At 39.5% G+C, this 144,179-nt stretch overlaps 8 protein-coding genes across 11 annotated transcripts in view; 3 read left to right on the top strand and 5 right to left on the bottom strand.

Annotated features, from left to right (window-relative positions):
* The window catches only part of LOC135473160 (ankyrin repeat domain-containing protein 46-like), a 2,470-nt gene extending 1,609 nt beyond the window's left edge, over positions 1-861 (bottom strand). The window contains exons 1-2 of the mRNA XM_064753000.1: positions 465-861; positions 1-122 (exon numbers count right to left, since the gene is read on the bottom strand). The exon at positions 1-122 is cut by the window's left edge and continues 1,609 nt beyond it. Of these exons, the coding sequence (XP_064609070.1) occupies positions 1-122; positions 465-787 (445 nt within the window). The 5' untranslated portion in view covers positions 788-861. The remainder of the gene's footprint in view (positions 123-464) is intronic.
* Positions 862-1,308: 447 nt separating this feature from the next.
* On the top strand, positions 1,309-15,110 carry LOC135472621 (transmembrane protein 185B-like). Its single transcript, XM_064752218.1, has 7 exons — positions 1,309-1,386; positions 2,361-2,537; positions 3,907-4,114; positions 5,533-5,616; positions 9,740-9,916; positions 10,297-10,420; positions 11,697-15,110. Exons 1-7 carry the CDS (start codon positions 1,349-1,351, stop codon positions 11,918-11,920), a joined length of 1,032 nt encoding a protein of 343 aa, XP_064608288.1. The 5' UTR covers positions 1,309-1,348; the 3' UTR covers positions 11,921-15,110.
* A 673-nt stretch (positions 15,111-15,783) lies between these two features.
* On the top strand, positions 15,784-17,734 carry LOC135473117 (ADP-ribosylhydrolase ARH3-like). Its single transcript, XM_064752947.1, has one exon. It carries the CDS (start codon positions 15,799-15,801, stop codon positions 16,870-16,872), a length of 1,074 nt encoding a protein of 357 aa, XP_064609017.1. The 5' UTR covers positions 15,784-15,798; the 3' UTR covers positions 16,873-17,734.
* Positions 17,735-21,887: 4,153 nt separating this feature from the next.
* On the bottom strand, positions 21,888-41,292 carry LOC135473406 (telomerase protein component 1-like). Its single transcript, XM_064753256.1, has 21 exons — positions 40,444-41,292; positions 38,971-39,039; positions 38,081-38,187; positions 37,352-37,485; positions 36,603-36,736; positions 35,787-35,882; positions 34,901-35,050; positions 34,083-34,219; positions 32,647-32,866; positions 31,718-31,897; positions 30,578-30,765; positions 29,846-30,015; positions 28,790-28,964; positions 27,677-27,797; positions 26,939-27,067; positions 26,433-26,554; positions 25,884-26,016; positions 25,367-25,483; positions 23,558-23,701; positions 22,816-22,896; positions 21,888-22,306 (listed from the first exon to the last, which is right to left on the bottom strand). Exons 1-21 carry the CDS (start codon positions 40,891-40,893, stop codon positions 22,022-22,024), a joined length of 3,342 nt encoding a protein of 1,113 aa, XP_064609326.1. The 5' UTR covers positions 40,894-41,292; the 3' UTR covers positions 21,888-22,021.
* Positions 41,293-45,070: 3,778 nt separating this feature from the next.
* Positions 45,071-57,132, bottom strand: LOC135473783 (U3 small nucleolar RNA-associated protein 18 homolog). The gene is made up of 13 exons (XM_064753675.1): positions 56,854-57,132; positions 54,932-55,029; positions 54,434-54,529; positions 54,051-54,115; positions 52,859-52,983; positions 52,087-52,170; positions 51,250-51,421; positions 50,207-50,307; positions 49,699-49,789; positions 48,719-48,842; positions 47,362-47,536; positions 46,189-46,331; positions 45,071-45,248 (listed from the first exon to the last, which is right to left on the bottom strand). Exons 1-13 carry the CDS (start codon positions 57,058-57,060, stop codon positions 45,224-45,226), a joined length of 1,506 nt encoding a protein of 501 aa, XP_064609745.1. The 5' UTR covers positions 57,061-57,132; the 3' UTR covers positions 45,071-45,223.
* Positions 57,133-58,967: 1,835 nt separating this feature from the next.
* On the bottom strand, positions 58,968-70,055 carry LOC135472763 (ELMO domain-containing protein 2-like). 2 transcript variants are annotated; one of them, XM_064752430.1, is made up of 9 exons: positions 69,947-70,030; positions 68,007-68,078; positions 65,783-65,959; positions 64,964-65,090; positions 64,461-64,590; positions 63,432-63,565; positions 62,352-62,420; positions 61,573-61,715; positions 58,968-60,716 (listed from the first exon to the last, which is right to left on the bottom strand). In XM_064752430.1, exons 3-9 carry the CDS (start codon positions 65,937-65,939, stop codon positions 60,565-60,567), a joined length of 912 nt encoding a protein of 303 aa, XP_064608500.1. In that variant the 5' UTR covers positions 65,940-65,959; positions 68,007-68,078; positions 69,947-70,030; the 3' UTR covers positions 58,968-60,564. The 2 variants fall into 2 exon arrangements, with proteins under 2 accessions (XP_064608500.1, XP_064608499.1); XM_064752429.1 differs by lacking the exon at positions 68,007-68,078 and having other exon boundaries at positions 69,947-70,055.
* A 512-nt stretch (positions 70,056-70,567) lies between these two features.
* LOC135474108 (transmembrane protein 131-like) lies at positions 70,568-123,702 on the top strand. Of its 3 annotated transcripts, none has more exons than XM_064754119.1 (38): positions 70,568-70,723; positions 72,863-72,927; positions 78,329-78,360; positions 83,379-83,447; positions 86,620-86,743; positions 88,954-89,067; positions 89,480-89,602; positions 89,950-90,030; positions 91,645-91,795; positions 92,168-92,286; positions 93,000-93,108; positions 93,707-93,812; positions 94,391-94,541; positions 95,312-95,482; positions 96,015-96,125; positions 96,676-96,798; positions 97,054-97,158; positions 97,505-97,591; positions 97,930-98,082; positions 98,603-98,678; positions 99,976-100,090; positions 101,332-101,467; positions 101,918-102,027; positions 102,821-102,899; positions 103,496-103,668; positions 104,948-105,087; positions 108,242-108,440; positions 108,791-109,809; positions 110,098-110,237; positions 110,886-111,106; positions 111,437-111,561; positions 113,202-113,306; positions 115,532-115,892; positions 116,538-116,647; positions 117,431-117,544; positions 118,245-118,357; positions 118,841-119,053; positions 119,662-123,702. In XM_064754119.1, the coding sequence occupies exons 1-38, from the start codon at positions 70,600-70,602 to the stop codon at positions 119,779-119,781; spliced, it is 5,787 nt and encodes a 1,928-aa protein (XP_064610189.1). In that variant the 5' UTR covers positions 70,568-70,599; the 3' UTR covers positions 119,782-123,702. The 3 variants fall into 3 exon arrangements, with proteins under 3 accessions (XP_064610189.1, XP_064610188.1, XP_064610190.1); XM_064754118.1 differs by having other exon boundaries at positions 99,973-100,090; XM_064754120.1 differs by lacking the exon at positions 113,202-113,306 and having other exon boundaries at positions 99,973-100,090.
* A 452-nt stretch (positions 123,703-124,154) lies between these two features.
* Positions 124,155-129,207, bottom strand: LOC135473863 (large ribosomal subunit protein uL30m-like). Its single transcript, XM_064753784.1, has 3 exons — positions 129,185-129,207; positions 126,931-127,194; positions 124,155-124,651 (listed from the first exon to the last, which is right to left on the bottom strand). Exons 1-3 carry the CDS (start codon positions 129,203-129,205, stop codon positions 124,250-124,252), a joined length of 687 nt encoding a protein of 228 aa, XP_064609854.1. The 5' UTR covers positions 129,206-129,207; the 3' UTR covers positions 124,155-124,249.
* Positions 129,208-144,179: the final 14,972 nt, after the last annotated feature.

Here is a 144,179-nt window from a genome sequence, read left to right as displayed (position 1 = left end):
CTGCTGTAACTGACTCTGTTTCTGAGCTTAATTCTACCTCATGCTGTTCAAATGTGTTAATCACATCTTCTGACACACCTCGTCTCACTGCCATAATTCTTGGAGTCGCTCCCATTTTATTCCTAAATGAAATAAAAACAAAACACAATGTATGAATAAAGTCCATAACAGCAGTAAAATCTTTCCACTCAGGGCCAAAAGATTCAAAATATAAACCCACTTAAAGTTGTACTTTTTTCACCAATGTTTACTATCAGTAAATCATGACTTGCTTCAGAGTGAAGAAGATCTAGTACCTTAATGTTCCTTGCACACTCTTTTGTCCGCCTATGCTTATGAGACAAATAAAGTCGGACCGACAAATCTGCTATACCCAACCTCAACTTTCACAGCTAACAAATCTGACATTTTTGATAACATTAACAATTTCTGTAAAGAGAAAAATACAATCTTGATGTGCACACCTAGCAAAAACGTTGGATCCATTCTCAATCAGAACATCAACTGTTTCCAGATGACCACACCAGTGCAAAGGTGTATTTCCGAATATATCAGTAACGTTAGGATCCGCTCCATTTTCTAGCAACAGTCTAACAGCATCGGTCATTCCACGACAAGACGCAAAATGCAAACATGTTCGGCCCTTCTTGTCGGTTCGAAAGATGTCCGGATGGCCCACATACAACAGTCTCTTCAGGGCTCCCATATCTCCCTCGCTCAGAGCTGTGTGAATGTCGTGACCCATCTCCATCATGTCAAATTGAAGATCAAAGTCTGTATCATTCATTACACCTTATTTCACGGAGAGCAGACAATAATTCTTCGGTCGACATCTATTTGATGGTTTCTTTTTTTTTCTATTTTTTTTTTGCCCCTTACAACATTTTGACAGTTGAGAAGAATGCTACAAATTCAACCGACATTCATCATGTTCATCTTAATCAAACTCAAAAGTGATCCATAGATTTTCTGTAAAACAGTCGTTAGCATTTTAGGCTAAATCTAACGAATTGTTGAATGTTTGAGCGTTTATTTTTACACAGTGATGTATGGGGCCGTTCTGAACAAGGCTGTTTTAAAAACCAAATGATAACTAAACCGAAAATATTTAGAACTTAGTTTCACTTTCGTTATGTTTTTCTGCAATATTTTTGAGTAAAACTCATTACTGCTATTGATGTGTGTATTCATAAATTTTCATGAGAGGGGAATTATGGTTAGAAATATCCGTTGTTTGGTGGAAGTTTAGAAACTTAATTTCCGCAGCTATGAAAGATCCGATATTTTAAGGTTGTGTTGGTTTTAGTGGTGTGAATTTGTAAATAATGGAAACGATGAAAAAGAAGAAATGAATCTGAAGAATTTGTTTCAGGACTTCAACCCTAGGTAAATTCTTTGTGTCTTCATCATTATATCGAATCTTAATTTACTTTCCTTAGAATATACATCTTTAAACAGTGTTTACGTGTCACTGTACGCCACCAAACTTGGTTAGTGACTGGCAGTGAATGGGCCACTCTTGGAGTTGATGTCTATTGTAGACTACCGTTGAATTCGGTTCTGTATGTCATTACTGTCATCAAATATCGTCACGTATGTATTTTTACATGTTCCAGTGTAGAAATACAAAATGTTACAATAGGCAATAAAACGACATTTCGATGTCAGAATGTCAACCACAGAAAAGAACCTTTACTTTATAATAATGATCTCGAAAGTTCAGTAAAATTTTTTCTGTTGAAAAGGGGGGAAAAAAAGAAAAGAGGAAAGCATGGACGTATACTGTTTATATCTGAGATCTCCATTATTGATTGCAACATTTCACCACTGGCACATTCTTTTGTGAGATTATCATATTACGTTAACAGGATAGACTATTTTAACAAATATGTCACAGACAACTTACTGAATTACCTCCCTTTTAAAACTACACGAATACATCAGCATTTTGAACAATCACCTGTTTGCCTTGAAGGTAGGCCGCCTGTTTGTAGTCTCCCGGGCATGCTTTTTGAACTTCAAACTTTTGAAACTTGTCACTCGCCACCTAACCCTTTGGTCCCACTTAACCCTGCATACTTCAAAATACTATTTATGTTGGATTGTCGCATCAAAGGAGTTGATTGTGTGGAGCTCTGTTATCAGTTTAGACATTGCTTTAATGTTTTTTTTTATTTATTCATTTTTTGTTTTACAATCTGGTAAAAATTATGTACATTATAAAGAGTTTGTCTTTTATTTTAAGTCATTATAGACCAGAGTAAAATAACTGATGTATCTTTGGCTACTTACAATGGCAAGTTGTTATGCATTTTCATGTGACATAAACTTTACAGTGATATTATAATTTTTCATTTCAGCAAATTTCTGGTATTTCTGTGTTTACTTTTCTTCTCGCTATTCTACGCTTTGAGGCTTGATGAAACGATACAGTGGAGCTACTGGTTGGTGTTTCTACCTATCTGGATTTGGAAACTGGTGGTGCTGTCAGGGGCTGCTGTAGGCAGCTATGTTTGGTGGAAAAATCCACAGTACAGGTAATCATTCTGGCCACCATTTAACTCATTCATTCCGACGCGTGGCTCAGGCCGCATGCAGAGTGCTCTGTCTCAACCCAAAGTGCGATTATATCCGCGCGGCCAATAGGACCTCATTTCCCGAGGAGCGGCTAAACCCACATATGACACCACTTCTCACTGGGTGCATATTTTGCTTTCAAATGTTTTGTTCAAGTATAAATCACTCAAAACACACCTGTGTTGATGTCTTAGGCTTGTATTTACTTGTATTTTGGCGGTTTTTATTGGCTTGAATGCCTAATCATAACAAAATTAGAACCTATTTTTTGAGTCGCACACAATTGTGTGTCAACAGGTCTTCGTTGGCCAAGTCCAACAACCAAAAGTATTGTTTAGCCTTCACAACCAATGACAGACCGTCTGCTGACAGGGAATGTGAAACTGAGTCAGATATTAGTATATCAGAATGTGAATCTGCTGACGATAACATTGTGTTGTTTTGTGTTTATCATTTATTCTGAAAGGAGTGTGTAGATCTGAAAGGAATATCACTGAACAATGATTCTGTCCCCCTGTGTCATGTGATAAAATCTAGGGCAACTACTGACCAATGAACGATGAATGCCTTCGGCGACAAAATATTTTGGTATTTTTGCACAGCTAAAGTGAGAAAACGACTGACTATAGTACGGCTCTATTCAACACTTCAAAAACCCGCGATAAATAACTGGTTTCTCCGTATTTCCTCAAAGTTTGATGACTTAGAAACACATACTTTTATTCAGAAAAGCGGGCGTTATGTACAGGAATTCGCGTATTATCAGCTCCAAAGTTATGGTACTTTTCGCTGGTGTGGCATTTTCTGTGAATGTTCAGTTTGATAATCCCATTTTATAGATGTCTTTATGAATGTACGTCCAAAACTACACTAATATTTTGCAAAATTATGTAGAATAAACATAAATGACAAAATCCAACCAGCTTTGGAATGCTGAAATAGAAATATGCTCTGCGTCACTCGCCGTTACAGTATAAGCTCACACAGAGGCGAGTACGGCCATTGAGACTGATCGCTGACGCCTGCTTGGGCGGAAGGCAGGCGCGGCTACAGCCCGCTGCTGTACTGGCGTCTGCAGCGGGTTGTCGGAGTCAATGAGTTAAAGTTTTTTTGTTAAAGGTTACATGTACCGGACCGACCCTCCAAACAAAAATAAGACATCGGTGCTAAAGTTTTAATTGGGATTTTGATAGAATTTTTTTTTTTTTTTACAAATTATTTTCTCAAAGTTAGTATGTAGTGTAATCTTAACTCGGTGTTTGCGGTTTTACCTATCTTTTGACGATCAGCAGCTGGAATAAAATGAACTGATCAAATCGTTTCTCACAGAGTGGATGGTGATGGATACATACAGTACAAGGCCATGGTGATAAGCAGCAGTGTGCATCTACTACTTCTCATGTTTGAGCTCCTGGCCTGTGATAAGCTGGAATCAGGACGCCATAAGTGGACACTAGTCTTCATCCCCCTCATGTTCATGTCTGTTGCTTCTATAGGCATCTGCGTGTGGGCTGTTAAACATGAACGATCATTTGAGGTAAGCCTGGTTATTTCAGATAGGAACGTGTGATTCTTCAGCATAAAATGTGGTGATATCAAAGGGGGGGGGGGCGGGGGCTCCGTGGCGCAGTTGGTTAGCGCGCTAGTACAGCGTAATGACCCCGGAGTCTCTCACCAATGCGGTCGCTGTGAGTTCAAGTCCAGCTCATGCTGGCTTCCTCTCCGGCCGTAAGTGGGAAGGTCTGTCAGCAACCTGCGGATGGTAGTGGGGTTCCCCCAGGCTCTGCCCGGTTTCCACCCACCATATTGCTGGCCGCCGTCGTATAAGTGAAAATATTCTTGAGTACGGTGTAAAACACCAATCAAATAAATAAATAAATGTCAAAGGCAGACGTCTAATTCCCATCATACCTTACCCCGTTCCAACCACGGCTTACCTGGTTCCCATCTTACCCTACCATGTGCTCATCTCACTCTTCCTGGTTCCTATCTCACTCTTCCTGGTTTCCATCTCGCCCTTCCTGGTTTCCATCTCGCCCTTCCTGGCTCCCAAATTACCCTGCCAGATTCCCACCTTACCTTGCCTGATTTCTGCCACACCCTGTGACTGTCTGGTTTCCATCAGACCCTGCCTTGTTCCCATCAGACCCTGCCTGTTCCATCACACCTTCTTGGTCCCCATCTCACTCTTCCTGGTTAACACCACACCCTTCCTGGTTCCCATCTTACTGTCCTGGTTCCATTCACATCCTAACTGGTTTCCACTACATCCTGCCATGTTTCTGCATTACCTTACATAAGCCAACAAGCTGAATATGTGAAGATTACTGATATTGTATTATCAGTGTGTTTTATGTAATAGTAATCCTGCAAATTGAGTGACTGTGAAGGACAGAATAGAAAATGCTAGGTATTAAACATATACGTTAAGTATATTGTTGTCAGTTGAGCGCTGAAGACTTGTTTTTCTGCCTGGAAAAAGACTGTGATGATATTCTGTATTGAACCTAAAAACTTGTTTATCACTGTACTTTTTCTGATTCTGATAGGTCTTTCCTTAAGGTAGGATGATATCCTAGGAAAATGTACATGTAAATTTCAGCGCCAAAAGTAAAATGACTTTCATTTGCCTCTATAAATACTCCAAATAACCTCAAATTTTGCCCACAAAAATGCATTTTAGAGGCAAGTTAATGTCACAAAATAGTTTTGGTGGTGAAAATTACAATTTTTCGGTAGAATATCATCCCATGTTCCAAGCAAATCTCAAAAGACCTTTCTAAAATCAGTAGAACTTTCAGAATCAGGAAGATCGGGCAAGTTAGTCATGGATGAAATTTATGGTCATTTAGTAGAATTTTCTGGACAAATTGTTTATAGTCAAAACTACAAATGTTCCTCATTATGATGTTTAACACCAATAATTCAATCAACATTGTTCTATTCTTCTTCCAGCTGGAACTGTTCAGTGCTGTAAATATTCTCCAGTTTATCTTCCTCGCTCTCAAGTTTGATAACATTGTGCAATGGAGCTTTGTGGTAAGAATCTTGTATTTGTCGTATGAAATTCTTACATTTTAGTGATAATTAATAATTTTGTCAGAAAATAGAATCATTTTTTTCTTATCCGCAATGAATGAAGGAATACCCCAAGTCTTCAACCCTTTCAACCATCTCTGCAACCAGTATTTTGAAACATTCTGAGAGAACTATGGGGTGCAGAGAAACAATTTGCAATGTTTCTATGAACTTGCATCTTAAATAACATGATCAAATCATTTTGAGTGTCACTTTCATAATAATTGTTTGTATAAATTGGTTGAAAAGGTTGATTTACAGTAAGTACTTTATTACTGCTGCTTGAAATGACATCTTTAGATTATGGAAAGTATTATCATTATGTTAATCATGCTTGGCCACCTACAGGTACACTCTCCAAAAGTGTACTATACTGTGTTTAATAGCGCTGATTTGTATTATCAACCAGTCTCACATACTTCATACTTCTAAGTTGAAAAGATGCCAGCAATCACGATCTTGTATGGCTGTTTTCGGTGTGTTTTATTTACTGCATATCATTACTATGCCTACCATACAGTCTTCATCCTCATATTATGGATTATAATGTAAATCAGTGTGTTATATATCATTGTTGCCCCCTGATTGTCTTCATCCCTGTGTGGATTGTAATGTAAATGGCCCCCATCAGTGTGTTATATATCATTGTTCCCCCAGATTGTCTTCATCCTTGTGTGGATTGTAATGTAAATGGCCCTCATCATTGTGTTATATATCATTGTTCCCCCCAGATTGTCTTCATCCCTGTGTGGATTGTAATGTAAATGGCCCTCATCATTGTGTTATATATCATTGTTCCCCCCAGATTGTCTTCATCCCTGTGTGGATTGTAATGTAAATGGCCCTCATCAGTGTGTTATATATCATTGTTCCCCCAGATTGTCTTCATCCCTGTGTGGATTGTAATGTAAATGGCCCCCCATCAGTGTGTTATATATCATTGTTCCCCCCAGATTGTCTTCATCCCTGTGTAGATTGTAATGTAAATGGCCCTCATCAGTGTCTTATATATCATTGTTGCCCCAGATTGTCTTCATCCCTGTGTGGATTGTAATGTAAATGGCCCTCATCAGTGTGTTATATATCATTGTTGCCCCAGATTGTCTTCATCCCTGTGTGGATTGTAATGTAAATGGCCCTCATCAGTGTGTTATATATCATTGTTGCCCCAGATTGTCTTCATCCCTGTGTGGATTGTAATGTAAATGGCCCTCATCAGTGTGATATATATCATTGTTGCCCCAGATTGTCTTCATCCCTGTGTGGATTGTAATGTAAATGGCCCTCATCAGTGTGTTATATATCATTGTTGCCCCAGATTGTCTTCATCCCTGTGTGGATTGTAATGTAAATGGCCCTCATCAGTGTGATATATATCATTGTTGCCCCAGATTGTCTTCATCCCTGTGTGGATTGTAATGTAAATGGCCCTCATCAGTGTGTTATATATCATTGTTGCCCCAGATTGTCTTCATCCCTGTGTGGATTGTAATGTAAATGGCCCTCATCAGTGTGATATATATCATTGTTGCCCCAGATTGTCTTCATCCCTGTGTGGATTGTAATGTAAATGGCCCTCATCAGTGTGATATATATCATTGTTCCCCCCAGATTGTCTTCATCCCTGTGTGGATTGTAATGTAAATGGCCCTCATCAGTGTGTTATATATCATTGTTCCCCCCCAGATTGTCTTCATCCCTGTGTGGATTGTAATGTAAATGGCCCTCATCAGTGTGTTATATATCATTGTTGCCCCAGATTGTCTTCATCCCTGTGTGGATTGTAATGTAAATGGCCCTCATCAGTGTGTTATATATCATTGTTCCCCCCAGATTGTCTTCATCCCTGTGTGGATTGTAATGTAAATGGCCCTCATCAGTGTGTTATATATCATTGTTCCCCCAGATTGTCTTCATCCCTGTGTGGATTGTAATGTAAATGGCCCTCATCAGTGTGTTATATATCATTGTTGCCCCAGATTGTCTTCATCCCTGTGTGGATTGTAATGTAAATGGCCCTCATCAGTGTGATATATATCATTGTTCCCCCCAGATTGTCTTCATCCCTGTGTGGATTGTAATGTAAATGGCCCTCATCAGTGTGTTATATATCATTGTTCCCCCAGATTGTCTTCATCCCTGTGTGGATTGTAATGTAAATGGCCCTCATCAGTGTGTTATATATCATTGTTCCCCCCCAGATTGTCTTCATCCCTGTGTGGATTGTAATGTAAATGGCCCTCATCAGTGTGTTATATATCATTGTTGCCCCAGATTGTCTTCATCCCTGTGTGGATTGTAATGTAAATGGCCCTCATCAGTGTGATATATATCATTGTTGCCCCAGATTGTCTTCATCCCTGTGTGGATTGTAATGTAAATGGCCCTCATCAGTGTGTTATATATCATTGTTGCCCCAGATTGTCTTCATCCCTGTGTGGATTGTAATGTAAATGGCCCTCATCAGTGTGTTATATATCATTGTTGCCCCAGATTGTCTTCATCCCTGTGTGGATTGTAATGTAAATGGCCCTCATCAGTGTGTTATATATCATTGTTGCCCCAGATTGTCTTCATCCCTGTGTGGATTGTAATGTAAATGGCCCTCATCAGTGTGTTATATATCATTGTTGCCCCAGATTGTCTTCATCCCTGTGTGGATTGTAATGTAAATGGCCCTCATCAGTGTGTTATATATCATTGTTGCCCCAGATTGTCTTCATCCCTGTGTGGATTGTAATGTAAATGGCCCTCATCAGTGTGTTATATATCATTGTTGCCCCAGATTGTCTTCATCCCTGTGTGGATTGTAATGTAAATGGCCCTCATCAGTGTGTTATATATCATTGTTCCCCCCAGATTGTCTTCATCCCTGTGTGGATTGTAATGTAAATGGCCCCCATCAGTGTGTTATATATCATTGTTCCCCCAGATTGTCTTCATCCCTGTGTGGATTGTAATGTAAATGGCCCTCATCATTGTGTTATATATCATTGTTCCCCCAGATTGTCTTCATCCCCATATGGATTGTGATGTGTGTGGCTCTCATCATTGTGTTATATATCATTGTTGCCCCAGATTGTCTTCATCCCTGTGTGGATTGTAATGTAAATGGCCCTCATCAGTGTGATATATATCATTGTTCCCCCCAGATTGTCTTCATCCCCATATTATGGATTATAATGTAAATCAGTGTGTTATATATCATTGTTCCCCCCAGATTGTCTTCATCCCTGTGTGGATTGTAATGTAAATGGCCCTCATCAGTGTGTTATATATCATTGTTGCCCCAGATTGTCTTCATCCCTGTGTGGATTGTAATGTAAATGGCCCTCATCAGTGTGTTATATATCATTGTTCCCCCAGATTGTCTTCATCCCTGTGTGGATTGTAATGTAAATGGCCCTCATCAGTGTGATATATATCATTGTTCCCCCCAGATTGTCTTCATCCTCATATTATGGATTATAATGTAAATCAGTGTGTTATATATCATTGTTCCCCCCAGATTGTCTTCATCCCTGTGTGGATTGTAATGTAAATGGCCCTCATCATTGTGTTATATATCATTGTTGCCCCAGATTGTCTTCATCCCTGTGTGGATTGTAATGTAAATGGCCCTCATCAGTGTGTTATATATCATTGTTCCCCCCAGATTGTCTTCATCCCCATATTATGGATTATAATGTAAATCAGTGTGTTATATATCATTGTTCCCCCCAGATTGTCTTCTTCCCTGTGTGGATTGTAATGTAAATGGCCCTCATCAGTGTGATATATATCATTGTTCCCCCCAGATTGTCTTCATCCTCATATTATGGATTATAATGTAAATCAGTGTGTTATATATCATTGTTCCCCCCAGATTGTCTTCATCCCTGTGTGGATTGTAATGTAAATGGCCCTCATCAGTGTGTTATATATCATTGTTCCCCCAGATTGTCTTCATCCCTGTGTGGATTGTAATGTAAATGGCCCTCATCAGTGTGTTATATATCATTGTTGCCCCAGATTGTCTTCATCCCTGTGTGGATTGTAATGTAAATGGCTCTTATCATTGTGTTATATATCATTGTTCCCCCAGATTGTCTTCATCCCCATATGGATTGTGATGTGTGTGGCTCTCATCGGCGTGCTCTATGCCATCATCCTTGCCATTATCCTCATGAAATCCCCAGACATCGTCCCTGAGCAGAGAAGAGGGAATCTCTCCACAGCTGTGGGCTACACATTCCTCGTTCTACCACTTCTCGTTTTTGAGGTGAGTGTCACTGTGTGACATACATGTACTCCTGGCAATCAGTAAAGTTAGAACTAGTTTTGTGACGAAAACTTAAGTTTTTTTTTCAACATAACACCTGCTTCAGTTCAGACCTCTAATCGATGACCATTGATTTGATGTGCTTGATACCACTATCTATGGTGTGAACTCACATCACCAGTTAAGTAAATAAATAATATCTTGTACAGAAAATTTTTCATTTTGAGGCCTTCATGTGCCTCTGAAAGTGCAATTTTACATACCGCACTTTTGATGAATTATTTAATTGTAAAGATTTTATGTGTTCAAGATTTTGTCAGGATACCATATCATTAAATATGACATCTACGAGTTGTGTTATTTTCTGATTTTTCACACAGATTCTTTTATCCAATCGTCTTGATGGAGACCAACAATTTTCATTCATTGCCATCACTGTACCGCTTTTCATTTCCCTTATCACTCTCATCTGTATGGCATTTACATCAAAGGGAGGCAACCACTGTAAGTGTCACAGAAAATTACACTTATAATATTTAGATCATTAGTCCAATTACCAATAAGAAAGTAAATATAAATGTTTATATCAGGTGGTTTGTTTTGAGGTTGAAAGCAGTTCCTGTTTAAAACCATTGTATGCTTTTTAAGTAGCACATGTATTTCTCAGACACCAGTTGCATTTATTCTTCTAAGAAGCCAGTGGTCCTGGTATGGTAAGGCAGAGAATTGGGCCCTGAGAGGTACGACAAGAAAGTGTAAGTTTCAAATTCCCAGCACAGTTCTGTAAATTTTCGAATCAGAAATACGAAACTTGGTTGAATCACCTATCAAAGTTAGATGGCTTTAAAAAAGATGGTTGTTCAGTAATAACCCACCAAAAATGCACTCTCAATCAAAAATGCCAACTTTGCATTCAGACGAGGCACTGTGTCTTTAATTTACAGTATAAAGATCAACATTTACCCGAAGGAATATTTTTACTGAAACTTTCATGCGTGTATTTCTGTGTGCTTTCGTTCCGGTTGATGTTGGTCTTCATATGTGAAAAAAAAGAAGAGTAAAACACAAATGGAAAAGAAGTAGCCTTACGAGTGTGTCAACAGCTGTCACTCACAGATATAGTCAGTTTCGCTGCTTGAGGTGCACAGTTTCTTGCACCAGGGCCCGTTCCCCACCTTACCATACCAGGTCCTTTAGAGGTGGAGAAAATATAAAAATGATGTAAAACATCCAAATGAAATTGTGTGAAAATTGTAGACCCACATGATTTTCATGAATTTTGTTATTCCTTCTTAGGGAGAAAAAAACATATGAAAATAATTTTATGAAGGGATTTGGGATCGCCTCTTGGTATATATCGTCTTTGCATAATAATGTTCTAAATGAAGTTGTGGTGGATGCCTGATAAATTCATATGGGCTTGAATTTGATGTTTTCTTCAGACAAAATTGTTAAAATAGAATTTTAATCATATTTGTGATTTTAATATATTAATAGATATAATCATTATACAGATTCAACATATGTGTTTGGGTATAAATAATAAACTTACGTTCAAATAATTTATTAAACATGCATCACACCACCATTTAGAAAGTTATTATCTAAAGTTGATGTATGCTAAGAAAAATACCCAAAAAAATATTGAAGACCATATTTACAAATAAATGTTCACACGTTTTCAGCTGAAGTTGACATCAGTTATGTGTTTTCTTCTCCTGTACGAGAGATATTAACCATCTTGTACATAAAAATGTGACACGCCTCTTTTTGTCTTCAGGGTGGTTTGGAATACGCAAAGATTTTTGTCAGTTTCTTCTAAATGCCTGCCCGCTTTTACAAGAATACGGTAACATCGCATACTCCATCCACAACAACAGTGACCTGGAGTCTCGAGCTCAGCGGGAAGTGAGCAAGTCCGAGAGTGGCCACTCCAGAAAAGAACTCATCGAAGAGCAGCCTAAAATGGTCGTCCCAGTCATATCAATAGAGACCCCTGACTGAGGGGAGGTGGTGTGGTGGTGTGGTGGGATCACTTTTACCTCACATTCCCAAGGCAGGTGTGTCAGGCCTGTCAGTGGTATCTTGGACTCTAAAACTTACCTAAAGTACCTGTCTGTCACCTCATCAACAGGTGATTGTTAGATTGCAGGGGTTACATGCGAGTAACTTCCATGGAAGCCATTGCTGTAGATATAACGTCCCAGTGGTAATTTCGTGCATGTAGCGCTCCGTGCGCTTATGGCAATGGAGCCCATATGTTTTACCTGACTGTTATAGGAGTTGGTAATAGGTACAGGTCTCTTTGTCGCAGCATTTCATGAATCTGTTCAACTCACAATATAAACATGTTCTGGGTAAAGCAGGTGTAGTGTTTTTTTTAATGAGATACTTGAATATCATATACTGCTGTACATTTGTAGTTGTAAGATGGTTCCCTTAATTATAATGAAAGAAGTCAAGACAACACGTAAATGTAAAGGGTTTCACAAACTTTCCACCGTGTTCCCAACAAGAGGCTTGAATGTTTGTGAAACATTTTACATTTATGTGGTGATGCCTGGATTTCTTCTTTATTGCTTGTATATTTTTTGTGATATCAGATGTTTTGACAGATCCTGCAAATTTTGAGCAGATTCAAAACCCCAGCAATTCCTAATAAGTCCTAGAAGCAGGATTATTTTGTGTTCACAGTTTTAAGCTACTAGCTACCATAAAGGCCGACTTTTGCAAAAGTTTCTAAATCAGATTTCTTCAGGTTTGTGTCCTTAGTGCAGGTTAGATCTCAACAACGCAATATGAGTTATGAGGGAAGTTATGAAAAACTGAGGTACAAAGTTTTGTGAATATATGCTCCAGGTCTACAAATCTTTTAAGGTTGTTTCATGATTAGTATAACCTGTATTATCTGTTATACATGCTTAGGATTGGTAAGTCGCTCTACCACAATGGAGCTTTAAGACAGACACTTAAGCTTATATTGTACCATTCCGTGGTGAATATTACATGTGAGCAAAAGGTTTTTTATAAACAAATTTTAATCAGTTTTTCAGAGAACTAAAATACCAGAAACCGTTCTTCTGAATATTTATTAGTTTTAGAATATTCAGATTTTAAACTTGTTAATTTTCATATTTTGATTCTTTGAAGTGTAATGATCTTCCACTATTTATTTGCTTTACAATATTAAATACCTTTTGTTGTTGTGCTTTTCTCTCCCTTTATTTTTTTTTTAATGTGGATTGATGAGAAAAAATAGGGTATGTACGTCTAATATTTACTGAGTATGTCTATCTGTCACAAATATAGGGTACCTGGTCACAAAGCTGATGTGTAGATGTACAGTGTTTGTCCTTATGTCATACCAGATTGTTTAAATCGTGGCAACCTGCCATGTTGAAGGTCATTATGGTTCATAAAGTGTGCGGAAATACATCTCAGTACAAATTATTTTCTGTAATGTGTGGAAGGCGAAGAATGGACGGGCAGTCAACATCTTATAAATACATGTATTTATTACAGTTCTCCTTTTTTCATGTACATACAGTGCAATTAAGTCAGCCATTTTACTTTTGGCAGAGTGTCTCATTGTGCGTCTTTGTGGGAAGTGTGTGGTAATATACCATTGGTATGTTAGACTTGACAACCCTGTGTGGTTTTGAACCAACAACCTCTGGCCCCGTAGCATGAGCTTGGCATCCTCACACACAAGCATGACAAAAGGGGAATTTATATTGGTCCAATTCACTTGATCCTGATTACGCTGGTATAAATGACATCAGTCAGCATAAATGTACACATTTAAAAAAAGGAGACCACTGCTTGGGCCTACATGTACTTATTCATGTTTACTTGTGTGTGTAAATATAATGGATAAGAGACGTTCAAACCATATTAGGTAATTATGAAGTACAGGCCTGATATATTGGCTCGATCTCAGTAATGATATGAGTGAACATAGGCCTGTCCTCTATCACATTGTGTGAACAATTGCATGCATTCCTTAGAATATAGTCAGCAGCAATTATACTTGTATAAAGAATGCAAACTGTTTCTGTAAATAAGAGATTTAACTGAAAGATTTGATTATTATCACTGTTTTGGATGGATCTAAATGGACAGCTGTCTCAAATTACATTTGACTGTTAGAAAAGTTGTTTAGTACTGTGGTGTGCAGTTATCCAGTACTGCGGTGTGCAGGTATCCAGTACTGTGGTGTGCTAGTCTCCAATACTGCGGCGTGCAAGTTATCCAGTAATGTGGCGTGCAGGTTATCCAATACTGTGGCGTGCAAGTTATCCAGCACTGTGGTGTTCAGTTATCCAATACTGTGCTGTGCAGTTATCTAGTACTGTGGCTTGCAAGATCCAGTAATGTGGCGTGAAAGTTATCCATTACTGTGGGATGCAAGTTATCCAGTACTCTTGTGTGCAGTTATCCAGTATTGTGGTGTGCAGTTCAAGTTGTGCAGTACTGTGGTGTGCAGTTATTCAGTACTGGTTCAATTTTTTAGTACCAGTGTTGTTAATATTGAAGCCTGGACTCAAGTACTGTTATGAATCTTTGAAGATTGTATCAGAAATTCCTTAAGTACGAACTGCTAAGATTTCGAACTCCCAGGTTGTCTTACTGAGCTGACGAGCCAGTGTTTTGTCCAGTATGACCATTAGAATGAGGAAAATTCTCTTTAATAGCCAGGCCCATATGTAAAATGTCAGAAGATAAATGATTCCTATCCCACATGGGTAACTCCTTCACATGGTTATTGGTTTTTATTTGTTTTTCCTTTAACATTTTTTGCATAAATTTGCACTTTGTCAGAATTTCCAAGATGAGTGTTACATTGCTTTACTGGAGAAATCAGTTAACCATTGTAACCAGAAATAACTTTTTCTAAGGATAAGGAATATGAACACATTAAAGTCATAGTAAAATTACATCTTAGTTCACCTTTACATGGAGTATTGGACAGCAAAAAACAGTAGGTATTTGAACTGTATTACAGATGTGTGTTTAATTGTAGGCTTATATCAGATCAGAAATTCTGTGAATCTAGATACATTGCCAATTGCAATTTTCTTTTTTGTTTTTATAGACTGTAAAGGATTGTCATCTTCTCATCTCTGGAGAGAATCAAACTATGTGTTTTAGATATGACCCCTGTTTGTAATAAAATATCTTTGTTGAATTTGAATCATCGTGAGCTTAGCCTTTGTGTCTGTATGAACAGAACTGCGTTCTCACTGTGATGATTTGGCACACTGACTCACAGAATTCAAAAGGACTGAAACGTGTAAACTAAACTGATTTGGGATGAAATTATTTTCTGAAATGACTCTTTGTTATACATGCTGTTTGCGGTAAAGGCAAGTCCAGTGAGAATTTTAAAAAAATCATCATGTATACTTGGATGTTAGGCTCTATAATCTTCAATTTTTTTCAGTACCAGTGATGAACCTGTTTGTAAACATCACCCAATGTTAGTCTGTTTAGAGCCACTCTTTTGCAAATTCCAAAAAGGGAAGTTTACGTTGACCCAGTTTTCTTGATGCTGATTACGCTGGTATAAATGACCTGTCATTCAGCCTAAAAAGTAGACAGACACATAAAGGCCTATCTATTTTATGTTTTATTTATACTTGTGTGTGTAAATGTAATGCATAGGATACATTCAAACCTTGTAAATTTACATTTAACAGCTAATCAACAACGCTCTCACCCAGTATTTCTGCACATTTGGGTTTTATGTAGATTGCTATTGCTGTAGTTTTCCTGTTGCTCTATGGCTGGCTATACATCCAGCTTTTCTGTCCGCCTCGGTTTTTGATCGGGTACTACTTTTGTATAAACCTGTGTTTGTTGTGGCGGCACACAGTGGAAAAATGGCTGACTCGGCGACAATGCTTTCACGATTCCGAGCAACTTTAGTTGGAGCCGTTGTAGGAGATTGCATCGGAGCAAATTTTGAAGATCGATGGCTTCCATTTGTGCCGTGGAATGACATTAAAAAAGTGTTACAGCACATGGAATCTCTTTCTCCTGGTGACGACGAGCTTCCGTTTACCGACGACACGGCCATGACAAGGTCGGTGGCATCGTCTCTGACTGAACATGGCGCATTTCACTCACGGGACATGGCAGAAAGATTTACTTCTGAGTATTTTCGTGAACCAGGCAGAGGGTATGGGAGAGCCGTGACTGTGGTCTTCAAAAAACTTAAAGAAAGTAATTTTTCAGATGTATACAAGCCAGCCTCTGAGCAGTTTAATGGATCAGGTTCGTACGGTAATGGTGGTGCTATGCGCATCTCCCCAGTCGCCCTGTTTGCTAAGAAATACAACAGTTTCGAGGTGCTAAAAGATGTCTGCGAAAAAACCACCAAACTGACGCATTCCAATAAGAATGGTATTTTAGGCGCAGTTTTGCAAGCTTCTGCTGTTGACCTGGCTTTAAGCAACCAGGGTCCACCAGCTGATTTAAATGTTGACCATTTCGTTGACAAATTGATCGCACGGATTCAGCCTCTTGAAAATGAGGCAACAGAGAAGTCTGAAACAATGCAGCCCTACACTGATAAACTGTTAAAAATGAAAGAGTTTCTGAAGACTGGAAAGTCCAACTCAGAACAGATTGCGGAAGATCTAGGTAATGATGTCTCAGCTTTGGATTCTGTTCCCACGGCAATTTACAGCTTCTTGCGGGCACAAGAGAGTATAGAGGGTTTACCGGTAAAAGTTCCATTTGAAAGGGCTGTGTTGTATGCTATTACCATGGGTGGAGATACAGACACTATTGCGAGTATGACAGGAGCTATCGCTGGGGCATTGTACGGTTTAGAGAACATTCCAACCACGTGGCAAATTTTCTGTGAAGGCGTCCCTGATGCAATCAAACAAGCCGATGAACTGTTTAAATTGTACAAGAAGGCTGAAGGCCAAAGTGGAAGCACTGCTTGAGAACAGGTGTGACATCAGATTCATGTACAGCCAACAGAGAATTATAAATGAATTGCAATTTTATCTAACTGTAGACTTTAAATTTATGCAAGTCATACAAATGACTCAGTTATGGTGAATGTCTATGTTGGCCTGCATACTGTGATAACACACTGATACATGAAACTCAATTGTAATGATAATGGTAAATATAAAACTTCATGGTTTACATGCATAGATCATGTACAAGTGGACTAGAATTTCTAACTATTCAGAAAAGAATCTCCATAACAAATTTACATTACTTTACCCCTGCTAGAGGTATATGTTGGTATGCTTTGGTGTATATGTCATACTTTACAGTATTTCAGTCATATGACAAGGAATCATCAAGTGTGTGTACATATACTGTATCTTCTTGTCCATGACTCTAAAATGATGCCGCCACAGAAACATTATGCTGAAGACACCAGGCATGACACCCACCCTGTCACATCATACTGACACCGGACCAACCAGTGCTGTTTCCTTGATCTAACCTGCTGAGCGTCAAGCAAGGCGGTAAAAAGTACTATTTTCATAGTGTTTGCTATGACGCATGTTTGATCCCAGGTGAACACTCTAACCATTAGGTCACCAAAGAGATTCAAGTGTTAGATGTATTTGCTGAGATCATGACCCAAGGCAGTGCATGGTCGATTGTTGAAAAATTGCTTATAGTTGAGTACGTGCTGTTAAATGATGATGCCACAACTTTTTAACAGGCACAGCCTTTGAAATGCTGGGTTTTATGCACATAACCTACTTTCCTCAGTGGTTGTTCCTTAGCCATGGAATAAATACTATTTGTAGAGACATGCCATATAGACTAGGTTTCAAATAGGAAGTACACCCAGGGCAATGTGCTATAGAATACAGTATAGAGGAGTCAGGAGCTTTCATGTTATGTACATTGATCACCACTGAATAAATACATGCACGATAAATGTATGTCCTTCTTCATATGTCTGCTAGATATGCAAAATTATTTGCAAAACTAGTATATTTGACCCAAAATTTAACCCAAAATTTTACCCATGATTAAGTTATTCATTTAACCTGATTCTGAGGGTTCACTTTATTTCAGTTTTTTCATGTTTTGGGAAACTGGAATGATTCAGTATGAAAAGTAATATTTTATGACCTGTATTTTCCTCTGAAATGTGTGTTTTTGAGACAGACTTTTAGGGCAAGTACAATGTTATTGGACATTTTTGTCGTTCTAGTCTTGTCACTTGTACACCATCGTCATTGACAGTTCATGTTGTATTTACATGTTTTACCATAATAAAGAAAATTTTTATATTTTAAATTTGGTCAAAGTTGTTGAGTCCTCGAACTCAAAACTCTGTTTTGAGTTGTCTCATGACTAATCATTTTGGTATCTAACTAAATGAATATGGCCAAGGGGGTTAGCACGCCAGCATTCCGCATTGACCCAAGAGCCTCCAAAAAGTGAAGCTGATGTGAGTTGAAGTCCAGCTCATGCTGGCTCCCTCTCTGGCCATACGCGAGACGGCCTGTCAACAACCTGTGGATGGTTGTGAGTTTCCGCCCACTTTAATGCTGACCGCCGTCGTATTCTTCGGCGAATATTCTTCAAATAAATAAATGAATAAAATATTACATGTTCAGCTATTGTTACCTTTTACTACATGTATAAAAGTGATAAATAAAAGCTTTTGTGCTTGTATGCAGTGAAAACTTGTGCTGGGTTAGTTTTGCTGTAGTTTAAAATCAATGCTCTTTTGATAGCAAAAATACATGGAGAACAAATGTTTGAAAACCATGGAAATATTCCTCTTGCATATATGCATGTAAATGGACAAACTGCTGATCAAAGGTTGTATTTCCCAGTGGTTGAATATGTAACCATGCATGTGATGGTGTATTTGAATCGGTTCAAGTCAAGATGCAAGCGTGACTTTGATAGCTAGACACACAAGTGTACCAAACTGTGGTATTGTGTATAACTGTGTACTGCACCTATAGCTTGTTGGTACATGCAGACAGACACAGATAAATACATACTTGTGGTGACCGCAATATACTAAATTTATTTATTGTCATCGCAAATATCACATACTGGTAGTTATACAGTACTTATTACTTTGGTTCAGTTTTGTCTGATTTATGGGTCACTTTGATAAATACTGCACTGACTTACTAGATGAAGCTCATGCACTCCTTACCTTCTACAAAATGATTTAAAGATGTATATGTATGTCAAAAACCACAATTTACATGAACAAATCCAAGTATACTGCCACAATGCTCACTGATTCATTTAGTGTTGGACTGATCAGTACTTGGCTTGCATGTTGAATGCCCACTGAGGCTGTACAAAGAATTCAAATTTTTATTAACTGATATGAGCAGACTTCGGGATAGAGCTCAGGTGGGCAAATGATTTCTCTAGTTACCAGCCTTAAGATCCCATTTTCCATGAAGTCTTCCCACGAAGACAAACCCTTGTTAACATTTAAACACAATTTAGTTATTTATTTATTTATCCATTCATTTGATTGATTCATTTTGAAACCGGGCTGGGAAACATATGACCACTGACAGGTTGCTGACAGACCTTTCCACCTGCGGCATGAGCTCATTAAACAGGAGATGCATGTTGAATATATGTCAGATAATGTTTAGGAACACTTATCCTACATCGGTAAACCTACATTGCTGATGGGAGGGGGAATGGAAATTGAAAACCTTTGGAACTGTGGCAGAAAAACTTCAGACAATGAATATATTCTTTACTTTACTTTCAGGGTGAAACAAATACATGGATGTAGGCCATTGGTATATACTGGTAATTGTTACTGGTGACACAGTGGTAATGTATGTAAAATAGTCAGTCCAATAAATTTCTTGTGAAATTTCAGGTGAAGAATTTAATATCAGAGTAACAAATATCTGCATTCACTGAGTTAGTAAACAAACAGAATAATGCGAGTATTGATTTTGGTGAATGAAAAACATCTCATTACCATTTAACAGAAATCTACCCATATCTTTCTTACTACTATGGAAATACTGGGCTGTAGGTGGTTCGTGCTTAATGTACATGTATATAGGCATATCACAGTTCTATCACAAGTACGAATGTCAAAAAATACTGTTAAAGTACCCTTTTCGTCAAGCCTGTCAATGAAAATAAATACGTACAAACTATATACATATATACTCAAGATGTACTCAAGATTAAGATGTTGAATAAAGAAAAATCATGTCAAACATACTCTTCAAAATTCAGATCAAATGAAAATATTTCAAGAAATTTAAAAAATAACAATTTAAAAAAATAACTGGTAACAGTATTACAAAATCTTGAGCAGAAGTCTTTGTTAGAGAGGTAATAAAACACCAACCAGTAATAGACGTTGCTGGATTTAAGAACAAAATTTGTAATCTACAAAGCATTTTGTTAAATGAGGTAGAAAGACCAAGTTAGTGGGCATGTATACCGGTAATTTAAATAAAAGTTTTATAATACATGTATATATATACCTTTAACTTACCTTATAAATCAATATCATAATGTATCAACCATTTGGTCTTCTAAAACTTACACGTACATATAAAGAATATATCAATTTCAATTTTATTGACTTTGTAAAAAGAGTAAAAGTTAAAACTTAAGAACGAGAGTAATTGCGCATATATGGATGGACAGACAGACCAAATCACAATTTACACAAAGGTATTCCATACATACAGGTACACACAGACATACTGTAATTCTTCAATCTTTGTGCATCTTTGTAAGGTGTTTATATAAGCTTATTCTGAGAGCATTATTCTGTAAAGATTGACAAAATTATACTTTTTGTAAATCCCTGAAATTGGCTAACCCAACCAATATATTTTTGTTGCTCCTTCAAAAGCGGAAAGGTTGAGAAATTAGGATATATAATATTGCATATAAAAGTCACGCTCATCACGTCCTTGCAACGGCACAAGCTGATCAGGATGGCATATGACTTCTTTTAAATTACTCATCACATTCCTACTTAAGTGCTGCTAACTCAAACCAATATAACATGACTTTATCAGGAGAATGAAACCACATCACCAAAACAGCCATTAAGTCTTATTTGACATCTTGTCTTTAGTCAATACTGTTTGGACAAGAGTTGAACTAAGGGGAGTAATCCAAGTGTGCGAAGCAGCATAATACCTGCCTGAATAAATGGTTCTTTAAATGTCACAACATTTATATTGAACAGCAGCAAGTACACCTTTCCTTTAATCAATACTTTTAAAAAAAAATGTTTGCACAAAAGTTGAACAAAGGGGAGTAATCAATGTGTGCTAAGCAGCATACATACACATACATATGCCTGTGTGAATAGATGGTTATTTACACGTTACAACACATCAAAATATTTTTTGGTTACCCATGCAATTAAGTAATGTGCACAACAACTCATGCAAGCCTGACTTTGTGGAGCCATACAATGTATAATCCACTATACTGATACATTTAAACAGTCGGCTGAGTGAAATAGAGATTATGGCAGTTGTCTTGATAACATTATTTCAGCACTTAAACTAATGGACGGAATATTATTACTTTCATGTTCTGTGAATGTGTCATAATGTCCTACAACAATGCAAGCATGGCTGTTCTCAAGCACATACCCTTTGTTGTTCCCAATCAGGAGAATCTAAGTGATTTCATCCAGTCACACCTGGTGTTCTTTACACTGTAATCCCTCACTGAAGTGTGCAGTGATATTCTTTAGAATCAAGGTGGTCTCTGTAGGTCTGGATGTTCTTAGCTACATGCAGGTGGGCCTGGGTGTTCTGAGCTAAGTGGGCCTAGGTGTTCTCAGCTATGTGGGCCTGGGTGTTCTTAGCTAGGTGGGCCCAGGTGTTCTCAGTTAGTTGGGCCTGGGTGTACTCAGCTTAGGGGGCCTGGGTGTTCTCAGCTAGGTGGGCCCGGGTGTTCTCAGTTAGTTGGGCCTTGGTGTTCTCAGCTAGGTGGGCCGGGTGTTCTCCCTCACACGACTACATCATTTCAAGAATTGTTTACGGAATAAATTGAATGAAATGGTAGCCTGTATGCTAAACTAAAGGTCTTTTGAGTGAGAAACTTGACATGGATATTCATCACAATGATGATTTAGGTGACCACCTCATTCTCAGGCTCCGGGAGAGTGTCACCTCTTTCCCGTGATATCCTCAAGTACATGGGTTCCTTGAGGATCTTCCTCGCCCGCTGAGCCTTGACATGTTCAGCTCCAAACACCTGCAGGTGCACGCGGTAATTGTTACGAAAATAGTCGTAAGCCTTGTTGTAGTTGCCGATGTCCTCATAGTAGATGCCAGTGTTAATGTAAATCCTGCCGGCCAGGACTGAGTAATCACCGTACACCTGCTGACACAGATCCATTGCCTCCTCATAAAGCTGAAAAATCAAAGACCAACATAAATCCATTGAGGAAAGCAATGGTTTGATTTATTAAATGGTATTTAATAAATGGTATTTAATAAATTAATTTAAATGGTATTTAATAAATGATTGATGTGTAATGCCTTAAAGAGACTGATACATAACTTTTTTGTGTGAATGTGTGTATGCATATGGGACTTAAGGCAGACTGATTTTGGAACTAACTGATCTCCCTTGGAAAATAAAGTTTTATAGGTATTATATAATTACTGTTCTTATTATTTCAATCGTATTGTTGTGAAATTAGTGTTTAACAAGAATATTTCATTTTACAGTCAGTGGCATGGGTGCAGGACACTGGAGCACTTCCTGTTTCCTTGCTCTAACCTCAATGCTAAATGCCAGGTGAGCTGACCCAGATGGCCACCAAAGCAGTCTCTGGTGATTGAAAACAACGATGTTGTAAACATATGTGAGAAGGAAGAAACACATATCTGTATATAATCTGATTTCCATTGATGTACCTTCAGTTGTTCTGTACTCCCTGTCCTGGACAGAACAGCTAGTGTCATCTTAGCCTCTGCAATGTTCCCTAGGTCCTTCATCTACAACATGATCAGCATTGGACACTATTACACATACTTCATATAATACATAAGCAGTGGGACTCGTTGAAGACTTTCTGGTGTTTCGGTATTTCAACATTTCACTGTGTACTCTTCAGGACACATAGTAAATTATCCATAATTTTAAGCAATTTGCATTACCTAAATGCCTTGCTGTATAGAAATACAGAAGTTTGATTAGTTCTTGAAAAATCCTGTAAAGTTATTTGCGACTTAATTTTGATGTGGCTTTCACCAACTTAGTTCAGCAAAATTATTGGTCAGTTATACAGTACAAATCAAGTGTTTTGCTTCTGGGATACAGTTGTCCCACAATAAGATGTTTGACAACTGATTGGAATGATACTTTTAGTGTTACTATCAGATTTTAGATCACAGTGTTGCCTCCTGTAACAGACTGGGTCAAAAGGAAACCAGAGTTCCCAGAATACATCATAGATCTTTGGTTAGTTACTGATTACTGACGAACTGTCTCAGATATGCCCACCACCGTGGAAGACAAGTGGTCTCAGTAAACGTTAGACGGTGCCAATGGACACAGGAGCGACGTTGCATGAGCACTTACTGTCACCGAGGCCCTGCGAAATGTGACTGCAGGGTGAACACAGTTGTCAAAGTAAGACCCTAATGTACTGCTCACCTCCTCATAGATAGCTATGGCTGCTGTCACTTGCTGTTTGCCCTCCTGTAAGGCTGCTTCTGTTGTCATCTCCTCATTTCCACCAATCAGAGCCCAGCTGGATAGGTTAAATCCCAGTTGTACCATCATCTTTGCCAGTTTAAACTGCAATGTGAAATTTACAACCCTATTGGCAGTCAGTAACATACCCCAGCCAAAAGCAAGAGAAAGGATGAGTGGATTTCAAAAATGGTCAATGAAAAAAAAAAAAAATAAATAAAAAAATAGAAGACCATAAAAAAATATTATCATTGGGAAAGCTTGACCAACTCCCCTAAAAGGACTTCTTTCAATGGCATTTAGAAGCTGAGCTGGATAACAACACAAATAAATGGATCACAGCTTATTCAGTGAGCAACGTTTCAGTGTAGGTATGAATACCATTATGAAGGATAAAGCTAAAAGCGCCATACTCGAAAAGAATTTTTTTTTATTTCACTCTGAATTATTTCTTTCAATTCCTTAATTTCTTTAAAATTCCTATTTGATTCATTAACTACAATAAAAAAAAGAAAAAACCATTCCCTAATGATCTTTTTGGATATTTGCAGGTCATGCCCAACAAAGAATTTTATGACCTGCTACAAAATTTGTGGTCCTAGGAGTAATGCAAGAACGAAAATTTAACCCGAAAAGTTTGCTACCATCATCCAACAAAGACAACTACCTAAAAAAACTTTTCTGAAGAAATGGAGGGATATTCATTTATTCATAGATTTACTTATTTTTTAAATATATTTTGTATTCTCTTATATAACAGTAGTCAGGTTTATTGGTAGAGAAAACTGAAATGTGTAAACCACTGCAAACCCAGCCAGGACAAAAATCAATGTGCCTCTTGCACCAGATACCTCTATAATACATCTCTTGAATACAGTTGCTTATTGATGCTATGCAATTTCTTGCAATTTTTAGCATGTTTTCTATAAATAATTGCCAGATAGGCCATTTATTAAGCTGTTTCTTAGTTAGTATTAAAATTGGTTTACATGGAATATTTTTTTTCACAATTGCAGTAATTTTTTCACACAACAAATCATTTTTAAGAAGAAGTAATTTTGTTTTTGCAGAAATATTTTCATTACTGTTGAAATATTTTAACCATGCTGTAAATGATTTTATCCTTGGTTGAAAACCAACTTACTAATAAACAGATTGATAAGGCACCTTGCCTGTAAGTATATATGGAAAACAGCCCAAATATTTAAATGAAATTGCATGATTATGACACTAACAAGCCACTGTAATTGAGCCCTGTTTACAAAGCTGCAGTCAAATGAGCAACAGCTAATTTCAACCAGGCACACTCATTGATCAAAGGCCAGCAATCTTCAAGGAGAACCCATTAAAGAACTTGACCAGTGTGAGTCCTCCTCAAAGTCACATGGTTGGATGGATCTGACCTTCTAGATAGAGGTCTCCCAGCACTGATAGTAAGCTGAAGTACTTGGTATTTACTTAAAAACAACGGGTGAATGAGATGGGTGTTAAAACTTCCATAGAGTTTTAGCATCTAATTCAAATATCTGTAAGTGTATTACCCTATTTCCTCAACCTTTTCTCATATGAAAGAGCAACTTTCAGCACCATTTATGCATGTTTCAAATTTCATTTTACAGACAAAACTACATTGGTTGGATTGGCCAATTTCAGGTCTTAACAAAGAGTATAATTTTATCAGTCTACACAGAATAATGCCCCCAGAATGTGCTTAAATAAACATATTGCAAACATGCGAAAAAGTTGAACAACTACAGTACCGGTACTCACCTTGTGTACTTTGCCTTTCAGCTGTTTACGCAGTTCAATTGCTTTCTTGGCCCACTCAATACACTCTTTCTCTTGTTTCAACATGGATCTGGTTAAGAACTCGTGCCTCTTCAGTTGCTGAAAAACAGAATATTATTTTAGCATTGATTAGTGATTTATGTCATGAAGAATATTTAACTTGCCTAATGGTCAAAAATGACCATGACCATATGATCATGCAACTTTAGCACTAGAATTTTGAACAGGTACCAAAATGGGTACAACCAACAAAAAAACAAAAAACAAAAACAATTTAAACATGGCTGTAGGAACATAACAAGAGACTGGCTCCTAAATGTTTATTTATTTCAATGGAGATTTTCACCTCTCATCTCATCCACTCCCACCCCTCACACACCAAATTATTTTCAGTGATCTCCTAAACTATGAACACATTTAGTGCATGTTGTAACAAAAAAAAAAAAATGAAATCTTTGATGAGTGAAATAATATGCAGTGCACAAGTCTATTGCCTTACCCCATCAATACAGTAGCACATAAGGGAAGATAGATCCACCATTCTCTCTATTCTGTTCCCAAGCTCCTTCTCCTCAATGTTGTATGCCATACGGGCCAGCTCTGTGGCATCCTCGTATGAGCCTGCCTGGTGACTGAGACAAAAACAGGCAATAGTGTACACCATGACTTGTGTAATAGCAAAAGCGACACTATACGAATCCTTCATGCCTTCAACAGTAACTTAAACCAATCAATGTTACTGGATTATCATAGTTTTCATGTCTTGATTGTGGCGTCTGAGTTCACTCCCTTTAATGGATTCGATTTTCAGTGAATCCGATCACAATGCAATCAGTAAAACTTGTCCCTCGATGGGTGCATTATTTTGAGGGAGCAATGTAGGTCAATATACACATAGTTTATAGAAACTGTTGATCAGAATCAGAACTGAAATCTTCAAACAAATGTCACCAAATACAAATTTCATCTCCAACTCAAGAAAGTGCATAAAGATAGATGATGCAACCAGAAGTTGTGAATTCCAATAGCTATCACAAAGTGTTCTCACAGTATGTGTCCTGTTTGCTCCAGCTTGACGGTCAGCTTCTCCTTGTTCACGTCACCACAGTTAGCCATGTTGAGGGCCTGTCCCTTATACAGCTCTGTCAATCTCTCTATCCCTCCAGCTCCCTGAAGGTCACAACATCAAGAACCAACCACTCAATCAGAATACTGTTCAAATGCTTGCAGGCTTTTCATATATAATAACTGTACAGTGTATGCAAAAAAGTGTCATACACAACAAACTTTAGGACAAGTTTCCAACATCATAAAAAGTCAGTTAAGAAATAACATTTTTTTACATTCAAGATTTTTAAATACATGACCACCTTATCATTTGACTGAATAACATAAGACACATAAAAGTATAAAGATATAAAAGATTAATTATGGTTTTGAGATGGACTATATTTTCTTCCTCATGCCAACAGCCCTCACACCTCCTAACCCATCCCATATTCCTTAACTTGAGGATTCTACTCGGAGTACGTCAATATGCTGATGCTTACTTACCTTTCTCCAGAACAGCAATAGGGAGCTGCTAAATTCTTCATTGTACAGTTTATCGATAACTTTCTGGTCTAGCAGAAATTCTGTCATTCTCTCTTGATCATTTAGGAACAAAACATGGTGAGGATATTCCTGTAATGACAGAGCAAAGTCACTTTGAAAAAAAAAAGAAAATTGTGAAGTCTGACATTTATACATATCCAACAGGGAGCATTTCTTTCTCGGTTTGCCCAAAAACATTATTTCACAAATAACTTGTTTTTTCAGTTGAATGAAGGAATGAATAAATGCTTGGGGTTTAACATCATACATGTACATAATAATTTTAAGTATATGACGACGAAGAGTCATTAGGAGTGTGTACATATATTGTGTCGTCTTGTGGCAGGGCGAGACACCAGGCATGACACCCCACCCAGTGGCTACTGACAATGAGCCAACAAGTCCTGTTTTCTTGCCCTAACCTCTCAGCGCTGAGTGCCAAACCAGTCAGCAACAAATTTTAAAGTTCATTTTTAAAGTCTTTGATATGACCCGACCAAGGTTTGATCCCAGGTCTCCCAACTTCGAGGTAGATGCTCTAACCATTAGGGCAGCGAAGCAGTCATGTTTTTTTAGTTGAAGAAAACCACAGCATATTCTACAAAGAGTTAAAAAACTTAACTTCACTGATTTAAGTAGAACATTGCATCACAATTATTCATAGTCCACATTTCTACTCCTTTCCTCAACATCACTTGCCTCAACTTTCCTGTCTAGATTTTCTGAATGCTGAAAATAGTCCGCCAATAAAGTATGCCACCAGCGGAACAACTTCTTGGTCTCCCCTGAATCTGAACCATCAGGATTTAGCTTGAAGTACCTGAGTAAAGAAAGAGATTATAACTGAAAAAAAAAGTAACTGTGAAATTTATCGATTATTTGATATATTTTTTTATCATACTCGAGAAAATTTCACTTATACAATGACGACTAGCATTATGGTGGGAGGAAAATGGGCAAATATCGGAGGAAACCCACAACCATACACAAGCTTCTGGCAGGCTTTCCCAAACATGAATGGGTAAGAGGATCCTGGGTCACTGGGCATAGGGCACCTGATGACTATATGAATCCATACATATACTAGAAAAATGCAATTTTGAAGAATCCCTATTTTATAGCTTCTGTGATTGAACTTCAAATAACTGCTATTTTCTATGGTCGTCTGGTTTGCTTTAGTGAGGAGTAATGTCACCTTCAGCATTTTTGTCACATCACATATTTGTGCCCCTCACTGGAATGACACCAGACTGGCATGACATCCCACCCATGTTGACAACTATGGGAGCACAAATTGCCAGAATGGAATGTTAACACTGGGTGTTTTAACAGTACAAGACAGACACTCTTAAAGAGATTTTTGGTAAAAAAATAAATCCAACTGAATTTTTTTAGAATAGCCCAAATAATGACCTTTCACAAAACATCCACCTCATAAGTGCATGTGTTAACATTCAAAATGGGTAAGGACTTTTTCAAACTTTAAAGTCATATTAAAATTTAGTCTTTAAATATTACAGGTGCAAGCCTGATATTTACTGAAGGGCAAATGGTTTCAGCTAATTTGAGGTAAATACAGAACATTTGATTGGATTAGCTAATATGAATTTAGGGCCAAAAATCTCCTGCATAGCCTCATTAACCAATCAACAGTTATAGTAAACTACAGCCAGAAGCAGAAATGTACTGGTGAACATGATCATCAAAACTGGATGACTTAATTACTGCGATTTAATAAATCTCTATGTCACAGTGCTGTGACTGATGAGCCAGGAAAGTGTTCATCACATAGACAGCAAAAATTAGGCTTACTTTCTCCTCACTGCTTTGCTGAGGGACCTGTGGTAGAAATCTAGACGTCCCTCCCCACTGTCACCATAGGGGCGGAGAAAGGTGCGCAGGGCCCGGTACACCTGTGCCCATTTGTAAGCAGGGAGTTGCTCCCCCTTGAACCTTTTTCTTTCTTTCTCCGATTTCTCTTTAGAACCTGTAATGATGTAGAATGAGATAGTCCATGTATTGATAAACTAACAGTAAGCATTAATAATGATGACACAGACCACATGCATATAGCCACTCATTTTGTAAAAAGCTGTCACTACCCAAAATTATGAATTGTTAATTTCTGCCAGGCATTTTTTAGTCACAATTTTCAAAACATTTCTTATATTATTTGCACTGGTAAGTTTCAATTCCAGTTAAATGTTAATATTAAACCACTCATGAAAACTGTACTTGATTCAAGAATAATACCTTCACTCTGACCACTGTGAAATATGTGTTTAAACAATTTAAAACAGTATGCTATTACAACAAACATTATATTATTGTAATTTTACATCTTTCTCTCCAATTTTAATCTTCCTGCTCTTTTGGTTGGGAGGCATGAGGTTCTCCTGGATATTGGGAGACTCAGACTTCATAATTGCCACACCTTTCTCTTCCTTGTTTTTGGAAGGCACAAGATTCTTCTGTTCGGACAGGACACTGAGGAACTTACACTCATCTTTCTCCTCCTTGTAGCTGGGAGGTGCAAGGTTCTCCTCCTTAGACAGAATACTGAAGAACTCAGACTCCTCTGCAATCTCACCTTTCTCCTTGTTATTGGGAGGCATGAGGCTCTCCTCCTTAGACAGGATACTGAAGAGCTCACACTCCATAATGACCTCACTCCTCTACAACCTCACCTTTCTCCTCCTTGTTGCTGGGAGGCATGAGGTTCTCCTCCTTAGACAGGATACTGAAGAGCTCACACTCCATAATGACCTCACTCCTCTACAACCTCACCTTTCTCCTTGTTATTGGGAGGCATGAGGCTCTCCTCCTTAGACAGGATACTGAAGAGCTCACACTCCATAATGACCTCACCTTTCTCCTCCTTGTTGCTGGGAGGCATGAGGTTCTCCTCCTCAGACAGGATATTAAGGAGCTCAGACTCCAGCAGGCCTGACATGGACACCTCCAATAGGCAGAGTGTGGCCACCAGTAAAAAGCTACCATTCTCCTCCTCAAACCTGGCCAGCACATCACCCAACAAGCTGAAAAATTATGTTACGAATTACTAGGCATTGAAGGCACTGCTGGAACTGTAGGCAAATGTTTCAAAAACCCACTGCACCAGTTCTATATAAAGAAGCCAGAACTATTAATATTTAACACCTTTCATTTATAGACAAACAGTTTATCAATAATTGAGATATCTGATGAAGAAAGCAATAAACAAACAGGTTTTAGTCTTAGTTAAATCAGTCAAATGTACTGAAACTTTATATCTGACAAGTTTACACGCAAATTTCAAAAACACATCTATACCATCCTGGGTTGTATTTGAAAACTATCTGTGGTTTTGACTATAACAGTAAACTTTTTAAACAGATATTTATAGCTGTATATACATGCAAAATATGAATGTGACTGGTTATATACCTGTTGAATACATAATAAACCCAGGGAGAAAACTTCCCATAGGACTGAAAAATATACCCACAACACTGTTGCCATTGAACATATGAAAATAATGAAATCATGAAAACCAAATCTTATCATCCACATTATAGACAATAATATATCTACACACTCTAGGTATTAACTGGATCTTACTCCAACAAACTGTCCTTCAAGCTTGCCACTTTCTCAGAGATCTGTTTAAAGTCTCCAAACACTCTTAGCTCTTCACAGGCAATGGACAACCAGAGAGGGTTTGCAGACGACTCTTTGTTCAACAACTCAATCATCTGATCCAAGGTCAGCTTCTTTTGGAAACGCCCTAAAACTTCAGCCACGATTTCCTGTAATCATCACAAAGCCTGTCTTTAGGACTTAACTACTTCAAGAAGCTTATGCTTGCAACAACTGTCAAGAATCACACAACAAAATAAAAAAGAAAAAAAAAAAAGTGTGTGTTTGTGTATCATTTGGTAAGTAAAAACGGCCTGTAGCTAAATCTGCAGAATTCTCATCTTTTAATTAACTCTACCCACTAGTTAAGTCAGAAATCCTAAACTGAAATTCAACAGGTTCACTGGGTACATTCTGCATAATTCCGATTATCAGGCCACACAAGACTGCTTCTAATTACTCAGCATTTGTTACTCATCCACTGATCGAATGCATTGTGCACATTCAGACTGTGTGGCCTAACTTCACGTGCGACCAATCAAATCTTTTGCTGCAAGTAATGATCAATGAAATAGCAACTCTGTTTACCACACACGTATAATTGTGAGACCATACGTGTCTGTCCAGTGTATTTAAAGTCATTATAATTCCAGAAACCCACAATTTACTAATCAAAAATCTCCAAGGCATCAAGACATTTATCAAACATCCCCTTAAACAAATCCCAGTTATGTAAATAAGTCAGTTTCCAACTGTATATCAGCTCGTAGGCTCAAGCTTATTACTGGATACATGTGCATATTTAGAGCAACTTTAAGAATCCTATGTGGCATACTCAGTTTCATGTATTTATTTATTTATTTATTTATTTATTTGATTGGTGTTTTATGCCATACTCAAGAATATTTCACTTCCACGACGGCGGCCAGCATTATGGTGGGAGGAAACCGGGCAGAGCCCGGGGGAAAACCCACACCCATCCACAGGTTGCTGCCAGACCTTCCCACTTACGACCACAGAGGAAGCCAGCATGACAGTTGCACATATCCATACAGTATAATGCTGTCTTTTCTTTAAATTTGCAAATGTGCTATGTTTTAAAATTTCAACAAAAGATCATACTTTCCTGGCTCTTAGGGTCAAAGGAGGCACTGTAAGGGTCTTGGGACAGTTCTCTGTATCTCTGGTTGTCAAGGTGACGTGTGGGGGAGTGTCAGGAATCATGGAGAACACACAGCGTACCTGAGGGGCCAGCTTACGAGGCACCCAGGTCATGGACAGGGTAACGGCATCAGACTGGAACTGAAAGAAACACATACGCAGTTTTGATAAACCACAGAGGCACACACTGAATTACAGGAAAAACACATACGTGTACAGGAAGTATGCTTGTTCTTTGACACAAGTCCACAACAGAACAAAAATGGCTGCAATTCCGTTGAAAATGGATGAAATAGCCCAAAACTTAAACTTGGTCTGTAACTCATTTCAGTGAAGCCTTGCATCAAATCTTAATTCACAATAACTAACTGTTTTGAAGAAAAAACAAAACACAAACAGTCATAATTTTATCAAAATGAGCGAAATTTCCTGAAACTCAAACTTGACCTTTACAGGGATACAGAATCGACACTGATTGGCTGGCAGTGGAGATGGGGTTTTCTCGGTTAAATCTTACAGCCTTCGTCTAGCTTGAATAAATGTACTATACCTAAAATTCAACTGAGGCACTTCATAGCCTGGACTTGCCTAGATATCTTATACCAGCCAGAATTGATTTTGTATCCCTTTAAGTCACCATGGTGAAACCATGTACCAAGTTTCCATTCAGTATGTTGATGCTTTTAGTAATTAATTACAGAAAATGATTTGTGATGGACTGACGGACAAGGTGTAAACACACATGTACATGTAGTAATAAATAACTGCCACATAAGCATTCACAACCTAAAATGGAGGGGGAGAAAATAAATGTTTGGTTCAATTTTCTGGAAAATTTTCCTCATTTTCTGTCCCCTTCTTCAACAACAACAACAACAAAAAATACAAACCTGATTAAGTGCATCTACAAAAACCACAATAGGCCTGGTGTTGACATTAGACAGAGTACTACAACAGAGCTGTGATGCCTCCTCCAGGTCCTTAGGCATGCTACTGCTCTTTACCACCCCTAGTTCCAACAGTAGTCGTTTGAGGGCACCCTCCAGCTCTATAGAGCCTGGTACCGCCCCCACAAAGTGATAAAACACGTGCCAGCCTTGCTTCCCTCCACTGGTAAATATAGAAGAGTTACAGGAATAAAGTCATGAAGGGTGAGCACTTTTCTGAACAAATGACTGAATTTACCTTGACCATCAGCAAAGGGTATTGTTATTTTTATGTAAGGACTTACACACGTATTAGTTCAATTAAATGAAACGTTGAAGTCTATTTTCAACAATATCTGATAAGAAACTAATATATCCATATACATTATTGACACAAGCAGGATTAAAAAAAAAAAGAACCAAAAGATTATTTCTTAATTTATACAACTTTACACTATTATGTTAATAGAATTTTATTTTACCAACAGAGGAAAGTTGACCCAAAGGTCACCACCAAAGATAAATAAAATGTAAATGTTAATCCCATTTTATTCTAATACAAAAACAAACTAAACTTTAATCTAGACTAAAGTTAATACGCGACATTAAATTGCTCCGTCAAAATGCCATTAATTACAAATTCACTAATAACGGATCTAACTACGCATATTCACACCAGAAATGTAAAACTGCACTGTTTTTGTGGCATGTAAGGAATTTCAAGTGTGTTTTGCACTTGGGCCAAATAGTCACCTGCTGAGCGGGATCAGAGTCTATATAGCTCTTTGTCTTGTAAAACGGAGCGCATAGAAGTGACACCTCTAGATTTTAGCACAGCATAACTCTCCTTATATGACAAAAATACCATAAAATCTATAATATTCCTTTACATTGAAGGATTAGCTTTCAAGAAAAATGTACTTTTAGAAATGTAAATGTCTCATGTGCATTACTTAAAGCCCTTTGAAAAGGACAAGTGTGCTGACTAAAACCTGATCCATCAACTGATTGACAGCCCGTGTATGGCTTACACTTTTACTCAAACAATTACTTTCAACGCTTTATAAAGTCTATTCATGTTGAAAACTGAATTCGCTGGAGTACGACTTTAAAACGTTTTTGAACAACAGCATTATCCCAAGAGTATATACATGTTTTGCTATTATAAACTCAATCGGGAATCTTTGGCTTGCCTAAAGCAATTTGAGCCCAAGTTCTGTAGTATATTCCTTTTACAATGAAGTTTTATTGGCGAACTAAAACATCATGCATTGTAAGAGAACAATGGTGATACTTACAGGTTGCCAGAATCATGTCACCCATACACTGGAAAAAGTACCCCAATTCAGACAACCTGAATCTCGGTTCTGAAAATATCCCCCATTATCTGTTGTGCTTACCCTGGTATTTTGTGGTTGAGAGCTCGAGTCACTGTCTGATCAGCTGCTTTGGCCAGAATGGAGGACTTGCCTGAGCCTGCATTTCCCAGAACCAGCTGAGGAACATCATTCCCTGCTCCATCTATGTACTGATCAATCTGTGCGTGGGCATGTGAGTAAAGACCAATATCACTGTTACATACATGTACTGATCACAGATAGACTTTAGAACACGTGCAAACTCAATTTATACAACAGGAATGTAGTAGAAGCAACGAGGAGTTTAGGAACATCAAGATGACACAGGATTGCTCTCGTTCAAACTCTTCAGTGAAGCAATTTTCATGTACAGCGTTAAAATAAAAAGCAAAAATATGATACAAGTATCACCAAAAGGGCTTAAGACCGATCTGATTCATTGTCAATAGGCTTCTGCTCTGGAAATGAGACAGGAAGTGAATTAATGTTATGTTATACAGATTTACGGACAGAGAGATTGTCAGACAATGTCATACAACATGTATTTCATTTATTTATTTATTCGACGGGTGTTTTATGACGTACTCAAGAATATTTCACTTATACGACAGTGACCAGCATCATGGTTGGAGAAAACCGGGTAGAGCCCCGGTGGACACCCACGACCATCCACAGGTTGCTGTGGTATGTATGGGCGTGTAAAAAGAAGTGCAAATTAGATAGCAAGGTGCAGACAATTCCTTGTGTTACATGTATACACTTGCAATTCTCACCATCAACACTGACACAAATTTATAGAAATATTTAATGCAAATGTGGCATCTTCTTTCAATGTTTTAAGTTCTTGCACCAGTACATGCCTCATCCAGTATTGCTTTCCTCCCCCAAACACTGTCACATCTCTGCTTCATGAAGGACTCATGTGACTCCTTCATCTGCTGGAATGGATCCACATTACTCTCCTCCAATGGATACTGCTGAGAGATCCGCTGCTGGAAAAACTCCATCACCTATATATACAGAGCAAATTTTCATCAATGACTATTTTAAAATTAATGAGTATTAAGCTAGGTGGCAAGAAAGTAATTTTACAACTGTAAACCTATAAACTATAAAACTGTATAATTCTGAAGTTTATTATTTATTTATTAATAATTAGGTAATAATTTTGGTACTTATACTTATTTGTACATGCAAACAAATATATATGTAGTAATTAAGTTGCATCTATTGACATCAGCCAATCAAACCAATGGGTTAACAAATCATTTAACTAAAACAAACCGTTCTTTCTATCTTCGTATCAGAAGACTGGTCCAATGTAACTGATCAATGGGATCAAAATTTGAGTCCACTTCGGGAGTGGTAGATCCAGGATCAATCCTGGGCCGAGTCACATCTAAGACTTTAAAAGAGGAAGTTGTGGCTTCCTCGCTTGGTGTTCAGCATGGAGGGGATAGTGCAACGACTGGTTGACCCCTATCAGTATAATGGCTCAGGTGGGGCGGCTTACTTGCTTTCGGTAAGTCATTTCGGTGAAGCAGCACTAGATAACAAGGAGGTACATTACATACACCCTAAGGATTCCTTCGTCGTCAAATGACTGAAAAATTGTTGAGCATGACGTTAAACCCCAATCACTCACTCACTCACTCAAAATCTGAGCATTTGCCAAGCATGTGTATGCTAAATTGATATAAGCTGAGAATAAACTAACAAGAATGCGTCAAAGAATGTTGTACCAACCTTGGTGTAAAACATGTCATCAAGGTCAAGGATTATCTTGTCACTGTCTGGCTTTATGCCAGAATATTTGCACGAATATTTCACCAGCCTTTCTTTCTGTGAAAAGAAAAGAAAACAAACAAAAAATAACAAAAATTGAAAGATTTGTTTTTGCTTATTTATTTGATTGGCGTTTTATGCCAAGCTCAAGAATATTTCAGTATTATGGTGGGAGGAAACTGGACAGAGTCCGGGAAGAAACCCACGACCATCCTCAGCTGTTCTAGCTTCTTTAGCATCCTGGATGGATTGATGGAGCCATGTAGTATAAAAAAATGCAAACATGACTGCAGTTGACAAACTAAATACAACAATCCAATTTCCCCTTATTCTCACGATGTCACCTTATGTCTGATATTACGGCTTCTTAGAAGCCATTTAAGATGTAGAGTTGAAAGTGGAGAACAGGTGCATCCAGTGTTTTAGGAGATAAATCATACCCTCCCACATTTTCCCATCGTGTGAACATAACAAGGTTGGTCTAATGATGCCACATTTATGCGGCAGTTCATTATTAGCACATGTTTATAATCAGTAGAAACTGATGAGTAATGTCAGATATTCCTCCTTGTGCAATTCTGAAACTTCTGTTTCGCAGTAGTCACTTTTCATACTGTGTTGTGGAGTATGGAGTGACTTCACTAAACTAGAGGGCAACAAAACACACATCATGTGGTTTAATTTTTTATCTACAAAATGTTGAAGAATATATGCTGAATCATCAGGTGAAGTGACAAATAGACATAGCAAAGCTGCTGAGTCAGCAGTCTGACTTACAGGGAACCTGTCCTCCAGCATGGACCTCAGCATCTGAATTTTAGCTGCAGCCAGTGGATGTTCATCAAGAAACATGTGACGATGTTGTTGTGGTACAGACTCCAAAAAGTCATCATTACGGACAAGGAACAAAGCTGTGGGAATGAAGTCTTGCAAATTATAAATGTAGAAAAGGCAAAATCTTAAAACTCTATTGCTATAAAGCAATTAGGCACAAAATATTTGCAGTTGCAGTAATTTATACCGATTACTTAATTCACTGTAAAAAGATTGTATTAAAACTAAACTGGAAAATGCATATGTCTGTGAATGACAAAGCAGCTCCCGGATGACCTTCAGACCATTGTTCATCAAAAGTCATTCAGTTTGCCACGGCGTGTAGAGATGATTTAGAAATGTACCAATTTTCATGAAATTTGAAATAACGGTTTGGCACCTTTCAGTTACCTTTATCTGCATGAAAACAAATTCCCCTGGTCTCTACATGTATGTAACACATTTGGAATACCATAATCTATGTTCATGAGGTAATAGCCTGAACACATATGAGATGGTAGCAAAGGCAAGAAGACAAATCCCAACGAACAGCCATAAGCAGTCCCCAATGGCAGAATATATTTTTGGTCTAAAGAACATTCATATTGGTGGCTTTTAAATAAAACACATCGACTGATAAATAATCAATACTTCAGTGAATATTTACATATATGCTCATCATTGATATTGATATCACTGTTGAACTGTCTTACAGTTTGGGTTGTCTTGGCGATATGCTCCATGAATGATCTCCATCTCTGTGATTGACAGTCCGAATATCCAGCGGTATTCCTCCACCAGGCTCTGAGGGACATCTCCAGGGGTGGGAATCCAGCCTATACGCTCACTTGGCAGAGGAAAGTAAGGTATCAAAATGAGTCACAGCTCTCATGTGGACAGTGTCCTCACTCACTGGTTTTACTATACAAACATCATCAACATCAATAAAGGTTGAGACAGAGTCTTTTTTTTCACCCAAATAACAATGACAACGGCAATGTTTGCGATTTCTGTACAAAATTGAGTAGTGGTGGCATCTTAACAGCTATATACTTCTGAATGTGCATTTTTATGTCAAATTTTAGGGGCAGTACAGTATTAGAATGTCACATAGTAGAGACCTAACATCTATACAGTTTCATTCATAGTTTGCTTTCAAAGTTTAATATCACTTAACCTTATTGTGACTTTTCAGAAAAATGCCTCCAATACCTTTGTATTTATAATGCTGTTTCCACTTGCCAAAGATACACAATACAAGCACAGTGTACTGGCACCAAATCAACCAGTGCTGGACATAATCACCTGAGTACGAAAGTACTGAGTTTATCTACTGAAGCATGACCTGGCAGATCTCAACCTTGATCGCCACATCATTACCAAATAAAGCAGGCAGACTTAGTAGAGGGAAGCTTTTGATGATCATCAGAGAAAGCTCTCACCTGGTCATGTTCAGGAAATATGGCATAATATTGTCGGCATAACACCTGTCTATCTCCCCTAGACATGTCCTCAAGGTCAATTCTGTGGTCGAATCTTTTGGGATACCCTGAATCACAACATGGCAGATGACATCTATGTTTTAATATGAAAAGCTAGTTTCATACATCTATGCCTTTATAACCGTTCCCGTACTTTGTAAACAGAACCATTATTGAGAATCTGTTCCTTTTAACACAAAATTAGACCATCACATACATGTACTTTTTTCTTTAAAAGTATGTAATTTCATACAACAGTGGTCGAGATGTAGAAAAATAGTCAACCATGCTTAGGCAGAACCATAACATTAGCCAAAATCCTAACATACGCCATCATATAAAGCCCCAGGCCAATTCACTGCGACAATGCATCATAGACCTCTGGGCTAGGAGAAGGTCCCATATGCACTGCACATCTACATGCACACAGTTATATACAAAACCACCAACCTTTGGCAAGTGATATACATACATGCAAGTGAACTTTTCCACATGTAAAACAAATGTTAATTGGTAGTTATTAAAGGCAAGTGGTCTCCTGTGAACTTCATGTAACACTCACCGAGAGGGAACCAACAACATCCTATTTCCTCATTATTTCCCAAGAAGAGTGGAAGAAGCAAAATTTTGAAAATTCCCTGTCCAAGATCTTAATGATATTGAACCGACTTGAACCGAAGGCATAATTACATCTACATGTATCATAGTACAGGGGTTCACATCTGAAAAGTCACCAGTATTTATACTCCTATATGATAGTGCTACATCTACTCACAAATACTCATTCTGCAGAGTGATAACTCTACAATGAACCAAAAAGTTCACAGGTTGAGTGACATGAATGGTCTTACCCATCGCAAATCACACTCTACCAGATGAAGACGTCTCTTCTCACACCAAGCCCTCAGATCAGGAAAAACCTGTTCATAAAAATTGGTGGGGAAAAAGCTGGGTAAACTTTGTTATACTTACAGAAAACAAAACTTTAGCTAGTAGGTCAACAGTTCCTCTGGGGCCTGCTTCATGGAGCTTGCTTAGTGTTAAGTTACCCTTAGCTAAGTGCACTTTATATCTCTACTACATTGTCAGAGTAGTTTAAGGCTTACTTTGCTAGGTGAGCTTCATGAAACTGACCCCACATATACATTTCTTCTAGGATACATTTCTTCTAGGATACCTGCATGAATATATATTCATGAATATAATACTACACCACTATGATGAATGCACTGGGATGAATAGGTACACTGTATAAACTATTATAATAATATATAAACTATTAACAAAAGCTGAAATATTTAGGCATCATTATAGACAAAACAGTCATAAAATTATCTGAACGCCCCCCCCCCCCCAAATAATTCTGCCAAATATTTTGTACGTTTGGCCAGTTTCAGGGCTTAACAAAAAGTATAAGTTTATCAGTCTACACAGAATAATGCCTTCAGAATATGCTTGAAGAAAACCTTGCAAACATACGAAAAGTTTGAAGAATTTCAGTATGCTTACCTCAATTAATGCACTTTTATGCACATAAAATTTGATAATTTTGTAATTTGGGATAAAAATTCTGAAACCATATAGTTATCAGACTGAAGGCCCCACATCTGACGTCCACATCACACTGGTGGAAGTCCCGAGCACTGTGAATTGCTCATTGTGACCTAGGCCCCACAAACAGTAAGAGTGATGAATCTTCTAATTTCCTATCAAAGGCCGGGTTTGAACCCACACCTTGTATGATTGAAAGGCAATCATCTCTAACCACTAGACCACAGCATGCTCTCCCTGACTAGTAAGGCTGCAGGCTCGAATACAATTTTTCCCTGAGCTTGTATGTCTGTAACTTAAAGTCAGGAAGTTTGGCACATACATGTACATGTATTAATATCTGGTGTAGTGCCAACATGAAGTCTCTCACAAAACAAAGACCAATTTTCTTGTCAATATTATTTGTGAATGTCTTTGTCAAGGTTTTAGCTCCATTAGGCAACGAGGTATACAAAAAAAAAAGTTTTGTCAAAGTGAGCCACTGTTATTCTTCAACCTTTTCACATAATTGCGAGATGTTTATTCAAGCATATGCTGAAGGCATTATTCAGTGTAGACTGATAAAATTATACTTTTACTGAAAGCTGCTCCTTCATATGTGAAATGGCTGAAGATTGAGGGCATATGTGATTTAAGAATGACTACCCTGGCCACTCTAGTCTCTACCACTCATAAACCTGATCGCCACTATACAAGTGAAAACTGAAATTCTTCATTACAGCATTAAAACATCAAAGAATTAATCCATCAACCAATCAAAACATGGTCCTGACCTGCTTGACCAAGACTTCCCTCTCATGTTGAAAATCTTTGAAGGTTGAGGACACAAATATCCTCACTGTTTTCCATCCACTTCTCCTGACCACTAAATCCTTCCTCATGTTCTTCTGTCCCTTAGGCACATCCAGAGTTTCACACACAGCCAGCCACGTCGCCTCCACATCTTCAGGGTTGTGTTTCACCAAATGGCCGTAGAAGTTACCCTGCGTCTTGTAGGTGCGCCCATGGCTGTCGGTTAAGAGAGGCGTCTTGTCATCGACTACATCCTCACCAGCTTCGGCCCCTTCACCCTCAAGATTCGGAGTGCGATAAACATCAGCTGTCCTTTTAACGATAGGGTCCTCTGGGACATAGACTCCATCTGTCTGCACCAGGACGGAGACCATTGCTCTTCTCTTCCCCATTGTGGAGGGGACCGTAACTACAGAGGCTCCACACCCCATACTGTCAGGTTTGTTATTTCCTGCAGTTGCTGCCTTGATCTTGTTGCAGATTTTATCACAACACTTTCTAAGTGAGCATGACGATTCCTACTAGAATGGATCAAACACAAAAAAGATCATCTACCGGTTATTATTGCCACAGGCCATTTAAAAATAATGCATAAGAAAAGTGTGCACTAACAATAAACTTAGAATTGGTAGCAAGGCTACAATAGAGCTTGCCTCCATGAGACACGTGAATTAAACACTCCAGCTCAATGCATAAAGAAGTAAAATCATATATTTGGTAATTCATGGTAAATACTATGCTCCCCCAGCGTAAGCATGGGAACATGCTTTATATGCATGCAAAATTTCAGGTCAATACACACAATACTTTTTAATATAACACCCCTAACAATTTGTTTAACAGTAATTCTAATATATAATACAATAAGTCAGGAATTCAGTAATTATGGTATTTAATATGTACACACTGAATCAACGATGGACTATCCCTCTCATGTTACTGTGCTCATGTGTGAAAATGCTGAGCTCAATACCTGCAGTCCTTTTTGAGAAACCACCCCTACCACTTTGTTTAATGTTGATTCTTATACCCAATACACTAAGTCAGGAATTCAGCAAGTTACAGTACTTAATATGCACATATCCATTCAACAATGGAATATCTCCCTCATGCTATTCTGCTATGTGTGCCAACCCTTAGCTTAATACATGCAGTACTTTTTAAGATACCACCCCTAACATTTTGTTTTACATTGCTTTCTCTGTTATTGGACGCCGATGTCAGGGTACAACATAAGTTAAGCCTGTACTTTATACCGGTGGGTTAAAAAGCAGGGTTATAATCTAAGCTGAAACACATGATACGTAGCCCTGTGATTATTCTCAGTGAAAATTAATAATCAAAACTTCACCAAGTGTATGATCGATTATGGCTATTATAAGTACAGCCTACATGAACGTCATGATAGATTATTAAAATTAATATGTCCGTTACGACTACCATCAGAAGTCAATTACCTAGAAATATGAAACTTCCCTATAGCTAGTCTCTGGCCACATCTTGTCATTGAAACTCTGTATTTGAAAATTATGACTTCGCTCATTTATTTATTTATTTCATTCGTGTTTCATGCCGTACTCAAGAATATTTCACTTATTCGTTGTCGGCCAGCATTATGGTGGGCGGAAACCGGGCAGAGCCCGGGAGAAACCCACGACCATCCGCAGGTTGCTGCTAATCTTCCCACGTATGGATAACTTCGCTCATCATTGATGCTTTACGGTTGAGAACCCACTGACTATTTTTACATTTCCAAGCAACACTAAAACAATTACTAATAAAGACACTGTTGTCCTTTTACAACACTCTCCCTTGTTGTAATTTTTCTATTTCAACACAATCGCATGTAGACCATTTTTCATAAAGTGCCATGGAGAATATCTGTAGGGAAGTTACATACTTGTAGATAATGGACCTTATATATCATGCATGTTCGTCAAATACCGGTACATGCATCTGAGTTAGGGATTTACATTTTCATGAACCACAGGCCATCGTATCAATCTAACACGCCCGATAATACTACTACATGCAAATATGTAGGCCTACTATATCTGTATATAGAAAGACTTTCTATTTACACACATTAAGGCCTACTACCGTATGTACATATGCCGTATCACTATCAATACTAGTAGTGCCTGGCCTGGTCGATTTGATACCAGGGTCCGTGCATGGACATAGACATGGGTTTATTGTTTGTTTGGTTTTTGTTTGAGTGTTTTCCCAGTGTGAAGCAATACGCACACATATAATGCCTGCGGCTATTTCATGATATATTTACCACTGCACTCCCACTCCAGCGCAAGTTTATTTTGCAGTCGGATTCTTGAAGTCAAACAGGTGACCTGAACATCGACGCCAGGAGAGCATTTTTTCGTGCAAAGAATGGGAAGGTAAACAGCATAATTAACATTTTCGCTTACCCGTAAGCTTCACATTCTGTTCCCCGGCCACTGTCAGTGTCAATACAGTATTTATTGGTCCGTCGTCAGTCGTTGTCACGGTAAACTGTGTTGTCGGACGGCAGGTGTGGTCTACAAAAAACCTGGACTAGGGGCAGGAGACGAACTCTGGGATTGTTTTTTCTTCCTTTCCGCCGAAGTTTACCCGTTTTCTGATAATGTCTGTGGAAAACGTTTTAACATTAATTCAGATATCGAACATATTAACACAGTATTAAACATGAATTATTTTTTCGTTTTTATCTCCATGTATAATGAACTTTATGCCCCAATTTGGTTTTTTTTTTCATGCTACGGTCCAATCTAGCACCGCACCTATTTTAAGTACCGTTACAATATATATGAAAAGGTAATCTGGTTATTATGGCAACCACAGTAACGCACAAATGAGAGACCTGACAAACCGTCAGATCTGCATCTATGTATCAACAAAAAATTAAAACTGCACGTGCAAACCAACCTAATTTTGAGTTGTCGCCACCAGGCAGTTATTCCTATATATTTATGTAGTACAACTGCCCTCGAGAGTAATAAAACTGTTCGACACGTAGTATCACTCAATCACATCCACTCAGCAGCAATCAGATCCATAGCATGTCATTTATTTATTTGATTGGTGTGTTGCCCCGTTATCACCACAGCATGTAAAGTGCATGTAGAAGATACAGCCCAAAGAAGACACTACAGATGGACGCACAGACAGATGGGTGCCATCATATAATATGACCCAGTTGACCAGAGTCAAAACTAATTATCACTGGTAAGTCTGTGGTGCCCATATCAGTAACTGGTGATTTTTATTAACCAAGAATTTGCTTGATGTTTTTATCATGCAGTCTTTACTTAACCATGATGGCAGTCATGTATATGAGAGCTAGGAAAACCATGTGAACTTGTGACGGAAATCCTGTTTATGGGGGGAGGAGACCATGCAACCAGTTCATGATGGCAGTCATGTTTATCAGGGGGAAACCAGTTAATCTTGTGATTGCAGTCATGTTCATCGGGGGGAAACCAGTTAACCTCATGATGGCAGTAATGTTTATCAGGAGGTGCCTGTTAACCTCATGATGACATTCATGTTTACCAGGGAGAAACCACTTAACCTCATAATGACAGTCATGTTTATAAGGGGGAAACCATTTGACCTTATGACCGATGTGATGTTTATGGGGGGAGGAAACCATGTGACCTTGTGATGGCAGTCCTGTTAATGAGAGGAAAAGCATATGACTTCATAACAGCAGTCCTGTTTTTGAGCGGGAAACCATTCAACTTCATGATGGAACCCATGTTTTTTGAGCAGGAAACCATGTACTCCAAGATGGAACCCATGTTTTTTGAACAGGAAACCAGGTAACTTTAAGATGGAAGCTATGTTTTTTGAGCGGGAAACCATGCAACTCCATGATGGAACACATGTTTTTTGAGCGGGAAACCATGTGACTCATTGGTCAAAGGTTCTTGGCCTTTATGTTAGAACTGCCTTGACTTCTGTCTCACAAACTGTAGGTACACATCATATCTGAGCACTACATTTTCAAGAAATGAAGAAAGAAATGATTTGGATAGGAAATTTTCCATGACCCTAACAGCTGCAAATGGGAAAATTTCCCTGTGTCTATCTGTTCCGTCATGGGGAAGGTTCCCCAACCCTATTTGTTTCGGATAGGAAAGTTCTCATGAGCCTATAGAGTAATTCAGATAAACAATTTCCTCTGACATGATTTTGTTTTAAATGTAAATGTTTCCTGGCCAATTTTGTTTTATGAGGGATATCCTTTCATGTACACTTTGTTTGAGCAAACAAAGTAATATATTGTTCCCAGATTAGTCTATGAGGAAAAACAGGAGTGGAACTGAATTTAACAGCGAGCAAGTGTAAATTTGCAATACTTTGAAAATCGCAGACGATTTGGTGTTCTCTTGCACCCAGACACCTTGTTATCGGAATGGCCCGTATTAAAAAATTAGTAGGCCAATCCTAAAAACTTGGAGCTGCTTTGAATAGTCACAGCTATGTACTTACAGTTCTAACTCGGAAGCACCTGTTCTGGTATGTGGATTCCAATTCTGCCAAATTGTTGAGAAAATCTAGCATGTTTAGCAATAATATACAAAACTAATGGTAGCTTGTATGGTATACAAAGGTTTATTTCACAAGGTAAATTTTCCCACAAAGTTCATCGCAGCTTTAGTGGTGTACATGCTGTGGAAACAGACTGTCAGGACATCCGTAAGATAATCCCGTTGTTTTAGGGAGAAAATCGTCTGATGTTCACCAAGCAGATCAGATCTAGTAGTTTCCATAGTGCTTCAACCTGGGAATATGAAAGAAACAACACTATAACTCATACACATGAATAGGCTAGGCTGAAGACCAAGATAGGAACTATCATACCCTAATTTTTCTAAAATTTGGGACAGATATTAGTAGTGTTGAAAGTAGAATATTACATTTCTTTACCAGCATAGATACGAGTATGTTGTTTGTTACATGGTCTAACCATGTGAGGAAAAAGAAACTCAATATTTCTACTAGAATTATATATATATATTGGCAAGTCCAGCTCATGCTGGCTTCCTCTCCAGGTCTGCCAGCAACCTGTGGAGGGTCGGGCCCTTGAGCTCTGCCCGGCTTCCTCCCACCATAATGCTGGCCGCTGTCGTATAAGTGAAATATTCTTGAGTATGGCAGAAAACCCCAATCAAATAAAAAAATAAATATATATCTTGGCTAAATTCAGCAGACCAGTTGTCCCAAAGTTTAGAAGAAATAGGGTAATGCATTTAAGTCTGCTTTCACATTATTTTTCTCATGTAACCATGTACTTGTTACTGACAAAAAATGTTCACAAACGAATGACCTTTTAATTTTTAAAACTAGTTGAGGGTACATGCTCAAACATTAGAGCATGGCCTGAAGTCTGTAAATTAATATCCTGACTCTGATGTTTAATGCACTGGCTCACAGTGAAGACTAGGAATTTTTCCAATGTTTTGTTTTTAAGTTACAAGGTTTTTCAGGTACCTGGCAAAGTTTAGTGGTTTAATTCGGGCACTCCTGTCTCCACAATACATAAAACTGTTACCATTCAAGTAAAAATTCTTGAGCTCGGCTCCAAACACCAATTAATCAAAAAATCAATTAATAAAGATTTATGTCCACACCTTGGCTGTGACCTTATTCCAAGTGTACTCAAGCAAGTAACTGATGAATTATAGAAATAAATTTTACACGAAATAAAATGTGTCCATTACCTGTACAGGAGAGCAGTGCCCTTATGAGTGCCAATTGTGAAATAACCACTGTGTGCAGAAAATCCTAGACATTTCGGAATCCTTAGCCCAGCCTCATTTCTGTTCGGGAAATTTGAAAACACTGTAAGGGATGGGAAATGAACCTGAAATCAAAACAAATTAACATATGTAAAATTTAAAATGTTGCTCAAATCTGAAGTTCAAGCCTGTGTTTGACCTTTTAGTCCTGTACATCATACAAATATGTAAATTTTACCAAGAAAATACAGAAACATCCCAAGGAATGAAAAATAAAAACAAAGCAAGGAAAACACACAAATAAAAAACCAAAAAAAAACCATACAATTCAACATACTTGCACTTATTGAAAATACAGGTAAGCTTACAGATGATTGACAGCCAAAAGACAAGAGTTTCATAACATGTATGTATGTATGCTTGGGGTTTAACGTTGTACTTAACAATTTTTCAGTCAAACTCTGTATGATGATTTATCTGATGGGTGTTTTACGCCGTATTCAAGAATATTTCACTTATACGAAGGCAGCCAGCATTATGGTGGGAGGAAACCGGGCAGAGCCCAGGGAAAACCCACGACCATCCGCAGGTTGTTGGCAGACTTTCCCATGTATGTCTGCAGAGGAAGTCAGCATGATCTGGACTTGAACTCACAGCGATCGCATTGGTGAGAGGCTCCTGGGTCTTTACGCTGCGCTAGCACGCTAACCAACTGAGCACTGTATGATGACAACTCCATAATATGAGTGAACTTGAAATATTTCTCAGAAAACTTAAAGTATTCAAACAATGAAACCTAAATTCTGCAATACAATGAAATGGGTCCTGAAGACTGTATTGTGTTTCATTATATCATATCGGCTACTTTAAAATTATATATCCACCTATTAAAGAACACAATGTAGTGTACTATCACATACATATTATGTGTGCTTGTACACATAAATACTACATACATACTGCACGAATCGCAATGCAAAAAAAATACCCCATTTCTATCATATTGTCAGAAATGTCTATACAGCATACACGTACCTAATTTTTTAAAGTTTTTTTCCTGATAACATGTGGACGTGAAACGAGTCTTCACCGCCATTTATAGATATAATGGAAAATGAACTCTATGAGAAACAAATTTTCTACTCAGAAACGTACAAGTTTGACTGCCTTTTCTGTATAGTCTGACGCCAGGGCTAGGATCTCTGACTGAGCGTTAAATACGGCCTCCGTACATGCAGTCGTCAGATTCATGAGGGCTTTCAGGGGCTGAGGATTCTGGGATGCCATGCACGTCGACGTTTCGTAGACATTCACCACTCCGCTGTATGACCTGGAACCCCAATACATACTTTAATCAATGAACAAGTTTAGATGCAGGTAAAAATTCTTTAGGGGCCTCTGTGGCTCAGTCGGTTAAAGCGCTAGCGCAGCGTGATGACCCAGGAGTCTCTCACCAATGCGGTCGCTGTGAGTTCAAGTCCAGCTCATGCTGGCTTCCTCTCCGGCCGTACGTGAGAAGGTCTGCCAGCAACCTGCGGATGGTCGTGGGTTTCCCCCGGGCTCTGCCCGGTTTCCACCCACCATAATGCTGGCCGCCGTCGTATAAGTGAAATATTCTTGAGTACGGCGTAAAACACCAATCAAAAAAAAAAAAAAAAAAAAAAAAAAAAAAAAAAAATTCTTTATTTGATATCTAGGGTTTAGTCTTTATTTGCTTTATTTATATGATTGGTGTTTTACGTTGTAGTCAAGAATATTTCACTTATACAATGGCGGCCAGTATTATGGTGGGAGGAAACCAGGCAGAGCCCACGACCATCCACAGGTTGCTGACAGACCTTCTCAAGTATGGCCAGAGAGGAAGCCAGCATGAGCTGGTCACTGTGCCGCCTTGGCGTGCTAACGACCTCAACCGTGCTAAAGAGGCCCCTTCAGTACCATTTCAGGAACACAAATGTGCAGTCTTGTAGCAAATGTAGTCTTACTATATATAGGAGTTTCAGCATGTACCAGGAAAGACATCAACATGCAGACACAATATGTATACTGGCACTTTATCTTTGTTGTGCTTCTCTTAAATGCTGTTTGCAATGATCCAAGAATTACCACATCAGAATTATGTCTAAATGGTTGACTTTTTCTTGTCCTAAAATACTATAGCCATGTCAGCAAGATCCAGTTTTGAAAGAATGAATTGAAGTCATTAGAGAGATGTCACACACAAAGCACCTTTATCTAATTTGTTAACTGATTTATTTGATTCGTGTTCAACACTGTACTCAAGAATATAGTGGTCAAATTTATAGCTGGGAGAAACCAGGCTATCAAGAGTTCTTTGCTGTTCTTTGCTGGGTGACTTATAAACTTATTGGCTTTCAAATACAAAAACCTCATTGTACAAGGGCCTGACCCTCATAGCAAAGACCTCTCCTAAGTGCCTGTCAATAATCTCATCCAACAAAGTCATAAATTACACATTTAGGAGCGTGAAAACAAGTTGTGACACACTCACCCACAGGCTAGGTACTGTCCATTGGGAGATGTGGCCAAAGATGTGCCCTTCATACAGCCATCGTCCACAAATCTGTGTACACAGTCCCGTGTGTTCATGTCCCACACGTACACCTGGCCATCATCTGTAACAAAGAGAGACAACTGCATACAGACAACGCTCAGCTCCAAAAGATTTCGAACATGATCGTCTTCTCATGACATATGCTACATTACAGTATATGCACACAGACAGACAGACAGGCAGACAGACAGACAGATGCACAGACAGACAGACAGACAGACAGATATAATGCACGTCCAGTTTTATTTTATCTTTTCTATACTGGCCGTCAGCATTATGGTGGGAGGAAACTGGGCATAGCCCGCAAGAAACTCACACCCTTTCCACGCATGACCAGAGAGGAAGCCAGCGCGAGGAATCCATTTTTATCTTCATGTGCAAACAAAGAAACAGGAGGACAGACAAAGAAACAGGAGGACAAAAAAAAAAAAAAAACAGGAGGACAGACAAAGCCTGAAAAGCTGTCACCCAAGTTTCACATTCCTATGATAAGCGTTCCTATGATCACCATGAACTGTACACAAGATTTATTGTGGTGTTCATGTTTATGACAGTGCTCAGGTTTGGAGCCTGAGAAACTGGTTGCTAAGGAGCATAACCGATCTCATGGGATGACGGCTGCAGATTAAGCAGTGTGAGCTGGAACGTAACACACAACCTCATTGGTCATGGGTTAACAGTTTGACGTGAGGTGGTTTAATACACTAGGCATTCTATTTATTTAGAAGTTAATTAAGTCAGTAAAAGATAACAGAGATATTTAAAAAAATGTTAGTATTGGGAAGAGTGTGATCTAGAAATTTACCCTGTTGTTATTTCACGCAGTTCATACACATTTCTTTCACAAAGATGGAATACTTAAGTTCTTAAGTCAAAACATACGTGACAAACAATACTAAGTTGAAAACATAGCAAACCTCCATGAGAGAACATGGTATGTCCATCTTTACTAAACGCCGCAGCCTCAACACTACCATTCATCTTGAGGGTATGAATCCATTCTTTTGACTGTAACAAAAACAAAATGAAGATTAGCCTACAGCTGGGCTTGAATCAGCAATCTATGGACCGACTAAAACAAACAGAGACTCTCATTAACTTGAATACATATGGCAAGTACATTCTGAAGATGTACAAAAGAGATGTGGGCATATATTTCGGGAAATTCTGCATAAATAAGATCTATTTATTTGATTGGTGTTTTACGGTGTACTCAAGAATATTTCGCTCACACGACAGCCGCAGTACAAATAAGATGATCGCTGCTTGTTCTCACAGCCTTCATGCAAAAGGATTAGAGGATAAAATTTATTATTAAAATTCTGTCTTCATTTGCTCAAGATTAGTGTATTACAGCAATAAACTCTTCATTAAATGGTGCAGAATACCTTTGTACATCAGTAAGTGTCCGACTATTTAGCTCACCTTTGCTGACAACAGATGCAGATGACCATATTTCCCCAGAAAGACTAAATAACGACCGTCTGGTGAAACTATAAACTTCTTCATGGCATTTTCTTCTAAACCTATTGAATACAAACAAAGTGTTTAGTGCACTGACTGGGTGATAGATGTGTTTCGTCACGGTCAAGAATTTTCACTTACATGATGTCGGTCAGATTTATGGGTGAAGGAAACCAAAGGAAACCACCCGCCTTTGCCAGGTACTTAACAAACCTCCTGACTATAGCTGCAGCAGAAACAGAAAGGGTCGGATTTGACAAACCTGATAGATGTCATTAAGTGTCCGTGTCAAACCTGTTTCGGTCACCTTTCCAATTTTTTTCTGTGATTGTCTTATTTTGATTACAATATGTTAAAGGCCACTGGTACATAGATCTGTCATTTTATATCAAAATCAGTAAGAAAATATCAACCCTGTCCACCTCAGTATGGAGATATGAAACCAATATGAACCAATCAAACCAGTTTGTCTTAGTATGAACATATCAAACCAGTCAGCCACAGTATTAACATATCAGATCAGTCAGCCTTGGCATGCACATATCAAACCAGCCTGCATCCATTTGAACATATCAAACCAGTCAGCCTCAATATGAACATATCAAGCCAGTCTGCCTCAGTATGAACACATCAAACCAGTCAACCTCAGTATGAACACATCAAACCAGTCAGCCTCAGTATGAACACATCAAACCAGTAGGCCTCAGCATGAACATATCAAGCCAGTCTGCCTCAGTATGAACACATCAAACCAGTCAGCCTCAGTATGAACACATCAAACCAGTAGGCCTCAGCATGAACATATCAAGCCCGTCTGCCTCAGTATGAACACATCAAACCAGTCAGCCTCAGTATGAACACATCAAATCAGTCAGCCTCAGCATGAACACATCAAATCAGGCACCCTCAGCATGAACATATCAAATTGGTCTGCATCCATTTGAACATATCATGTCAGTACGAACACATCAAACCGGTCAGCCTAACTACCTTTGCCTTCTCACCTTTAATCTTTGGCACTCTCACTATTTTCCCACCTATCATGTCGTAATAGTGAAAACTGCTGTGTTTGGACCCCATGATGACCTCCTCCCCACTGGCACTGAAGTGAGCACACAGGATAGGGTTGTTGTCTATGAACACACTTTGGATCTTAGGGTTATGCTTTCCATCTACCTGTAAGCAGCCAAGATACATCCACATGTTCACCAGTTCCAACTATACAATAAATCAGAATTATTTTGCAAACTAACTTAGAACTGGTAGCAAGACTACCAAATAGCTTTGCAGCTTTGTGCAACTTCAGCTCAATGCAAAAAGAACTGAAAGCGTGAATTTGGAAACTTATGGTAATTAATATGCACACAGATCATCAGTGAGGGAAAATCCCCCTTGCATCACTGTGCTTTATATGCATGTAAAACGTCAGGTCCATACATACAATACCCCTGAAATTTTAACACTTAGATAAAGTTTTACAGTTTCATGACAAAGCTGAAATTTTCAATTAAGGTCAGGTTTAAACTCAAGTATAATACCACAACTTAAGACAATCAATACTGTGTAATGCTGTAGCAGGGAAGTACAAATTTATTGAGCTTTATCAAGTTTATAGCACTGCTACCGAAAAATTGACCGTTCACATGGCAGCCACCTAGAAAGGGCCTACTGGAATACTGCACACCTAAAAATCTGCTTAAATGCATATCATAAAATCAAGCAGCAATTAAATCAAAAATTTCTGGATTTAAACACCGAGCAATCAGACACTTGTAAAAGTAACTCAAGGTTCCTGAATTCCCACATGCCCAACAGCAATTTTCCTAAACATATTAACACACCTGGAAGAGACTGAGAGTGTTGTTTGTTCCGGCTGTCAGGATAACCTGGGCGGATGGGTGAAATTCCACTGACATTAGCTTACCCTGTAAACAAAGATTAGACACACGTCACAAATATTATTATAAAAAAGTTTGACTGTGACCGTAATTCTTCACCTTTTTCACATGTTTGCAAGGTGTATATTCGAGCATATTTTGTGTTGGTTGATTAAATTACACTTTTTACACCTAGAGACAGAAAAGGTAAACAACACTGCTTTGGAGAGTTGAATTATCCCCATCATCGTTGAATTGAGTGACACAATAACGGAACAATTCAATTTGATACTAGATGTACATCCACTGTCGAAAAAGTGTCATATTTCCTGGACAGAAAGCTCTTAAAGTTGGGAAATGGGATGTCTGAGCCGTTTTCCTCTTTAGCCGCAATTAATTATGTGCAACTTCTCAAATGAAAACTTGCTGAATTTTACAACTGCATGAAATAGTAGTGGCCGGCTACTTTCATTTTCATGTGGAATATGGCAAGTTGTTTACCCAATGTCAAGTCAGTAGAAAGGAGGCCATTCTTCTGAGCTGTGGTTCCATCACAAAAATCAACAAAATCTCTTCAACATTTGTCTTTCACTTTGTTGAGACTCTATATTAAGGGCATGCTCTTTCAATTTATAAATCTAGTTATCTATGTGTTAGATAAATAATTTAAAACAGAACATACCAAACTTTGACAAGTAATGAAAAGATCGATAAACTTGTAGATATGTCAACTTACACCACAAGGACTATCTCTGTTGGCATCGGTACATCTTTTAATTTCTAAAATAGATTTTGGTAAGCTGTCTGACTTAACAATATAATTTCCTGTTGATGTTGTCAACTGCTCGACATCACTGTCCTCTGAAAATAACACAAAAATTCTTTTTAATGCCACCATAGTTCCTGTTATTGTTTTACTTATTTATTTATTTATTTATTCATTTATTTGTTTTACGCTGCACTCAATACAAACACTGTCAATTGCTTATCGTCACCATAGTCCCTACAGGCTCTCACGGCCTGCTCTCAGGGATTTATACATTCCTTGTTCATAGCCGGGTTTGAACCAGCACTATGTATAATGTACATGTACTAGCAACTGAAAGGAAAGCATCCTTACCACTCAGCCAACGTCCATTCCCTTCACTTGTTATTAAATTTTTTTAACTCATAATCTTTTTTTCCATATTTTTTTAGACTTACTTTTGCTGAGTAATAATATTCACTTATTCATTTGATAGTTGTTTTTTTTTTTAAGGCACATGTATTCTCAAGAATATTTCACTTGTATGACAACAGCCTGCAATATGGTGGGTGGAAACTGGACTTGATGAAACCCACCACCATCCACAGGTTGCTGACAGACCTTCCCATGTACAACCTGAGAGGAAGCCAGAATAATCTCACAGCGATCGCATTGGTGAGAGGTTTCTGAGTCAATGTGCTGCACCAGCTCATTAACCACCCTTGGAACAATAATACAAATACAAGTAAAATACGTAAATGTCACTAACAATTATTAATGAATTTATTAGATTTGTGTTCTATCTTGTAACCAGGAACAATTTTACGTATTCCACTGCAGTAGCAACATCTGGATTCTAGTTGCATACTGCGAGAATGCACTAAGCAGGTGTTCTCAGCAAGGGCGTTCAATTCTGATAAATTCTATTCTAAAGAAGGAAGAATCTGTTATATTTATTTATTTCACTTATACAACAGTGGTCAGCATTATGGAGGGATAAACTCATGACGACGGCCAGCATTATGGAGGGATAAATTCATGACGGCGGCCACAATTATGGAGGGAGGAAACTGAGCAGAGGGATACCCACAACCATCCGCAGGTTGCTCGCAGACCTTCCCGCGTACGACCGATGAGAAAGCCAGCAAAGAAATCTGTTATTAGAGCGTCTTCTGCCACTCACCATCTGACTGCTCTTCTTTCCTCCCCAGTTTTGCCCATGACGGTGTGCCGGAAACTCTGTCAAATCTATCAAACAACATTTTTTTTTCATCTCTTATTCAATAGACATTTACATGTGAGAAAGTTTCTTCTATAACCTTTTGCACTATAACATAACGATATCGAATAAATTTCTCAAGGATGATAAAAAATTTTCTTGAACACTGTAAGTCTCACAATATACTTTCTTTGGTACTGATAATCCAGTTTTCAAAAACGTTACTCAAGCTGTCCTTTGTACGAAAATTGTTTCGTCACATCTGATCACTCAGTGATTCACAGTCACTATGACAGCTATGATGGAATATTGGATGAGGTTTTCACAATGTAAAAGAATCTACTCACTGGCTTTTCAACCGTTCTGTGTACTGTTCAACACTGACTTCCTTCTCTTCCCCTCGTCGAAGCTGGCTGTACTTTTTGTTCCCAGTAAATATCACTCTGTTCAACATGAAGATAAGTTGGAGATATTTTTTTCAAACATTTGACATATGAATGTAAACCAAGTAATTCCAAAAGCCACACTGATCAGTTTGGGGTACCATTCTCAGATTAACCATGCTAAAAGAGTCAAAGAAAGATGCCACAAGGAAGTTTACATGTATAGTTTTATCTGTCTCTTACAATGCATGTCTTAGCATGGGACATAAAACCAGGCCTCTAAATTTATTACGCAATTTTTTTCTTCAGAATAGAAAATCGTTTTTTATTAGGAACTGGATTTGCACCATCATCTTTATTCCCTGTGAGCTTAGCCATTTCGTTGCCTCAAATTAGTTGAGCTTTCTAGTTCTGACAGTGATCCATACTAAAGCAACGATGAACTAACATCAGATACTGTACCTATTATCAGCCTCATCATCTTCCCACGCTGGCTTCCTACCTTCTTCATCATACAAGTTGATAGAGGACTTTTTCGCTTTTCTCGACTTGCTCTTATCCTATTTTATAAATGATATAATGTTATATTTAGTTTGACTGTTAATTTGTTTACTACCACACTAAACAATTTTTCACTCCGTCAAGCTATTAACGAACTTTCTAAAAGACTTTCTTTCAATGATCTTGATACTGGTGGAAAGAAAGTGGTTTTCAGATGAATGCACAAATTCCACGTCCAAGGCCAGGGTTGAACTCGTACACTGCTTGACTCATCAAATAGAAGACTTATTTACTCTTTCAACACATAATATAAGATTTATATCATGTACTGAGAAACCAAACTGGATTACTGTCATGAGTAATTGAGTACATAAGCTACTGTGATTTTAGGCTCGCTCTCAGCTGTCAGCTGTTCTGTTCGACTGATTTCTCTTCCTCTCATTATGATATGCATTAAGCCATAATCATTCAGTCATTACAGTTGAGGTATGCCATTAAGTACAAGTTACAACCAAGGTACAGTAGCCTGTTAGTGCCATTTGTAACTTTTAACATTTTCTGATAATTTACAGTGCTTCAAGGATATTCTGATGAAAACTTATAATAACAGAATTTAAAGTACATGGAAAAGGGAATTAATGCACACACAAAAATATTTTGGACAAAAATGATAAATTCAGCTGTAAACTTCGAAAAACAGTGGAAAATGTTTTCACCCTGGTTGAAACCTCTCCATCGCAGAGAAAACTTTCTCCATGGCGAAAGGTTTTCTCCTCGGTTTAAACCTTTTCTCGACCATGGAAACCCATGTGACACTTAGCCTTGATCTGAGAGGTTCAACACTTTTGATCTGACAAACACGCTTCCTGGGATGCTGAGGCTAATATCTCAAGTATGTGGGTTTCCACTGGAGAGCAAAGGTTTACATCGCACAGAGAAGGGTTTACACTGAAGAGAAAAGTTTTCTTGGTGGAGAAAACTTTTCCACTGCAGAGAAAAAGTTTTACGCCACAGAGAAAACGGTTCCACTACTGAGGAAAGGTTCACACCACAGAGAAAACATTTCCAAGCTGAGAAAAAGTTTACATTGTGGGGAAAAAAACCCAACGCAAAGTAACTTTATCAGCTTTGGGTAAAATTTGTTTCTGCATAAATTTCATTTTGCTTTAAATTCTGAATTTCATAATGATATGTTTCATTAGAAAGTTCTCTAAATTATTGTAAATCAGTAGAAAATTTATTGTTAATTAATTCAAATGGCACTAACAGGCCAATGTACCAAAAAGTTGCACAGTTAAATGCAGTATACTATTAGGCAAATCAGGGTTCGCCTTGGCCTAGTGGTTAGAGTGCTAGTGCAGCACAATGACCCAACAGATGTTGGTTCACCAATGTGACCATTGTTATTACAAGTCCAACTCATGCTGGTCTCCTCTCCGGTTGTATATGGGAAGGTATGTCTGACAGCAACCTGCAGATGGTCGTGGGTTCCTCCAGGCTCTGCCTGGTTTCATCACTCCCCTTACCATAATGCTGTTGCCATTGTATAAGTGAAATATTCTTGAGTACAGCGTAAAACACAAATAACAAAAAAAATGAAGATATATTAGGCTAGTCACACTTAAAACCACCTGCACCTCCTCCCTCTTCCCAACATCAGACCTCATTATTTCATTTTTCTTTTCAGAAATTATCACAAAGGGTAAGGTTATTGTTAAATAATGAAACATGGGCCTACCATACCCAAAATACTTTAACTGCTAGGTTAATGTCATATGATACATCAAAGTTTAATATTTACAGACTGATCATATGTATGTACCGTGTCCTACTGTACAGCATTTATACTTATATAGAGTCACAACCCAGCTTCCCACAGTCACCTGTGTTTCTGCCCTTGAGAGCTGCTCCACTACGTCTGCTTCACCCCCTAATACCAGTCTCTCCAACACCTCCTCCCCGGCCCTCTTCTCTTTCACATCCCCTAACGTTTCAGGCAAACCTGCCGTATGCTGAGCTTTGACAGTTTTTATGCCTGAGCTTTCATCTTTCGTGTCAATATTACTTCGCTTCAGTGCCCTACGAAACATTCTGAACGTTGAAATAATTCATCAATCACTCAGAAAGACTGCATTTTCAAAACAACTTTCACGTGTTTCTGGTTTCAGTTTGCGACATGCCAGAAGTGAAGATAACGAAACTCGTACTCATGACTCGTACCTTGTCATTGTTAAAAACTAGTTAAATCACGTCAATATAAGCGTCAAGTCCGACATTCATATACCATTCGTAGTCCGTAAAAGGCGTTCCAAGTCGATTAATCGCAAGATCCATTGTCAAAACAACGTTTAACACTAAATCCCAAAGACAAAGGTATGGAAGAAATGATACAAATAAGAAATAAAGCAGGTAACACACAAGAGAGAAGCGGTCATCAGTTTTCAATGATGCCGGACAGACAATGAATATTCCAAGCATGAATTCTACATCAAAGTTCAAATTCGTAGTCCGTGAATGAGTTCCATGTCAAATAACAATTAAACAAGTATCTCAGTCGCGCTTTACTTGCAACTGTTCATAAAGGCATCATGCTGATGTAATGAGCATGGCTACCTTTACGGCCCCTAGCCGTTAAGCGGTAGGCCTATTAGATACAGTTTCGATGTCGGTTCCGGTAGCACCATGGCTACACGTGCTGCTCATGGATGTAGGCTGACCAGCACTACGTTCATAAGTTTAAGCCAAGTCTTCAATTTTGTACTCAGCATTAAAAAATTGTGTAACATTATATAAAATATGAACGTAAAACTGCTGCTCTCATACTTTGACTTTGGAGGACTGCATTGGCTGCTGAGTTTGGCTAAAAATTTAAACATCAAATATGACTTAATGTCAGTATTACATAATACACTTTCGAACAGCTGGGCCCTGTTTCTTTGTACGTGTAGGAACAGTAACTTGAAATAGCAGGCTAGGCTTTGGAATGTGGTATAAAACAGACAAATATAATGTTCAGTCATGTTTACTGACTATAGTAGGCCTAATTGCCTTAAGGTGCACTATTGGCTGTTCAGCGTAACAATTTTTCAGCGAAGGTAGCCTATATCATATTGATCTCTTGACTTGGTCTGGAACTAATAGAAACCCCTGATATGGTTAACGGATGGATTTACTGAATTTATTCAATTGATCATATTAACGTCATACTCAGCTCAAAATTATTTGCTTTTATGAACCATTGTGTCAGTTTTAGAACAGGAGGACAGGTACTGACAAACTTTCCCATGTAAGACATAAAGAAATGAACAGCATATTGGTGAAAGATGTGAGATTCAAGGATTCAAGAACATAAAGTTCAGACGACCACTGATTGTGTCACTGTCACCAAAGCCACACAAACAGCGACTGAGACAGAGAATACAGACCAGACAGTGAGGGCAGCAGAGCGCACAATGCCCTTTCTGAAACCTTATTTATTTATGTATTTTGGTGTTTTACACCGTACTTAAGAATATTTTACTTATACAGTAGCAGCCAGCATTATGGTGGGAGGAAACCAGGCAACTTGAAAGCCCGTGGGAAACCCACAATCACCCGCAGGTTGCTGCCGACCTTCCCAGGTACAGCCTGAGAGGAAGCCAGCATGAGATGGACTTAAACTCACAGTGACTGCATTGGTGAGAGGCTTCTGTGTCCTCGGCGTGCTAATCACCTCAGCTATGGAGGCCCCCCAGCCGTGTTTGAACCCAAACCTTTTATGTCCTAGCAAATGAATGATAAGGATCTTATTAAAACGGCTCACACAAGACCTTTTCTCTGTGTCAAATTAGCTATATAAGACGAAGTAAGCCAAAAATCTCCACTTACCATTCCAATTAGAATTTACATGATAATTAAATCAAAGAATTAAGATGTGGCACATACAACTGGGTGCCTATATACATGTAGAGGAAATTATGGAAGTCAACAACTCACTGAGTTACAATTAAATGAGATGTTTTATTATGAGAGTTTTCATGTGAAAAGTGACAATACATATGTACTGATAGTGGCTGTAAGTGAAAGAGTTAAACATGATTGTAAATCATTGATAAAAAAAAAAAACAAACCCTGATGTGCTTGAGCTGTTGCTAATGAAATGGTAGGTGGCCTACATGCATATTTAAAGTATCGGTAAATTAAACCATTCATACCATCAAACAGTTAATGGTTAAAGCTACATTTGCTATCTGATATGAAAACTACATGTACGGACATCAATAAATATTACGGAATGACCATTTTTTGTAAAATAAAATACCTTCTTACCATACATGTAGTCAATAGAGTATACTTAACAGAGACCTGAAAGACATGGGAGTCTGCATACATGAAACAGCCATAATAAACTCAATATCTGGGTTTTGTGAGAAATTTGTCCTAACCTCTGGTTTATGAATATGTATTATTCTCAACTAAATAGTTCACATAAATGCATAACCGAATGTTTTGTGTATAATTTATAACCAGTGTTCCATGAATGTTTCACACACATCTGTTTCATTCATTGGGGGCATTTCTGCATAAACATATTCACCTAATTTCTTAATGAAAGAACCAATTTTATAGTGGTAAATTTGACCTTCTGTATAAATGCTTTCAACTTGTAACGTATTATGCAGTACATAAAATTTATATGAATTCTCGTTAACATAGCTGTTACCACCTCAAAAAGTACGAATGAAACATCAAATGAAATCCTAGTAAAATGCACAACAGACAAAATAAAAGCAATCCTTTACCCTTTTGCACACACTTGATTTTCACAAGAAGTTGCTTTTGAATGTATGACTTTCACTGAGAAATGGTATAATGGCCGCATAGTATTGAATGTCATAAGCTATAATGCACAGAGGGCCAAAAAAAGAGCTCATAGCTCAATTGCGTAAAATCTTACATTTGTTGCCAAGTTCAAACTTTGAAATCCTAACATAGGTATGGTGAAGCTAGTAAGGAGATATTTTATTACAAAAACAACATGTGAAATTACGTTTTTCTTATTCTCTCAACGAGGAATGTCATTCACATACACCTTGAACAACCAGAACCTTGTTCAATGTTCACTTACAGTATTTTGATGTAAAGACACACAACAAAAAAAAAAAGCCCATTATTATGGTGTGACAAGTCTTGGTATTTCATATGTGGCAAAATAAAGATTGAATATGGATTCACCTTGCCCAAGAACATGAAGACAAAGTAACTATCAGATGTTAGCCTTTAACAAGATGCACAAACGATAACAGTGTCCCATTTCGAACAACATATGCCACCTTGATCAAGTTTAAAAGTTCCAAAAACATATTTCTCATACTGAGAATGTAAAACAATTTGGTAGTACATGTACTTCATTTCTTTTTTAATTCCTTCAAAAAGAGGTACAACAAATAGCCTTACACACGTAGTTCAGCGATAGCGCAAGCAAACACGTTGCATTCTAAGATCCATGTCACAGATCAGCTTCAATTTTCAGTCTCTACCGTCATGACATCACACAGGTACTAAGATCCAAGTCCCAGACTATGTTCTAATTTTTAACACTTGTTTTATCTAGCTCAGTCATCCGTCTCTATACACAGCTTTACGCCTGGCTTTTTAAGCTGGGATATAATTCTCTTCTGGAACTTGTCTCTAACATGACTGAACTCCATAATTGTCTTTGGGCGCTCCTTGTACCAAAACTTGTCAAATTCGTAAAACAAATAACCTGTAAGGAAAGAAAAAGAAGTGAATTCATGTATCAAGGAAGAACAGTTTATTTGGGGACACACATAATCCCTCCTGGATAACATAGAAAGCATTGTACCCCTGGACAGTTATGCACAGTTCAGAACATTTTGTGCATTTTTTATGAATCTCTGTGAGATAAAACTTGAGCACAGTTTCAAGGTGAAAACTTAATATAATGCACCATACCCTAATTCCCCAACTTTTTTTTATTTGATTTTGGGGACAAAACCATTTGGATTGGATTGGCCAGTTTTAAAGCTTCACAAAAAGCATAATTTTATCAGTCAACACAGAATAATGCCTTCAAATTTGCTTGAATAAACACCTTGCAAATATGCGAAGCGGTTGAAGAATTACAGTACTGTAGCATATGTATAAATCGCTATGTGCCATGGGTCTGTTTGTCTACTGTATGACTTTTGCATATGCATGCTGATTTGCACTCAAAACTGATATCTGTAATTAATATGGGTATATAATATTAAATCTGTAAACTTCCCACGCATTCCCTATTAAATGATACCAGTAAATAATAACATGAGAACAATGTCTGACATTATTACAGGTTAACTCAATTATTTGCTGACATGTAAAATTAATTTATTTATTCGATTGGTGTTTTACGCCATATTCAAGAATATTTCACTTATTTGACGACCACCAGCATTATTGTGGGAGGAAATCAGGCAGAGCCCGGGGGAAACCCACGACCATCCGCTGACATGTAAAAGGTATGTGGTGTATTTTACCTTTGCAGCGTTCTGAAATACGATATCTCTTTCTTTTTCTGTTCAGTTTGAGACCAGAAATAAACTTGTGCACTGAAAACTTACAATAAACCTCATGAAAGTCTTCAACAGTTGGTCGTCCATGTACTGGTTCAATGTTATTATAAAAGTGACTTCGCAGTTTCCGTTTCTTCAGTAAATGATGAGCTACACCGGTGATGTTCACACCAACGATGGCATAGGACAACCTGGAAAGACAAGTCATGATAATAAAATAAAAATTCATGTACTGAAGAAATATTTCCAAACAAAAGATGTGTATAGCGAGTGAGACCTGGATTTGAACACCCATCCTAACAAACTAAGTGCATACTAACATCTATACAGGTTAAGCGTTGATGGTATGAGTGAGTGCGCGCTTGGGGTTTAATGTCGTGCTCAACAATTTTTCAGTCATATGAGGACGAAGGAATCCTCAGGGTGTATGTAATGTGCCTCCTTGTTGGGGGCGGATTTCCACCGCTCTTTTATCTAGTGCTGCTTCAATGAGACGACTTACGGAAGGCAAGTAAGCTGCCTGGCCTGAGCCATTATACTGATACGGGTCAACCAGTCGTTGCACTATCCTCTTCATACTGAAAGCCAGGCGAGAAAGTTACAACTTTCTCTTTTAAAGTCTTAGGTGTGACTCGACCCAGGATTGACCCTAGATCTACGGCTCCCAAAGCTGACACTCTACCAACTGTGCTATCCGGGCGAGTCATTTCATGGTATGAAGAGCAGTACAAATTAATCACACACAATGCTGTATGTCTGACTATATCGTACAGCTACTGTCTACAGTGCACTGGTAATGTATATGAAAACTAAATTAACACACTTACCCTATGTTTGGATGCTGGGATCGTGAAAGGCATTGTTTTGCCCTACTGGAATACTTCTTAGCAAAATATCTATGAAAAATTTAATAAAATGTCTGATTAAATTAGCACTAAAACAATGCATTTTCAAAACCATGTTTGACAGTCAAGTTAAACCCCGAAGTCAAATTCATAAACTTCATAAGTACTAAAATGTTTCAAAATTAAAATGAACATCAATAAAATGGACATGATTTTAACCAGCTGTGCAGCAAGGTCCACATAACAACACTTCCTGACAGAACAATCTAGCAGCAGTGTTAATTTGCCCTTTACATATTCTACTTCCGACTCGGACAATATTTACTTATTTGATTGGTGTTTTATACCATACTCAACGATATTTCACTGGTACGTAGGCGGCTATCATTATGGTGGATGCAAACCAGGCAGAGCCCAGGGGGGAAACTCACCAACATTTGGAGGTTGCTGACAGACCTTGAACTCACAGTGACCCCATTAATGAGAGGTTCCTGGGTCATTATGCTGCGCTAGCACTCTAACAACCAGGCCACAGGGCGCATGGGCACATGTATGTACAAGTCAAAACCCAGTACACCCACCAACTCCTGTTCATTACACTGACTGACTGTGTAGAGTGTAACATTTTCATTAGACCAAAAGTTATGGGTCTGATTACTGTTAAGCTGGTGAACGGTACACTGTAACTGCTTTTCAAATTCTCAGTCACAAACAGGGGCTCTCTACAGTTTACAGTGATATTAATTGTTTCACTTTGGAAATCTTAAATGATAACTATGTTATATATCAGAATGATTGCAGTAAATATTCAATCTAATTGCACATTTAACATCAACACATAAGAGAGTCATATTATGATAGCATCGTATTGTCCAGAAGACATTTTCTCTTCATAATGCTCTTACTGGGAGTTACCCGAAGCCATGTTGTTTTTACTTCCTAATTCAAACCAAGTGTATGTGCACTGAACTTCATGTATGTTGAGGAATCACACTATGTCGGGAACGTACATTTCAGCTGGTCAGGTTAATACAAAATGTGGCAAATTTCAGGTAAGCTTACATAAGCTGTTGAAGTCCTAGTATACCCATGCCCCTGAAGTCTGTGGCTGGGTCAGAGCCCTGAAAACCTATGGTATTCCACTGTGAACTGATCCGACCCTCCAGGGGATCATCGGGCATCAAGAGGTCCCACAGCTACAACATACACAAGCAAGTATCATCATTCACACAGTTCTCTCAACAAAAACAAGTCAGTCCAGAAATATCACCCCTGATTACGCATGCACATATACGATGGCAGTAAGCCTTATGGTTGGAGGAAACCATCATGAGCAGGAGAAACCAACTAACTTTGGACGAACTTTTTCAGGTGTGATGTACAAATATGTACAATCTGATTAAAGTCAGATCGTATGTACATGTATACAGCTTCACTAACAACGATCTGACACACTACCTCTTCCCGGCACATACAAGGGGTATGTCTCTTTCAGCCAGTCACAGAGGTGCTACTAGAAACAAGGCAATAGTCATGGAAAGAGCCAAAGCCTGGGGTAACTTACAGATAGGTAAATTATACTGTTTTATGGCTGTTGTACTTCAGTTGTTTATAGCAAACTTAAATCAGTAAGACAAACACTTGTTTGAAGCAAAGCGACAATATCTTTTTCTGGGCGTGTCCACCATGTTGCCGAGACAAGCTACGGTCGCTGCAGGAAAATGGGAATTCCTCTTTTTCCTGACAGACATGGACTGATTCCGGGGAAAATGGGCTCTTTAGAACACCTCAAATTGATTGGTTGCTATTGATGTCAATGACCTCTGGTTGTTTACAGCATCTCAGTTTACCGCAGGTCACTGAATGCAGCACAGATAGGAAGTGTGTCAGATCATTTGTTAGTGAATATAGTGATTAGTGATATACATATGATCTGACCTTAATCAGATTGAGATAGGCACACCAAACTGGCCTGACAAACTATTGGAGCTGGGGAATCTGCAAATTCCTTGGCCAAGGATAGGTTAGATTATAAAAGGATAGGTTATAAAACAAAGAGGAAACAAGAGAAAACTCATAAAATCAGCTTACCTCCAACAGCATTTTTTCATGCTGAGCATTTGTGGAGTCGTACTTTATCTTCCTTATTGTCTCTACTTCCTCAAACAGTCTCTTGTAGGCACATATCTGAACGAGGCAAACCTTCAGTCTGCTTTCAAACCTGCAACATGGAAAAAGGCACATCTGACAAAAATGAGAGCAGTATGATGTACATTTAATACTTCTCATGTTCTAAAAAAATAATAGATAAATTAAAATGTTCACTAGTTTCCAATGGCCTATTACATGGACGTATTTTATTTGATTGGTGCATTAAACCATACACAAGAATATTTCACTTATATGACAGGAGCCAGCATTATGGTGGGAGGAAACCAGGCATAAGGTAACATAATCTAATTAGAATAATGCTCTTCAAAACGCTTAGGCAGCTGACTGGACAAAAATTGAACTTCTGTATCATTACCCTATAGTTAAACACAGGCTTTATCATTATATTCATCATCATTGTTCTGACCAGTGATAAAACTTACTCAATATGGACATCTTCTACGATCTGTTTGATTTTGACCACCAGCTTTACCGCCTCCTCTACATCATAGCTGTGCTCTGTCACCAGCCTCTTCAGGTCAGCATGACGAGAACGCTGCAATGACTTCTCTGATAAATATATCACAAAAAAACACATATAATACCAAGGAAGCTTAACAAATCACAATAATTTCTTTATCTGCATCTCGGCCCATCAATGGGTTTTAAATGTAACTGTTTGTCAAAAAAAAAAAAAATATGTTTGTTACCAGACCAACTCTCCAATGACAAAGCCTTGAAATTTTACATGCTCATTTAACTGAAGTAAAGGATGGACGAACACTAGTTGCCTGTCAAACCAGTGTGGCTTTTGTTGGATTTTTGTTAGAATTCTTTTCTCTTAAAATAAATTCTTGTAAACCCCTATCTTTCTCAGATGAAAAAAAATCTTGCCATATAGGTCTACTTGTACCATCTTTCTTCAAATATGAACCGGTTATCTGCCCTACAAATCATTGTTTAAGCATGGCTTAATGGCACAAAATCACTTACAATGTACAATTCCTGGCTAAATATGAATATTATTCTTTAAATGTCCATAAGAAAAAAAGTCTGAAAGTTGTTACATGTGTTCTGGAATAAATATATTTGTTTTAAATTAGTTGAATCTTATGGAACTTAAATCTTTTTTTTTTTTCACTGTTTGCAAAGAGTTGTGATGCTCCAAAAAAAAAAAAAAATGCGCTAGCTAGTTTACAAGCTCCCTCAAAATGTCATGCTTGAAACTGCTGAAACTGAATATTGAAAACATAGGAACAAACCTATGTGCTTGGTCCTCTCAGCCCCTGTGGGGAACAGGTATATCAGGCGGAGCAGCTCGCACTTTCCTGTGATTTTGTGGGTCAGCCACTTTATCATTGGTCTGAACACAGTCAGATACAGGCTGGTCCACACATTAGCCCACAGCTCAGACCACATCAGGGCATGTCAGTCAGTTCCTACAAACCAAGGACAAGGACCATGAAATCTCAGAGCTTTTTTAATAATAATAATACAGTAGTCTATACACATGACAGCTACCCACTGAGATCCAGGTTCTGCATATATTCTGTATTGGTAGAGAGAATGAGAAGATTTTATCTTCGTCTTTATCTTCACAAACTAACACTGAACAGGTTGACAGACAAATCAAAGTAACAATGCAGAGCTACATTACATGTAGGTATTTATGCTTGGGATTTGACATCGTATTTAACAATGACACCACACATGACAGCCCACCCAGTCACAAGGCAACCAGTTATATTTCCTTGCTCTAACTTCTCAGTGCTGAGTGTCAAGTGAGGCAGCAACAAGTACCATTTGTTAAGTCTTTGGTATGACACAACATGGGTTTGATCAAGGGTCTCCTGACTTTGATCTTAGGATCTGGGTCCACTTTTACAAAAGTTCATAAAACAAAATTTCACTAAACTTTTGTGAATCAAGTTACCTTTATATTAAGGTGTTATAAACTAGACAAAATCACCAACAAAAAAGGTTACAACAATCAGAAATTTGCCGCAGTAATTCCATTTCACTTGAATGTACCATTCACCATTATACACTTACATGACGACAAAGCCTATTTTTATACATGTATTCTCAGTCTGGAAATTAAAAACTACGATATACTTGAAAACCAAATTGACAAGTAACATACATAGTCAAGGACCAATAATTGTGCCAATTCATGATTCAGATTATGCCAACTGGATAAAAAACATTGATAAATGTACTATCAACCTGCGCATGAAAGTGGATTTACCTTGGGCTCTGCCCAGTTTCCTCACAACACATAATGAAATATTCTCGAGTATGGCATAAAACACTAATCACATAAATAAATACAAAAACCAAATGGCTAGTTATAGCTCTTGGACGATGGTCTCGGAAAAAATGATTTTCAGAAAATGACTTATAGCCTCGATTTTCTCTTTCTGACAATGATCTGGTATATTATTGAAGTTTTCTCTGACGGTTATTCCAAGTATGCATAGATATCCAACTCTGAGTGCTAGATTTGTCATGAATGTGAAGACTCATAGCATTTATTCATGTTTGCTCAAAAGTTGGAGTTGGTCAAATTATCACATAAAATACGGTCATGTATAATATTTTTTGCTTGATAATAATATTCCTGAAAGCCATAATTCAATTTATTTCACTTATACCATGGCGCCCAGTATTGTAAGTGGAGAAAAACAAAGTGCCATGAGGAAACAACTGACCTTTCGACAAGTTACTAATGAACTTTCCTACGTATGATCATCATATCACACAAAAGAGTGCTGTACATCTTTTTTTCCAGTTTCATCATGGCCCTAGGGTATCTTGAAAATTCCCTGTTCGAGAATGGGATTTAACCCATGTGCGCATGTTGCTCTAGTTCTATCTAAAAATATATATATCTGATAGTGAATGTTTCATGAGCATCTTTCTTGTCTCTCTTGGTGATCCATCAGCTGATCTGCATTTTGGAAATCAGTATTCAACGGGAAAGTAAATGGCACAAAGTGGTCATGGAGAGGCCTTTTGCTCTCATCCCTTCCAAAACTAGAGTTAGTTAGATTAAAATTGCTGTCAGCATAAAACAAAAATACAGATTCATCGCAAAAGGAAGTTACAAAGTCGGTGGAGCAGTTGACAGAAATGTGATTTAGAGTTGCTATATCCAGCTGACCTGGTCTAGCCAGGTGCCAAAAGCTCTACCTGTTCTCGACCAAATGGTTCTTTTCGTTGTTGTCGCTGATTATGTGATACATTTCAGCCAGGTAAATACTCTCAAACCCATTTCAAATTATAGTTTATTTCTCTCAAAAAACATCGCCAGTATCATTCAATATAGAATTATCTTGTGTAATGTGCTGCAACAGTGTCAATCCGATCTGACCTTTTTTTTCCAATTTAATCTGAAACCACTCCAGGTTAAGACATACAGGCCAGATCACTGTAAGAAAAATAATTTTTTTGTACCCTTGGCCACTTTCTCTGAAAGTTACTTACTTCAAGAAAGGCTTTTTTGTATGGCACATTTCCACAAGGCTAGGTAAGACAGCCTCACTTTCATATCCTCAACTTCCCAATGATGAGAGGAGGCCAGTGCGCCGAATAAGAGGGGAGTTGATAAAGTTTAACCCAAATTTATGGTTACTGAATATGAATATAAAGTGAAATGAACTGTTAGTTACATTTTAAGTGCACTATTCTACTAGAGTTCCCAAAGGTTGTCAGGAGGCGTCACTAGTTTATTTTGTTAAATGGCTGAAAGCTGACCCCAAGATGCCTGGAAGTTGGACAATTTAGTACCATGTTGTTCTGTATTATTACGTCTCAATAGTACCGAATATATAGTGGAGATCAAGAAACCAGGCGTTAGAGGTTATGTACAAGTCATTTTTACAGCAGGAAACTGACAACAAAGCCAAAGGTTTCTGCTATTGGCCTCAGATAAATAAAAATGTTGATTTTACACATATTACACAGCTAACAATACTTTAAAAACAAAGACAAACTTATTGGCTAAAAATGACTCACTTCTTTTGGGGGTTTAAGTGAGGCCCTGTGTGATTTTGGAGCTGATTTTGATGGTAGGGGTTTGACAGTAAAAAGTAACAAAATGCTAAGTGTGCATACACTGAAAGCATATGTTTACACTGGAGCACATAGTGTCCACAGCATTACTCTATGACCGTGTAGTGCTAAGTTGTCTGGCTCTAAATATACAATGGCATACTAACTGTGCATGATCAGATCATACAATCAGCTTATTTTAAAACTGAATTATGTGATATAAGTAAATGCCTGATTAAACGAATAAATTAATGAATGGCAAAAGATGGAATTTATATGCCTCCAGAAGGAATCGAGTTCTTAACTTAAAAAATACTTTACAGAGATTACAGCATTTGCTTAGAAAGTGTAATGTAACATTACAAAATAAATAATTTTTAATATTTAGGTAAAGTAACTGATAGATATAACACAAACAGTACTTTCTTGTAGGGCAAATATTCATGGGGTAGAATTCACAAAAGAATGTCTGACTTAATTTTGAGTTAAAAATGAAAACTTTGAAACACTTTATTAGTAATTAATTTATATCTGCTCCATAGTAACCAAAGCAGAAATATTTTTCTGGAACTGGCTTCCGGAAAATCAAAATGGGGTACCAAAATAGCTGAACTCTTTTATATTTAATTTTTCAACATGTACCCCTAAATTTACCATTAATTTTTAAATACTATAATTCTTCTTTTAGTATTATAAAATTGTGTCAATATACTTCCCAGAAAAACATTAATGGAATAAATTAATAGGCCTTGTTTTTGACCCCCTAAAAAAGTGATCATTTTTTGCTATTTTCCAAAAATTATGTTTTATGGGTGGCTCCTCGCTGAATTATGAACAATGTATTTTTTAAAAACACATATACTGAGCTTTCCAAAAATATATATTTTGTCATGCTTTCTATAAATTGTAAAAATCATTTGGGTATGCTAATTTTACATATTCAGACTATTACTTTTGACCAGGCTTTAGTCACAAATCTACAACCTATTTTGGGCTGAGTTTCTTCAAGATTCTTTCCACCACACACCCACTGGAAAAATACAACTGGGTGTGGAAGCAGTGATCTTGAACACGTTACATACTGGTGTGGCTGTCAACTATCAGATTTTCAAATATCGCCACAACTAACGTTGCATTTAATGAAATTAGGCCTTTCAGGTCTCATGTATGCATGTTTCATTGATCCCTCTCTTATATCCAGAGACGTCATATTCTCTACCATGTCGCCTAAACAGCACCTAACCTGTACAACCTCTGTTGTTGTTGTTGTTGTTTGTATAAAATGAGTTACAGTACCACATGGCCTTAAAACAACACTCAACATGTTTATGCTCAGAAAATGCAACACTGTTTACTTTAAAAAAATTAGTTACCAATTTCTTTTTGATCCGTCGCTCAAACAAAGCATTGGTTCAGGTTTGGATACGTTGTTGTTCTATGGCAACACAATCTTCAGTGTTTTCTGTTTACAATCATCTTCTGAAACACGAGTAAAGGGGGCAGCACTTGTTGGCAACGTTCACCCGCGCAGTCATGAAACAAGGTATTTGATTGGATTGCCACCGAAAGATGCCTCAGCTTTTTCTATGTAAGCCTTCTGTATGAAGTAAATTAAACTAGGTTATAGCATAACGCTGTAGGTGTAAAACATAATTTTAGTAACATTCTGAAAGACAGATGAAATGCCATGGTCAGTACTTGCACTGACTTCAAATTAAGTGCTTTACCTAATTTTACAGGTTAACCAATCAGATGTTGGTATGTTTTATTATTTTGTTGCTAATGAGGCTGACCTGGAAGCGTACAAAGCTAGTCATACTATCTTTCCGCTGTTTCGTATTAATATTAGTCTGATTGTTGTACGTTATTTGCCATCTTTTGAGAACGTTTTATTCTCGAGTGCGTATGGATATCTTTAATATTTGTTTAAAATCGTGGCAATGTGAACATTGATCATCAAAGTTTCTTCGTATCTTTCGCAGGTGATTATTTATCGGTAGATGAAGCTGTATTGAAATAGAACAGCATGGCGGGCATCGATGGTTACAGGAAGGAAAATATGGCTTTAGAAATTTTACATTTTATCCTCCTTTTCAATTCCTTTCCTCACATTACCAGCCTGGTGGATGCGGTAGAAAGTCAAAGTCAAGGTAAGAACTCATGAACCAAGTTGTAGGGTGGGTTATTTTATCACTGGTTGGTTGTCATCTTTTGGTTAGTTGAATGGTTCGACTGTCAGTGTCAATGTCATTGTCGCTGTCACTACTTTGGTGATATCGTTTCAGAAGTGTAATGAACATTAATCGTTCTTAATAACCACTGGCATCTTCTCTAAATTGTCACTGTTTAAAGTCGGGATTTTTCATTTCACTCTGCTAGTGCTACAGCTATGCATTTTAAGGGTGAGTTGGCATGTCCGCTTCGTCTGTACGGATGTTTGTTAAATATCACCTGCCCCACATTTAAGCCTAATAATAAGCTATAGTTCTGTTTTTGTGAATTCCATTTAAACTCATTTCTTCCCTAATTGATATGATAACATGTCTCTGGGCCTAAGAGTCTTTCGCATCACAGTTTGTACTTACATGTGTAGTATTTAAGAGTGAGAACGTATTTATTTGGTGAATATATATACCAGTCTTTCATTTTACTGTTGACTTTATAAATTGTTGTTTAAGCAGCCATTTTTTAAAATGGCATGGAATTCTAAAGTTGATACTGCTGTCATATGGTAGAGGGATGTCAATTCATTGAAAAACCAGCTTTTCACATTGATGAATGTCTGAAAAGGGGCTAATTGATTAACAGAGGGAACAACCTGGTCTGTACAATTGAAAATGGTGTTTTCACAGTTTAACATGATTTGTCATATTTGACAGCACTGATTATTTTGATATCTCTACACCCTTACCCTTATAGTTTTTTTCAAACCCATATTCTGTCATGCCTGAAAGAGTGAATTAAGGCTGTATTCAACACAGACATGTTTACCTATGAAAGTGTAAACAAATTCCACATGTAATGATACCTGAAATCCATCCACAAGCTACACAGACTTTCGTGAACTTTAGTTCTACCCGTGATCTTACCAGTACCTCATAATTTGTTTTGAGCCAAATTCCCAAATAAGTTCAGTATGTTATGTGAAATGAATCAGTGGCTAAGATAAATTGTTCATATTTGTCATGAGCAAAGTATGTCTTGCAATCAAATCCATTTCTGTGATATTTAAAAGTCATAGATTTTGACACTGTTATATGCAGTTATGCATTTGAGGAAATGTGAAAACTTGATGCAAGAAAGCATTACCATATACATGTACCATCAAGTACATGTGTACATTTTTGTGTGATTCTTGAATGAGATTAACTGATAATTTATGAGGTGTTTGTTCAATTCGGGTCTTAGGCTAAGAATTTGTGAATTCCTCTGTTCATGGAACGTCACAGTGACAAAAGGTAGTCCCTTAAATGGCCATTTGTGCATTCAAACATCTGTTAAAGACCACTTGTCATAATGTAATTTAAGCTTCTAAATGAGAGCAAGGACTCTTCAGTGATCTATGACCATGATCGTGAGCTGTGTTCAAATTTGTTGTCTATTGGCTTGGGTTGGCTAAAGTGTGTAAAAACTAATTTGTCATTCAGTTGTTTTTCTTGCTAGTCAGCAACTTCTTCTTCCAACCATCAGCCAGATGGTGATCATGTATAAAGACACCAATAAGATATGTGTAAATAAGTAAATAGACTGACTCTCTGCTTATTGACATAATCTTACTGTATGGGATTTAAAATAGAGTTAGACTTAAAGGTAGCAAGCTGTCTTGCTGTGATGACTGTTGTAGTGTAGTGAATACATTTTCAGTCTGAAAATTAATTTACTTTGGAAGAATGACAAATTCAGTTCTTAATTTGAATTCCCTGCACATTGGACTACCAACTAAAGAGTATCCATTCTTTTAATGCAGTGTCTCTAGTTTGGTGCCTTAATTGTTTTCATTAACAGTTGGTAAAATACATTTATCTATCTCCAGTTGTAATACAACATGATACATGTCCTTGTTTTACAACAGAGGTGCATATACATGTATATTAAAATCACTCATTTCATGTTGCAAATGTTAACAGTATGCTTCTTATACCCCTTCAAAATGCCATAGATTGCACTGCAGATTTTGGCAGTGATGCCGTTACATGGTGGGATCATTCATAATCCCTAAGCATTAGCTGTTTGTGTGGTTTCGTTGTCACTATGTATATAATACACTGTTACTGTATGCTTTATTTCAGCTTTTATTCAGACAGATAATCACCTAACATTCATAGTAGGAGATGGAAATGGAATACCATTAGAGGTATGTATTAACTCATTGACTTTGAGGTAGTTCCGTTGTGTGCGTTGTTTTATATGTGTGACCCGGAAACTAAATGGTCTAGATGTACATATACATGTAGTCAGGCTACTGTAAATGACCTAAAGTTTGGCCATGGAACCCGGAAAGTGTATCCCAGGATTCATTGCGTTGGTTGAGGTTGTTACTGACTGCGTGCCACGGGAGAGCATCAGGGGTGGTCAGGGATTATGCTCACAATGTAATAAAGAAGCTCACGCTTCACTGTGCAGTTATTCTGTGCTGGTACCACCAACAGTTAATGTTTTCCTCGGTTTTAATCATAATAATTTTAGTACATGCACTTTGCAACAGGTAGATTATTTTATTATCATTATTTTGTGATAAATGGGATTTTGGGACAAAACTCTGTGAAGATTAAAGTGTGACTACCCAGTACCTTTATGCATCTGGAGTGTCAAATATCCATTTTTATGCTTGGTATGCAAAGCTGGAGCACAGTTTAGCACACCGCAAATCCATACTTACAAACTAGCTCTGGATGAAAATGCTTGTAGGGCCTCGCATAGTCATGGATCAGTCCCCTTCGGCCTGTTAGGATAAATTGTAAAATTTCAGAGAACAGTTGAGTACTAACCTACCCCGCTCATCCATGTACTTCTTTACAATGCTTAGGTTGCTAGGACACCTGACTTTTAACACCCTGGGATGTTGATCATCCCAAAGGTAAATGTCTATCCATATCTATCCAAGTCCCCATCTCCACTGACTTGCAGTAAAAATTCATTGCAAAAGGCAAAACAATAATCTTACCTGTCGCTGGCAACATGTAAATGATATTTGGGCAAAACAGCGTGTAGGAAATCCTAAAGCATTTTGTTTATAAACCCAGTGACGAACTGTTGTGTGAACTCCCAATGTGATAACAACTCAAACAAATCCTGTCTCCCGATATGCTAGACTCGCACACAGTGCTACTGAAAAGCGGTTAAAGTAAATCCTGGTAGGCGTAGTTTTCCAAAACCTCCCGTGGAGTATGTTTTCTGTGTTTAATGGAGGTTCCCAATACACAAACGCGGGAAAACGAACTCTTGTGCAATATGAGAACAGTTTCGACTGCAAAGAAACAAAATGTGTGTGTAGACTGAGATACTAAATTAGAATTACATGGACATGGGAAGCTGATGACAGATATTTCTCTGTGAAATTAGTTTTTAGCTAAAATACATTTGCATACACATGTTCGTTGCATAATGAGAGCTCTTAGCAGACAACTGGTCACCAGATAATGGTGTGAGGTGACTTCCACTGCACTGTACATTCCTTTTTTGGCTTGGTCGTGCTTTCAGACAGCATTTGAAACTTAAAGGTTTGTAATAAACATCTCCCTTTTTAATACTTTCTTCGATTCCATTCATGGGTATAATCAGAGGTGTACATGCAGGCCTACTGATCAGGAGACCAGCACACCTCACTGTCAGTGACTGGACCCCATGTGGCGAGTATTAGCAACCAGAGCTGCTGAGTGCCATGCAGGATAATTAAACGGGCAGGGGGGCTAATCACTCTCTTTTGTTATCTTGCCGCCAACTCAGATCATGCGAAAGTAAACGACAGTAACTCATGTGCGAAACTTTAGGTCATTTATCGTACATGTTTTTCTGCTTGGGCTGCACTTTGTTGCAGGATTCCAGAACCAAAACATTGATGAGGTAAAGAAATAAAATGGAAGGGCTGCATTCATGATTTAATGTTTTGAATGTATGTGATATATTTGGCGCTTATCACGCATTTGGCACGCATTTGGCACGCATTCATTTCACAAAGTACATGAAAAGGCGTATTTTAGTGGTTTGCATGTTGACATAGTTGTGGCATGTGTGCTTACATGAAGTAGTAAACAAAAACAAATAATAGATCTGGTTGTACTGTAAGTGGAATACCCACAGCAAGCGTCTGTTGAAAAGTCTGTGATGAGCTTAGTTGTAGAAAGCAATCTATATGCAATATGGTAAACCCAGCTCATTAATTTTCTTCATAATAATGCAAGGTTAGAAGCTGTATTGCAGTAGTTAATTACTATGCGCTGTTTCAAATTTTAAACAGATTTTCTTTTAGTATTGACCATATACATTGTCACAGAAAGCTTTTCATTATAGACTGGTTGTACATGCATCTACACTGACAAAGTTATGGCATAGTTTATAACCTGCTGAACCTGAGTGATGCCCAGCTTCAAATTAAATTATACATCGTAGAGAGTAAACAAATAAATTACTTGTAGCTTGGTGGGTTCACGTTAGTAATTGTTTTACACCTATGTTGTATACTATTGCAAAAATGAGGAAATAATAAATGTCCATCTCTGTTGCATTTACTACGTCAACCAGTTATATTCAGATGATGTATATGTGGTGATATAAGGAAGTTTTAATATTAAACTCCTGTGTCCCTGAAGGTAAAAAATGTCCTCTTCAGCTCTTGTATGTATTATAAGACTTGTGAAAAATGTCCAGTAGCTTGTGTTGACATTAATTAACCGATCACCATTGTGTCAGGAACTTATGTCCAGTTCCTCAAATTTTGCCATGATTTGTCTACTTCATTCATAAATACATTAAACATTGGTAATTCGTTGCTCAACAGAATCTGATTCAGAAAATTTCAGAAAACATGTTATAGGTATGTACACATACACTACAGTACACAACCGTGTGTATGGCCACAATGCCTGTCTTAGCAAAATCATTTTATCAACTGATAAAATGTCTTGTATCATGTAAAGCCTGTCGGTTGTCTTAATGCGTGTTTCATGTGCTTTTAAGTGGGCGGCTACTAATGATAGCTTGTGCAGATAGATTGAGCAGGGCTGTAATTTCGCTGCATGATACAAGCATTCGAAGTCGTATTTGCCTGTTGCATTCATTTTTGGTCAGGCATGCAGGTGTCATTTAGCGGAATACATTACACTCTTGATGGACAAGCTTCCTCGTTTATCAACACAACTCTTCACAAAGGAAGTCGTGCCTTCTCACATGTGGTATTGATTAATGGTTTCTTGGCGCGCTTCATATCACTAATGTGTGTTCTTTCTTTGTATACATGGATTCGGAAGACATGCTATTGGCAATAATGATAATGGTGTTAGAAGCACACTAGGCTTCTGATTTGATCTTGGTTTATCATTACACGTACATGGATGTAAAAATGGATACCTTGCTCCATAAATACACTTTTGATAATCAAAAACAAACAAGTTCGTACAGGTTTTTGTTACATCGTTTTTTCAGCACCTATAAACCTCTCGACTTAACTGTTGTATTAAATAAGCAGTCAAGTGTTTGATAGTAAATACACATACAAAAAACTCATATAGAGAGATATGGAGTTGTAGGTTGTCACATTACCCCGATTCTGTTCAGAGATAGGTATTGCATCATTTTCTGTTTGAAACTGAAAGTACACTCTTCTGTTTGCTGGCTCAGAAAGTTTCAGGTCTTCTGATAGAGTGGAACTTGCACAAATGACTGGTGATTACTGCATTTTACCTAAAGTTTAGCTCCTTTCAGGTCTTGATTCTCTTTGATTTATACAATTAAGAGTTTTTTTATTGTGAAATTTGATTAATTTTTATCAGAAAAACTTTTGGCATCATAAGTTTTAACGCCATTACATGCTTCTGGAGGGCATTTTAAGAGGACAAAATGTTTAGTGAAACACAGTAAATGAATTTAATGGCCAGAATAAGCTTATTTTTGTCTGTAGGATAACAAGTATATCGTATCTCTAAGTCATAATTTGCTTAAAACTTGAAATAGTGTGAAAAATAAAATTTATAAGAAAGGAATCTTCAGTAGTTACTGTAGGCAAAGGTAGGCACCTAATGCCTGAAAATACTTAATACTTTTAAAAAATAAAATAGGTTACATTGCGCTGCCGTTGCTAACAGAACAGGAATATTTCACATGATGGGCATTGATCAGTACCTGTAACAAAGCAGGTATTGTGTGCTCATGGGCTTGTGTACATTTGCTGAAAATAGAGACATTTTAATACACACTGCGTGTTCGCTTTCTTGGCGAGGGTTAACAAAAAGTTTTTACAACAAAAGCCCAGGTCTGGGTAGAGTGAAAATCTGTACACCAGGTATTCTCTTGTTAGTGGTAGTACAGCCCAGACACCCACATATCACATTACATGTAATATTATCTTGGGGTAGTGCCAGTGTCAGGGTATTGTCAGCAGATGTTTTTCTTTTCTCTTCAAGCAACAAGTAGTGTAGGTCTCAGCTGTCATCCTTCTCAAACCAGGAAAAAATGCAGACAAAAATTAACCCTGTTTGATTGAATGGGAAACCTAAGGTGCAAAGGCAGACTTTTGTCTCTGTAAAGTGTTTGTTGTTACTGCAGAGTTTATAAGGAAATTTGTTATTTCCTTTACCTTATTGGGTGGTAGCCTTTCACAGAGTTTTACCCAGAGATACTTAGCAATTCCTTTTAGATAACTTAAGCATGGTTAGGAGATGTTTCAAGAGAGCTTGGTATGATTTGTTTCTAGATAAAGCTACATTTGCACGAAGGGCTATTGATGAATTTCAAATCATAATGATCAACGTTATTAGTTCATGTTTGATGGGGGGAATAAAGCACTGGTACATGTATGACAACTTTATCACAGAATTGGATGCTTTATGTTGTATTTTGTAAGTGTACATTGATAAAACACATTAGAGTAGATATCAATTTTTTTCAGGGCATGCATAATCTTCTAATTAGGTCCTGAGCTATGTAGGTAGACATTGGGGGCAAACAAAGACATTATATAAACTGAGTGCAAAATTGTTACTTTTATGGATGCCATTAAAATTGTGGCCGAGAGGGATAGCACGCGGGCACTGCGCTATGACCCAGGAACCTCCCAACCAATGCAGTTGGTGTTAGTTCAAGTCCAGGTCTTTCTGGCTTCCTTTCCGGCTGTACATGGGAAGGTTTTCTAGCAACTTGCAGATGGTCGTAGGTTTCACCCAGGCTGTGCCAGGTTTCCTCCCACAATAATGCTGGCCGCCTTGGTATAAGTGAAATATTCTTGAGTACAGTGTAAAACATAAATCAAATAGATAAATACAATTAAATACTCTGTTCTTGTATGTGTATTATAACACAACAATTTGATATGATGTAATGTGGACAGAGCATTATAATAAGTCGAAGCCCCCCAAAATATGAATGCCTTGGTCTAGAAGTGATAAGTGATGCATTTGACTTTCATTCTGCGTTTAACAATGTAGGTGATGGTGTTTGTTATAAAATAGACATGTGTTTTCATTAATGTACCTGTACATAGAAAACCTGTATTCATCAAATTCATATCTAACACTAATGTGGACATGTGTCATTTATTTCAGGTGAAACCAGGACAGCGCTTCGAAGATATAACGTAAGTATTTAGCTTGATTTCTTTAGTTATCTATTTATTACATGGTATGGTGGATTTCATTTTTTCTTTTGGCCATTTTCATGCATGACTTGCGTGTACGTGTATACATTTTATACACGAATGCTTGTATTGTGTGCGCATCAGTCTATTTAATAATGTGATGGGGGATTCTGCAAACAGGGAAATGAACTAAAGTACATAGATAGTAGATACTGAAAAGCCATGCTTTATGGCATATCATGAGACTGTTTGTCACAAATATTATTTGAAATAGAGGCATTTTAATTGTACATATGAATTGTTTTCGACGAGTTTCTTTATCCATGTATATTTAACTGTTCAGTGCAGAAAGATTTTTTTCTTCCAAATCTACTTCCAGTAAATAACAGCCCTGGATATTTCTAAGGATTTCAAAAAAAAGCCTAATTTTAATGAAGCTAGTCTAATGTAATTATGGGCTTGTGCTGTCATTCATCATGAATTCTGGAATGGATCTTTTGTGGTAGTAAAAATGTTTTATCTTTTGAAATAATTTGCTCACATGTACTAATGCCTATTCTGAGGTACACACATGTAATGCATGTTAGGAAATTTTAAAAGGAAGAATTCAGATTAAGAGGCCAACTGTTCTGATGTAAAATGTGCTTAAGGGTAACCAGGTCAATTTTGTGAAAAAAAGTCACTGAAATCACTGCCAGTGTGTTTGGTAGTTAGAGCATGTAGACATGCTAAAAGAAAGTTACACACAGGAGTAAGTGTATGGTCATGGCCTTGAGTGATACACAGTTGGTGTAAAGAGTCAGCTTACCGCATAGATTTACCTCTTTGCAGTATAATGTGCGTGGTGTAATTTTTATTGCTTTAACATATTAAAGAGTTAGCTTGAATAGCTTTTGAGAAGCATCTTAATCCCACTTGGACATAAATACAGTGAGCTTTATCATGGTCTTTGGAAAAGAAAGTATATCAATAGCACCAGTACTATTAAACGTTTTTAGGAAGGTATGTACCCCTCCCCCCCACACCCCACACCCACTCGCTTCCTTTTGTGGCTAATACTGTGCCTGGGATGGTATGTAAATATTGTGCAACAGTCCCGAATGAGGCCTAAAAAGCAGGCTGAGTTGCTAGCTGGGTAGTGAAAGTGAATTTGACTGTATGTTCAAGATGACACATCGTGTAGAAATGTATTGATTGGGTTGCCCGTCCTGATCTGTTGTGTGAGGGGCTGCTACTATTGATCATACATGTACATGTACATGTGCTGTCTTTGGACAGATAGGTAGTTGTCACCTGCATAGTTATTTCTTACCATTAGAACATTACTTAATCCTTCATTGCAACACTGTATAAGTATTGTTGGCACAGCAACATTGTTGTTGTTGTTGTTGTTGTGATGCCTGTTTCATTTTCTTCAAATTTAAGTACACATGTATTGTACCATCTGTAAGAAGAAAAAAACGCAGATGTACATGTGTATATGTACCTGGCGAAGGTTGATGGTTTACTCCAGCTCTTTATGTTCGAATAAATCCTTGAACAGGCCATTAGTCACCAATCAAATAAATAAATATAATAAAGTTTATTGGCTGAAAGGCTCTTCAACATTCTTCACCGTTCGATTGAAGTGTATAAAATGAAGAAGTAAGCATGTGTACTTTTGAGATACTTTAATTTACAACATTTTTAAATGCTTCTGTAACCAATATTTTGAAACATTCTGAGAGGACTATGGGGTGTTGAAAAATAATATTTTATGAAACTTTTCTTTAATGACATGAACAAATCAGTTCTAGTATCATAATTGTTGTATGCATAAATTCCACTGAAGAAAGTGGTTTAGTGGTTGAAAAGGTTGAAGATTTACAGTAACATTCTTTCTGCGATGTAATGCAGCTGAAAATGATATGATGTCTTATTCTTTAATCTCCGTGTTAACAGTACATTGTTAGAATATAAAGCACTCACTGGGTATCGGCTATAACAGATGAATGTACGTACATGTATATGGTGAAACCACACTGCATGTATTTGTATATGGACGTATACAAATAAATGTCTGTTAGTCAATATACTGGTAAAGTATTCAATTATGACGGTCTTGCCAGGGGTAGTGTGTTTGTACATGTGCTCCGGAATCAATTGGTTGTATCAATTATAAGCCTATCCCTGGAGTAATGCATATACAGTATCATTACTGTATTGCTTTGTGTGGAATGAATGTTTTGTGATTGTCCACCTTTGACCCATATGCCTTAGGAATCCTTTGCTTTGAATCTTGAGCTATCCATCGAGGGTGCCATTTTATGACATTCACTATCCAAGTTGTCTTGTACGTGATACATTGTCATCACCTTTTTCTCCTTCCAGGTGCCAACAGATAGACGTGCACCTGCATTTTGGGGGCGTTAATATTTAATGTAAACTGTACAAATGTGTTAGAAGCAGCTGAGCTATAGCCAGACGCCATAAGCCAAGCTGACCTGCTCTACTGCCTTTAATAGCTCTAGCAGAACATCATAATCAATATGTTTGTTCCTGCTTTAGTCAGTCAGTATACACATACCTGGCTCAGTGACCAGGTAAAACTAATCAGAGGCCACTTGAGCATCCTCTGGCCTCTCTGTCCATAGGAGACCGTCCCACCAGCGGCTGCATACCTGAGCCTTCTGTCATAAATGCAGCAGCTGAGGACTGACTCTCTAATTAGCTTTGTAGCTAGAGCTGTTGTGTTAACAAGACTAGCATGATTAAGCCAAGGTGTTAATGAAAAATTCATGGGCTATTGTTATACATTTCACCTATTCTGCTGACCGTCAGTCATGCATTTACCGCTAAACAAAGCCTCCAGAATGGTCAGTTTCTGTGAAAGACAATATGGCTTTTTACATGTACCTATAGAAGCTGGCTTTATATTTGATAACCAGTGGTAGCAACAAATACAAGTATGGATTTGTGACCTTAGCTCCAGTCTGTCATAATGAACAACCAGGGGTTTCCTCTGGCTCCCCTTTCCTCTCACTCTAATGCTGGCCGTCGTCGTATAAGTAAAATATTCTTCAGAACGGCGTACACACACTAATCAAATAATTAAATGATATTGAATACATGTATGAGTGTGTTTTCCACTGTTTCTGGAGACCTGTTCATAATAAGCAGTGGATAATGATAATGCGGACATTGGCTTAGTCTAGCATTCGTTGAAGGCCACTTGTCTTCCCCTAATGTGGTCAGCATATCTGTAGATCACATGTGTGGGAAAGTTCATTAGTAACTTGCCAAAGGCTACAGGTTTATACCTTTTGCGCAGTCTTCTACCAATATTTTGAGCATATCTACGTCACAGAGAACAGTTTGTCAATGACTTGCCAAAGGCCAGCACTAAATTACGTCGGACACTCTAGTTTACTTTACCCCTGAAACTGACGGCTGTTACGTAAATGAGAAATTCTTTCATGAAAGCATTGCATTAAGCATTAATCACATAAATAAATAACTAAATAAATGTTTGAGTGATAGACAAATAAAGATTTGTATGGGATGTATTTGAACTACCAAGTAGCTAAGGAAGAGATGTGCTTTGTTATAGTGCATACATACTTTACCCGGGCCAGACCTTGAAACAGACTACATGTACCCATATAACTGACAACTGTGGTGTAAGTGAGGTATACATTACGTCTTCGGCATGATGCTTCAGTGGCAGCAGCACTTTGTTAACATGGACTCGCCCTGCCACAAGACACAGCATATGTACATACACCCAATGACTCCTCATTGTCATGTGACTAAGAGATTGTTAAGTAAGACAGTAAACCCCAAGCATACATACATCCCGGGATCCTGGGTCCACAAAGCAATTTCAGACTTGCAGTGTGTTTAAGGCTCTGAAATTCCAATGTTCAAATTTAGTAATTCCACAGTTCACATTTAGATTTGTTTTGCATGTGTTGATGATGTATGTCGGAATTGTGTCGCTCATGTATATAATAAAGAGTTAAAACTGCTAAGCTGGAGTCAGCTTCTGTTTATCTTCTGCTGCACACATGTATTAACGGGTAGGACAAACTTCCTGATTTTATTGCCTACGAATTATAGGATAATGAGTGTTTTCAGAATCCCTCTTTCCATACGTTGGCAGCGAAGAAATATAGATGGTAATTCAGTGAATGAATTTTTAATGTACAATACAGTAGCTCATAAACATGCTGTGAATTGTGAGCTCATCAGTTCACATGGAGAATTTCCAAACCATTTATCACCAAAATATCAGATTCTCACAGCATCCAAAAGTCACTGATTGCATTAAAAGTTGCGACATCATTATCTATGCCTAGGGATTCATTGTTCAGCTTGTGTATTGGTTGTGGGTGTAATAATGATCTATAAAAGTGTTGTTTTCATATTCGTACATCCATACAGTAGGTTGTTGCATGGTTTATGTATATGTGGTGTAGTATGTCCCAGGGCTACTTTTGCTTGGTCCGTCTCCGTACGTGTAGCTAATACTGCTGAGGGGAAAGAAGTAGAAACACGCGTAGGCAGCCATTTACAGATTAACCATTAGTGTCAAGGCTACAGGCTATACTTTGTCTATAAATCATTTTACATGTTCACATTAAACCTACTTTTCCCACTCTGACTTGGATGAGACTTAATGTGTCTACCTGGGACTATAGCTTCATGCAGAAAGCTTGTCTGAGTCGCTCGTTCACGGTGTCCAGTCACCAGCGACTAAACATCTCAAATCATGTTTACCAGAACACAACAAGCCCTGAAATTAGCCAACCCAACCATTGTAGTTTTGTCTGTAAACTCAAATTCAAAATGTTCATATATCACATCGTAAGTTATAGATTACCAGCAACCAAAATTATCTTAGACACAGCTGATGTGATCTATCGCTGATGTATAATATGAAAGCCACAGGATACTGGGCACAATTGGCATGTCATATTGCATAACCGTTTGAGAAATTTTCGCTCGATTGTTAACGCTCTCTTTTTTTTATTCTGCAGGCGACCCGATGGCAGTTCATCAAACAGTGCCATTCTTTTAGATCCTCCATTTCTGGACTTCCAACAACAGTAAGTTTGCTCACCTTTTGGCAGTACATTTATTTACACATACGTGCACATGTATGTTTTAGTGGTCACATTCTTTCGTTGTTAGGCAACAAACTTTCTTTACATTACATTATGTAGATTCTGTGTGGAAAAAAAAGGAAGGAAGAAAAAACAAAATGATTGATGTGCAGTCACAAGCTGTGATCAAGAAGCTTTTCTGAACTGCGCCCCATGATATACAGGAAGACGGTATCCACCTTCAGTCTATGGTAACAACAGTGCTGCCCTTCCGTGTAGTTGTTCATGCTACACTATGTATGTAGCTTAACAGAAACAGTAATAACTAGAATGGATCTGCGAACAGCATTTCCTAGGCCGGGATCCTGGTTCAGATCGAGGACGTTTTCCCCACCCAATAATACACCACCCGTATAACAGCAAGTTTACACTTCCATGTCTCAATCCACGACCTGCCATGCACAAACTGACTGCTCAACTGATAGCTCGGCCATTGTCAGAAAGACAACACCTGGACCAAGGCACATGTCGATATTTGTCAATCAGTGTGGCCAGGTTAGCTTATAGTAAAGAAGACAAAGTCTGTGCAAAACAAAGCTAACATTTGGAAATACACACACACAATACACTGGTTGAGCCAATTGCAACTGCAGTGCAAACCAGGCAGTTAGGAAAACATATATATGAGACATATTCTTCGTAGCCATTCATACGTTGTATTACACGATGTAGCTTGTATATGTAAATGTGCCAAATGTGGTAAATCTGCCTTTGGACATTATTTGAAAACGTGCATGTCCTGTGTTTAATGACACAGATCAACGATTTTCAGCACACATAGAGTACATGTGTAGCACTTTGCTCTCAGTGATTTTCAGCTTTACTTCTGTAATGGTTTTCTCTCTCCAGACCTTCAAATAAGGTGGAAATTGTGCTTTCTCGTGTTTTGATCGCAATTGTCAAACTACGTCGGGTAGCATGCTTACAATGTTCATGCTTTCATCCTAGTCGTAAATGCATTTAAAATGCATCATATAACATGGGGACATCAAAGTGCCAAATATGGCAAATCAGCCTTTAGACAATTTTTCAAGCACTGCAACTCCTGCATTTATTAAGACACTTCAACGATTTTCCTCAAACGTACAGTACACATGTAGCCCTTTGCACTCAGTTATTTTCAGCTCCACAGATGCAGCGGATTTGTGTCACATGACCACCAAACATGGGGGGAAGTTGCACTTTTCCGCACTTTCATGGCAATTGGCGACAAAACCGTGCATCGAAGAAAGGAAAAACCACAAGGTCCATCAGAACATCCAACTACGCCTAGCAGCGTACTTAAAACGTTTAAATTCACAACATTTTCATCGCCTGACATTGGCCAAGCTAGGATCGAACTCTGACATAACTGACAGGCATGAGTGCTAAAAGAAAAGAAAGAAAAAAAATTTAAACGCTTTTAACAATAAAAATAATGATCGTAGCTCAAATCTGTTGGCATGTTACTGAAAGAGCATGTTTTGGGCTACAGTTTGGTGAAAGTTGCACATTTCTACAATGTAGCGCCCATAGTTCTTGAGTTATACTCCCTTGAAATTACGTAACTAATTTTAGTTTTTTGACTATGTCTCGAAAAGTTACAAAGATATGCAAAAAATACACCAGAATACGTTAAGAAAAATTCAAAGTTCAAAACTTTTTGTGACGTCAAAGTTTTGACCGGAAGTCAATGATTTTTGAAAACTTATTGTAACTACCAATGGTGTAGCTTAGCTGCATATCAATTTTCAGAAGTTCTTTCAGTGATTCTTGAGGAGAAGACTTTCAAAGGTTTCACTCAAAATTCAATATGGTGGCCGAACCACATGACCTAGAAAAAAATTGGAGAAATTGTACCTAGAGAGTATCTGACAGATGATTTGAGCAAACTTTGGGACTTGTATGTTGAACAGTGTTGGAGATCTCCTGCTTATAAAGTCGGTGAGAAAAAAAAATAATAATAAGAAAATACAGAACGATTACAATAGGTATCCCGTTTTGAGAACAGGATCCCTAACAATAGGAAAACAAGATGAACAGGAAACCAAATTGTGAACCAAATACAAGTTTTGAAACTGTCTTTCCCATGCTCCTTACAAATGACTAGGTACATGTACATTTTGGAGTTGTACATTCTAAAGCTGACTGGAGGATGATCAAAATGACTTTTCTGGTTTCAGTGTCTTTACATACAAACAGTATGTTGTTTTCATTATCATGCACATTTAAATTGCATCACATTTATTACTGTACATTGTTTTTTTGGGGGTGTTGTATACATTAACTGTTACTGTATCACCAAGGAAAGATTTTGCAAGTACAGTGTACATGTATTTTCCTTTTGGTAGGCATTTGTTAAAAGTTGTGTTAAAGTTAAGGGAAGGTCATCAAAATTTCACCATCACAAAAAAGATATTAAAGCACTTGCAGCGTGGGTGAAGAGTGAACCAGTGAGGTTAATGTACAACTTTATACCACGTTCATGATTCTTTGATCCAACACTTGCTGGCTTTGTTACTATTTTGTGACATAAAAAGCAGTGTTTTCCAGAACCCAGTGACTTACCCACTACAGAATAATCGTAATATTTGTAAGATTATGCAGTATTGTTGAGTACTCAGTATCCAAGCATAAGGAAATTAAACAAATTTTCGTCAAGGTGGTTAACATGCCATCACGGTGCAATGACCCTCTCACCTGTGCATTCGCTATGAGTTCAAGTCCTGCTTGTGCTGGATTCCTTTGGTTTTGCATGGTAAGGTCTGTCAGTAACCTGTAGGTGGTTGTGGGTTTCTCCCAGGCTATGCCTGCTCTCCTTCCACCGTAAGGCTGGCTACAGTTATATAAGTGAAATATTCTTGAGTATGGCGTAAAAATCAAATAAATAAAGAAGGGGCTATGTTCGAGGAAACTGTGCACCTTCACTTCATTGACAAACCTGAACATTTTTGTACAGATGAAATGTTTTGAGTAAAATAACCACACATTTACTCTACATGTGGACATAGCTTGGTCCTGAGCTGTATTGGGTAATGTAATCACTTCAGGTTAGTATGATATGGTATGGTATAATCATACTACATCACCCAATGCAGAGACTTTTCATTACCAACTTTTTTCTTTTCCTTCACAGGCCAGTTGGAATGCCACGAATGGAGCAAGTTACAGTACAAAATTTAGACAACAAAAATAATTTATATTTATTATCAATATCTGGGAGTACAGTTCACTTCCACTGTTCTTTTTTTCAAGATAAAGTAAGTATTAGTTTTCTTATTTTGTAACCTTGTCCTGTAATAAGCCTACTTGTTTAACTTGGTGTTTCATCATGACCTCTGTGCATTGCACCTGCGACATCAACTGTTGTTCCATGGCTAACAAAGTGTCCTCCATGGCCGAGGGGGTTTGCGCACCAGCATGGTGCAATGACAGGAGCCTCCCACCAATGTTGTTGCTGTGGGTTCAAGTCCAACTCATGCTGACTTCCTCTCCGGCCTACTGGGAAGGTCTGCCAGCAACCTATGGATGGTTTCCCCTGGGCTCTGCCCAGTTTTCTCCCCCCATAATGCTGGCCACTGTCATATGAGGTACTCTTGAGTAAGGTGTAAAACATCAATCAAATAAATAAATAAATAAATAAATCGATACCAGCATTAAAGACACAGGAGGTGTGGGTTTCATCCTTGTCTTGAGCTGAGAATTTGGGGAGTTCCCTGCTCTCACTCTTTGTGAGGCCTTGATTTATAGAGTCTGATAATCATTGAAGACCATGTGTCTTGCACCAGTACATTGTGTGTATGTTACACTTTGGAAAGTTTGCCAGTAGCTCTGGAAAGGTCTTTGGTTTACCCCAGGCACTCGGGATCCCTCTACTCATAACACTGACTGCCAGCATACATGTGCAAGTGCCAAATTCTTGGATATTGCATTACAATATACAGTACAATAATATACAAATAACAATATCATACAATAATATACAAATAATGTATATATATTGTAGCTGCATCTAATGTTTACAATAATCTGAGAACGGATAATCCAACATGCCTTGTGTGAGATCAGCCGTCTTGAGGGTAAACAGTAGCAGTGTGGAGATATTGCTCAGTCTTTTCAAGACTTCAGTACAAGCCTACCTGTACCTCTTCTCCCTCACCCACTTGTTAATAAGTCCTTTGTTATAAGTTGACATCCAAATTTAACCCATATAAATTGAGTAGACCAAACTTCTACTCAGACTTGCCCGGTTTCTCTGTTGATTTTCTCAGTCCACTTTCACCTTTGTGTGATGCCCTTATATTTTTCTGATCCTTATTGTTAATGCCACAAGGAGCCAGTTAAGCGATAAGGACACTGTTTGTCGTCTTCGAGATTTATTTAATTCAAAATAGAAAAGAACCCACATGCATTGGCCATGATGCTCGCTGAACCATGTCTTGCCGTGGAAAATGTCCGCCTACATGTATAAGGATGGATGATTTAGTACAAGGAATGCTGGGAGTTCTTTTGTCAAGGCGCACTATGAATATATGTTCTTCATACGTTATCTGTAACACAGTTTCTATGATTATAATACTTACGAATATATATGCCTTGTCACTTGATACTTACATTGTTGATCTTTATACGTGCTTATTTATGTTGAAATTGCTCACTATGTGTGAATTGCTTTTTTACCACTTAAAGTTACATTCTGGGACCCATTTTGTGGTGAGAGTATAAAGCTCATACTCCTCACAGCGCATGTGTTGCTCTACATTGGCTTTACGCCACTGCCACCAATAGCAGATTTTGTGCAGAAATCTCGAACAACGCTGCGTTCACAGTAGTCACAGTGGTCACTGTGATGAGGCAGGAAGTGATGTCACACAACACAAATGCTTTGTTTCAGCCTTTGTTTCAGATAATGCTCGATACAAGTGCGTTGTCTTGATCTAAAGTATGCACAACACAACTCCAAAACCTTAATCAATTTTATTGACAAATACGGGTTATAGTTCTGCGCAAGGGTAATAGTGATGCGCCTCAGCCTACTTGCATCACATAAGGTCCAGAGGTCAAGCTTGTCTAGTGGTGGCAATGATATAAAGCAAGCATAGAGAACAACATGTGCTCTGCAAGGAGTATGTGTAAAGCTATGTCAAACATAACCACCATTACAATGTATCACAGGTTTCTGGTCATGACAGATGCGTTTCGCTTAAGTTACACCTCCTGTGCAAAACATGATCTTGGAATTTACATGAACGTATATCCAAATTCTCTCATTTCTGATAATCAGATTTACATGCAGTGATCTAACCCACTTTGTTTTCATGAAATTTAAATATAATGCCTGGATTTTTTGGCAGGTTTCTCTTGTATTATGCAGTTGTGGTTCTCTCTAAAGAGGCAAAAGAACTTTGGAACCATTTTTTTAAGCAGTCAGTCCATGCATTTGTTAATCAGCGTTCTGTTCTTGTTACAGACTGTTCCCCCGGGGGGTAATACAACGTTTGATGTGGTTTTTCTGGCCCGACAAGTGGGCAATGTAGAAAATACTTTATTCATTCATACCTCCCAGGGCTCATATAAATACCAGGTAATCCCATGTAACACATATTGTACATGTGACTGTTGATCAGTTTGAATGAATAAAAGACTTATGTGACATTTTGATGAATCCTCTGAATGGCCAAATTTGTTAACTTGATGCCAGTTTTATTCAGCAATGTAGTAAGTATATATATATATATATATATATATATATATATATATATATATATATATATATACACATAGCATGTATAGGGAGAAAATTATTTTTTCAAAAAAGTGTGGTTTCTCATATTTAGCTGTTATTGACAGACACCAAAGCTTTTTGGGTCCAGCATTGTAGTTTCTGTATATTTTGTGGTATTTTTTACGTATGCAGCTTCCACTGAAGGCTCAAATCAGAACAGTGTCTCACGGAATGTTGACGTTCAGATGTTCTTTTACTGTGCATTTTGCAGGTATTTGGGGTGGGGGTGCCCAATCCTTACCGGCTCAGGCCCTACCTGGGGGCCAAAGTTCCTGTTAACAGTAGTTTTTCTCCCCTGATTCACATGCATAACCCACACAGCTCCACATTACAGGTGAGTTTATTTCACCAGGTGTTATGATTTTGCTGAACATTCACTACACCTGTTACCTCATAACCATAACAGAATAATAAGTGCTCTAGCTGACAGAAAGGTGTTCCGTAACAGACCTGAAGCCTATCTCAGGGATATGAATTTCAAGACCTGTTTGATTTTGGTATTGATTTTGTAGAGTCATTCTGTTAGTAAAATTAATGTCTGAATATTGTATAATGTTCAAATGAATGTGAATCGGATACATGGACATATTTTGTATGATATATGTAAATATACTCTACATGTACACGTACAAAGATTATAGATCGGCTATGTTTACATTGAAAATATGTGTGTGTTGCCAGGTGTTGGAAATGTACTCCAGTGATGGGGATTTACACCTGGAGTTACCCACAGGGGAGAAAGAGGCACCCCAATATCTGTGGGTAAGTGGCCAGTCTGTTTACAGTATCCTGTATGATGCGACCTATTGCACAAACACCAATTGTATATATATATATATATATGTATATATAATACCCTGTTCACACTGGCAAATTTAAGCAGGTTTAAATCCGAAAGTGTCTCTGAGCCAGTTTTATGCGGCTCGTGTGAACACAAAGCCGGGTAGGGCATGTTTAATCCAGTTTATTTGCCCCAGCTAGTGACATAGCTTTAAGCCAGTTTCAGGTCTTGAGTCAGTTTATCTGTGTCGTTTGAACGGTAACTGGATTAAATGCCCCGGGTACCTGGAGGTCAGGTTCATGTCGTAATTACTAAACAGGCTTAATTGTGACTGTGTGAGCGGACAAATTCCTAAACTGCGTTAAAACGGGCTTATCCACGTAATCACGTGAACGCACATAATCACACAACTGGCTTCGAATTAAGCCATTGCAGATTTAGATCCAGATTAAATTTTGGCCGTGTGAATGGGGTACATAATAAATAAAACTCTTGAGACCAATGAGGTTGCAGGCTTGAAACTGTTTCAACTGCGGCTTCAAGGTCGAGAGTTTCTTGGGGACAAAGGCCTTTGGTTTATTTCACTTTTGAATGGTAAAAAAATGGTTTATCATACCATAACCTCATGATAAAAGTGGCAATTTCTCTAGCATATGCTTAAATATCAATCAGTCAACCACATTTCAGGTGTTTTGTGTTATTTTTATGCTTACACTTACATTGTATGCATTATTACATGGACACGATCAATGTATTGATTGATCGATGTATAGGAAGTACACATACTGCTGGGAAAAAACTGTAATTCTTCAAACTTTTCCCACGTTTGCAAGGTGTTTATTCAATCATGTTCTGAAGGCTTTATTCTGTGTTGACTGATAAAATTGAAGTAAAATTGAACCAGTGAAGTTTTGTATCCAAAATCAAATTAGAAATCAAATGTGTAGAAATTTCACATGTGAAAGCTGATCTTTCATATGTTGAAAGGTTGTGGAATTTGGGTATAATGAGCAGTGTCCAGAAACATTACACCATCTGTACCATTGGGGGTCTGCCAGCAACTTGCAGATGGTTGTGGGTTTTCCCCGGGCTTTGCAGGGTTTCCTCCCACCATAATGCTGGCCGCCATCATATAAGTGAAATATTCTTGAGTACTGCGTAAAACACCAATCAAATAAATAAATAAATCTATTCTGGAACCTATTTTACAAAGCTGTTGCAACATTGCATCAAGCACATCTACCATGGCGACCTATGTTTTCACTGTGGCTGATGGGCATTACACAATTTGCGACCGCTGTGTAATACAGACTCATGAAAAAAAAAAAATATTCATTTGACATGAGGAAATAGGATTTTTAGAATCAGATTTATTGTAAATCTTCAACCTTTTCAACAACTAAAGCCCTTTTTCAGTGGAATTTCTGCATGCAGTTATTATGGAAATGATGCCAAAATAGATTTGTTTGTGTCAATAAAGATAACACCTTCATAGAACTGTGTAAATTATTGCAGCTGGTTGAAAAGGTTGAAGAATTTAGGTAGTGGTTTACAATAATCAGTTATACTGAATTTTGTCACATGGATGTTTTCAGGAAATCCCACCATTTGAAACCAAGCCTGTAATGAGAGCGAACTTTGTGGGTAGAACAGAAAATAATCATACAGCATTCATCCGTATAAAAACAAACAAGGAGCGAGATAGCGAGCTGTTAATATTGCCTGTGGAAGTGGAGGTTACAGCAGGTGAGATGGGCTTGGAACTTCATGATAAAATGTCGTAAATATAACTTCTTAAGATATACATGTACAGGTAGTGTACACTGTGGGAGAAACTCTAGAGTCATGATGATAAATGCTGCATTTGTTTCATGCTAAATTCGGGATCTGGTGGTCAACCTGCTAGCGCAGTGCAATGACCTAGGAGCCTTCCACAAATGCAGTCGCTGCAAGATCCTGTCTATTTCATACTGGCTTCCTTTCCGATCATACATGGAAAGGTTTTCCTGCAACCTGCTGGCTGCTGTCGTATATGTGAAATGTTAAAACACTAATCAGATAAATAAATTTTATGCTAAACTCGTTTTCACTGATGTCTGTTGTATCACATCCTTCCAGCCCCGGGTATATATTCCCCTTTAGAGATGCTAGACTTTGGCATATTGCGGACTTTGGATGAACCGAAGACTGTTAAGCTGAATTTGGGGAATTCAGGGAACAAGGCTATACACATCACCGTAAGTGGGTGCTTGGCGTTTGAATTAATGAAAATTAGTGTCACAAGAAATGAATAGGGGATCTTACAGTATGATTTTAGAAGAGAGGGGTCTAATTTAGATCTGTATTTTTTCCTTCTTGATTGCTTGATGACAGGTGATTCAAAGTAAGTGAAAAGCACAAAGGTTGATTAATGTAAGTAAAAAGCACAAAGATTGATTAATGTAAGTGAAAGCTCAAGTTAGGGTTGATGCATGTGCTGTGTACTTCAGACTGGTGCCTAAAAGCAGGGGATAGCATATTTGTGGTAAACTATTGGTAACAAGGGTCTAGATAACTCACTAATAGCAAGGTTTCAGTGTACATATAAATCTGTCAATGTGGGGGTTTGCCTTCTCTCAGTCATTGCAGGGAAGGTTCCCTCTCCCATTTGAAGCTTTATGTCCAGAGAGTTGTCTGAAACTGACAGTGAAGTAGTGTTTACTCTGGTGTCTGCTTGGCTTTACATATTTATCGGTCATACAGTTATGTCTACTTGTAGGTAGATTGGTAGTACATCTTTGCCTCCCTCCAGTTTCCTACTACTATAATGCTGGTCACCATTGTATAAGTGAAATATTCTTGGGTGCGGTGTAAAACACCAATGAGATAAATAAATTAAATATACATCTTTATGCAGAACCTTTACTCTGTTTTGGATGACAAGTTGTAATGATACACCTGTGTGTTTCAGAGTGTCCTACTGTCGCCTGCGAATGAGGCTGTCAGTGTGGACTTCAGACCTGTGAGGCTCCCACCTGACATGATGAGGTTCACCACTGTGGCACAGATTACTTTTAAAGGTAAGTCTAGAGGCAGAAATTATTCCCGAGCTATTCCTGACTTAACACGATTTTTCAACCTTTCACATGTGCCCCAGGTGTTGTATTAAACATATCTTGAGGACATTACTTTGCCTAGACTTAAAGAGTAAAATTTTCTGTGAAGCTCTAATGTCTGCAGATCCACTTGAGATAAATTATCCCCCTTTTTCAAAAGGTTCAGGGAGATAAATAGCCTTTTAAGCCGCCCTAATGCCCTTAAACACTTGAAAATGTTGAAGAAATAGCGTAAGTCAAACTTGGGAATACATTTTTGGAGCTTCTTTGCAGGGAAGGGATTAAAATTCACCCACTCACGAATGCTTTTTAAAATTTATCAGAAGTTCTATTTCCAGTACACTCCAAAAATAAGCACTTTGATGAGGTTCTAATTTCTGATTTAATAATGTCATAAACCCTCAGAGCTGGTCGGATGATAGATAGAAAGTAACATTCACATGAAATGTGAGCAAGATCCTGACTATAGGAGTAGTGTTTCCAATCCTAACAATGCCTGTGTTCCACACACAGTGATTTCAAAGGCAAACAATTCGTTTGTTTTCTCTCCCTCTATTTTCAGCTTCCAAAGCTATAAGTCCAAAACAGTGGTCTGGGAAGATCATTGTCAAATCTAAAAGCAACCACTTCAAGCTTGTTACTCCCTACCAGGCAAATGTCCTCCATGGGTACGTATATTGTTGTACATAGTTGTGAGGCCTTTGACTTTCCAGACATTGTTCTGTAGCTTAAAACGGCTAAACTCTAGGCATTGTAATAGTTTTATTCACAGAAACATCCAGTATCTAGTTGTACTGGCAAACTACTTGAAAAGTACATGTATTACTTTTATCAAATAATAATTTAATTTTTTAATGTAAAGCTCATTTGTTTAGAGGGTAAGATTTGATCAGACAATTTTTCACTCACTGTGTTTTGTGACCTTGGCGGCAAAGTGATTTTGTTTTCCCACTCTTCCATGAAAGGGAGGATATATTTTGGGCCTGTGTGTACTCCATGCTTAGATTTGTATGCAGATAACTGCTCCAGATATAGTGCGGTTTTGGTAAAATTTTGTGTGCTGCTTCATTCTGTGTATTAATGTTAGTATCAAGTGTGAAACCAGCCCTGTCTCTGTATAAGTTTTGCATATATAATAAGTTCTGTAACTCATTTGTCAGAGCAAAAAGTTGCTTGAACCATTGTTAAGTATTGCATAAATAATGTTGGATGTAAAATATCTGAATTGTCCTGGTTTGTTTTTCAGTTCTTTGGTGTACAACATCACTGACACCTACTTCTTCAGCCACCTGGCGCTAATCAACCAGACCCGCAAACTCAACTTTACCAACACCTTTAATTTTTCTGTTGTTCTCTACAATGCTACTTTACCCCCAGAAGTGCTCATGTATTTTACTGTAAGTTTATGCCCTACATGTTCATCTAGTGATTGTTTTGACCCTGCATATAAGGAGACATGGAGACATACATGTATGTGCTTTGCACTGCATTTTGTCCAGTTGCAAGCAGGCATATCAGTACATATTCCTTCCTTCAGATATTATTCTTTAGTGGTGGTTGTGTTTGCTGGATTCCAAATTTCTCTGTATTAAAACAGTCTTGAGGTACAGAGATTTGTCTAATTTCCTGAGAAATAATGGATAATTTACAAAACTTTGCATATAATTTTGAGATTTCCAGATTTTGAACAGCTCATTGCTTTCATCTTTGGAGATTAGAAGTGTCACACATATTTGTCCATACATGTTTCTATACCTCTGTACAGTAAAACACAAAATATTCTTAAGTTTGTAGGATGTTTTATTTGTTTCTGACATATTCTGAGGACATTATTCTCTATGGACAAATTTGTATGTTCTGGAAAAATTAGGGCTATTGCAAAATTCCCAGGTTATTTTATTTGAAATATTAATGAAAAACATGAATAATTAGTTTTTGTATTATTTATTGTTTTGTATATTGTATATTATTAATTTTGCCATAACTTATAATTTGACGTGATACTACTAATTCATTTCATAATTTCAGGGAATTCTTCACCAAATATGTTCTCTGCTGTAAGAATATGTGTTTTACTGTTAAACCTTGGTAAAGTAAATTGATTTAATAGTTGGTGGAAAATTGGTTGTAATTATAGGTGATTGACTGTATTTCTGACCTGTTTCAGATCCTGAATTTCTCTGCTCCAGTGGTACTGCGGCCGCAGGAGACGGCCATACCTTTTCTCCTCAAGTTTCACCCCAATGCCACACAGATCCACATGAATACCAAGCTGATCATTCACACAAACGCATCCACCTTTGTTATACCTATTATAGTATACAACGGTGCACTACAGGTGAGTGTACAGGTGTGCATTGATGAACTGAGTTTCTGCGATGGAAAACTGATTTTATCTAAATTTAATAATCAAGGTATAGACTGTCAGGTCAACAGGGTGTGGTGATAATGAAGGTACGGTTCTTGTGTAGAGGCTGTTGACAATTTTGAAAAGTCTGAAAATTCATATTGAAATTTGCCAGACTTGGTCGTAATCGAGTTGTAATGCAGTATTATACAGCTGTGCTGATCCAAACTCAAAACTATGATTACATGTTTAGCAATGCAAAATAAATAATACAGAGGAGTGCGTTTACCCATTTGAGCCAGTGTTACTGAATATGTTGGATAATTGTTACATACGTGATATGTTTTTATTTGGATTTTGCCATGTAAAGTTTTAAAAAAAATTAATTTATCCAGCACATGTTGAATTTGTTTTTTATTAAAGACAATATCTTTTAGTATAGTTTTCTGAGAATGTTGAAGAACTTAATTGATCTAGCCACAAGCAAAAACTAATTTTTTTTACCATTTTGTATACATATTAGATCATACCCCACCGACCGGAGAAGTTCAAAGGTCAGCTTGACTTTGGAACTATGGGAGTGGAGGAGAAGCGCAGTATGACCTTCACGTTGAGGAATGATAACCCTGTCCCGGTAACTGCACTCTGTTTCTGTTGATTAAAAACAAGTCCTCCAAATTTCTGAATCAAAAACTGATGTTGAAAGGAGGGAATGTTTCATTGAGTTCAGTTGCTGTTTGCTTGTGCATCTGTCTTTTATTCTTGTCATTCCTTTATGAACAGCTGGGTTTTGCTTGCACAACAATGTAACATGTATTGAGAAAGTGTCTGTGTTTGTGAGCTGTTATCTCAACATCGTATACTTTGATCTTATATACAGTTGATATAGGAGAATTATTAATAACCAAGGTGTTATATATCTTACAGAATGGTTTCGGTGGAATTTCCTGATAGGGCTATAAGGACTGTATTAGCCCTACAACTTTGTTCTGAAAAGTGCATTTTTAGAGCAGATAAAGTTATCATGTCTGGTGCCTAAATTTACATATTTCCAGCAGGATACAACATTGAGAACACCTTTTTGAGATCAGTAGAACTCTCTGAATCATCCAAAAGTAGTGACTTGATCATAAATGAAATGTAATCTTGAATACAGTAATTTATGTGAAACTGCTTGTTTTCAGGTGTATTTAAGAGAGTTTAGTTCCAACATGAACGGGACAGTGGTGGAGTTTTTAGGGATGGAGAAAGGGAACGGTACAGCCCTGTCTAAAGAGTACAATGTATCTGAAGTGGAGACCGATCCAGTATGTATACCTGAACTACTTTCACTTTCAGTTGGGTGTGTTTGCACTGTCAGCATTTGTGTAAATTTGGTCACAGCTGTTTACATATAACAGTAAATTGTCATCTGTAAAGGTCAACATGACTTTAGAGTACAAAACTTTCTGAATATCTGGCTTGAAATTTACACATTGTTTGAGGACAGTTATTTCAAATTTGTTGTGTTGGTGTTTTTGACCATTGAGTGGTTAAAAGGTATTTCTGCTTGTGTTTTTCAGCTGATCATAAAGCCATACCATTTTGCTGTATTTAGCGTAAATGTGGTGGCTCCAAAGTATGAGGGGGCGTTTGCAGCAGAGGTTATAATGTCCACACAGTTTGATGTAAGAACTTTTGTGAAGATTTTCACATAATATGTGTTTACAATCTAGAAGCAATACTGAGATTTCAATTGAGTTTTCAAAGCATCCATTTTTATGTCAGTTTTTCAAGTTAATTTGCCAAACACCCATCCGATGTGGTGCATTTTGGTAACAAATAAAGGTGCTAAAATATTATCTTTAGTGCCGAAATTCACTTAGAAACACCTTCTTAGATCAGTTGAACTCTCATTCATCAGATGAAGTGAGTAACTTCATTTTTAGGTCAAATGTTGTATGTAAGGAATGGACATTTGATTTTAGTTCCATTTATGTATGAGTCTAATCTTTTATTCTATTTATATTCCAGGATCTATTTATTCCAATGACACTCAGAACTGCAGAAGGAAGTTTGAATGCCATTCCAGAAAAGCTTTTGTTTGATAAAACTTATCCAGTAAGTAAGCTTGGATTGTAGTCCTGGAAATCACACAGGCTCAGAATTGTTTGCTCTTGTTTGAATTGTGATAACTATAACATGTATGTGAAAATATTCCTTGCAGGTTACTGGTTTTAACCAGGAAATATGGAAAATTCCACCTGCAGCAAATTTATTACAACGGTCTTTACCAGGTTGGAAATTGTGGCAGATTTCTGTTCCCGGTAATTTTTCTGACCAAGTAGAATGTAGATTTTTATCCTCATAAAGTAATGAAAGGATGCTGGAAATTTGGTTTCATCTATGGACAGAACAAAAAAAAAAAAAATTCAATGGAATGTTATTTCTCATTTCAGGGAAAAATTCCATTTAAGGTTTTAAAAATCCACAGCTCGTTTGAGAACTACATGGAAGTTCGTCAGGTGACATTTCAGCCACCTGACTCCCGATTTTATTACGAACCTCCAGGTCCTAACCCTGTCCAGCTGGAACCTCAGGAAGATACAGTGGTAGGTTCATGCAAATTAAGGAATAAAAAAAAAAACGAGAAAAACATGACTGACGTGCTTTTGCCTTGGCCTGATGCCTGGTCATCAAGTGCATTTCTCGGAAGAGCGTTTGTGTTGCTGAGTGAGCCAATGTTTTCATAGGGTTTGTTGTTCTGATATTTTTAGGTACCTAGGTGTGTTATCCTCCAGCCTGACCTTGCAGATGTGAACTGAAGTTACAGTACACGCTGTGTGTGTTTAGTCTGGTGCAGATCCAACTCTGAAGAAGGTCATGCCACACCGAATTTGATTGGCTTTTACTTTGTGGATCCAGTCTAGAAATGGAAGCCTTTTTGAATAGCTGTAATTAGTGTAAAAATGTAAAGATCAGTGTTTTGCTGAGGTGGGTTTAAAGAATTGAAGACAACTTCAGTAGCAGTGATTTGCAAAACTGTTCTGTTTATTTTTTTTGCTAAAATAAGAAATAAATGAAATTTTAAGCTAAAAATATGATTGGAATATTGGACTGTTTTTTCTTCAGATTGGACGAATTTACTTTGATGCAAAGAGGCAGTGTAAGGAAGATTGTTATGTTGGACTGCCCACATCCACAGCAGGTATAATCTTTTAGCTGATCACGTCATTATAGTCAGTAACCTTGTGCTAGTCCAGTACCCGTATTTATCAAGTCATAAAGTCCTTAAAAAGACAAATTCAGGAAAGGAAAGAACTCAAATTGTGGTTAGTACATTGTTCTGTAGTAAAGAACCGGTGTACAAATTGTAAATATCCTAGAGCAAAACGTTATAAATGTTCGAATTTGTGACTTTGGTCTTAGGATGTTTGATAAATACAGATCAGGGCTGTGCTGTGTCAGCCAGTATTCTCTCAGTACTACATACTCTAATTCCTCAATCTTTTCACATATGGAAGAGCAACTTTCAATCCATTTTATGCACCTTTTCATTTGACAAAACATTGGTTGGACTGGCAAACTTCAGGGCTTCACAAAAACTATAATACAACCAAAATTACATTATGTTATTGAGCATAAACAAGAGCATTACAACACAGTAAAATGTCAGAAGATGGCTAAAATACTTTACAAGTCTAGTCACATGACTAGCAGGGTTGCTGAAGGAAAACATGGCCGCCGCAACATTTACAAAAGGTCTTACATGGATTACTGGTACATGGGGGCAAATGCAGGGGTTAATACGTGTGTCACAGCATTATTTGGATTCCAGGTAAGTTCAGTAAGTTATACAGTAAATTCCTTGCTGATATAGGAGGCTATACCCCGCAGCAAAAGGTAAGGAAAAGTACATCATAATAAACACATGTTCAGTACAGGTACAGGTCATGTCAACATTGGTAGTGAAATAGACTTGCATGCATTTAGGTACATGCGTGGTTCACAATAGCAAAAATATAAAAATACATTTCACCATCCCATCCCAACCTAGAATTATAGTTTACATGTACCTCTCACCAGTTTCTCCTGCATAGTCGGTGCAACTAGGTGTTCTGGCTGGGTTGTTATTTTTCATGTAACTGATTGGCCCCTGACCAGTGAGATTTCAGCTTTCGCTGTTTTGGCTGCAGCTTTGTCATGAATTTTGTCTGCTACCAATCGGAAGGCAGACATTTGCTCCAGGCCTTTTTCCTCAACCAGCAAACCATACCTCTGACCTTCTTGAGTGTGGGTTTTACCACCAGTCTAGTGGAGAAATAAATATGTGGAATTTTCCCAGTCAGTGTTATTATTATGTATAACAATATGAATTTTGATAGCTTTACGCATATTGTAAAATTTGCTCATGATTATATTTGCCCCTATGTCATTTTCTTTCCTGAGATGTTTCTCTGCGATATACATGTAATACATTTTCCTGTGTTTTTGGTTTACAGCAGGCCATCAATGGTTATTGGGGTTGACCCTTGACAAGGAAGTGGCTGATACAGACCAGTATCTGTATACAAGGCTACAGCAGAAATGGGAGAGACTCCAGCTCTCTCAGCACAGCACGTAAGTGGACTTTAGTCTCATACACTAGCACTGACTCCATGCAGACTCTGGTCAGACCAGAGTCCAGCTCTCTCAGCACAGCACGTAAGTGGACTTTAGTCTCATACATTAGCACTGACTCCATGCAGACTCTGGTCAGACCAGAGTCAAGCTCTATCAGCACAGCATGTAAGTTGACTTTAGTCTCATACATTAGCACTGACTCCATGCAGACTCTGGTCAGACCAGAGTCCAGCTCTCTCAGCACAGCATGTAAGTTGACTTTAGTCTCATACACTAGCACTGACTCCATGCAGACTCTGGTCAGACCAGTGTCCAGCTCTCTCAGCACAGTGTGTAAGTTAACCCTACTCTCATACATTAGTAGTGACTCCATGCAGACTCTGGTCAGACCAAAGACTCCAGCACATGATCAAAAATCACAACAAAATGATGTAAAATCCAAAACATCTGATATACATGTGCTATTGTGAAGAACTGTTCTAAAGTGGTTTGAGAGGTTTTTTAAGTTAAAACATTGCCCCATCTAGCCCATTATATGGAGCAATTCAATGCATATAAAATGTACATTTTTCCGTGTTGTATGAGTACCCAAACTTTTATCCCAGATTAGGCCCTGGTGACTATAGTCTCATACATTAGCACTGACCCAATAGGGACTCTCGTCAGACCAGGGACTCCAGCTCTCAGCACAGTCCATAAGTGAATCTAGTCTCCTACATTAGTACTGACTCCATAGGGATTCTGGTCAGACCAGAGACCAGCTCTATCAGCACAGTCCATAAGTGAATCCTAGTCTCATACACTAGTACTGACTCCATGCAGTCAGACCAGGGACTCCAGCTCTCTCAGCACAGTCCGTAAGTGAATCCTAGTCCCATACATTAGCACTGACTCCATGCGGGCTCTGGTCAGACCACAGACTCGTAAGTTTCAGAGGTGTACACGTATACAGAAGACCTGTGTGTCACTTTCTTTTTTCCAGCATAACCAACAAATTTCGTAACAACATCGATAAGGTGACTGTTGCACCTGTTTGATGTGCATTGAAAAGTTCATCAGTAACTTGCCTGAGGGACATTTACACTGGACATTCATTTCCTCCAGCCTTGAAGCTGGCCGACATCATATACGTTAAAGTTTTTGAGTATGGTGATAAACTGCAATGAAATATATAAAAAAATCCCGAGTTGTATTATATTGTGATGTTTACTCATTGAACATTGAATTTTTGTTTTTAGAGCCAACGTTACCATAGAGCTGGACACAAATGAAGTGCGTGGTTTTTTATTTTCTGCTCAGTCCCATCTACATTGGCCATCATTGGTCCGCAAGTGCAAAATAAAATTTCCTCTTACACAGCTGGGAAATATGTCTGTAAGTATAAATGTCTCTTTATCAACGTCTTTGTTGTTTGTACTGAAGCTAAGACAAGAAACTAAGAATGTTATCACATAGAGTAAAGTCGGTAATCCTGTACGCCTAGTGAATTCCGGTTAAACCTATTCCTCTAACACTGCTGCCCCCATGATAAAATAGACTGCATGCAGCAAATTCTGTGGTATGGTTGCTGTACGTGTAATTATGTTACAAAAGAGCCTCAGTCTGCGGATGGTCGTTGGTTTCCCCCCGGGGATCTGCCCTGTTTCCTCCCATATAAATTCTTGTGTACGGCATGAAATGTATGAGGTAAATGTTTAAGTAGTTTATGTATTCAGCTGAAGTTTTTCATTCATGTGTCACCTATAGGCGAGCTCTTTGGTAAACTTCTACCACATCTAAGTTATTACAAATGAAACACTGATTGTTTTGTTTTCTGTATTGCAGGTGTCTGATTTCTTAGTGGAGAATCCAGGTGATGTACCAGTCCTGACTCAGATATTACCCCTGTCATTATACCCTAACCCTCAAACAGTTTTGGACATGATGTCTGCAAAGTAAGTCCTCTGTTTGTCTTTATGTGCTTACAGTATTGGCATGAGGTTAGATGTTTTTTACATGACATGGTAAAATTTAGATTTCTTTTCCTTATCACGTAGAAAAAGGTATAGCACAGGGACCTAATATTAAATACAAGTTCCGTCGGTCAGTGGGTCTGTCTGTTCAAATATTTGGCATCCTATCTTTTGACACAGAGACATGCTGCATGTGTTTTTTTAACTGAATGTGGCCTCTGGGGCCTGGTGTTTCATGTACTAGTACAGCACAGTGACTCCAAGCAATTGCTGTGAGTTCAAGTTCAGCTCATGCTGGCTGCCTTTCCAGTACCTCTGCCAGCAACCTGAGGATGGTCGTAGGTTTCCCCCAGCCCGATTTCCTCCCGCCATAATGCTGCCCACTCAATAGTCTTGAGTACAGTGTGAAACATCAGTCAAATAAATAAATGAAGTAAATTTAACTTTCAGTAAGAGGCCTGAGTATAAGAGGATGTGAAGATCTTCTAGAGGCAATTTCACCGCTATAATGCTTGTTTAAATAAGACTTCTCCAGTTCAAAGCATGTGGCTGAGGTCATGGCATGAATTTATTTTATTGTATCAATTAATTCATTTTATTGTATGAATTAATTCATTTTAGATGCATGATTTTCTCTCTGGATAGGGGATGAAGGTTATTTATTTATTTGATGGGGGAATGTGCAATTCTTGAAGGCTTTGTTTACTGTACCGTATGTATAAATATATACTTGATGTAAAGGGAGATCACTCTAATGTCAATCTGCCTTTGCCAGGTTAACCCCAGACCAGGCTGACTTCATAGAGATGGAGGACCTGGACATATTCAGGCTGCCTGATCTGGAACAATATAATGTAAGTATACTGTATGTGGTTTGGAATAGTGAATTTCAAAAATCATGTTTTTTCAGCAGCCTTTCCGCGATTGTTAATCTGTTCATTTTGTTAATCTCTTCATTACTCCATATGACAGATAAATTAGCTTTCAGAATGTTTACAAAATTTTGTGGAACATTATCATCTTTTGCAATTATTCTATTTTAGAAATGGTTGCCTTTTTGTGCTGAGATACTCATTTTAACACAAATCAGCAATTTGAATTCATTGCCATCGTCACCTTCTTCAGATTTAATGCCGTGTTAGACAATAATTGATCAGATGGTCCGTTATGTGGGAGACTTAACTTTTTACATTTCATCATCATAAGAGGCTGTAAAGATTGATGCTTTCTCTCGGGAAGGAATGAATTAAGTAAAAAGAGTGTTACAAGATATGGGTGGTGCCTATCATTTTCCAACTTTAATAAGCACATTCTTAAATGAATTGATGTCATTCTACAATGTGACTGCACCCAGTTCTTTACTTCTACTGATTCAGACCAAAGGTCGTATCGGCAGTATATTTGTGCATTTGTGAACCATCTTGACTCTTGCCTCCTCTCTGTTTTGCAGCCGAGTGATCAGAATCCTGTGCCTGGCTTTAGGAAGCACATAGAGAACAGTTTGGGTGTAAAGCCCCACCCACAGAGCATTACCACCATTCTGAGCCCTGGCATGAAGGTGCGGGTCAGGGTCGGCTTCCAACCCACGGATGAGGTCTCCAGGACCTCTCTCATTTTAATCAGGTTGGTCTGCATTGAACTACATTAGAGCAAGCTGCATTAAAACTGCACTTGAGCCATCTACATTAAAACTGCACGTGAGCCATCTACATTAAAACTGCACTTGAGCCATCTACATTAAAACTGCACGTGAGCCATCTACATTAAAACTGCACGTGAGCCATCTACATTAAAACTGCATGTGAGCCAGCTATATTAAAACTGCACTTGAGCCATCTACATTAAAACTGCACGTGAGTCATCTACATTAAAACTGCACGTGAGCCATCTACATTGAAACTGCACTTGAGCCATCTACATTAAAACTACATGTGAGCCATCTACATTAAAACTGCATGTGAACCATCTACATTAAAACTGCACTTGAGCCATCTACATTAAAACTGCATGTGAGCCATCTACATTAAAACTGCACGTGAGCCATCTACATTAAAACTGCATGTGAGCCAGCTATATTAAAACTGCACTTGAGCCATCTACATTAAAACTGCACGTGAGTCATCTACATTAAAACTGCACGTGAGCCATCTACATTGAAACTGCACTTGAGCCATCTACATTAAAACTACATGTGAGCCATCTACATTAAAACTGCATGTGAACCATCTACATTAAAACTGCACTTGAGCCATCTACATTAAAACTGCATGTGAGCCATCTACATTAAAACTGCATGTGAGCCAGCTACATTAAAACTGCACTTGAGCCATCTACTTTAAAACTGCACGTGAGCCATCTACATTGAAACTGCATGTGAGCCGTCTACATTAAAACTGCACGTGAGCCATCTACATTAAAACTGCATGTGAGCCATCTACATTAAAACTGCATGTGAGCCATCTACATTAAAACTGCATGTGAGCCAGCTACATTGAAACTGCACTTGAGTCAGCTACATTAAAACTGCACTTGAACCATCTACATTAAAACTGCATGTGAGCCATCTACATTAAAACTACATTTGAGCAAGCTACATTGAAACCACAATTTTTCAAGTGAACATCATTTTTGATTTGTCTTTTTGAAAGAAAAAAGAACAACAGACATTAAATATACAGTAGCTTATTTGGTTTAGTAATCCTGACAGTTTGCAGGATTTATTTGCCGTTTTCTCATTACGTGAGGGAAATAGTTGTCACTAACTTTCCAAAGATGCATAGTTTAGCTTTACCACTCCTGTTTCCTCAAAAACATGAAACTGTCTGTACGTGTGTAAGTGAAAAATTCTTAAGTATGGTTTTCTATAAATCAGTCCATTAATCACCGATGTTGTGTTTTACAGGAATAATCTGACAATAGTGGACATGGTGGTGGTACAGGGTCAGGGGGGCAGGGGAGAGATGAGGTTCAGCAACAGGAAGCCGGGTTCACAGTCACCCCTCATGTTTGAGATGACAGAGAAACATCTGAAAAACTGTGACAGTAAGTCACGCAACATCTCACATGTTTGTCTTAGTATACATGCTTTCTTTTTCTTTATTCCAGGGGTATTAATTTATGTCTGTCCATCTGTCTGTCAGTCTGTCTGTTATCCTTTGGTGATTCTGCTTGTTTATCCTAATTAAGGGACCATCCCCATAAATCGTTTGCTTCGGGTTCAGTTAAAACAAATGAAGTGAACGAACACTCAAACGATGGGTATCGAGTTTGTTTGTTCTCTATCCTCGTAGCTGATTATTGGAAATAACGGTAGCAGGCCTGGCAAAAATAGTCCCACTAGCACAGCGGGGCGTGTCTGTCACAACAATGTCATGCCTTATTGATCTGAACTGACAAGATACTACTCAGCTGGCCTGGCAAAAGTAGTCCCACTAGCACAGCGGGGCGTGTCTGTCACAACAATGTCGTGCCTTATTGATCTGAACTGACAAGATACTATTCAGCTGTATTAACCATGTAAATATTTTCTACACAACAAGTTGACAACGCAGTAAATTAAGTACCAAATTAGTATATGAATCAGATTTCGGATTTTTTTCAGATTTAGCTTTCTCACCTTTTAGTGACTTGGTTGAACAAAATTTTATGTATCCATTGTCTGTCGATTGCCTGGTAATGAGTCGATTCTTATGTAGCATGATTTACAGGAAGCTCTCCACCCAACGTGTCTCAAATTTACCGACTTCTTGTCTCTATAGTCTCTCTTATATGGGTTTATATGTGGTTGGAACTCAGAAGATTGTGGTTTCAATTAATAATGCTGCCTTTTGGCAACACAAGGCGGAATTTTTTCGCTCGTAGGGACGAACTTAATTGCCCTTGAAATACGCGGACAATATTCGCAACATAGGTGCAGACACACTAGGTGGATTTTCCCGTTGGTCATGTTCACTAGATTGTCATGTGACCTTGTAAACCATGTGACACAAACAAAATTTCACAGTTCAACACAATTCTGTTATGCTTGGTCAGCCCAAATGTCTTGATCGCCGAAATTCGCAGGAGCGAACACTTTAAGTGAAATTGCTGGTGTATTTTTTCACTAGTATCTGACACAGTGTTTGATACAAGAGAATTTCGAAGTGGACAAGATCACTTGCCGGGACGGACGCACTAGGCAGATTTTTAGAAATTCACAAAATACGCCTGTACGAGCAAAAAAATCCATCTAGGCTTAATGACAGAAAAGCCTTCCCTGGCCATGTGTCTACGTTAGCAGGAGAATGACATCAATCGGATAGCTGATTCTCAAGAATGGGGAATGTGAGGAGGCTCATCATTTTGCCAAAAATTATTTAACTGTTTTACAAAACAAATAAGTCAAAAGTCAAAAAAGATAGTTTATAATTTATTTACCAGGGTGTTTGAAGGAAGAATAGTATTCATGTATATAGTGCACACTTCTATCGTAATTACTTGAAAACCAACTGTTATCAAACTATGTTGGAAGACTATGTTTTCTGGGTAGGGTGGCAGGGTATGTGGTGCCGGGAAGGGCTGTAGGTAGTGTGATAGGATTAAAGTATGAACAAAGTTTGCTCAGTTCACAAGTAGGTTTGAGCACTTTGACCTAACCAAAAAGTTTAAAGGCTCAATTTCCTGATTACCAGATTCACCTCCAGATTTCTCTTTAATACTTAAACGGAAGATGTGAGCATACCTGTCATCCATCACACACAGACCACGTACATTTCATGTGACACCTGCATCCCCGTTAAATGGGACGTAATGGACGGTTTCCAAGACAACATGACTGCCTGTTCTAATAATATATACAGTAAATTTAGAATTGTGGTGAATTGTATAATCCATCTGCATATTTATATATACACTAATTATCCTAAATGTGGGCTGGAAGAGATGAATGATCCAGTATGACGTGGCATGTCATTCTCAATAATTATGTTCTTTCTGCTCACATCCCTTGGAAGCCTCATTTAATTCCTTCAGATTTAGAGTGAACTGAACTATCTTGAAAAACATTTAAGTTGAGCGATATATGGTGGAAAGCTATACAATGTACATGGATTACATCAGACTGAACAACAACCAATAAAGGTATTTACCTGAGAAATTATTAGCAGATAGCAAACACTAAACAAAAAGCATGGCTAAAATGTTATTTCAAAATTCAGACAAAAGCTCAAGTTGACAGCTTTTTTAAGCAGCTTTCTGTAATCATCTGTATGCCCACTGGTAGGCCTACTTATGTTTGTGAAGGAAGGATTGCCTGCTGTGAAATGGTGAAATATGCACATTTTATATCACCAAGACTCGCTGTGAGTAGATGCTGACACCTGGCTATATCTTTAATATGACAGTGAAAAATTTTAATCAATGGGAAGCACGGCTTTGTCAGCAGAAACCTGCATAATGCCCCGGCCACACCCGGAGTCACAAGGCTGGATATGAAAGTTAACATTAAATAATCTAAATATTTTTAGATCTAGATCTCAAGCACAGATTTATTTAAATCTAGATAAACACCCATTGCCCAATATACATGTAGTTGTCAGCACTTGACTTGGGCTGGTCAAAAACTTGTGGTGCTCCAGTTCCTGGTGAGACTCAGCTCACGTGTACATGTTCTGTGGAGGCCCACATGAGTTTCTGGCACATATGTTCCACCACATATTTAGGCCTATATACTAGGTACCAATAGACTCGGGAATATATCCTGAAAATGTGTAAGTGCCAAACTTTAGCTTTCTCAAAAGCTTCCACTGTTGTTGTTGTTTCTTCGGATTTGTTTCTAGTGTTGACTCGCACTAATAGCCTCCGATTGCTTGTTTACACAGTTATTTTTGCCTGTTTACACAGTGATGTTTGCCTGTTTACTCAATTCGGTTTTCGGAGAGAAAAGATCTAAACGAAAGCAAACATTTTGTGGGGACGGTCCCTAAAGAGCTGTAATCTTTTCTGCCTTTGTTGTTCAAATTTCCAGAACTAAAGAAAGCTGTTTATAAGGGGCATATATTTGAGAAAAATCTTCTCAGCTTTAATGTATCTCACATTCAAATTTTAAGTTATTGCTTTTTCATTGTTAACGCTAGAACATCATAACGAAAAATTCGTCAATATAACGGTAATTTGGTTCTTAAACCCTATTGGTGTTCTAATTGTTCTCTTGCAATAGGTTCAGGTAAAAAGGCTGGGAAGACAATGCCTTTGTTTACTGTGCGACGTACCTTTACAATTCGGAACACAGGAGAGTTACCTTTTTACGTTCATGGTTTTGCCATCAACGACTCTCCCTGTGAAGGGTATGGCTTTAAAGTGCTGGAGTGCCAGGGGTTTGACTTACAGCCCAACACTAGCCGGAAAATAGATATAGCGTAAGTATAATACCGTGAGTTTGCTGATATGATGACCTTTATAAGCGGTAATTAGAGAGATACTTATATTTATGATGATGAACAGTATAAGAACCATAAAATCTGAATATGACTAAATAACAGTGTGCTTAAAGTTTTTTTTTATAAGAATGAGAAGTCAGGGATTGAATTTGTGCACATTTTGTTTGCTTGTTTGTTGTGGAATTCATTTTATTTACTTATAGATCTGTATATGGTATAGATACCCACCTGCAGTTGGAATTTGGAAGCACACGTATGCAGCTAAGATTCATTGCCATTGTTCTTAGATTATTGATGTCGTAACACAGCATTATTATTTGCTGTTGCAGATTTACACCTGACTTTACCATGTCTAAAATCCGCCGCAGCCTGTCCATATATACGAGTTTGGGACCAGCAGCTAATTACACCCTACAGGCCACTGTTCCCCCACACACTCTAGCCAAGTGCTCGGCTGCTCTTCCGCGGCCAAACTGGGAACCCATCCTGTATTACTCCACTGTCTGCATCACAGGCTTTCTTCTTTTCTGCATCCTCGTAGCTGGTTACTTTGAGGCTGACCGTATTTTTGTGGCAGACATCTTGAAAAGAAAGCTCAGAATAAGTAGTGCTTCTCAACCGTTTGATAAAAACAAAGTATTTGATCTCAAGGCTGTTGCTGGCCTGCCAACACCGAAACTCCAACCCACCCCACCTGAGCCCAAACTCTCTCCTCCCAACCACACCCCGCCCACTATTCAGAAGCCTGTTCTCTGCCTCGCTAATGGACACGTGGAACACAGAGAGAAGAAAAGTTGGTTTGGGGCAAGCCTTATGTCCAGTTTGCGGAAAACTTTATTCTCGGGTAAGAAATCTCGAGACTCTAAGGCAGCTATTCACCGACAATCTCCGCAATGTGACAGGAAGGCTGCGCTTACCTCACCTGGCAGCCTCAAACCTTCAGCAGCCATTCCCAGCAGACACAGCGTCACCGATGAGCTGACTCATAATGACAGATCCCAGCCCAATGCATCTAAGTCGCGAAAAAGCAAGGGAGTCAAACGCAACCAAAATGATCTCAACTATGTCGTGGAATCCCTTCCTTCGGCATCTGGCGGGGGAAATACCGATAAGAAACCAGGATCTAAAGACACCTCAGCTTATCCAGGACGTAAACTCGAAGAACCTATAATCGTAAACAATTCCAAAACTGATACGGACAAGGAGAATATCCGACACGAGAAACAAGTGAAGACATCCAACAACAACAAGAAAGTGGACAAAAACCTGTACATGGATGTGGACCGTATTTCTGTCCCCGAGTGGCAGAAAGATGACTTCATCGTGCCCCCTGTCAAAACAGAGACAGGTGAGTGGGGACAGCGTCATTAATCATGTGCGTGTGGGGATGTTGAAATGGTATAAAGTGTATGTGTATGTACATTACTTTTGGAAGGTTGGTTTTGTAGTATGATTAAGGATAAGTTGGTTAAATCAGCTTTTTTTTTTTTTTTAATATTGTAGTACTGGTGGTTAAAATTTGTGAATATTCTTGAACATTTGTTTGACCAAGTAAGACTAACACACTACATGTACATGTAATAAAGGATTGGCCAGGTAGGGGATTTACTAATCCAGCTATGTCATTGATCCCCAGGTAAAGGCAGACGAAGATCCTCCTCCAAGTATCTGGATAGGGACCAGATCAAAGTACGACATCTGAGGGAAGCCTTTGATGACAAAGACGACACTTCCTCCACCACGACAGAGTCCTCCGGTGCTGACATTGAGGACAAGGTCAGCCTTGCTTTGAGTGACCCTTGCTCAGAGACACCTTAAATCCACATTCCTAGTCTTTTAGGGCATAGCCCACTGATTTATGAAAAGGCCCTGTGACATTACAGCTTACAAAATTTTAATGCAAAACTTTTCGGGAAAAAGGTGTACCAGTGAGCTGTGAGTTTTGAGCACTCTGCTGTACAGTTAACTGGTACTTATTCCCTTGAGTCACATACCTTGAATAATAACCTGTGAATCCATATTTGAATTGATCAAAATCCAACACACAATTGTTTACTTCTCATATTATACCTTGCCCCCCAGTGTCCACAAAATTGTGTGCTTCTCATATTATACCTTACCCCCCACCCCACCCCACTGTCCAAACAATTGAAAAGACGTTGGCATATTTGAAAAGAATATTTCTGTTCACTGATTTGAACAGTGATCTAATTGTCTGTTGGATATTTTCTGTAAGGGGAGACGTGCACTCTCAAACCTTTGTTCTAGTTTGTAATATAAAACAGTACATGTAAAATGCCTGAACGTTCCAACACATGGCAATGAGCAGAAATTTTCATGAAATGTCGTCATTAGTTGACTTAGACTTGTCAACATTTATTGACCAACACATGTTGATCCTTGCATGTTATCTGTGTAAAACAGAGCACAAGTGCCCGGGACTCCACACCGGAACCAACTGTACCAAAGCCTAAGAAACAAAAGACAAAGAGTAAGGCAAACAAGGAAAGGAGTTCAGTCCACTCCAACGAGGACGCGGCACTGAACAATGACGACGATTTTGTGATGAGCAGCAAGTCCAAACTACACAAGAAGATAAAAGTCAACCCGAAGGATGCCTTTGGAGGAAACATTCATTTACCGAGGTAACAGTTTGTAAGAATTTCCGTCTGATGAGATATCGTCATTTGAATTCAAATGAATTATACTATTTCATGGTTTTAAGATTTTACAAGACTTTACAGTGGGCAATCTTGGTACTGTTGCACTTGCTTTGACTTCATTTGCAGACATTGTCGCATGCGTTATAGATTTGAGACTTTACGATGTCTTGTTGGCATTTTTTTTGCGTTTTCCCTGCTGTCCCATGTTACAGCTATCAGAATACATGTCTCAAATATACTAAGACACCACCTAGATGAACTTATGGCCTGTGGTGTTCATGCATGTGCAAACATCGTGTTTTTGTCCTACAGCACCCTGGAGCTGCCCTACAGCCTTGAGGTGAAGAAGGGCGCCCCTGAGAATGAGCGCCCTGAAACCACACTCATCTCGGCTGCTGACCTCCGACGAAATGCTAAGATCAAGTCACGACCTAGAGGTAAGGGATGCCAAAGAAAAAAAAATTTAAGGGATTTTGTTTTCTCATAAAAGTTGTTTACGAGAAAAATTACGGAAAAATGATTTACAAAGTCTTGTGAAAGTGCCCTCAGAGGCTTAAACTAACCGGTTATGTATAAAAATAAAAACAATTATTCCTGCAAAAGCATCAAATATTTACTACTATTATAAAAACAAATATTAAAAGATCCAATGGAGTAACTATTTTCAAACTACAGCCACTTAAATCAGAGAAAAAATGTTCTCTTCATTAATACAACTGATCTCACTGAATTGCATGTGAAGATAGGTGATCAGTAGCATGATGTTGATAGTAGTTGCTAGTATGTGTTGAGGCTGGGATGTAATATGACATATTGTATCCCAAGTTGAAGTCAGTGATGCATGTTTTTCAGAAATTAACGACTGTTAACTTTGCTGCATGATGTCGATCTGTTATACGTACAGTGTACTACTTTAAAGCTTGCTTATTGTTTTAGTTTGAGTTTACAGGCCATTTAAATGAAAAGCTTGCTGATTGTCCTTTTGAGAAATGTTGCGTGAAATGAGAAATGTTTGCTGTGGAGAGAGAAAAAAAATTAGGTCTTTAACACCTGAAAATAAACGTGTATTTTTTATGAACTTGCTTACTTGGATGGAAGTAAGAAAAAAAGCATTTTTCAAGAAATGTATGATAAAACGGGCCTGTCTGCTTGATTGTAATTGATGATGTGTTAAGCATTTTGTTTAATTGATTGTTTACCTTTGTCCTGTCAGCTGTGTTATGTGTTTTGTGTATAGTGTTTCAATATGGCATCTGTATCAATGTAATTCACCATATTTCATATACAGGTATATGTGAGGCTTTCGCAACACCTATATTTAGAAACTTCCTCATTTAAAGGGACAGTGCTCTTCATAATCTTCCTATCTGTCAGTGGTTAGGAATTGCACCAGGTTACCACTCAAATTTAATAGATTTGCCCTTTGAACCTGTGCACAAAGCTTTATCTGTGCTCAGCTTTATGTCTGAAATTTCTGACAGACAGTCACAAACTGCCAAACAGACATACTTTCAAGGAAGGAATAATGAGGCAATTAGACACTGGTGAAAAATCTAGATTTGAAAATATAGAAAAAGATCTTTCAGACACTCAATTAAGCTACATTTTGTTCTTTTAGCAGTCTTTTCTACTGCTTTTTCTAAAAGGACAGACTTCTTTAAAGACTACCGTAATTCTTCTAATTTTTATTTTGTGAACAGTATGTTCCCATGTTTACTTTTCACTGGTAGAGAAATGTAATTCTATGCTTTCAGCACTACTGATATTTGTCCTAAAAAGTAAAAGAACTAATGTTCTAAAAAAATTTAAGTATGCAAAATATCCAGCAAGACTGCTACTCTGATCACCTGATATGCACAACTAACAGTCAGGGAGCAAATCCAAGAGCTTTTGCAAAGCTGTTACAAAATTGTGTCAGGCACATGTACCATGATGATGTGTACCTTCACAGTGCTGTCATGGACATCAAGGTTTGTAAAACAGGCTCTAAGTGTGTAAGGATTTACATGTGACATGAGCTGACAGGACAGAGGTAGTGTTTGTTGTGTACTGTAGTGATGTGTTGTATTGTTATCAGGTACACAGCCATTGACCCTCACCGTTGACACGCCCACCATCGCCGATCAGGCCCAGGATTCCCCGCCCCCCGTTTGGGATTTCCCCAAACCCACTTTTAGCACTGGTCAGCATTAATTTTTTTTGTTATTAATCCCCATTACCCTGTCACATCTCCTGTTCTCACCTGGACATCTGCCTTTGGGTATTCTGTTGTCTATGAGAATGTAGTATTCTTGGAACCTCTGATGAATATAAATTTTTGTTTTTTTCTACACGAGCCAAGAGTTACATGAACAAGATGTCTTTTTGATCTTTTTTGGCCTCTATTGACGTGGCTAACCCTGTTTATCGCATGTAAACCCTTTGTTTACTGCACAATAGTTTCAAATGTATGTTTGATACTGTTTAGATCTACGTATAGATATGTCCGTTCAGGGAAAACTTACACTGATACACACATAATGTACAGATAGATGCTGTGACATGATGTGACTTGCTGTCCTTAACAAATGAATGCTACGCAGCTTTCCATCCCACAGAAAGTGCATGCTTTCATCCTGTATTCCCTCCTAAATTGGACCCTTTTAGCCAGACTTCTAATCTAGGCAAACTTAACTATAATGCGTACATTTTTGTTAAATTGACATATTCCTGATTTTGGACACTTTCCACTGGTCAGTGTCACTGTCCCTTCTTTCCTGATGCATCCTTTTCACTTTACTATTACCACATTGGCATGTCACCTTTTTCCTGTTGTGTTGAATAATTCTAGTTGTATTTAATAGCTTTGAATGTGTTTTTAATATGCCCAGGCAATAATTTATGTAATAATACCCAACCAGTGTGTGCGGGAGTGTTAGATAGGATTGCTTCTAGATTTGTGCGCAGTTCTATGTAGTAATTTAGGTGTTGGAGGTAAGTTTTTAAATTCTGACAGGTGACATTTGTATTTCAGGCTGTTTAATCAGAGTATTGATTCTGTGTTGTAAATGTGCAGGTGTGTCATTTTAGTACCTTGTCTGATGGGCTTTTGAATGAAAAAACAAACTAAGACATCATTATGGAGTGTAATAATGGTATAGCTGTACCTAGATCTGAGATGTGTTTCATTTTTCCCAGCTGAGCTTTCAGAAATACGGATCTGTACTCTTCCATTTATTAACCAGGCACTTGGTCCTTCTGCATGTGCTGTCCTCAACAAGTCAAAGCTGTACGCTGAAAAAACATAGTTTCCTGTATTCCAATTAAGTTATTCTTACTTCATGTCACTGGGTTATTCCTGAATAATAAAGACCATGGCGTCATAATTAACACAAATGTATCTGTTACATCGGCTGCAAGCCAAACTTTGTTAACCGCCAGTTTCAATTTGAATCGGTCCGCATTCGGCATCATCCAAAGATAAAGTTGGGGGATGATTTTATTGAAACTAATGAGACGCACACCATCTACTGGGTGATTGACAGATTGTTTGGTGTATTAAATTGGTGTGTTAATAATGGACAGAAATGATCTATAATCAATTATATTGTGAAAAAAAGATGGTCCTAATTTTGGGAAGAGTCCACCCAATCCACCTGACCGAGTCACGTGATTTGAAAATGGCGGCTTGCGAAGTCACTGTCCGAGTGGATGCGTTGGTTAGATTTGTGTTACATGGAGATGCTATGGCCTTTATTATTCCCGCATAATGAGGTGATATGAATTCAGAATTACTTTAAGAGCACAGGACACCACATTTTGAGGCGTACAGCCTTGGCATTTTGGAAACAGCGCAGATGACAGGACTGAGTTCCAGGGTAGTGAATGTAACGGTTCTGTGCGGTTAATGTGAAAGCTAAGATGGAAACATGGCTAACCGATCTCAGAGCTAAGTGGTACCTGGTGTGCTTCTCTTTGTGGCCTGGTAATAGTTCTCAGAGGTCGTAAATGATTGGAATCTGTTCGAGTAAACGTATTGTATTTCACCTGTTTTGCCTGTTAAAATGCGCTTTGAGAAACACACAGAGGCTTTGAAATGGCACTTTTGGTGCCATCTGGGGCATTTTTTGATAATAAGTTAGTCTATTTCACCTGAAGTTTGGTTTGTAAAAATGCACTGTGGGAAGCTTATTAAGGCCTCAAAATGATGCCTTTGTTGCCACCACTTACACTGGTAAGGAATTAATCAGCCTCCAGGAAGAAATTTTTATGTGGCCCCTTAAGATGGATGAATCGATCAGAATCTAGGAAAATGCGTGACTTGAAAGGAGCTAATAGTGAAATAAAGTAGTCACATTTTCACACCAAAACAGAAAAAGAATATGCATTATTGACTCACTTTTTTTTTAAATGACTCTTTGTATTTAGATTTGAGTGAGCTGGCTCAGCAGACTGAATCGTTTGCTCAGAAGCACCGAATCTCGACATCCAGCCCAGTGACCAATGGCTTCTCTCCAGATGGCCTGAGCAGCAGCAGTCGTTCCAGCAGTTACAGCAGCATTGTCAGCAGTAGCAGTACTAACGACCTGGCCAACACTAAGCCCAAGATGCACAAACCCACCAGCGACGTGAAGAAGACTAACAACATGTACCTGCCCTTTGGAGAGAACAGCCACCCGGGAGCCGTAGGCAGCAAGACACCCTCAGCCAATCCACTGTCCCCTAACCTGGCCAACGTGAGGAATACATGGAGCATGAATCCTGGCAACCCGGCTTCACCAGGCTCCCTGTGAGTTCTCATGACATAAAACGAATTTAGTGATGTCGCAGATGATTGACTAAAATATGATTGACTCTTAACACTCTACATTGTCAACTCGCTTCCCAAAGAAGTAGTTGCTCTTATTAGTAAACTCATGCATTGTCCATTTTTGCTTGTGAATTGCAGCTGTCTTAAAGTACATGTAGAATCAACCATAACATGCTACATAGCCATTTTGCAGGAAATACACGTGTTGGAGCTTGAATTGTACAATCACAAATTTGAATGGACAAGTAATAATGAAAAACAGGGGTACTACTTTTCTGACTTTAATAGTAGTTTGCTAAAATTTCATGGCCTTCAAGAAAAGGAGGAAGAAAGTGTTTTGGGCATTTACAGCTTGCAAATCAGAAGAAATTCATTTACTTGTGTATAGTATGTATATTGTAAAATAATTTACCATAGTGATGGTGATATATTTCATGGAGATGGCCAACAAAACAGCACAAACCCAGTGCTTCCTCTTTTTGACACCTTTTTTTGATCACAACGGTCTCAGATAGCGCAGTACCTAAAAAGTTAACCAAAAAATGGTTGTAGCGAAATAGGAACAGTGTGGTAGATATTTTATGTAAGTTCGCAGAATATTGAGTGAGTGTTTCTTATAAACAGATTTGGTTTACACACGATCCCTGAAAGTCAACAACGGCCTGTCGGAACAGTGGATACTACAGATATGGAAGCATTTGCAGTCCCCGCCAATGTCAACTATGCCAACTCAGGTATGTCCACTGAGACGTACTCAGACTGATGTTTACTTATCTTTGAAGAACTAAAATAACAGTAGGAAAAAACTCTTTAAACTTTCCTCATTTATGTTCTACTCATTCAACATTCACGTAGATGTAGATCATCAGGTTTATACATAGAGGAGCCATAGAGGAACCTGCAAGAAAAGAACCACCTTTTATCATAAAAAAAAATATACTTTATCCAGTAAGATCTTCTAACCACAAGGCACGCAAGGTACTGATTCAATCTTGGCTTTGGCCAGGAAATTTGTAGAGTTACCCGCTCTGTCTGTCGTGGACTTGGTGGCAATAAGCAGTTGACATACATGTAGCTGTTTAAAGGAGTGTTCTGTTCATTGAAAACTACTTGTCTTCCACCATTACAAGCTGGTTCATGGGTTGAAGGTTTACCCCAGGCATTCCATTAGAGTTTATTCAGCTATGTAGAAATCCCACTGCTTCTTGAAATCATTGAAAGTGCTTGAATTTTTTTAAAAGTTCTTGAAAGTCCTTCGGAAATAGCCCAGAGTAATACTTGACTTTCAATGTTAAGGTCACATTACATTGTGTTTGAAATGGATCAAAAAAAAAAAGTTACCATTATAGCATGAAGGTTTGCACTTTAACTGAATGGTCTTTGTATATGCTAGAAAACATAAAATATTCATTCTGAACTGAATTTTTTCAAGATGTTTTGTATCAGATTTATGTTGTGCTAATTTTTTTCTTAAAATAGTATATTTTATATCATGTTGTTGTTGTTATTGTGTTCAGAGGCAGCCTATGCATTTGGTGGAGCATTTGACCCTCCTCAGCAGACCATGATGCAGCAGTTGTTGGCTGATCGCAGACGCCGCGTGAGACAACACCAGCTCAAACTTCTGCAAGGTAGGATCATATTCCAGAAAAAATTTCCAGGTTGTTTCCGGCAGTCAAATTTCATCTTGTCAAGCCTTTCTTGTTTGGAAATTTACTCCAAGAAATGCTGATAGAGTAATTGGGTAAAGTGCACAGAAGTCATTTCACATAAAGTCTGTAAATGGTGTTAGGGCTAATGGAATACAGTCATATCACAAAGGGAGATGATGTTTTGATGACTACATTTAGGTTGTGCACAATAGCCATGTCACCTTAATATTAGATGTGTTTATTTTAAATAGAAATCTGCCTTTTAGTTACTGAAATTCTTCAACATTTTTTGCAACCGGCATAGTTGGTTGAGCACAGTTGGTTGATAGCACAGTTGGTTGAGCGTCCACTTGGGGAGCAGTAGATCCAGGGTCAATCCTGGATCAGTTTCACATTTAAGACCTTAAAGGAGGAAGTTGTAGCTTTCTCACTTGGCACTCAGCATTAAGGGGATAGTAGAGTGACTGGCTGACCCGTATCAGTATAATGACTTGGGTAGGACAGCTTACTTTCCTGCGGTAAGTTGTCTCAGTGAAGCTGCACTAGATAAAAGAGCAGTGGAAATCCGTCTTGCAACAAGGATGCACATTACATGCACTCCCAAGACTCCTTCGTCCTCATATGACTGAAAAATTGCTAAGTACACCAACTCATTTTTGTGGTAATTTTTGTATTACAGAGGACTGGCCTGGATTTGACATCCCTCCTGTTCGTAGTGAGAGCTTGTGGGACCCCCAGTACAACCCCCGTGATCAGGTCTGGTCCACGGCCACTGACGCCGAGCCAGCTAATGTGAGTACCACTGATCACTTGCTGTTCTCACAAATAATAATACATTTGGGAATTATTTGTGCATAGTTAGCGTGTGAGTTGAAATCAGAATTTAATGTATACTTTAGTAGTTTGAAGACTTGCAAGATGTGAAGTTTCTCATCTCTCTGTGAGAAATCTACACCAGTTAACCTCATGGACTAGCCTGTACCATTTATGGCGTACACCGTGTGAAGTAAGAACGAGCTAATATTTTGAATAATGTTCTCCCTCTTAGATGCTATGAAATACAAACACTGTGAAACTCTTTCTGTGGTGCTAGCTGAACCCACAATAAAGTGTCTGGCTTACGATGTGAAAGTTGCTTTACTTAGCTGAGCCATTCGTTTGTCATAGTTGCGTCAAAGCCATTATGGTTTTGGGGTTACGTTTTTTGTTTGTGTCACCATTCCCATAAGCATATTAAAGGTGCGAGTGTTGATTGTGATTCATTGTGTTTTCCAGCTTCAGCCTACCAGCACCTTATGGAGCACTCTGACAAACAGTGCCAATCACGGCTGGAACTCCCTCTCCTCCTCCCTGTCCTCCATCTGGAACAGCGGAAACCCCAACCCTGGAGAGTGCTCACCAGCTGATCTTCATGCTGAAGAGAACCCATTCCTGGCCACTAACCCAGGAGAGATGGAGAATGCTGGAATGAATGGTTCTCCTAGGGAGGTGGGTACCTGTGGTAGATAGCAACACGGTGAACACAGTTTTACTTAATGTCAGAATGTGAAGCTACAAGCTTTTGTCATGAATGTAGATTATGATGAAATGTCAAATGAAGTCGTGATAAACTGATAAAATGATGGCTGTGTGGGTAAGGTACTTACCTTTCAATGGATAGGCCACATGAGACATGGATTCACTGCCTGTCTCTGTCAGGAGATTCTCTAGACACTGTGCTTTCATTGTTCACGGGCCCCTTAATTACCACTTGACGTGGAGGTTTGCTGCAGGTCACTTCCACCAGTATAACATTTCGTCACACATGGAAGAGTTTGCAGTAACTCACTTAAGGTTAGTGGTTTTATCAGGGCACTCAGGTTTCCTTTACCTATAGAACTGGCAGTCATTGTAAAATTGAAATTATTTGAGTAACTAATAGTTGCATTAAACAAGAATCAAGTAAAGAAGATACCTTATTGCAATGTTTCTCTTTGTCGTCATAGATTTTATTTGTGTGGACTAAAGCCTTGCTCACAGAGTTGTGAATTTAGGAGTTTGGTCAGCTATAATACTTTGCTTATTCTCAGACTTTTACACAACTTTTTTTGTTCCAGGAAACTGGTCAGACATTTGATCCGTTCAACACCATGGGAAACATCTGGGGCCCGAATACGGGCACAAACGGTGGCCCCTGGGGATTCATGCCCAGACCAGAGGACACCCAGCAACAGTAAACCTCTAATATGGCCTCCCTCATCAATTCTGCTAACTGTTTAATAGTTCATAAATCCTGACCCCAGCTTTACTGGGTTAATAGAGCAAGTGTTACAAATTCTGCCCTCTATGTTGTGAAATGCTTGTATGCTAATTATATTGATAATTTATAGTTTAATGCAGACATAGCTCTTGTTTGTTTACTAAAAGGCTTCTTGATCTCTCTTCAGCCTATGGTAAATTTTCTTTGTTTTTCCTGATCATGTACTACAGTGTTACAATTCTTTAAGGTTACTACTTTCAGTTAAAAACAGACTTTTTAAATGTTCGAAAGTATGGCGGATCATAGTGAACAATTGTTTTTAGTTGTGTATGAATTTTCAAATCATGTTAACGTTGTTGTTATTTGTGTACATGGAATTGTACCAGTATAAGCCCACCAAATTGTCTGTTTAAATAATAGTTGTTTTAAGAATAAAGAAAAGAAAACGTATTTTAATAGATTTGAATAGTTGACACAGTTGCACAAACTAGTGCGCAGGGTGACAACTACATTTAATTACTTTTGATCTATACAGGTCATTAAGTACATATAATGTTACTTAGACGTTTTACTTGTTTAACACTGTTTTGGAAGGTTCTCTGGAAGTATATTTGATTGTGTGAAACACAGAGCTTTATTGTTTTTAAGCTGTTTGTAGGCATTGATCTACCTCGGATTTTACAAGTTGTAGATTTTCTTTATGCATAATATTTGACTTTTGCTCAACATGACAAGAATTACCCTGTTAGTATTCACAAAGGACTAATGTATGAGTGATTATTTTTTATTTTCGGGGGCAAATTCTGTACAAGAATATTATCAGTGGCGCAGCTTGAACCTTTTAACTGTGTGTAATATACAACATGTACTTGTAGTTGTTGTAAGGTTGGTTATATCGATTTGCTATTGTAGTCCTGTAGTACATTGTAGTGATGATGGGAGGCCATATATCCATCGTTTACAGTGACGCGAAAATCCATCGTGTGCATGGACATTTATCCTCGTGTATGTTGACATATAGCCGATTGTGACAATTTTATGACACTTCGCCATCAGTGACGTGGAAGTCTTACTCATGAGTAAGCTAAGGCTCCCTGCATGCCCAGTAACAGCTCCTGCTAAAGGTGGAGTACCATATAACCTTACCCAAGGTATAGCAGTTGAGCTGTCTGAGGGCAATAGGAGAGCCAGACTTCTTATATAACCAAAATGTATGTGTGTGTCACTACTCTGTACACAAATCTGCTCCATTCATATCAGCAACCATAGATATTCATTGCAAAAATTGTAAAAGAACATTTTTAAACAGTATAAATTAAACTACAGTTTGAGGAACAGTGAAAATGAAAACAAAACTGCGGCTTAGTCAATACAATGCAGTCTGGTCTTTCCAGAAGTCATTATCTGTTGTCATTTGTACAACTTCACTAGTTAACATTGTTTGAAAGTTCTGAATATTCTAACATGGATATATGTTTAAAAGGGTAACATTTATTTACCTGAATTAATGCAGTGTTAATCTGTTCTACTGAAACAAGGTAAAAATCAGTTGCTTTCACTCTATACTCTTTGAACTCTATACGGTTTATTTATTTGATTTGACAATATTTCACTTGTGTGATGGCAAGCAGCATTATGATGGGTGGAAACTGGGCAGAGCCTGGGGGGAAAACCCACAACCATACACAGGTTACTTGCAGACCTTCGCACATACAACGGTACAAGAAGCCAGCAAGAGCTGGCTTAAACTCACAGCGACCATATTGGTCAGTCTCCTGTGTCATGGTGCTGTTCTAGCATGCTAAACACTCAGCAGTGGAGAAATAAACACAATACAACATCACCACGATTTGCTTAACAACTGCGAGCATTAGCCAAGTAATCGGATTTGTTTCTTCTAAAAGTGACAATTGGAAAATGGTAAGCTGACATGACTGGAGCAGACTTGTTCGACTGACACCTACACTTTTAAGGTTTATACAAAGTATGTTTATGATATTGACAAAGGAAAAGCCTAGACCAGGTGTACTAACTACACTGCCAAAAAACTGGAAGCAAAAGCTTCTGTTTTGCTGCTGTCAAAAAAGGAATATTTGTTCGAGGAAAATAGAGACTTTCTCATAACAGGACCTTCTCTGATGCAAATTTAACAGTGCTGTTACTTAACATCACAGGTGTTGTTTTGAGATATATTTGAGGTTAACACCTGTTGTTCAGGGGTTCCTTTTATTAGACAGTCTTGCCAGCAATCAGACCCCGGGCACTGGATGGCTGCCAGAGCCCAGGGCCTACTTGCTGATTGGGTGGTGTCTCCAGGTGTTGAAGTGTACCCAGATTAAAACTCTGACTGTGACAAGGTATTTGCTACTTGCCTCTCATCTATCAACATATTTGGTAAAATATCGTTCACATATTGTGGGAGAAGATACTCCAAGTATTTCCCATGTCCTACTTGAACTCTTGACTGCTCCAGGGATCACTGAGTGTTAAATATATAGAGCAGCCTTAATGCTTAAAAAAGTACTTCAGAAAAACTTTTTGGAAAATACATGTACACGAAGGCAGCATAACAGAACATATGCCACACAAAACTTCGTAAGTCGCATTCCTCGTAACTTTTGCATAACAGATGTCTAGGTTACAGTGCCATGATGCAATATCAGTTACTAGAAAAGTTTCAAAAAATTGTTTTACAAAGTTTTGTTGAAAGTGGGTCCAGATGCCCAGCACTATTTAATGGGTACAACTGAAGTGCCCTCATAAAAAACAACTGGTAGTTTCTTTATTAATTGTTGAATGATGCAGATATAATGGAATTACTTCAAAACAATACACAAGCTACATGTATGTATAGGCTATATTATACGTTCTTCCGACAAAATTTTTTTACAAGACTTTAAGAAGCAGTACTGTTGAAATTATTTACGAAAACAGTTTTAACCCTTCCTTTATAATACGAAGCCCTTGGAACTGGAGTAGCTCTTTAGAGGTTGTTGAAATATATTATCAAAGTGTACTTTATATGCCACTAGTCTTATCTGGGTACAGTCAAGACCATGGGCACTTCTGGGGCAGAAGATGGTTGTTTCACATAAATGAATCTCATGTTTAGGGTATTGGGTACAATCGTGAATGATGGACATTATACAGAGTACAAAACAGCAGTAAAAAGCCTCATGTATGACACTTGTGGAAAAAAGGAAAAAAATGGCAGAGTAATCAGGCTTTAAGACGACTATTCCCAAAACAACACTGAAACTGGAGCCGCGTCTTGTGTGTACAATACAATGGAGGCTTGCTCAGTTTGACTTCACCCAACTTGTGTCTCAACATAATGGAAAGCAGTATACCCTATGCTGTCTATGTACTTGTATGTACAAGGATTTGAGTTTACTCACAATAACAAAGCTGTTGTATCTGAACAATTTTATTTTGGTTTCTTCACTATTTCTCCCATCCAGCTACATTGCCTGCTGACCCTGCTGACCAGGGTTGCAGGATTTTCCTGTTTTATCCGTATATAGGTGTGGTAGTACCAGTGGCCTGTACGGGTGTGGCGGCCGGCAGACTGGGGCTGAGGGGAAGAGCCTCTAGATACAGCCTCCAGATCTGACTGGTCTTGTCAAAGCCCAGGAGATCTTGTAGAGAGATGACTCAGCTGTCTTAATAACGGGTCTATTATAACAGCTGGAAAAAGTCCATCTTTTTACAACAAACAATAAAAATATTGGATTTTTATGGCAACCCATTGTTTTGTACTGTTTCTTTTACCCATATATTAAAAAGAATTATTTACCATTGAAATAATCCTGAGTACAGAGTAAAACACCAACCAAATAAATTCTATGAGCTGGATCGCTGCGACAGTTAAGTCCTAAACTGATGAGAATGCATGTTCAAATCCAGCTTTTGGTGGCAGGATTGTCCGGTGGTATTTTTCAGATGCCTTCACCCCTAAATCTGACAACCAAAAAATTTTGAGCATAGTTCTGACTACAAGTCAAAATGAAGCAAGAAATTTTGTGATGTTGCATGTGAAGTAGACATGTATCAGAAATTTTAACCCCATGAAGGTCTAGTTAAGTTTTGCACAGCTTTACATTCGTGATCAAAGCTGTGCCTGGTTTCCTCCCACCATAATGCTGGGCGCCGTTGCATAAGTGAAATATTCTTGTACGGCGTAAAACACCAATCAAATAGATAAATAAAAAAAATGAAAGTAACTTTTCTGTACGATTCTCTGCACTGCAGTAATGACAATACTGTTGAGGAACTACTTGGCAAGTAATTGGTGAGAAAATAAAAACACTACTTCTACCATATGGACACAAAGATAATGCTACATCCAGATACATTCAAAATCACTATATTTCACACCTCCAATATCAGCACTACTTCACGCACAAGACGTATGCATACTACTCTGAAACTGAAAAATGTTTTTTTTAAAACCATTCTTTTCCTGCACCAACATTCGTGTCACCAAAATATCTATGTTCCTTGCCATCCTGATTGTATTTGTACCTATAGTTCGGCTTGAAATATTCTGTATGAAACTGATACGTATCCAATTTACGTCTCAAATGTTTTTGTATTATCTCGGGGTTGAGTTTCCACACAGTTTTCTGCGGGTCAGTCTCATCTGTTGTGGGCACCTCTGAGAGGGGCCGCAAGGTTTTCTGTACCACAAAGTGGCCGTTGTCCTGCAGTAAGCAATGGGCCATCTCCTCCTCTGTCTGGGGCAGTCCATGAGGGAATGTCACAGGTATCACTTCTATCAGGTGTAACACAGACTTCAACTTCTTGGTGACTGACGGTATGTTCTTGTGAATTACAAATTTGTTCCTCTGTGTGAAAAAAGAAAAACATTAACTACAAGTGGATTAATGAATGATGATCTACTTAATTGGTTAAAATACATACAAATAGAAATGTAACAATCTATATATACTATGAATACAAGTACATGTATATGTCCAAAAGAATGTCAGAGATGAGGAAGAATTACTGACAATGTAACTTTAACATCTCAAAAAGGCTAATTACTCTTTGAGGGCAAACAATGTTCAACATCCAATGGTATGCCATCATTATACAAAGAAAATACAAGACTCCTGATAGCATTTATTTATTTTTTTTTTTTTTTGATTGCTGTTTTACGCCGTACTCAAAAATATTTCACTTATACGACGGCAGCCAGGGGGGTTTCCCGGGGGAAACCCACGACCATCCGCAGGTTGCTGGCAGACCTTCCCACTTACGGCCGGAGAGGAAGCCAGCATGAGCTGGACTTGAACTCACAGCGACCGCATTGGTGAGAGGCTCCTGGGTCATTACGCTGCGCTAGCGCGCTAACCGACTGAGCCACGGAGGCCCCGACCTGATAGCATTTATTTTTTGTATTTATTTGTTTGCTGCTTAACTGTACACTCAATTTTTCACATGCACAATGATAGCTTCAACGGTGGAGGAAACCTGCCCCTTTAGCAACTTACCCTAAATGACCCTTACCTTTTGAAGACAAATGTCATAAGATATTACTTCTAGAGCTGAAACTTACAATTTCCTAGTAGGATATCATCCTACCTTCCAAGCAAACCTAAGAACACATTTCTACACTCAATAAAACTCTCAGAATCTAGCAACATGAGAAGGTTCGTCACGGACGTAATTATAGGTCATTCAGGGTGACCGCGAACAATCCCACGTGATGTACATTTCATCCCAACTGACATGCCTCGTGTCTTTGTAATGACATTTCAGTGATGCAGCACCATAAATGTGTTGGCATTGCCACTTTTTTCTACAAGTATACACAATCATGAAGCAATCAAAATGTTCATCCTGTCATGAAATGTCAAAAACAATGTTCAATGCCGTCGTTCAAGAACTTCCAAAGCTTTGTTCCACTCCAAGCAAATAAACATGCATGCGTTAACCTGAATTATTAACATTTTGAATAAGCATAACACTATTAACTTTTCTGTCCTCTACGTGGGAAGGTCTGTCAGCAGATGGTTGTGCGTTTCCCCAGGGCTGTACCCCGTTTTCTCCCACCATAATGTGGCTGCCATCGTATAAGTGAAATATTTTTGTACGCCGTAAAACACCAATCACATATATAAATAAGGATCTGCTGCACTGTATTAATGACAATGCTGCTGAAGAACTACAGGGCATGGAAATGGTGAGAAAACTACTTCTACTATACGGACGACATTAAACCTGAAGCACTCACTCACTCACTCACTCAATCTACCATATGGACACAAAGATAATGCTACGCCCAGATACATTCAAAATCACTATATTTCACATCTCCAATATCAGCACTACTTCACGCACACGGCATCATCCTACCTTCCAAGAAACACATTTCTACAATCAATAGAACTCTCAGAATCTGGAAACGTGAGCAGCATGGTCATGGACGAAATTACTGGTCATTCATTTGATTTGATTGATTTATTTGATTGGTGTTTTATGCCGTACTCAAGAATATTTCACTTATAAGACGGCGGCCAGCATTATGGTGGGTGGAAACCGGGCACAGCCCGGGGGAAACCCACGACCATCCGCAGGTTGCTGGCAGACCTTCCCACTTACGGCCGGAGAGGAAGCCAGCATGAGCTGGACTTGAACTCACAGCGACCGCATTGGTGAGAGGCTCCTGGGTCATTGCGCTGCGCTAGCGCGCTAACCGACTGAGCCACGGAGGCCCCTATTGGTCATTCAGGATGATCACGAACAATCCCACGTGATGCACACACATGCCCACCACAATGCTGGAACACAAGCTGAGTTCAACAACAAACAGCCACATGACCAAACGTATATCGTCATCTACTGCTTGGCCCTAGAAGCTGTGAGTGTGGACACGGATATCTACATACACAAGTATATATACTCTGCAGTAGGTCTAAACTAATTTTAAACTTGCTAAATGTTTGTAAATCTCAAAATTTCGAGAACATTCCTTTTGGACCACTTGTAGTCACCAAGGTTCAACAAGCAGTGATAGTGGGGGAATATACAAATTCCCTGCCTAAGGCTGGGTTTCCTAGAGGCTGTCTATCTCAAGGCAAAACGATTTCAAAATTTTTTTTTTAACTCTTTCAGCTCTCACCTTTCCATCTAGACTTAAATCTTTCATGGTCTTTTTCTCCCAATATGGTCTTCCAAACAGCTTATTAGTCCTCCAGACCATGAGTAACTTGCTGGGTTCTTTTTCTGCAGGTGGGCCTTCTGCCTTCTCCCTCAGGTGTTGTTCCACCAGGGGCAGGGCCCAGCTTAGGTTGTCCTTTTCGTTCTTGGGTTCATATTTTTTATACCTTACACAAGCTACCAATGGCAGCCGGGCTGTCCTACTCGCTGTCAGCAGCGTGCCAACCTAGACCAAAGACATCAACACAACAAGAAAGCTCCATAAAGTCAAAGAAAATGAAAACACATTTTTATAAAATTTTAATTTTTAACATCGTCACAACGATGTCAGAATGTCAGTGAAACACACTGATGTTTTCCTTTTTCACATGAACAAGAACACTGCTATAAAGAAGCAGAACTGATCACTGCCTGTCGGTTTAATATTTTTAAGTTTTGACACTTCAAAGAACAACAACACAATATCCATGATGATTTGACACCCTTATTGTCATCAACATTATTTGGACAATGCATGTCAATGAAATACAAGGAGTAACACCAAGGTCAGGGTTTTAAACTGCTCTCTTCCTTTACATCCAGGCTGTAACTGAAAAAGTCTTCACTAACCACAATTTTTATTTATTTACAATTTATGGATAATTGCTGTGTACCACTTGATATTGTTTGCTTAATCAGACTTCTTGACTGATACTGATAATAAGACATTGTGTCATATATATATGATATATCCTTGATTATCATATTTGTGCTGCTGTCCACAAGTCTCACAATTCCTTCATTACAGTTTAGAAATTTTAGCTTATTTTCAAATACAAGTATTCTTTAGACAAAAAAGAGCAATTTCAGTGTAATTTAAGCCCATTTATAATTTGATTTTAGAGACAAAACTACATTGGTTGGATTGGTCAGTTTCAGGGTTTCACAAAAGGTATAAATGAATCAGTCAACACAGAATAATGCCTTCAGACTATGCTGAATGAACGTCATTCTGTCTATCAGTTTTGACAACATTTCTTTTAATATGGATCATTCATATAATAAAGCGTTCAAGTGCAAGATGACATTCACTTTTTGAGAGATGTTGCAGCCATTGTGAATTTGCAACTGCAATCCTTTTTCACATTCCCAAATTATTCCTGTCTGTATCTCATTATAATCTCTGTGCGGCCAAGGACCTTTCACAGTTTCAACAAAACCATGACTAAAAACTATACATATTAAAACCTAGTATTACATCTTTATATAAACGATTTTCTTCATATTAACACTAAGTGTAGTTGAACACAAATCGTTATTTTTTTACTAGAATCTAATTGGACTTTGCTTTGTAGGTATCAATTCAATTGCGGGTCCAAACCTAGTACCACAAAGCAGAATCAATGTTCCCAAGGCTTTAATGAATACAAAAGTAAACAGATTTTAGGAATTCCATGTTACTTAAATGATGAGAAAACAATGTACCCAGTATATATTATTCACAAAAGAAATATAAGTTTAAATGCGAGTTTTCTTTCACGGGAATCCAAACATGTTACAGATTCTTACAGTTTTGGTTTAAGGGAAATGTGATGGGAAGCAGATTCACAGATCTATGTTGACAGTAAAGCCATGCATGTGTTGTTTCAACACCTATTAAATCAAATTAGCATGACTCAAAGTTTGACAGCATCTAGCTCCAAGTAGCTCTGCACCTTCACTAACGCTAATTAGTAGTGTTAACAAAGGCATAAACCTATGTGGAGCATCACTGACCCTTGAACCTGTTAATGAGGATTTGGTAAGCTTCAGGCTGCTGTTTACATCACGCGACAACAGGTATGCCTACATGTCATCCGTTCATTGAAGAATTTGCTTTTCACAATGAGCATTTTGAAAGTGGATCAACACCGGACCACAACCTCAGATTCACAACACCAACACAACTTAACTCACGATTTGGCAAACACCCAGGCAAAATCAAATAGTAAGCGTTATCAATAGTTCAAACGATACACTGCTATTTGTCCGCCATAGGTCGGCGTTAGCCTTATCTAGTGCCCAGTTTTCGATAGAAGCAAAGGAACTAGTGAAATTGCTACATGTGTCGAGTCAGTTCGAAGCTTTTGGTTATGTAGATCAATAGTAAAAATCTTTACACATCATTGATTGTCCTCAGTGTAGCAAATCTTTACAATTCATTCTCAAAAACCTTCGATCTTTCGCGATTGACTCACCTTGCACACAGAGGCTGCCATGTTGAATTTACCACAGGTGATGCTAAACTCAATAATACTTAGGGGGCGAAATCGGACTTTTGTGCAGCTACGACCTCAGTCTATACTTATCGGCTGTTGCTCCTTTATTAGCATGAAACAGATACTTTGATCTACTACAGTGCTGGCCTGCCCACATTTATTGGTTGATTTATTTTATTTTCCATTCATAAAATGGTACAGGGCGTATAATTAAGTACAAACTGGGACCAATTAATATCCTATAATGTCTGTTAGGTTAGTCTCGGGTACACATTACAATGATCTATCGTGTATTTGTTTGTTTACCATTTATTTGTGCTTACAAATCAATAGCATAGGCTTACTGAAAAATTCACTTCAGACTATAATATGATGGGTGAGTGGGTGGAGATCCTCTCCGGTCGTACGTGCATGAGGATAGAAGTCGATCTGCCATGCAACCTAGCTGCGGATGGTTGTGGGTGTCCCCCAGGATCTGTCCGGTTTCCTCTCATCATACATCTGGCCGCCATTGTATTTATAAGTGAACTTTTCTCAAGTACAGCGTAAAATACCAATCAGATAAATAAATAAATAGAATATGATAGCAATTAGGTTTTGGGCGTAGGTGCAGGACCCCGGTCCACATACAGATTGCCGTTTCTTTACTGACACATTATTTACTGGCAACATTTTCCCGTCTGGCAATCACCCGAACACGATACGAAGTAAACGAATATGCGTGTCATATAGAGGTGTTCTTGGTTGTGACGGCAGATCCAAATATCGAAGCCGTCGGAGCCAAAGATTTCTCGGTTAAAGAAACAGGAGCGCTCGAAGTGATCTATATTTTGGTAAATCAAAATTGAGCCCGCGAAAACCCCCAACAAGCTAAATGGGAAACACAGCATAAAAGAAATGGACGTAGGCCTACTCTTCACACTTCTTTCCCATAAAATGCTTCATAATGTTGCATGATCTTTTCGTCTCGCATGATGACAAAATAATTAAGTGTTGACTTGCCAGCCACGGCTTCCAATGCAGACTAGGCTTATGTTAAAAACACACAAAACCCTTTTTTCCCTTGACCTCCCACCAGGATATATCTACATCAGACAAATTCTACTTTAATACCTGTTTATCCCCGTGTGGACAATGCAATTAAGGATAATTTTTTAATTATATGCATTGAGATGGACAGCCTATATGAGACAAGGTGGACAGCACGCCGGAATGAGTTGTGATGGACAGCCACCATTTATTTATTTTATTTATTTTTTAATTTCTTGATTACTGAACTATAGCTTCATAAAATCCAACATGAAATCAATGCTTCTTTAATGTTTCTGTTCAGTGAATGTGTGTTCACATGTATTTCAAGGAAATGTTTTAGATATTTTTCTCTCAATGTTAGTTCCTATGAAATCGTTTATAAGCTCAAGTTTATCCAAAAATATTTTATTTACCCCTTCATTTATATGTTCTTCAGAAGGATGACTTTATTGCAAACTGTATTTGGAGAAAGAAAAGACACATGATGGAAAATGCATAGATGGTTGTGTAGCCAGTGTTACGGGCTTTTCAACACCATCTTTTTAATTTGGATTACTACACATGAACCGCAAACAAACTGTTTTTCTTGATTTTTTTAATGTGACTCGAAATTTCACTGGAGTTACAATCATTAGACCAGATATTAGTGGCTTTGCGTAGATACATACATTTCAGTACAGGTTTACATCTCTAAAACTTGTTTATAAAGTTCTGGAACAACATATTGTCCTGAATCTGTGTATGTAGTATGGCTGTCCTTAATTTGTTTCGATGTACTGTGGAATATCCACTTATAACGACATGCCAAATAGTTAGAAATAAGAATTTCCAAGGGTAGATGTTTAATTGTGTTGCATATTGATTTTTTCTTCATTTGCGAATGATCTACAATGCAGAGAATAAATGTCTACTGACGACAGGGGGGGGGGGGGGGGGGCTACGTACATGACCTCCGTGGTTAGCACGCCAGCGCGGAGCAATAATCCAGCAGCCTTCACCAATGCTGTCGCTGTCAGTTCAAGTCCAGCTATGCTGGCTTCCTCTCTGCTTGTACATGGGAAGGTACCCCCAGCAACCTGCGGATGGTTGTGGGTTTCTCCGGACTTTGCCTGATTTCCTCCCACTAAAATGCTGACCGCCGTCGTTTAAGTGAAATATCCTTGAGTACGGCGTAAAACACCAATCAAATACAAAAATAAATAAATAAATACTAACGACAAATGTACAAGTTGTGACAACTTTTCAGTTGTATGTTTGGCGCAGGTGTTCATGGTCCAATGGCTAAGGTGCTTGGTGGTAGGACGTTTTAATTCGACCATTAAAGTTTTAGTTTTCTAGTTCATATACTTCCGGAAGCCCATTAGTGTCACGGTAAAAAAGATATGGAGGTAAAAAAAGTCAAAATTTCGACTTTTTTCTATCGAAATTTCGGTTTTCTTACATGTCGGGGAACAAAGTCGAAATTTCGACATATGAAAGTCGACATTTCGAGAAAAAAGTGGAAATTTCTAGAGAAAAAAAGCCAAAATATAGAGAGAAAAATCGACATTTCGGCATAAGAAAGTGGAAATTTCGACATACAAAAGTCAAAATTTCCAGAAACAAATTTCGATTTTTTAACCCCCATGTTTTTTTTTCACCGTGACACTAATAGGCTACTGCAGTTTTCGGATTGGCATTCAAACTGGATAAGTTCCTTATATGATAAGTTTTGCTGCCAGTAGGCCTATATGGTAACACTGCATGGGTATCAGACGGCCACGGACACCACGGTTTTGAATAAAGAGATAGGGTACATTTTTTGCCGTTTTTGCCTCCCACCACAAATGCCCTAATTTCGGAGACAAGTACGACTTTTTTTAACGACAAGTTAAGCTAGAGATTGCTGGCTAATCTGTTTGTTTTTAAAATGTGAATGTGGGATAGTTTCTTCCTGGCTACCCGGGTAAATGTTACATTCTAAAAGCTCAGTTTTGGCGTCCTATCGCTTTATATATCAAAACGCTTTAAATATCAACAACTTTTTCTGGGGTCACAACGTCTGGGAAAACGTCTTTAACGGGTAGGCTATACAGTTGCATTGTTGTACTAGTTGTTCGAATTGTAGTTCCCAAATTAGTCGCGTAATTTCCAGAATAGCCGCGTAGAAGTTCGCACTGGTAACTATAAGATGAAATGCTACAGCCATTTCGTCCAGCCATTCAACCGTTTCAAACAACAGAATTGAATGCCTCCGAAATGTTATTTATTACGTTTGAAAATGGATCAAAGAGACCGTACTTTTCTATTATCCAGCATCTAAAGAATGAGAGAAGGTTTGGTTTTAATATCTTAGTAGTAGGTGGAGTATAGGTTCTGGCACACCCTCTATTTGGTAAATAGAGGCCCCCAGCCCCTATTCCCGGCGAGCTCCAGAAGTTCTAGTATACACACTATAGGTTCTGGCGCACGCCCCCCTTGGGGCCCTCCCCAGAACAAAATAGAGGCCCCCAGCCTCATCTGGGGTTGTATTAGACATACCCATCGCATCTGGTATGCTTATACACCAAGCGTCTATACAACATGCGAAAGGGTTACAATAATTGCCGGTGGCTTCGCATCGGCTCCACGGAGCTCTGTGGTAAGAGTTGTCTGGGGGAGTACTGCGGGGATCACCTATACCGTCTGCCGCAGGGTCCTGGCACCCAGCCATGTATTAGCTGTGGTCGGGGCATTAAAAACCGGTTTCGGCTTTGCATGGCCTGCGGACATAATAGGGTCCAGACGCGTGAAAGGAAGTGGAGGCACAAGGCTTTCTTGGACGAGTTCAAACGGCTGGCGGCTATAGAAATTTACAATTAGAGAGTCGTGTGCATAGTTACACCGACGCGTACAATGAACCACCCTCAAAAAGCGCGAGCACTACGGGGGAGTTTGAGACGCTCCTAGGTGTGCGGCCTAAGTACCCACGGTCCCGCAATGCCTTGGAAGAATTGCAGGGGATCCTCGACAGGCATAAAACGACTGTGGCTGAGTTGAAGCGGCTGCAAGACAGCAAGAACTCCCGAAGTAACGAGGAGTTGAAGCAAGACGCCAAGAACCTCCTCAGTAACGAGGAGTTGGATGAATTGCTAGGCGGAATACAGGGTGAAAAGAAACTAGAATTCACTAACACCGGCCGGGCTATAAGGAATCTCCTCCGGGCCTGGCAGATGGGCGTACCCGAAGGCGTTTGGACGGACCCTGTAGCCTTCTTAGAAGAAATTCGAGCCAGTATTCGCCAGAAGCTAGAAGAAGAGATCCTGGCACTCAACGGGGTTAAGTTCCAACTAGGCCTCAGGGTTCAGCTGTGAAAGGCCCACGCCGATGGCAGTGAAGAGTATACCAGCCCAGTACTCCGCAGCAAACAGGAGGCCCTCCTAGAGGTTGGTGACATTGACGGGGCTCTAGATAAGATCTTCCCCACCATCCAGGAGGCGCTGGAAAAATGGACGCAGCGGGGGTCAGGGTGGGCTGTAAATAGCGTGCAAACACTCTGGCTTGACATTGCAAGGTATCAGCCGTTGAGAGGTGGGTCCTACATCCCCCTACCTGCAGCCGTGAGTAACAAGAAAGCAGTCATCAATGTGAAGAACAAGGACGACGACTGCCTCCGATGGGCACTCCGGTCTGCCTTATTTCCAGCCGCCAGAAACCCCCAGAGACCAACAAAGTATCCCACCAATGATTTTCTTGACTTTGAAGGGGTCAACGCCCCCACACCCATCTCTCAGATCCCTAAAGTGGAGGGGAAGAACGACCTCGCCATCAACGTGTTCGGGTGGGACAAGGGTGTGATCGTGCACCGCCTCAGCAAGCAGCCCGGCGACACGCCCCGAATCAATCTGCTGCTGATTGAGAAGGCGGGCAAATTCCATTATACGTGGATAAAAGACCTCAATCGGCTCCTATACCAAGAAAGTAAGGCGCCAAATCGCAAACACTTCTGCGAGCGCTGCCTACACGGCTACAAAAGGGAGGACCTGCTCGAGGCGCATAAGCCGGAATGCCGAGGGATTGGCCAGACGGTGGTGAGGGTGGAAATGCCCCAAGAGGGGGAAAACAAGTTCTCCTTCCAGAACCACCACAAACAGCTACCGGCGCCGTTCATCATATATGCCGACTTCGAGGCTCTGACCAAAAAGGTTGAAGGCCCGCCGCCCAGCCCCGCAGAGAGCAGCACTCAAAAGACTCAGCACCACGAGCCCTGCAGTTACTGCTATGTTGTGGTGCGTTGCGACGGCCACACAAAACGCCCCGTGGAATACAGAGGCCCTAACGCGACGGAACACTTCCTCAGAGCTCTCCAACAGGAGGAGCGGAAAATCAAAAATGTTCTAGCCAACCCTATACCCATAAATATGACTCCCCAAGATTGGCAGGCCCACATCAACGCCGCAACCTGCCACGTGTGTGAGAAGCCTCTAGGCGCCGATTCTGTGCGCGATCACTGCCACATCACCGGCAAGTACAGAGGCGCGGCCCATAATGCATGCAACCTAAAGTTGCGGCTGGGTCCCAAGACAGCCATATCAGTAGTCTTCCACAACCTACGGGGCTACGACGGGCACCTCCTGATGCAAGCCATAAGTAAGGTGGAGGGCCGCATCTCCTGCATCCCCAACAACACGGAAAAGTACATCGCCTTCTCGCTGAGGCAGCTCCGCTTCATCGACAGCGTTCAATTCTTACCGACTTCCCTTGACAATCTGGTGGAGGCCAACAAACCTGAGGCTTTCCACATCACAGCCCGGTATGAGCCCGCCGAAGAAAAACGAAAGCTACTCATGCGCAAGGGTGTCTACCCCTATGAGTATATGGATTCCTGGGAGCGCTTTTACGAGTCCAGCCTCCCACCCAAAGAGGCTTTCTACAGTAAGCTCAAAGTCGAAGGCATTAGCGATGAGGACTACATCCACGCTCAACAGGTATGGAAGGCATTTGACTGCACCAATCTGGTGGACTACACAGACTTTTCCTGCCGCACAGACGTGCTCCTATTGGCTGATGTGTTTGAGGCCTTCCGGAAGACTTGTTTACGGCAGTATGGATTGGACCCTGCTCACTACTTTACGAGCCCAGGTCTCTCGTGGGATGCGCTGTTCAAGAAGACCGGGGTAGAGCTGGAGCTGTTGACCGACTACGACCAACATCTCTTCATTGAGAAGGGGTTGCGAGGAGGTATCTCCATGGTAAGTAAGCGATACGCCAAAGCCAATAATCCACAGGTGGAGGGATACAACCCAGAAAGTCCAAATAGCTACATCCAATACCTAGACGCCAATAATCTATATGGCTGGGCTATGAATCAGTTTCTTCCAACGGGCGGCTTCCAGTGGGTAGGTGACGCGCATCGTCTCGGTGAAACGATTGCTACCCACCCCCACAACAGTCCTTCCGGTTACATCCTCGAGGCCGACCTAGAGTATCCAGCCGACCTACATAACGCACATAACAGCTACTTATTAGCCCCGGAGCGTCTGGTGGTCCAGAAGGAGTGGATGTCTGACTATCAGCACAGCCTTCTAGGCAAGAAAGCGCCTACCGAGGTCGAAAAGCTGGTCCCCAACCTCCGCAACAAGGAACGGTACGTCCTGCACTACCGGAACCTACAGCTGTATCTATCTCTGGGAATGCGCCTGACAAAGGTTCACTGGGCCCTGAGATTCGCCCAGAGCCCTTGGATGGAACCCTATATCAGGATGAACACCGAGCTCCGAAAAACGGCCGCGAGTAAATTCGAGAAGGACCTGTACAAGCTAATGAACAACTCGGTCTTCGGAAAAACCATGGAGAACCTCCGGAAGCGTGTGGACGTCAAGCTGGTACGCTCTGGAGAAGACGACAAGCTCCGACGCTTGATAGCCAGCCCGAGCTTCGCACGGGCAAACATATTTGATCATGACCTCGCAGCGATTCAGATGCACAAGACCCGTCTAGTCCTAAACCGACCTATCTACCTGGGCATGAGCATTCTAGATCTCTCCAAGTAGTACGACTTCTACTATAACCACATGAAGGCCCAGTACGGAGAGCGCTGCCAGCTCCTCTACACTGACACGGATAGTCTGCTACTCGAGATTCAGACTGAGGATGTTTATAGGGATATGGCTGAGAATACAAATCTGTACGACACCTCAGATTACCCACAAGACCACCCCCTGCACAGCGTAGCATTTATGAAGGTCTTGGGGAAAATGAAGGACGAGTGCGAGGGGCGGCCGATCGCCGAATACATTGGTCTGCGCCCCAAGATGTACTCCATTCTGGAGGCAGGCGGAGCCAACATTAAGAAGGCCAAGGGCGTGAAAAAGGAGTTGTGGAAAAGTGCATCCGCCATAAGCAGTACAAAGAGGCCTTCTTCGAGAAGAAGATCTTCCGACACGGTATGGACGTGCTGCGATCAGAGCGCCACCATATCTATGGGCAGCACCTGAATAAGGTCTCACTGTCCCCCTTCGAGACTAAGCGCTGGATCGCCGAAGATGGTGTCCACACCTTGGCTTACGGCCATAGAGATGCGGCATCAGCAGGATGATGGGCTGGAATGGACATCCAGGAACTACTAACGCCGTAGAACCCCATCCGGGGGAAGCTGAGTATCGGGAGGCACTATAAGCAACTCCTCACGAACGAATCCCCGTCGCAGGCCATCCGACGTATCGTCTAGATAGTACAGCACGGGTTCATTAGGCTTTGTGACAGAGCGCCCAAGCTCATATATCTCTAAAGACCACACAGGATCAGTTGCGCGACGGCGGCCGCCCTCCAGCTCTCCAGGCTGATAGAGATAACGAACGCCAACACCCTGGGGGATCTTCCGCTCATTAAGTCCAACGGGACGACCTGGAACCGTCGAGGAAGGCTTATGGGGCACCCCTTTTGCCTTGATGGCGTCTTTCGGCTTTTTACCGATCAGTCTCGTTGTCTCGTTATTCAGAGCGGCCACAACAGAGGGCAGCCGAGCAACCCATTCAGTAGACCGGTGTACGGGAGGGAGGCGCATCTCCTGGGCGTACTGATGTCCAAAGAGCCGCTCAGCCAGAGTACGGTTGAAACGCTCCACTATGCCTTGGTCTCGGTGGATATCCACGTGGCCTCGGCGGACAGTGACATCGTGTTTGGCCAGCAGTTGGCTCATCGCGCCCATAAACTCGCGCCCAGGGTCAACTTGGAGAAGCTTCGGCCATCGAAGAGGTCCCCGCTTGTAAATGCGAGAGAGAGCATCAGCGACTTCTTTGGAATCTTTAGTAGCCAGAGGTTCCGCCTCCTTGTAGCGAGAAACGACATCAACAACTGTCAACGCTTACTTATACAGCTTCCGGCCTCGCCGATTATGTGGTAGAAATTGAAGATCAGCTTGGTGGATGTCATTCGGCGTGGAAACATCGAACATAGGCCTCGGTATTTTTCTGGGACGAGGCAGGTATATCTGCCAGATAGCCTTCTTTTTCAGCCAGGCCCGGACCACATCTTCGGAGACTTTAGCCGCAGTGGCAAGTTTCTGGATGGCCGCGCGGCCCTTCCAGTACCCACGAGGGCTGTAGTAGATATTTGCCAGGCGAGCAAACACCTTACTAGCCATGTCATCAAGGTATTCTAGCAGCCCTCTAACAGATTTGCGACGAAAAAGATCGTCGCGACGCAGAACCACCTCACTACTAAAATCGTGCCTGCCATACGGCGAGGAGCTCGATGGCGAGTCCGGCACAGTCAGTTCGGATTACTTGGTGAGTTTTGCGATTACGTAACTCCCCAGGATGACGAAGGTCATCTCGCGGTGTATGTGATCTTCACTAGGCACATAAAAATCGGAGAGCTGTGGCTCTGAGCCCAGCAGCGCCTCGCGTGCATCGCGTGTAAGAGTTTTGCCCGTGACCCTGGAATACTCGCGGATTGCATCGTCGACATCCCGGAATGTTTGGACAGCGTGGCTCTGGCGGCGGAGTTCATCGTTGATCCAGTCCAAGCGCTCAGTGCGCTTTCGGGCCCATTTTTCCTGGGCGGCTTGGAGCTGCTCTACAGCGCGGTCATGGCGCCTCCGCTCTTCGTTGACACCGGAACTCCTCAAAACCGAAAACATATAGTTGCTCCCGCTGAAGGCCAAAGCGTTTACGAGGGCGCCGCCCATCATCATTGCGATGGAGGCCATTACTACATGATTATATTGGGAGGAAAGAGCCCTTGTTTAATTAGCAGGTCCTTAGAAAACATGGCCAGGCCTACATCTGCAATGATCATGCCGACGTCACGGGGTGTTAAGTCCAGCCTCTGGAGGGCTCCTTTCAGGAACATCTGGCCGAAACGAGCGTACCCAGTAGCCAGGAGAGAGACCACGGCGGCGTGGTAGGCCGCGTTGACTAGCACTTTTCCGTCACCGCGTGGAGTAGACATGCTGATCTATATAGAAAGGGTCGCGACGTGTATTCAGATGGAGATTCTTTTCTTGCGGCGTGATATGTGCACGCGGCGTAATATCTTCAGCTCGTGCATACGGCGTAATATCTGCACCTCGTGCTGTATAGCGGCTGCACCAAGCGCTTAGCAACACAAGCACTGCAAAGCCGCCAACGCCTGATAACGCTAGGGGCGCCCTCCAGCGGGTGATTTGGTATGCCTTCGTAGAATCCGGTTCCTTCGCAAAATCTATGGCTCCCCCCTCCTTCGTAGAATCCGGTTCCTTCGGCTGTTTCTTGGTGGAATCAGCTGCGCCAAGCAAAGCAGCCTTTGCCTCGCGAAGCTCGTCCTTGAGCTTTTCAGCCTTGGCCTTTCTCGCTGCAGCACCCGCTCGACCCGCAGCGACTCTTTTTGGATTCTTCGCAGGGCCGTCTTTCGTAGAATCCACTGTCACCCCCTCCGCTTCCTTCGGGCCGTCCGGATTCGTTGTACTCATGCTCCTCTGGATCATCATTTCTAGGAGAGCAATGGTGTTTAAATGAGTAGTGTTCAGTAGTGGTTAGCGCCATGGTTAACGGTGCCAAGTACTTACCATAGCAGTAGTATAGCCAGCAGCTAGCACTCTTAAGCGCCTGTTCAGCAAATGGGTCGGTGGCAAGCTTTGCCATGAGCATTGGTCGATTCCCGGGTGGGATTGGTAGAAGCCAGCTGGTTGCCCTTACATATGATCTCAAGAATATACATCCGAGACTGTCAAACATCCGCGCACCGAGCTTAGCCTCGTGCCTGGAGTGTAGCCTTTCAACGTCTTCGTCGCTCATGGCGTCGATGTCAGCGGCTGTTACGTCTTTTCCCAGATATCACTTGACCTGCCCACCCACCGCAAGTGCCGCCAGCCTATCCCTGAGCTGCTGTGCATGTTTGCTGCGATGTTGGCAGGGCTTCTCCTCCTCCTCCTCCTCTGCGTCCAGAATATCGTCTATAAGCTCGTCGGTATCCATTATTAATATGTAGGAGCGACTACGTCTAATATATAATCTTAGATGTGGCGGGCGTATTAGTCATTAGCAGGAGCTTAGAATGCAAATTGTTCTTGAGCTTCTGTCGAACCTTTTCGCTCTCGGCCTCCATGATGTGGTTCTCCTCCAGTCATTCGTTGAATGAGTGCCGATCTTTGCAGTGGAATAAAGCCACCCACCTTGTCTGCTCGCAAAAGTCTTTGAGGACGGCGTTGTATTTCTGAGTGAGGACCCAGACGCTTTGCTTTGCATGACTGCCCGAGAGAGCCATGAATGACAGCATTTTTTGTTTCTTCTTCATCGCCTCTAACGCGCTACAATCATCGATGATGTATAGGGTGGGCTCCCCCTGGAACAATCTGTAGAAAGCTCTCAGGCAGTCGTTTAGCCGCTCGCCGGGATCAAAACAATAGACCTCAGGGTTAGACAGTATCCATCGCCGCCGGTAGGCCTTGTTATACTTAAGAGTGGGGCACAGGATCACAATGTGATGAAAGAAACCGCGGAAAGGCCCCTCAAGCAGGTCCAGCACGAAGACTGTTTTGCCGCAGTTCGTCTGAACGCAGATAATCGCGCAGTGGGCGTCATCAATAAAGCGCGCTAACGAATCTACCATTCTGGATGTGCAGCTTTGCGTCCATGATCACATAGAGATATACGTTCAACACGCCGAGCTCCTCTCTCTCTTTTGTCACCTGTATCGTAATCCCCTCGCTGGAGTTCAGAACGCGCCTCCCACTGCCATGCAGCTCGTCATCGTCGCTTGGCCGAAGGTCAAGCCAGAAGGCGTGCTTGTGCGTCAAGAACTCTTCTAGGGAGACGTCTGCCAGGCGTAAGTCTTTAACGACCCTGGCCACCTCAGGGTCCCGCTTCCGTAGGGGTGAGCTGGCGAAGAACCTCTGGACCTCGCCCCACTGCTGGTACGCCCGCATGCCCTGCCTGTACAGCTGATTGGGGACCCTTCTATTGTGACTTCTACTTTGGTGATCTTCGGGTTGTAGAAGGATTCCGACCTCCTATTTCACGGGGTTCCTTTAGTCTCGAACAGCATGAGGATGCCCTTCATTGCTCTCGCCGGCGTGTTCAGGTTTATGTTCTAGAGAGTATCAGACTTGTCCTTCACAAACTTTCGGTGGCGGAGGACGCGATCATACAGAATGGAGACGCCCCCGGCAAACTGGGTGCGGATCTGTCTAGCGAGCTCCTCTTCAGTGACCATATCGAACTCCAGGCTGATGTTGTCGATGGTGTAAGTCGCGTCGGCATCGTCTGTTGCCCGGATGACCCGGCCGTAATCGTTGAACGTCAGTTCGTACTCCTGTCGGTCGGCCAAGGCACTCTGGTAGAATGGCATGTGGCTATCTAGAAGCTCAAAGTCTAGCGGGATGTGGAACGGGTTGCCAAAGGCGCGAGCGATGGCATTTTCTCCAGCATCGTCGCCACTTACGTCCTCCGCTTCGACTCGAAGTTTAAGCATGTTTTCGCTGCAAATGCCTTGGTAGGTCGCATTCTGCCGCTCGGTTTTGGTCAGCCATAAGTCGCCATAGCAATGAAACACATCAGAGTCGTCGATGGACATTACCTCACTCCCGCTGATTCTGATCGTGGTTTCCTTGACTACTGCGCGTCCGAGATTCCCGACCACTGAGGCGTTCGGGTCGGATAAATTGATCGTGATCGAGAAGGCCAAGCGGACGGTACCGGGCACAATGACGTCGTTTGCGCCGAGGTTGGGGAAGCGGACCGAGAGTTGCTGATTCTGGTCGATCGTACTCGGGTTGTTGGTGACGACCAAGGACTGCCGTACACCTTGTACCCCCCCCCCCCCCCACTAGGCTTACGGAGTGTTCTGAAGGGTTTTAGCCTGCGTCCGTATGCATCCATTGTATGTATTGAAAGTATACCTTGTAATGTTCAATACGAGGATTATGGCAGACTTCGAGTTTGATAATCCGTCGTTCGACGACGCCCAAGAGGACAACAATATCGACGACGAACAGACCCCTCTCCTTGCAGGTGATGATGTTCTCGAGCAACAAGGCCGGGGTGCTGCCGCCAGAAACCTTCAACAAGAGCTGACCTAGGCCGCCGTGAATGATTATTACGATGCCTTGGCGAAGGCGGTTCCCAGCCTTACCCCCGTCTGTCGCGATTACACGAAGTTTAAGGTTGTCCAAGGGCGTCTGCGACTCGTGGCCTACCCCAAACTGGACATCATCAACAAACCAACAGGTAAACCGCTAGCCCTCTCAACAATCGCCAATGAAGGAGGGGTTAATGTTGTTAGGGGGGGAGGGGGGCTGGGCTTTATAGTCTGGAAAAGAAAAGACCAGACATCGTTGCATCCGGCAGCAGTTGCAGCCCTGGAGACAGCAAGTTCAGAAGTCGGTGCCGCGGCCGGCGAGGCAGATACCATGGAGCTGGAGGATTTAAGCCAACCAGCGAAAAAGGCCGCTGATGCTGTCCACGCACTGGAAACAAGCTTGACGGATAGTGAGGTCGGGCGGGCTCTTGAAACGATAAACGACCCTCCCCTTCCCATGCGAGAACTTCTGGGGCTTGACAAGGCACTGCAGACCTCGGAAGGCGAACACGCGAATAACCTCGCCAAGCTGTCAAGTCTCGATAAGGACATCACAAAAGAAAATCGGAAGTTGGGGGAGGCCCCTGATGAATTCTCCCGGTGCCAGATCGAAGACCGGATAAGGAATCTCGAGGACGAGAGGGTGGTCCGGCTCGAAGCAGCCTCTTTAACGGCCTAAGCCCTGCGCACGCAAATACGCCGCATCAAGCAGACGGTCGATCGCATCCTACACAAGGATACCAGTCTGGCCGAGCGCGCCCGCACCCTATTCCGGGAGCAGGGAATAACCGTGGTCTCCATTCTCACGGCAATTGGGATGGCGATCTCGACACTGGGACTAGCGATAAAGTTGGCGCTGACTGGCGGGGGAATCCAGCCAACACCACCTCCATCCGACGGGCTTGGTCTTAAAGAATGGGTGAAAAAGCATCTCCGGTCCCTGGCGCGCGCCCTTGGCAAGCTGGCTGGGAAGGCTGCCGCTGCGATTCCGGGTATTATTGGTAGTATGTCCTCTCTACTGAACCTTCTCGGGAAAGCGGCTGGATGGCTGGCCGATAATGTCTGGGCTCTAGTCGTCGCAGAAGGTGTCCTAATGCTTGTGGCTGTTCGCAAGTATCTAACGCATAGTCCACAGCAGCAGTAAGCCGATACCAATCCCAGCGACGACGATGGCTGTCTTCTCCGCATCGTGATTCTTTTGCTTTGGAAATAAGGGTTCTTCTTTGCCTCCGGCGGCAGCAACATGCTGAACGCGCGGTGGGTGGTGGGACGCTTTCTTGTGGCTCAACGATCCCGTGGGAAGGTGCGCGCTTGTGCAAAGTGGGCGACACTTTGTCGTTCACACCCTCATTGGCGCCTAGCTTCTGGTCCTCTGTGGCCACGACGATTTTGTTGTTGAAGTTGTGGGGGCCATATATAGGCCTATGCCATACACAAAGTCTACAGCGCTCCCGGCATACTGTAGCACGTCCTGGTAGCGTTTGATGGCAGACGGAAGGTCGATCGGAGAGGAAATAGCGTCTTCAACGTTCGCGACAAACTGTTTTTGCGCGTCGAAAGCTGTGCCCGTGCCTAGAATACGCGCCCTTGTTTGCGCTTGGGCGCCTAGAATAGCCCACACGTATGTTCGGATGGAATCGTTTAGGCGCTCTACGCCCGGCTGCGTGAATCCTTGGGATGTGTCGACAATGAACGCCGCCCAAGCCTCCTCGGCGTCCTGCTCGATGTAGTCGACGTGGAGCGCTGTTGACTTTCTAGAGAACGACCTTCGGATCGAAGGTCCCATCGCCAATGGGGCTGTTCTCGTGATATAGTAATATGCCACTCCGAGGCCGTGATTCACCCCACCGCGCCTCCAGTCTGTGTGCGCATCTACGCGGAACTCCCTACAAATCCTCTCATAGGCCCTCTTGTCGTAGCGGTTTTCGAATGTCGCCCACGCTCTGTCTTGCGGCAGGGGGGCCTGGATCTCTTCCAAGACCCCCCTAACTTGGTAATACACATGGAACTGGACTGGAAAGGCCTTCTTTTTATCGATGTAGATGTCAAATCATGTGAGCTGCTCTGCGTGGGTTTGGATACTATGAAATACCCCGGCCTTGTAAGTGGCCTCCCTTTTGAACCTGTACGCCTCGCTGTTCATCGTAGCTAAAATGTTCATCACATTGTCTAACATTCTAAATGGGGCACAGCACACGCTGCCTCATGCCCTTAACAACCTCAACGGCCGCCTTAAAACCGCCCTTCGCGAGATAACATTCTACCCAGCCTGGGTGAATATCACCACCGGAGTGGGATTCTGCCTTAGAATTGGCACAAGCAATGGCAAACATGTTGAAGTGCCGACGGGCTACTACAATGTCTGTACGCTGGACAAGGACATATTCCGCCCGCATGGGGTTTCTCTGGGATTGAATGAAGCCAC

The sequence above is a fragment of the Liolophura sinensis genome, chromosome 8 (assembly GCF_032854445.1).
Source record: "Liolophura sinensis isolate JHLJ2023 chromosome 8, CUHK_Ljap_v2, whole genome shotgun sequence".
Classification (NCBI taxonomy): Eukaryota; Metazoa; Mollusca; class Polyplacophora; order Chitonida; family Chitonidae; genus Liolophura; species Liolophura sinensis.
Note: the sequence above shows the minus strand (reverse complement) of the source record. Positions and strands in the feature narration are given on the sequence as shown.

Bases quoted from the DNA above. Each gene is read 5' to 3' on its own strand.
- LOC135474108 (XM_064754118.1), top strand. From the start codon at position 70,600: ATGGCGGGCATCGATGGTTACAGGAAGGAAAATATGGCTTTAGAAATT. The intron at 78,361-83,378 runs GTAAGTATTTAG...TTTATTCTGCAG, and splicing joins CAGCGCTTCGAAGATATAAC to GCGACCCGATGGCAGTTCAT. The intron at 93,109-93,706 runs GTAAGTCTAGAG...CTCTATTTTCAG, and splicing joins GGCACAGATTACTTTTAAAG to CTTCCAAAGCTATAAGTCCA.
- LOC135473783 (XM_064753675.1), bottom strand. From the start codon at position 57,060: ATGTTTCGTAGGGCACTGAAGCGAAGTAATATTGACACGAAAGATGAA. The intron at 54,530-54,931 runs GTACAGTATCTG...CATGTTGAACAG, and splicing joins GATGATGAGGCTGATAATAG to AGTGATATTTACTGGGAACA. The intron at 50,308-51,249 runs GTGAGAAGGCAA...TGTATTCAATAG, and splicing joins GAGAGTGCCAAAGATTAAAG to GTTTAGAAGAAAATGCCATG.
- LOC135472763 (XM_064752429.1), bottom strand. From the start codon at position 65,939: ATGTGGTCTGAGCTGTGGGCTAATGTGTGGACCAGCCTGTATCTGACT. The intron at 63,566-64,460 runs GTAAGCTGATTT...TGTATGTTGTAG, and splicing joins ATGAAAAAATGCTGTTGGAG to CTGTGGGACCTCTTGATGCC. The intron at 62,421-63,431 runs GTAAGCTTACCT...AATTTTTCATAG, and splicing joins CTAGGACTTCAACAGCTTAT to ATATTTTGCTAAGAAGTATT.
- LOC135472621 (XM_064752218.1), top strand. From the start codon at position 1,349: ATGAATCTGAAGAATTTGTTTCAGGACTTCAACCCTAG. The intron at 1,387-2,360 runs GTAAATTCTTTG...TTTTCATTTCAG, and splicing joins TTTCAGGACTTCAACCCTAG to CAAATTTCTGGTATTTCTGT. The intron at 2,538-3,906 runs GTAATCATTCTG...CGTTTCTCACAG, and splicing joins TGGAAAAATCCACAGTACAG to AGTGGATGGTGATGGATACA.
- LOC135473406 (XM_064753256.1), bottom strand. From the start codon at position 40,893: ATGGGGTGTGGAGCCTCTGTAGTTACGGTCCCCTCCACAATGGGGAAG. The intron at 34,220-34,900 runs GCATGTACTGGT...GCCCACGCACAG, and splicing joins GGAAAGCAATACTGGATGAG to ATTGATCAGTACATAGATGG. The intron at 28,965-29,845 runs GTGAGGTCATTA...ACATCATTACAG, and splicing joins CAGCAACAAGGAGGAGAAAG to GTTCTAAAGAGAAATCGGAG.
- LOC135473117 (XM_064752947.1), top strand. From the start codon at position 15,799: ATGGCTGACTCGGCGACAATGCTTTCACGATTCCGAGCAACTTTAGTT.
- LOC135473863 (XM_064753784.1), bottom strand. From the start codon at position 129,205: ATGGCAGCCTCTGTGTGCAAG. The intron at 127,195-129,184 runs GTGAGTCAATCG...TCTTTGGTCTAG, and splicing joins TGGCAGCCTCTGTGTGCAAG to GTTGGCACGCTGCTGACAGC. The intron at 124,652-126,930 runs GTGAGAGCTGAA...TTTTTCACACAG, and splicing joins ATTTAAGTCTAGATGGAAAG to AGGAACAAATTTGTAATTCA.